We start from the raw sequence: 122665 nt of genomic DNA on the forward strand, positions 1-122665 counted from the left end.
TCAATAAGGTAATACATTATCTAGTGAGTATAATATATTTTCCATTATGCATTTATTCTGTTTGCATTTGCCCACTGGGTTGTTAGTTTATAGCATATTGTAAACTTCCAGAAAGTGACTTGGAATTCTTTAGGATAAATACACTGCTCTTTCAAGTAACATGATGCTATTGTTGCTTACAATGATAAGTTCCTACATGGAAACAATTATATTTGGAGAAATACTGTTTGTTTTAAAAAGCTACATAAAGAATGAACAATTATTCCCTCCTGCCAGCATTCTTGAGAAATGCTACATTTGTCTTAAAGTTTAACAAAAGAATTAATTAATATGTCCAAAGATAGCTTTGGGAGTTGTTAGTTGATTAATTCTAATTGGGGAAAATATCAGGCATATGTTTCATGTTTAGTACATTTTTACAATTTTAAAGCAGATAACAAATGGTATTCTCATCCAGTTTTGGGTGGAAGGTAGATTTTGAAGTACTCCCTTTGATCTTTTTGATATTATTATTATTGCTGCTATTATTATTACCAGTCTTGGGGCTTGAACTCAGGGCTTAAGCACTGCCTTGCTCAAGGCTAGCACTCTACCACTTTGAGTGCCACTTCTGGCTTTTTCTGTGTATCGGGTACTTAGGAATTGAACCCAGGGCTTTATGCAAGCACTTTACCACTAAGCCACACTCCTCTCTTTTTTTTTTAATTTAATTTTATTTTATTTGAGAACATACTGTACAGAGGGGCTACAATTACATGGGCAGGATAATGCATACATTTCTTACCAAGCATTGCAGCCTCCTCCTTTGTTTACCCTTCACCTCCCTTCCAAGCCTCCCCCCTCCCCCCACCACACTCCTCTCTTGATATTATTTTTATGTGCAATGAACTGCTATGTGTCATAAACTAAGTTCCAGTATGATATAAGATATATACTTTTAGACTAAGTTCATTTAAAATATAATTTAGTACATTTTTGTACATGATAAATACTTGTATTGAAGTATAGCATTCATAAATTAAAACTAATAGAATTTTTGCCTTTATAATGGTTTGTATATCAGAAACATATAATCACTATACAAATGTTGTGGAAATTACTGCACATTCGTTACTTTTTTACATCACTGTAGCCTGATAGAAACAACTTTAAGGAGGAAATATTTATTTTCTTTCATAGCTTCATATGGTTCTGTTTATGGTCTCTGGGCTCCTGTGCTGATGAAGGACATCATGGCAGCCAGAAGAAGTGATGGAGCAAGTTCTTCACCTAAGGCCAGACAGGGAGGAAAGAGGGGTAGTGGCCTGGTATAACCGTCACACACTAACCTCTAGGGAACTACATTTTCGAACTTCCTGAAGTCCCACAACCTCTCAAAACAGCACTACCAACTGAAGTCTAAATGTAAGTGGCTCTGGGGGGCATTCTATATTCAAATCATAAAACATTCCACGTTGGCACCTAAATGCCTATCTCATAATGCAAGATATATTTAGTCCATTTCCAAGAGTCTCTCTTAACTTTTTAACTTTTAGTTAAAAACTGGTGTGGTTCAACATCCCAATGCATCGTCTCTTCTGAGAGTTTAAAGCATAACCTTTGTTGCAAGACTCTGTCAAAGCAAGAAGAAAGTTATATATTTCCCATATAAAATGAAACCAACTAACCATTCTCATTCCAAAAGAAAATGTTAGGCAACCAAGAAAAACTAGACTAAAACAGCACTAACCTCTAGCAAGGAAAGCCTTAAACCCTAGAGCAGCTGGGGTACATTGCAGGAGGGTGATCTGAGCTCCAAAGAACTTAGTTCTCCCCTAAAGGTTTTGCTTTTTGCAGCTTACAAGACTTTTTTGCTGGTCTGATTCAACTCATTGCATTTGGATTTTCCCCGTAAACCCTTCTGAGATAGGGGTAGGTAGGCAGAAGGAAGGTAGAGAACAGCTGCATCACTATGAGCAAGCACACTTTGTCAAACATGCCACTATGCTATGTCTTGAAGTTATGGTTAGCAATAACCCCCAAATAACAAGACTCTAAAGACTTCTCTATCAGGGCTGGGAAGGTGGCTCAGTGGTAGAGCGCTTGCCTTGCATGCATGAGGCCCTGGGTTCGATTCCTCAGCACCACATAAGCAAAAAGAAAAAAGCCGGAAGTGGTGCTGTGGCTCAAGTGGTAGAGCGCTAGCCTTGAGCTGAAGAGCTGAGGGACAGCACCCAGGCCCAGAGTTCAGGCCCCACGACCGGACCCCCCCCCAAAAAAAAGACTTCTCTATCTCATTAAAGCAAGGGTTTTGGGTACACATCTCCTTAGAAATTGCCATTTTGGCTCTGACAACACCTTACTAGATAAACTATTCCCTATTTTCTTTTTTTTTTTTGGTCTTGAACTCTGGGCTTGGGCGCTGTCCCTCAGCTCTTCAGCTCAAGCCGAGTGCTCCACTGCTTGAGCCACAGCACAACTTCTGGTTATCTAGTGGTTTCTTGGAGATAAGAGTCTCACGGACTTTCCTTGTCCAGGCTGGCTTTGAACCATGATCCTCAGATCTCAGCCTCCTTAGTAGCTAGGATTACAGGTATGAGCCACCAGTGCCCGGCCTATTTCCTATTTCAAATTCTAAGAAAAACCCTCTTATGTCTCAGAATTTTGAGAAATTTCCACAGTTATGTATGAACAAGCCCAATCTATTAAAGCACCTAAGATATGTCTACCTTTATCGTATTTGGAAGGTGTATTTTTTTCTTCAAGGGAACTTGACTACTTACACTGTCTGCATTTACCTTATACTGGGGATGCATTTTTGCTTTTGCATTTGCATCTGCTTTAATAAATCTCTGTTAAATCTCCTCTAAGTGTCTATCCTGACTTCTTTCTCCAGTGAGCTCAAGAACTGCCTTCATCTTTGTGGACAGTACCTTGTTCCTGGTGTTACCAGAGACTCAGCACAGCTATCTTCTCAAAATGATAGCAAGGTTTATTAGGCATATATTTTCAAGAGACTGAATGCTGAATGTCTCTAGGGTGAGAATGACAGAATTATTAACCTGTGGGGTTTGAGTATTTATTGAGATTGTCTATGACAAAACCTTTAGTTCCCTTTGCATATCCGTGGTGCTCATAGCTAACTGCTACTTATCCCTAGCCTCTCAATATCCTGGGGCCTCCACTGGAGCTTTGGCTCCACTCTGACGGCTTCATGCATTACTTTCTCAAGGTCAGTTTCACAGGATCATAAATCTGGCCTGGCCTCCCTGACCTTCCTCAGTAATACTGATGGAAGACTCTGGGACTCTGGGACTTAAATTCTGCATGGCAAGGAAACCACTATCACTAGAACCAGCACCCAGGTCTGCCAATAACTCAAACTCTGTTCAGACCCCTTGGATTGCAGCTGCAACAGCTTCAGAGTATCTGCTTGGAAAACCTTCCTTAGTTGCTGGAAATAGGCAGGTGTTGGGAGAGAAAAGGCTGTGTCTTTTCTAGGGAAAGTTTTTCAAATGAGTTTGCCAGTTTATTCAGTGGAGCCTGGGAAGGAAGGTGTGGTGTGGCTCCTCAGGCATCTTTCCCATTGTCCCAGTGCAAAACACTTGATGTCACCTTAAAGGTGGTAATCTCTTTAATACCTTTCACACCTTTCATCTCGTCCCTTATCTGGCCACCCCCAACTCTGTTCTGCTCTGCTTTGTACTCTATCATTAAACCTGGCACACACACACACACAAAAAAAACAGCCAATATAAACCATAGCAGCAAAGACCAAATGCTTTGGTGTCTTGAAATTTCCTCCACCAAATTAGTCTGTCATCTGAGAACTAAGTTTCTGGATATGGATGAAATGTAGATAACTTCTTTGCCTCATTTCCACCTGAAATTCTATTAACCCAATCTGCTTTCTACATTTCTACTGGCATTCTGGTTTTGAACTCTCACCAGAATTGCCCAGTAAGTTCTGCTTCTAGTACTTTAGGATTTATCTTCTCTAACAAGATCCTATCAATTGCTGCCTCCTGACTTTGGGCTTATGAAATGTCAGAATTTGAAGCAATAAGTTTCTTCTTTTACAAATTACAAAATCTCAGATATGATTTTAAGGAAAATAAAATGGTCAAAAGGAACTCAGGGCCATAAAGGAAATGCAAATCACAACAACTTTGAGATTCCATCTCATGCGAGTTAGATTGGCCATCAAGAATTCGAACAACAAATGTTGGCTGGGTTGTGGGAGGAAAAGGAAACATATTTCATGACTGGTGAGAATGTAAACTAGTACAACTTCTCTGGAAGAAAGTTTGGAAGTTCCTCAAAAAAGCGAATATAGAACTTCCTTGTTACCTAGCCATACCACTCCTAGGCGGGATACAGTAAAGACACCTGCATATCCATGTTCACTGCTGCACTATTCACAATAGCCAAGAGATGGAAAGGCCAAGATACGAGATGTGTGGATTCATAAAATACAGTGTATATACAGAGTGGAATAAGACTAAAATCATGTCATTTGCAGAGAAATGGATGTGCCTAGAACAAATCATGGTGAGGTAAGGCAAGTTCTGAGAGACAAATGTCACATGTTTTCTCTCATGTGTAGAAGCTAGATATAAAATATAACCAGACATGAATACTTATACAGGATTCTAGGCATTCCCACACAAACTAAAGGAATTAGTAGAACCAAATGATTCTGAGTGACTAACATTCATATTGGGGATCAAGAATGGTCATTCCCCCTTCTTTCCATTACTGCATCAATACTTTCATTTTGAGGATTTTTCTCTATTACATTATGTGCCATCTAATTTCTGTTCATTTCTTGCATGACAGACATTTAATCAAATCCCAGACAATCTACACCTCTGCTTTTCAACTTTTGATTTAATTAGTGCTATGGAAAGAAGTTGGAACATATTCTTTCTAATCCTAGTGAGAGTTCAGGAATTCATGCACCCAGGACTTTTAGCGCTGTGATGGTTCTTATTGTGTTGGTATGCCTATTTCTTAGCTAGTTTTCTTACACATAGAGGAAAAAAGTCTAGGTCAAATAGATATCTGCTCAATGTTCTGACCCAATTGCTTGCAACCAAAACCCTCCAACTTTCCATTAAATGAACTACTCACTCTTTATAGGTGTTTGTCTGACGCTGGAAATTCTGCACTTATTTGTAACATGTAAGTTTCACTGGCAAGACCGGCTTTCCCACCATTACCGTACACTCCAAGCCTGGAATCCAAAAACTTCAGCCTTGGCTACTGAATCTTAAAGTAAACACTCATATCAGTTTCCAACTTTCGCAGTCAGCTTTCAATAGCGGTGCATAAGAATTTAAGCACTGATTGTCAGAATTAATGGGCTTTTGTAACCCTCTAATATTAAGCATGTCTGACATGTCTGACCCTTAATTAGATAGCATTCAAGAAATGTTCAAGGAAGAAAATAGTAACATCTAAGAAGAATGGAGAAATAATGAACAAATCCCAATTTTAGGGGCATTTTAAAATATTAAATATTTCTTGCTAATTGACATTTTATTTCAAGGACACTGGAAAAACCATTATGCGAACAGATGTTCTGAGGTGGTAACTTTTTTTGAAAAAACAATTTACTAAAGAAAGAAGTCTTTTTCAAACTCAATGACTTATTGATATTAAGAAGGAAGCTCCAATAATCTTAGTATTTCTCTTACAGTTTCAAATGTTTTTTTTTCATAAAAAAGAATTTCTGTTCATGTATTTATCATGCTAGCTACTTCTGGTAGCATTAAAAGTTTGAAAATTTTCATGTTCCAAATAGTTCATCCAAATATTTCTAAAACATACTTCAGAATACTATTTTTGAAGTTTCCATGTATTTTTGGAGTGTGGGATGGAGGGGCGTGAGTTAGTTTGTTAGTTTCTGGCCACATAAGTTCATCTAACCTAAAAACATAGGTCATCTGACTTACAAACCTAGCAATGTTCTGTTTCTGAAATCTCAAGTTCAAAGCCCAGTTTGTGGACTTCAGTTATGTAACCTTCCAACTCACTCATTCAATGAATTCAACTTCACCATGACCTTCAGTATCCAGCTTCCTTAATAGGGTCATTTATTCCATCACAAATACCTGCTGAATGCTTACCATGAAATTCTAGGCACTGTGGATAAGATGTTTAGTAAAGCATGCTATTTCCTGTTTAGAAACAGAGACCAAAACTCTTGGAAAAGGAGAATATTCATTCTCATTTTGTGTTGAAACTATGGTATCTAAAACAGACACAAAGTGTGGGAAACAATAGGATATGTGTAGATGTTTTCATAATTAATGATCATTAGTTCTTTCCACCATTTCACTGAAAATTTTATTTCAAAGTTTCAGTGTACTACAACACAAGAACATACCAGACATGTAGTATAGAGTCTGATGATTTTAGTCTGTTTGTCTTAGCTTTGTGTCACAGATGAGTTCAATTCTCATCCACTTGCTTTTTAGCTTCCTTAAATCAACAGCTACCTATTTATACATGTTCCTTTCATGGTAAAAGGACTAAGTAGAAGAGGTAGCTCAGTACATTTTGATATCTGGTAGTGTTCTTTTGGTCACAAAAAGTCACATAGTCAGATCCAGAACCATAGGGAAAAGCAGTACATTGTGTCTAGTACAAGGTTATACAAGTCTAGAAAGTTGGTACAGAAAAATGAAAAAAACCTGTGAACAGTTATTCACCCACATGTTTCAATTTATCTCTTTGAGTTTAAGGTAAAGGCTAGAAGGAGATTGGAGAGGAACACAAGTCCATGTCATGGATTACACTGTTGTGGACATCAAAGAAATTTGGATATTATTCTAGTTGTGGTGGGAAATTGAGGCTTTGGGTAGTATAGTAATCTAGTTGGTGCCTTGGTTCAGTAGTCTTAGGAAGTGAATTGACCCTCTTGTTCTCTTATAGCTAACTCTACATATAGTCAGTTGTGAGACTCTAGGTCCTTCAAAACCTCCAAAATCAAACAGCTAAAAGACAAAGCTTGTAACTTCTGGTTACTTTCAATAAACTTCACTCTGCTGCATCATTGTGATGAAAGATATCCTACCTTCCAGCAGCAAATCTGTGGTAACTTCCTTGAGAACCTCACTGCTTGACCAGTGTTAGTGCAAAGTTGCCTGCTTGTCACCTGTTCTTTGTGATTTGTTCTGAGTCCAGGCCTACCCAAAGAGGACTTAGTTACTGATTGATGAAGCATTAATGCAGCATCATTAATATGTTTCTCTAGCTAGGGAGATAGAATAGAAAACATTATAGTTCTTCCTATAGAATTAAAGGGATGATGGGTTCTTTGTGGGTCCTGCTGTCACTTATCCCTAAAAGAAAGGTCCACAGCTCACTGCAGTTGACAAATTTCCAATTCTCCTTAGATTTTAAACTCTTATTCCTCAAACCTTGACTAGATGAGAACTTACTACTGCTTATATTTACTGAGCTCCTCGTTCAGGAAACAAACAAAAAGACCACCACCACCAAAAATACTACCAAAAATGAATTCAAATTTGGGTTGAAAAAGGTGTGTATTTCTCATTTGTCCTTAGGAATTCAAGTGACAAGACCCAAGTGCCAGGATATTGACAGTAATGAGCAATAATTCAGAAAAGAGACACGTATCGCTAGAGTCACAAACCTCAAATGCCCCAAACATTTATTTCTTTTAAAAATAGTCCCTTTTTGCATTTTTTTGGTCATAAGACTTATAGCTGTCATTTTTAGTTTGGTTTCTTTCCCATTTGTGTTCATGAGAAAATAAAAAGAAACTGCAAAACACAAGCGCTCTCCATTTACATGCTCAGATGAAAGGCTCTAGTCTCAAACCCAGTAATATCGACAGCTCTGACAGATCCTTTTCTGACTTGAACAGTCAAAAATGGCTGCATAGAGTCACTACCAGTCAAAACAACTCCTTTTTATAAGTGAAAAATAATGAGGAAGAAACAAATGGAAAGTCTTTGGAATCCAACTGAGTGTCACAAAGATCATTCTAAATTTAAGAATTGATATTTTATCTATTAATTTCCATTCTGAAATTTTCAAAATAAGTCTCAGAGAAATTTGTTTCATAGGCAACTAATAAGAGCTTTGAATAGAAAGCTGAGACGTTTCTTGTATTGGCACTTAAAAAAAGTATTTAATTCAAATTTTTCCTACTGTGGCTGATAACCTGAGTTTCAACTCCATTCTTGCTTTTCCTGGCACAAGACTCAGAACTTGATTTTAACGTCTGTGCTTCCTTTTCTCAGTTCTTTCTCCTCCATTGTCATGTTCCTAAAATAGAACTCATTTTTCACTCACAGGGATACTTTATGGCATAAAAACAGAAAGTAAGAAGCTAAGAACTTACAATTTTGTGTGTGTGTGTGTGTGTGTGTGTGTGTGTGTCAGTCGTGGGGCTTGAACTTTGGGCTTGGGTGCTGTCCCTGAGCTCTTCAGCTCAAGGCGAGTGCTCTACTGCTTGAACCACAGCCACACTTCCAGTTTTCCAGTGGCTTATTGGAGATAAGAGTCTCATGGAGTTTCCTGTCTGGGCTGGCTTTGAACTGTAGTCCTCAGATCTCAGCCTCCTGAGTAGCTAGGATTATAGGTGTAAGCCACCTGCACCTGGCTAGAACTTACAATTTTTAAGATTCAGGAAACTGACTGAGTTACATTTCTGTGAAAACACCAAATTGGCTATTTAAGAACGATTTTTACAAGTCATCCCTTGATGGGATATTTCACATTCTAGTGAGATACGCTGGCAACCTGTAGCAAGACTTATTTCTCAAGTTTGATTTGTTTGGGAAAAAAAGATATTGAAATAGTCTAAGAAGTACTGATATTCAGCAGAGTTCATTTTTCCACCTCTGTAAGTAAATTGATTACAAGTTATTCCCTTAAAAATTCAATTTCCCTTTTTATGTACAAAGTTCTCTAACATCCTTGCTTTGTCCTCTGTTCTCCAAAATGCTATTGTACCATTGGGGAGCTAATAAATGGCTAATTGCTGAGTCAACCTGGAAAAATATGCGTTTTTAACAAGCTGATTTTTTGACCTACATTTTCCCCTGGCTGACATTAAATTTACTTTAACAGAAGATAGCAGGAATGATATTTATGGTGAATAAGTTACTATTTGACAAGATAAATAAACTACCTTCTTAATCCTTCATCTAACAACAACAACAACAAGCTATTTAGCAGAGTATCAGTGACTCAGGCCTATACTCCTAATTACCCAGGGGGCTGAGATTAGGAGGACTGATGTTTGAGATCAACTGAGATAGAAAAATTGGCTAGATTCCATTTCCAAAATGTCCAGCAAAAAGCAGGACTGGAAGTATGATTCGAATAGTAGACCATTAGCCTAGAAGTGTCAAAGTTCTATGTTTAAATTCCAGTACAACATTCTCATAGTTGACTACGTTGCATGCAAAATCAAACAAAGCACTGCAGTATAATTTTCAAATTAATGAATATAAATTTGTATTTTTTGATATATTTTCAACTATTAGCTTACAGAAATTAATCTTCAAGTTAGTCCTGGGTTTCCAATGATAGAACAATTTTCTAACAGTGATTCATTTGTTTACATCTGATTCCCACTGTCTCCTTCATTTTACCAAAGGGAAGTATTCCTGGAGCTGCAGGAGATTGAACTCATTGTGATGTCCCAATGAAGAAAGAAGATAAAGACCAAATAGAGTATGTGGCCTTTCTGCCCCTTGTTTCTCTGAACTCCCCTTTTATCTTTCATGAAATACATGGAGACAGATTTGAGAAAGAAAATCTATCTTCAAGGGTCAGTTTGGAATAAACCTAATTCCTCCATCAATTTTTTCTTTTTCTTTTCTTTTCTTTTCTTTTTCTTTCTTTCTTTTTTTTTTTTTTTTTTTTTTTTTTTTTGCTCCATGGGTCTTTGGTAGAGCCGTAAACAGTACAAAACTCAGAACCTGGTAAAAGACTGACTCAGAAACCAAAAGTTTCTTGGCTGTAGGACAAATCTCACACCGGTAGGAGTCAGAATAAGGAAAATTGAGGTTTTGCAAGGAATTCTCTGATATCCTTCCTTTAATTTTACCTGCAGACTTCACATAATAATTTCTTACAAATTTGCAGTGTAAGCTCACCAGAGGAGACAACTGGTGATCACACCCCCACTGAATTGGTTACTATTGCAACAGAAGAGCTGCTTCCAAAAGCATGCTGTTCAGAGTCAGTTTGGTCAAAGACTTTGCTATAGACCAACAGTGTGACCTTGAGAGGACTAATGTGCTCCCTAGATTCTGTAGTGGTAAAATGCGGAATGTTGATAGAAAACAACTATTAGGGTCCTTATGAATTAATTATGAATGAATTAATTGTACATGAAAATACCTATTGAAGATCATCATGTTGAGTCTTGTTGAGTGAAATAAACCAAACTTCAAAAGCCAAATATCTAATATATTGCCACTCATGTGTGGATTATAGAACTAAAAGGATGACAATGATGATGATGATGATGATGATGATGATGATGATGATGATGATGATAGAAATAGTAATAGAATGGTATTTTCTAGGGAGGGTGGGGAAAAGAGGACATACTAAGAGGAAAAGAGGATTGGGTGGTTGAATTATGTTACTTACACTGTACAACTATCTATATACACTTATATGCATATGTTCATATAGGTATCTTTGCATAGGTTTGAATATAGCATAATGAAGCACAATAAATGCTATTTGAAAAATTGTGTAGGAAGAAAGGGTGAAAATATTGTATATTGTAATATATGAAATACAAATAAAAATAAACACATGTTAAGCAGGGCAAGGGTGACTCACACCTGTAATCCTGTCTACACAGGAGGCTGTGACCTGGGATCTGAAGTTTGAAGCTAACTGCAGGCAGGAAAGTCCTTAAGACTCTCATCTTCAATTAACTACCAGAAAACCAAAAATTAGGCTGTGGCTCAAGAGGTAGAGCACAAGCTCTGGGATAGCACACACACACGTGCACAGCACATACACACACACAATCCTAAAACATGAAAATAAAATATTGTTTATAATAAATCAACAAATAAGTTTCTCTTAGGTCTGTAAACCATCCTAACAAAGGAATAAAGCCTAAAGAATAAGTCATTGAAACCCCATTTGTAGCCAGTGGGTAAGAAAGCCTGGGGTCAGAATGGGGCAGCCTTTGAACTGAGCCCTTAACTTTTGGAATCCATCAGCACATCTAGGTAAATGGTGCCAGCACTGAATTGAACTAGAAGTTGCCAACCAAAAGTTTGTGACTGCTGTTGAATGGATTGCTTGCTTGACCTGGGAAAAATCCCTCCCTTCCCCCCACATCTTGAAATGACTGAACTGACTCCTGCTATGAGAATAAAGAAGAGCTATGTTAATTTCTTCTCTGCTGTGAGAATAAAGAACTATGTTAATTTCTTCTCTGGTCCTCAGGTCAGGCATGTAGGAAACCACTTTTCAAAACTAACTCCTTACAATTACTAGGTTAAATAGCATACTACTCTGTGGGAAAATCCTGTGAGAACTTATTTTACTTTTTTACATTTTAATGACTTAATGCATAAATTTTAGGGCAGTGGAATGGATGTTTTGATACGTTTCCTTTGATATGCTTATGATTACTACAGTGAAATCAATTAATATGCCAATCATCTTATATATGATAAGCTGATGAAATACAATATAACATTAACTACCATTAATTCTATACCTAATGCTGTACATTAGGTCTCTAATATATAATAACCTTTGACCTATGTCTTATCATTTTCTTTTCTTCACTTGGTGACCAATGTTTTACCCTATTTCTATGTATTGACTTATTTTCTTCAGATTCTACTTGTAAGTTAGATCACATGTTATTTTATTATTTGGCTTTTATCCCTGTGTATCTCATATCATGGGTATTGATGTATTGGTATTGATGCAAATAAGATCATAACCTTAAAAGTAATTACTGTTATTATAAAGGTGATGTACATAGTGGTGACAGTTACATAAGTTAGAATATATTACTTTTTGGACAATATCACTTCTTTCCTTGCTTTTTCTCAGTTTATCCCTCTTATTTCTACCCACCAGCTGTATAGTTCATTTTCAACGTGGTGTCCACTGAGTAGCATTGTTGCATTTGTTTAGGTATTGTCCCTCCATTTCCATGCCTCCCCTTTTACTCTCCAAGATATATAAAAGAACAAACAGGATAAAGAGAAAACAAAACAAAGACAGTAAGAAAGGGAAAGTTTTGTTTTCATTTCCTGCAGTTTATTTCAATAAATATTATTTTGTATGATCAGATACACTTAGGCATTGTGCCTTTTTGTTCCTGTCCTAAGAATAAAGGATAAGTTTATTTAAAGACTAAATAATATTTCCTTTTCTTTCATATATATCTCTGTCTTTACTCAATAATACATCAACAGACATTTTAGCTGTTTCTTGGTTTTAGGAGACACTCTATTTGAATGTACTTTTGAATCGCAGGAGATAAGTTTTTCAGTTTAGGAGTGCTTAGAAATTCTCTTTAGCAGAATAAACTATGGTTGTTAAAAGAGCAGCTTAGCTTTTCAATGAACAAACATTCCAGCTGAAATAACAAATAGGCCTCCCCCCACCCTAAAAGAATAGTTATCAACTTAGACTTCCATTCTCCTTTTCTTATTAATCTTGAAATACAGACTTGTTACCCAAGTTTGTCTTACTGTCTTTGTTGGGAGAATTGGTACAAATTACCTATTCTGACACGCCTCCAGGCGGAATTACTTTTTCTGTATAAACCTATTAAACTAGATAAGGGAAACTATCTACATAGTTTTAAGCTGCTGAAACTGAGTTCAATTTCTTAAGGCCTATTTGTTTAACAGAAAAATTGTGACTTAATTAGGAAAGCCCTTTTACAAACATAAAAACTATTTGAAACTATACAGTCCTAAAGAATTCAGACAAATATTGGGAAAGAACTCATTTGAAGAGTTTAAAAGCCAAGTTCATTTTCAGTTCGATTTCAATATTTACATTATTACTATTATAACTCATGTCAAGGACCTGGTGTAATATGCTTATGTAAACAAAATAGACAAAACCATTTTTTCTAATGAAAGTTAGTGAGAAATGTGGAAAAAACATAAAACTGAATGTGGAATGGGGTGAGCAGATCTTACTGTAGTTCCTGGCATGTAGTAACATGCTGAGATACTGTTTCTAATACTGTACAGAGTAATGTCCAAACAGCTCACAACTTCTAGATCTCATTGGGGTCACGTCTCCTTCAGCTTAATTTATGGAATGAGCTGCCTTGTACAAGCAGATTAGGTAATGGGGATTTTATGTGTACTCATACATTTTGATCTTGGAACTTTTACTTTTTGAAAACTTGGTTCAAAATACATGGTGTGACCTAAATATATTTATAACGCTCTCTCTGTCTCTCTCTCTGTCTCTCTCTCTCTCTCTCTGTCTCTGTCTCTTTCTCTTTATATATATATATATATATATATATATATATATATATATTTAAATTTTTATGTTGAAATCTTATCCCACAAGTGAATGCTGTTCCTTTCAAAAGATTAAAACCCTCACAAGTGCCATTGGCACCACCTTATAAAAGAGGCCCAGAAAACTATCTTGCTTCTTTTCTACCATGTGAGGAGATAGAGCTAAAGTGGTAGAATGCTCTAGAGTTCTCAGCAGACACTGAATCTATTGGTTATTTGATCTTTGACTTCAGTCTCCAAAGCTATGTGGAGAAAATAAAATTTCTGTTGTTTTATAAGCTATCCAGCTGTTGCTGTGTTTTGTTAGTCTGGACAGACTAAAATAACATGAGAGAATATGCTCTTTAGTGTATAGATAGCACAGATCTTCCTTTGGCTCAGAAAGCAGCAAATATTCCCTCAGGCCCTGCAGTACAGGAGAAAATATGTACCTGCTATTCTTCAAGGGACTCTCAATCTTCAATCAATACACAAAAGGGAGGGACACACATAAAAGTTGAGGATTTTACTGAGATGAGATTATACTTTAAAGATTGTAGTAAGGCAATTTTCATGTATGGTTTCAAGGAAAATGGAAAAGAACCAATTAGTCCTTATTCCATCTCAAACTGTATTCTGAATTGGGAACATATGATTTGATTTAGATATTAGGCACTGAGGGGAGGAAGAATGTTTTTACTTATATATGGGAGAGTTATGCTGGTAGGACAAGAAGCTGCCTAGGGAGAAAATATAAACAATGTGTTTGTACTCAGATGTGCAGAATAGTCATCTCTTTCTTTGTCCTTTTTAATATCTTCTGGCAATAACGCTCTTCTCTTTGGGCAACTATACTACACCCCCACCTGTATTTTGCGGGCAGCTGGTGAAGCTGCAAACCATTGTGCTAAACCTCTTATGTCACAGGATTTTGGATATTTTTGTACCAGTCCTGGGCTTGAATTAGTGCCTGAGACTGTCCCTAAGCTTTTATGTTCAAGGATAGAAAACTACCACTGTGAGCCACACCATCATTTCCTGCCTTTTAGTAGTTAATTGGAGTAATAGTCTCACTGGCTTCCCTGACTAGGCTGATGTTGAACTGTAATCCTCAGATCTCAGCCTCCTGAGTAGCTAGGATTACAAGCCATCAGCCATGGATAACTGGCCATAATTTTTGCTTTCCAGTGTTGGGGAAAGACAACCAACAATATTGGTTGATCTATATGAACTTGGCCTATCCATAGCTATGCAAAAAAGTTGTCATGAAGATTCTCTTTATAAAATGGGAGAAAATTAAAGAAAATATAGACAGAAACAAAACTTTAAAAATGGAGACAGTACTGGCTACATTATGTTGCTACTTTCAAAGATACACAAAAGCACCTACTTCCTTTCAGGATTCAAAGTAGACAGAAGGGATTTGGGTTTATGTTAAATGGATTCTTGCTTAAATCCAGGAAGACTGAATCAGAGGGAGGTGAAAAAAATCTAACAAGGTGCAAAAAGAGCAGGATTGAGATCCTAGTCCAGGCTTTCCAATTATGTAAATATGGATATGTTACTTAGTTCTTCCAGGTCTCCGTTCTCTCCTTTATAAATGTAAAGCTAGCCTCAGCTGTTTCTATGATCCTTAAGATTGTAAATGTCCATGTCCTAGACATCTCTATGCTAATCACATTTTAAAATGAGTGCCTGATCTGTGAATCGGTAGGTGCTTAATAATTTTCTTGATAATAACATTTTATTTTTCATTTTCTAACCTCTGCTGAAAGCTTTCTGCTTTAAAAAAATACGATGCTGCTAGATTAACCCGATGGAATGTAAATGTAATCAGTGACTAAATCAAACGTGCCTGTAGTCCACAACATTCTCAAAGCAAAACAAAATGATAGATCTTCCTAATTTGAACCAGCTGATGTAAGTGCTGATTTTTATAGAAAGAGTGAATTGTCAGAATTGATTGTCTCTGTAGATTATAATGCTGAGTACTTTTTTTTCCTTTTCTTTTTGGTGAAGAAAACAGCCCCTCCTCTAATTTAGAGGTCCTTGTAGTCTGTCTTGGTGACGTTTCTGCTGTCTTTTCAGTAAGGTCTTCAGCCTCTTAGTCCCTCCAATCCATTTCTGCAGTCTTAGGATACTTAGGTTCAATGCAAGGGCAAACGGTAGTGGCTACATGGACTGTGGTGTTTCAGAAGGGTGTATAGTAAAGATCATGAGCCTGGGGAAGTTGACTCCTGTAATTTTTTATTCTAAATGGTATTTGTCTTTTAATAGGAACTTTCCAAATTCAATTTCCAGATTATAGGATTGAGCCTTTGATTTGTGTATGGCAGGCTTCCCCACTGGGTGATAGTATTTGGAATCAAGGTGATTTTTTTCATTATTCTTTATTCTTCCATGTGTTCTCTCTACAGACTGTGTCAATGCAGCATGGACTGGATTTATATCCCCAGTGTCTTTCACAACTCCAATTAATTCCCAGCATAAAACACCACTTGCATTACTTTGAAATTCTATTCTAAACTTAGAGCCCATGGTTTCTGTGTGGGATGTAGAGTTGACAAAACACATACTTTTTTCCTAATGCAAATCCTACATGCATTAACTTTCAGGTAGTCAGGCTGACACTGTCGGGGGCGTGCGGGACAGAGAATAACTCCTGCTAAATAAAAGGGTTCAGGGTGAAGAAAGAGGAGTGAATCTATTTTGTTAAATGGAATTTTTTAAAGACATGGAGCCATTTGCTTTGTTTTAAAGGGACTGTGAATAAAAGTAAACTATTAAGTAGGATGGAACCCACAGTAGGAAGTCAAGGAAAGAAGACCATCTGACAGCTGTGACAACATTTATTAATAATATACAAGGTAATTATGATATTGAAAATGGAAACTTCTGTCTTCAAATGAATAATGAATAGCAAAAGCAGACTTGGCTTTAAGGTGAAATGTGATTTTCATGAGGATGGAAACATTTAACATTTATACAGCAGTTCAATTCTCAAAGTCATGTATCAGTGACAACTGTAAAATACATTCTCAACTTGAATTGAAATACTTTTTATAGGTCCATTCTGGAGATAATATACTCCCCTCCCCCCCAAAAAAAAGAGTGAGGAGAATTGAATAAAGAAGTGCTTAAACACTGTTTAAATAGGGATACAGTTGACTCATTGTAACAATGAGATGTAGAAGACACAATGTTGAAAATGAACTTTACAATTTCCCCCGGGGAGGGGGGAGGGAAGGAGAGGATAGGAGGGGAAAAACAAAGGATGAGGCATCAATGCTCAATAGGAAATGTACTCATTGCCTTACTCATGTAACTGTAACCCCTCTATACAGTATTTTTACAATAAAATTGTATATAAAAAAAGGAAGGCAAATACCCATAAACCCAATCATTTGACAGGATATTATTCTTGGAAATTATAACTTGGTTCTTAATACATATCACTGCTCATAGGATGGCTCAAGTCTTCATGTGTTTAGAAGTTAAAGGTAATCGACATTCTGAATGCACAAACTTGATTTATAAATATGCACTGTAATCCTTAAGCACTACTTCAAATAAAAACCCTTTAGATCATCTCAGATCTGCCCAGATCATTTTATATCCTGCCTCATCTGAAATTTTGCTATAATTTTTCTTGAAAACCACACTTGCTTTAAGATTTCAGGGAAACCATCTACTTCCTTGCTCTTTATGCTGAACCTGCTAACTAGTATGTTGATTGATGGTTTGTACCCAGTAAATGACAGGGAATTTCAGGGAAGAAAAGATCCACTTTAGCTTAGGGTTTTGAATGTTTCAGGGCAAGTCTTCGGTTCTATTAGTTCAGAGTTTGCAGAGAGGCCAAACATGGTGAGAAGAGCAGAGGCAGAGGCAGAGGCAGAGATGGAGGGACGGAAAAGGGGGAAAGACATTTAGGAACAAGTAAAACTTAGAAGGCATGTTTCTAGTGATCTACTTCTGCAGTTAGGATACGCCTACCAAAGTTTCCAGAACTCCCTAAAACACCAGTAGCTAGGGATCAAGTGCTAAACACATGTGCTGGTGGGGACATTTCATGTCAAACCATTATTTATATATATATATATATATATTTATATATATATATATTTTTTTTGTATATATATATATATTTTTTTGTATATATATATATATTTTGTATATATATATATATTTTTTTTTTGTAGCTATATATATATATATATAGCGACAAAAATCCCAACACAGAATTCAGCCCCTATGGTGGACATGCCAATCCTAGTAATGGGATTTATATAGAGTATCAGTCATCCGTCAGCACTGAGTGCCAGAAGGATGGAATAAAGCTTTCATCCTAGAAATGAAGCAAGAGTGACCTCCATCATTTCTACATTTGATCCACACAGCTTTGTAAAGCCTTTAGCTTTCTGCGGACTGGAGTGGTAATAGGCAGATGGGAGCTACATCAAGGTGGCTGAACTGTTATCATCCTGGATCTTTACATGACTCCTCAGAGAATAGCTGGACCACTACCTGAGCAATCTCCTTGCATGGTCCATTTTATTTGGGAAATATATTCAGAGGTCTTTTGGTTTTGCTTCTTGTATCACCATAGCTAATACTTCTAAATTTGTTACTAGATATTTAAATTGTCTAAGCCCAGATAGCCTTTTACCTGCCTTCTGTAATCCTTGTGAAATTGCTGCTTAATTTACCTTTAAAGATCATTTTCCCTTTCTTACTGGGGTTTGAACTGAGAATGCTGCTATTGCTAGGTAGGCAATCTACTTACTCCGCATATCCAACATAGCCTCCCAAGAAGCTAGTTTTAGAAACTTGAACCATCAGGCCTATTGTTTCTCCTTTGCTTTTAAAAACAGCTTCATTAAGTAGTATTTGAGGCTCCTTCTTCATAACTCTGTATTTGGTTCATGATGTATCTGTTTTCACTGAACTTATTTTAAAAGAACAGATAAAGCTACTTTTCTATTGAATCCAGTTTCTTTAAAATACAAATATGAACAATAAAAATATATTCCTAATTAAAAACTTTGTCATCTTAAATTAGGATTGAGACTAAACAATTTTGCATGACCTTTTGTTCTTTAAAAAATTTTCATGTTTCCATTTTGTAGCTTTGGAAAATCTGTCCTTAATCAACAACTTAAGGATGAAGAATGTCTGGTCCCCACCTGATTTTTTGGTACTTGATAGACTTCTTGCTGGCTTCTCCAACTCCACCTGTTCTTATTAATTTTGTGTGGTAGCCACTTGAATGCTGCTACAATTATCCAACAGATCCTTGACAGAGAAAAAGTTTCATCATTCCTGAGTCATAATCAAGTTCTCATATATTAAGATTCAATATTTCCTTATTTTTAATGTTATTCTGTTAAAACTCCTTCTCTGTCCCTCCATCCCTAATGCTTAATTTCCTCATTCTACTTTTATATTACAATTGTTGATCTACTTTTTTTTACTCTTATCAGACTTATCTCTTAACACACAGAGTTCTATTCATCTTTGCATAAGATATAATCTAGCTCAGTGCCCATAAAAATATAATATATATTTATTAAACACTGGAATTCAGTAGTAGACATTATTTCTTTATTGGTTAGTAAGCTCATAAATTTGGTAACTAGCTGGTATTCACTAAGGATACACTATCTAGGTTGAATGAACTTCACTGCTGATAATGTAAAACATCACAGGTAAAGAAAGAACGATGTTGTAAAGTTTTTTCAACATAAGTAAATGAAAATACACATTTGAAAGGGAAAACTACCTGAGTCAGTAAACAGATATTTTCTTTTATTAGAAAAGAATTTTCTAAGAATTAGAAAAACTTAAGTCATAAATTACATTGGATACAAACCATAAATTCCTGCTGATGGTCATTTGTAGTGGTATGTAGACTACAAAGCTCAATTGTGAGCACTATAGAAGCTACCTACTAAAGGACATTGTGGATATTCATAAAGAGAGCAGTGGTAGTGAACAGAGGCCAGCTTTTCAGAGAATGCAATCAAATGTTAAGAAGGAAGGGGTACCCACTGTCTTTAGTAACTGAGGAATAGATTGACCCAGGCTGGGTTGTAAGAGAATGTTTGACAATGGCAGATGTGTGTGGGGAAAGATGACTGATACTGGAGACCAAGCTATTCATGAGTCAGAGTCAAAGAGAGGAAAGTTCTTAATTGCTCTGGAATGCCTTCTGAAATCTGAAACGACCTGGATTACGCAGTTTCTAAATAATCAGAGACAAGCCAAACCTATGGAATGACTTTCAACCTTTGACTAAAGAAGTGAGCTCAAGCCAGTTCAGGAAAATAGTAAGAGCAGAAGGAGATTTTCTGTAACAAAAATAGAACAACAACAATAAAAACAATTTAAATGGAAGTGAACAGAGTGCTCTGATGAAGTAAGATAAATGAACTAGCAGTTCAAATGAGCGTTTGTTGTGATTTTGAACACAGAGTTTATGAAAGATAAGCTTCAGAGCAATTTCTAGGTCCTGTGATGAGATTTCAGGGTCAAATGAAATCAAATACAATCAAAGGGACCTTAAGTTTACTTCTGATGTTAGCAGTTTCTCCTGTTTCTTCAGTTAATGTTTAAAAAGCCAATATTTACTCTGTTCAAGTATAGATTGTTTTTGTTTTCACCTAAAAGCTAAAAATAGCCACTTTTGTATATATCCTCTGGTAATCTACTTCAAATCCAGTGCTGAAAATTTATATTTGGTTAATTTCTAACATCACAGCACTTTGCCTTCCTTGACTATTATTAAAGCCATCCTGTTTGGTTTATTATGTTTTTCTTCAATTAAAATGAAACTGAAAACTTAGGTTCACATAGAAATAATGCCAATTATAATATTAATATCCAAAGAAAGTGTACTTTCTATTCTATCCCAAATGCATATTGTACTGTTTAAATGTACTAGAATGCATACTGTACAGAGTATTTTTATTATGTTATGCTCATTTATCACTAACATGAATATGAGCATCTGTACATTGAGAAGTGGACCTTGTAAATAACCTTGAAACTTGAATTTCTCTCAAATATTCAAAGTCCTTCAGAAAATAAGTGATGGATGTTCAATTGCTGCTTACTAACAATTAAATTCCTTCCCACTACTCCATAGAAAGGACATTGTGATACTGTACAAGACAGAGTATTACATTCTTAAATTTTTTTATATTAGTTTACATGTGGAAACCAAGAATAAAAAGTTTTCTGGTTACCTTCTGAATATTTTTACATTGTGAAACTCATTGTGAGTAAAATTTTATTTATAACCAAATAGAGTATAGGCCTTATTGATTGTTAGTTTATTGCAATAGCAGCCAGGCTAAAAACTACTCTAAGTAACAATATTTTTATTGACACATTTCAGTATTTAGATCACTAAGTGAAATCACACTCGAGTTATCAGGTTGGAGAGAAATACTGGCCTACATGCAACATTTATTACTAGAAAAAATACTTACAGTTTATCATTCACTTATGCATATTAGATTAGTTATTGTTGTCCTGGTTTTATAAATGCTCCTCTATGCAACTCTTTCATAAGTCCACCTGTACTACTAGTACAGAAATAGCTGTAAGAAGACATCAGAAACCATTTCTGAGAAGAAAGAACTGTCACACCTACCTGGTCATGGTAGATATGTCCAAATGAGCTAGGCTCCTCCCTTTAAGATGAAATGAGAAATGAGGAAAGGTATGCTCTTGGTTCAGTATACCTTGCTCTTTGAGCTTCCTGGTAAATGAGGTGTACCTACTTGGTAGGTTGCTTGATTCTGCAAAGTTTTGTAGAGTTCTATTTGGAATTCAAGATACATTGCATGGATTGGGTTTCAAAGTAGTTGCAAGAATTCTAATCACTTGTTAGAATGAGAAATATGCTGATTTCTTAATGCCTAATAAGATTCATCAACTCATCTATAAGATGAGTTTAAAAGAGGTTATTATTTCCAAACGTGATTGTCTAGAAAGCTTTTCTCTTCTTTCTTCTAGTATATGCAGCATGAAATTTAATGATTGTCAGCTGGAGAGAAACATCAATCCGTAGGAATTTAGTATTCGTGCTCTTTCTAGTTTTAGTTTTTATTGAATAATGGTTTGAAATTGAGTTTATCCCTCTAAATTAGATAATTTTATTTAGGCCTTGATCCATACAAAAGGTTTAATGAGGTACACACAATAATATTTCTTCAGTAATTACATGAAACACAAGAAAGGTCTAAATGAAGATGAAGAGCAGTATTTCTTTAAAATTGAAAGTACTATGTTGGAATGCTGGTTTTTAGAGGAAGGACATGTTTTGGGGAAAATAGTGAGATGAATTCTGCTTTTAGGGTAAGTTCTGCTCTAGGCCAAGTCAGACCACCAGAAGGCTGTTTTGAGGATTGTGGATCTTCTCATCTTGTTACTTAGCCTAATTTGTAGGGCTCTCTTTAACCTATAAATGATACTACGGTAGTATTGGCAACTTGGCCTCATCTCTGGGAAAAGGTGGTCAATTGACTCTGCTACCAATCCTAGGTACTGAACCTTTTATAAAAGCATGAATCTTACACAAATTATTTCTTCCTTTGTTAATTAAGAATATTTCATTACTTGGATGGGACTAGAACAAATCATTTTGAGCAAGGTAAGCCAAGAACAAAGAGACAAACAGCACATGGTCTCCCTGATATGTGGATGTTAAAGCCAAAATGCAAGGAGATATGACAAAGTAAACAGGACTTGAGAAACGGAGGACTTCCACTCATTTTGTCATATCATTACCAAATGACTCCATGTTCTTGACCATATATATGGCATATATATATATATATATATGTATATACATATATGTATATATGAACACATCTGAGGGAAGCTAGGAGGAGGACACAGAATCAGAGGGAAATGGGAAAACATACAACAGAGGGGCCCATCAGCTGCACTGGACATTGATGAAATATGAACTAAGCAACTCAAAGGCAGCGATGGGAAGGAGGGAATTGGAGGGAAAGAGGGAACAGATGACACTCACCAAAAGGAAAGAAATGTAAATATCACGTGATATGGAAAAAGTAGTTGTATTGCCAAAGCTCACAGAATTCACAAACTTTATAGACCATGATAATGACAGTTTGCTTTGTGAAAGTTAAAATGTGTTAATGACTTTAAGTATCACTATTCCACAATACTGTGAAATAGGTGAAATTTATGGAATCACCTAATCTCAATAAAATTATTTTTAACAATAATATTTCATCACTAATTTGTATATTTGAGCACTTGCTTTCGTGCCAGGAATTGGGGCATCATATAAAAGACAGTACTGACATGGAGGATGGCATTGTCAAGCAAATAGCTGTCTTATCCCTCTTCTTATCCTCACATTTTAAAATTATAGACACACCTTTGCTCTGTGATCTGTGAGGTACCATGCAAATTTATGATGTTCTGACAACCAAAGGCAGAAAGGCTAAAAGATGAAACTATAAGCACTTATTAGGTTGAGTGGGAAAATAAAATGAAAGTTAAGCATAGTCACCCCTTGATTAATTCACAGTCTGCCTAGAGTTTATGATTATCAATGCCCTTTGATTCTCCTTTTCCCTTCTAACCACCAACCATTGAATATTTCTCTACTCATTAACACCTGTCTAGGAGTGGGAAGGTGAAATGCTAATCAGCCAATTTGGCTAATTGTTAGCTGCTGCTGTGATATATTTTTTTATTTTTTAGGTTGAGGAGAAAAGTTGAGATCTTTTACTGAAATGTTGGCTGTGCTTTTCTACAATTTTCTTTCTTTCTTTGCACAGATAAAATCAAATACTTTGATTTTGGATAAGGTATAAAACAATAAAATCTTAATACTTTCCACCTCAAACATTGTGACATAGCATTACATTATGCATTGGCTCTTGGCTACTGTTCAGAAAATATTTGTCTCCTACCACATGACTACTTTAGGAGAAAGTTCTGGGATTTAATACTTTCAACCTTAAGTATAGACCTGTATAAATAACTGTACTTGCTAAGTGGATTTACACCAATAAGGAATCAACCTAAGAGAAAATTACTTCAGACTGCTCTCCTCTTTGCCTCTGGGAGACATTACTGGACCCTCCCCATCCAAATAAGGCAGAAAGGAATGTTCTGAGCATTAGGGCACTAAGAATAAATCTGTGCTACCACGGATAAGATTACTTTCAACTCTATTTCATGTTTTCTGACACAGACCATAAGGTCTGTAATTATCTTAGAGAAGCTGCGGGGGCTTACACAGAACTTTTTAGTTCCTTTGCCTTGTGTGTGTGTGTGTGTGTGTGTGTGTGTGTGTGTGTGGCCTTTTGGAGGTTGAAGTGTGTGTGTGTGTGTGTGTGTGTGTGTGTGTGTGTGTGTGTGTGTGTGTGTGTGTGTGTTCCCCTAGAGTGCCAGGAAAAAAAAGTGCTGAAGAGTCCTAGGGAGATGAGGCTATTTTTGTTCGAAGCTGATACTTCTAGCTGAGCCACAAGTGCTTCTTGGGAAGGGCTGAGGTTGTTTCCAGGGGGAGAACTCTGCAGAGAAGAGGCAAAGTTCAACAGGACAACAAAGAAGCAGCAGAAACAGCCAGAAAATAATAATAATAATAACGAAGAGCCCTCCTCACATTTTCACACAGAACCCTCTACCAGAGTTCTCAAATCCTAAAGTACTTCGCAAAGTGCCACTTGACAGGAACTTTTCACCCGACTCAATTTCTACGACCACCATGACTGAGATCACTGCTGAAGGTACTGCAACCATTTTCCAATAGACTCACGCAGGGGGGATAGTGTATCACTGGCAGCCGCAGGGACTGCCTTGCTTCCACTGAAAATGTTGCTTTCAGGTAATTATCTTGTTTAGTGATTCTACACAGGAGCTTGGAAGTGAATTCGGGAGCTGAAAGACTGTTAGATCAGTATGTTGGGGGAGCAAGAAGAGATTTGTCTGAAATTTTGCTGTGGAAACTGTTCTCTGCTATAGCCAAGGCTCCACTGGTTAACAGCTGTCACTCACATCTATAAATAGCTATGGTCACGAAACACGATGGCTGATTTCTTTGCTAGTAAAGGTGGTAAGACTTGCTACAGATAGAGGTTGTCATAAACTCAAAATATTACATTATATGTAAACTTCAAAATATGACTGTGAGCAATTTTGCTTTATTGCTAGAGATATCTTAATTAAGTTGGTCTTTCTTTCTCAGATGCATACATATATAAAAATAACATGTGTACATGAGGTTTATTTGCAACTGATAATGCTCTGATAAAAATTCTACCTGTTACTATTATTTATGCATACTCAGAGACAATGTCGGCAAATTTACAAACTTGCCAGTCCACCTAGAAAATAATGCATTTAAGTGATACAATTCTCATTCTTTATATAAACTCATATCTCTTTTTTTGTTCTCCAAATGGTGAAATCAGTAAAATTTCTTTTTTAGTACTAATACTGAAAAGCTGAAGCACATAATTTTTAAATTACTTAATCAGAGTAACAAATCATGTTATACAGATATTCACATGTACTTTATTATTTTTTGCAATAAGGGAATGTTTAAAAATAAAATATTTCAAATGCAGCAATACTCTGGTTCTAATTGTGATAAAAATTTGAGAAGTGGATCTAAAATTTGTTTCTGACAGCTGTAAGCAAAACAAGACAGGTGGTACTTTTGACAACTTCCAAGTTTAATGCTGTGCTGGTTTGTTTTTAATCAGACAACTGAAAAACAGAATATGTGAATTTTGTCTTTTGGGGTGGAAATTAGTGTGGCTCCTGAGTAATTTCTATTATAGAATTTTAGTCAATACTTACAAGAAACATTACTTTTTTATGTAGTTTCTGTGAAGAAATTAGTTTGGCACTGTAACTTAGTAACACTGATTACTGTGAAATTTGTATATGTTAGGCATTTTGTTTAGAACCTGATGTATATTTATTTAAGTTTCACATGACTCAACTAAATAAAATTATTATCTCTATTTAACAAAACAAGAAACCATAACATAGATGTTCTGTGACTTATTCAAGGCTACAGCCCAGTCAATATTTGAAGCCCATTCTTTAAATTTAGTGTTCCTTTTTTTCTGAAGGGGAATATCAAGTTTCTCTTTAGCAATTTTAGTTCAGAACTTATAAACTATTTGCAAATAGTATTTTTTCTTGTTCTTCAGATATTCTGTGTGGGTGGCCTTTCGTTTATCTTGAAGAGAGCTGTCTATAAACATTTCTTGCTTATCCCTGCACAAGTTATTAAGATACCTATGAGCATGCTTCCTTACCTCGGTGCACGTCATGAATAGCCAGCTGATTCAAGAGGTCAGTTGGCCAAAATATTTTTGGCTTGCCTATGTATTATACTCTGAAGACCTTTGCATTTGATCTATAAAACATTTCATGAGTAATTTCCTGACTTAAGAATGGAATTTTTGTTTAAAGGGTCATTGAAGATTTTTAGGAGTGACTCATTTAAACACCACCAAAATTAACAATGCTAAAAATAAAAACATCATCTAATAAGTAAATGGTGATTATTTCCCACTTCTCGGTCTTCATAATGTGTAGAGTTGATGCAATTTGATCATCTATGATACATTTATTCCATTTCTGAAATGATTTGTCAATTATACTTCTCAGATGAAATTTAGATAGCTCAATGACTTGATATTTTAATGTCGGTACAATAGTCATGCTCTGTGGATATACAAAGGTTAGAGCAGATTCTTGTACTACCCACATTTTATTTTTACTTTGTGATTCACATTTTGTGCCTTACCTGCAATAAAAGGTACAGTTTTGTGCCAAATCTTGGTACAGGCTATTTCCTCAGCCTGACATAGTGTTTCTTTTCATCTGCTTATTTCTTTGGTCACTACCTTTAGAGAAATCACTGAAATGAAAGCTCTTCATCAGTTGTCCTGTGCTTTTCCCATTCATTTATCACCAAACAGCAAAAAGTGTGTAGTACTAAAGCAAGTAAGAGCTAGAGGAGCACCTTGGAAGTCCAGGCTCACATTGTTTCTATGGCTCTTCCATGGCTGTTGGTAATTGCCTGTGGATTTTTTGTAATTCATGTCTTATCCCAGTCCTTATTCGACTAAAGTCCCTGATGTATCTATAAACTTTTCCAAGCCTTACCTGTGGGTTTCTACTGCATATTTTAAGCTGGATTATTTCCTCTGATGGAAGAAAGGAAATAATACTAGACATAGAACTATGTTTTCTGTACTGTGCAATGGGTAAACTACAACTAGGACACAGTTAAACCCCAAAGATTTTAGGGTAACAACACTGTTGATTCTGGTCATCTCAAATTAACAAAGATAATTAAAATGACAATAACAATAGCAACTCATATCTACTTTGAAGACTTCAAATATTAATTAATTATTTAATGCTCCCAGAATCTAAAGTAGATACTCTTATCCTGAGTATTTACAGAATTTGAAGCCAAGATTTAGAGAGGTTTAGTAATGTACGTGAATTCCCATAGCTGAGATTCACATCTAGGCCTCAACGTGTGAGAAATATAGTTACGTTAGTGTCACTGGGTGGTTGTTGCTTTCCTACAGTAGGCCCCATGCTACATTGGGTAAGTTAGATCAGGCCCCAAGACTGGATTAGACTCAAACAGGACTCAGGGCTGGGACTATCAATATCTCTCAATTCTTATTCCAGAAACCCCATTATTCTTAAGTGACAAAATCAATTTCTCTATCAGAGAGAGGTTCATGCAAACTTTCAACCACTTTAATAAATGTGTCTATTGAAATTTCTACTTAACAGCAAATAGAACTATGCAAAAGTACCTTTGAATAAGTTCAATAATGAAACAAAGTTTAGCTAGCTTTTATTTACTCTGTGGAAAACATAGTGTGGATGTTTTTATTGAGTTGGTAAAATATATAAAAAATTTTCAAATGCTCATTAACTAAAAATAAAGTCATAAATAGTATATTATACCTTATACTAATACTTATAAAATACATTTCCTGAGGATCTCTACTTAAATAAATAGAACACTTAAAAGAAGAAAGATACTTAAATATTTAAAAACTCTCAACTTCCAAACTATTATATAATTATAGGATTCAACAGAACTTATTGCACTATATATAATTTTTTATTATTACATGAATATTATTTCACTGCTTCTATGATAACTATTATGACATTCTTTTTAATATTCAAAATTTAGGACAAAGCCAGAAGTAGTGGTGCAGGCCTATAATCTCAACATGAGGAAGGCTGAGGCAGGAAGATATAGAGTTCAAGTCCACCCTGGACTTAAACTTGACTAGAGAGGGCAAAATGTGTTCTGCTCAGTTTTCATTGGGGAAGGAATGTAGGATATAATGCTAGATTCTAGCACAACTCAGCTAAAATTTAATTTTTAATCCCAGGAATACATTTTAAAATTGACATTAAAAGCCAGTAAATTTGGTGGATAACTATGACAATAGAAGACACAGTTTGAAAGATTTGTGCCCAGGTTGTTTAATGAGAAGACTATTTCCCTTGCATTATACTGCACTTGAAGATCATGCATAGATCTAGAGTTAAAAGCCATAAAAAGGCAAATTGTTGGTGAAATATAATCAACCAACTGGTAAGTGTAGCCAGAACTGATGCTTAAGGCTGAGAAGATCAAGGAAAACAAAGGGAGAGGGAGAGGGAGAGGGACAGGGAAAAGGAAAGGGAGGGAGATACCAAGCAAAAGAAATGAAGAAACAAAAAACAAAAAGGACAAGTACAAAGGGAAAATAAAATAACCTCCAATTTGGAAGGAGATGAATTATGGACACTCAAACTCCAAGCTATGTGAACTATTAAAGAACAAACAACCCAGTTATTCAAATAATACTAGAAGCATAAAGAGGTATCAACATACAAGGTAACTAATAGATCAAGAGAAAAATAGACTCATGGATTATTGGGTAATGAGTCAAATGGGCTTAAACACATTCCAATAACGTAATTGAAAAATTTGACATACTGCAGATGTTACATAATACTTGTCAATTATTATCCTGCTTTGTTTCATTTTTTTCTGAGAACACTGACCATATTGTGGCTCTGTTTTCAGATAACTTATAATTTGAGGACACATGGTCCAGTGTATGTGGATGAGATGATGTGGTGTTTATAATTCTAAGTCATGTGCCAGCAGGGGGCTGTACATGAGGTTTGATTGGGGGTCAGGATTGACTATGACTTGAATCTGTTGGGCCTAGTGATGGGCATATGGATATTTTCTTATGTATTCTGTCTACTTTTGTGGATATTCAAATGTTTCCATGAGAAAGATTTCTTACAAAAGGGTATTTCCAGTAAGATAACTTTTAATTAACATTTTTCTTTTCATAGAGTACATAGGTCAGAAAATCCACTGGTCATTAAACTTATTTGGCATGTGCAAATTATACAATTTAATTTTCTGCTACTATTGGGGGAAATAATATACCCATCTATTGGACTTAAGTGGCCAGAAACACACTGTAGTTTTCTAACACCAGAATAAAAAATAAGTACTTAAAAATATATAACCTAGAGGAGAATCTTATCAAATTCATAATGGAAATTCCTTAAAGAATGTGCCAGAATTACTTTGTTGTTAGTTTTTGGTGGTATTGGGGTCTGAGGAAAGGACTCATAGTTTCTAAGTTGGTGCTCTACCACTTTAGCTACACCTATAGCCTATTTTACCTCGATTAATTTAAAATTAGAGTCCTGCTTTCTCCATTAGTGGGACTAGAATGTGATCCTGCCATTTATAATTCTTACAGTCACTGGGAGGAGAGGCCTGTACACCATGCCTAGTTTTTTTCATTGAGATGATAGTCTCCTAAACATTTTGTTCAGACTAAGCTCAAACTATGATCCCCTTGCTTTCTGCCATCCAAGTAGCTAAGATGATACGTGTGTGCTACTGAACTTGACTGTGCAATTGTGGTTAATGCAAAAACCTGACAACAATTAAAAAACTTGGAGATAACTATTTAAAAAATTAAAGAGTCAATATGATACAAGAAAGACAACTGTAAAATGCTATATCCTGTCAAGATATTAGTTATCATGTTTCAGTTCTACTAAAAAATATCACAGAAACTCTAAATGCGGTGTCATTTAAATCTGATCAATCTAACTCTATGTCTTATTGTTCTAGTTGAATTAAGAGAAAGGTAAAACAAAAAAGCAGACTATGAAGAACAGTGGTGTATATTGCACTGATACTCCAAAGATGAAGTAATGGCAGAATGAGGTGGCTTTTAAAGAATTTTTGAGTATAAATTAGAAACCTTAAGGTAAAAAACAATCAGTGTTACAGGACTAATGACATTGCTTCATCCTTATGTAGCCTTTAGAGAATTAAAGAACCCATTCATGAGCAGAGCCAAAACACAGTGTTTGAACCTTGTTTAATCATGAATAAATATGACCAGAGGAATGTCTCTGGCTTATTACACTATGCTAATTGAAAATCAAGTCTATGCACTTAAAATTGAACAAGTACTTACCATGCAAAATCTGTGGAGCAAATGAACAGAGAATATACACTGAAAATTTCCTGGTTTTATTTGTAATAGCTGCTCATTTAATTCTCCACTCCACAATCACAATATTCATGGAAAACATTCTGTTTATCAATTGAGTATTTTAATTTTTTTTCCTTTTTTCCTTTTGGTCATCATTTTGACCATTTTTTCAGAATTATGCTACTTTTACAATGTAAAAATGAATTGAAACTACTCAGCAATAACACTAAAGGTGTAGATATCCTTACAGATGTATTAATTGTTAATCAGGTAACAGTACTTCATATTTGGGAAACACAAAGTGTTAGGGCAGATAAGCAATTTGAAAACTATCTACATTGACCTTTGGGATGAATATGACAATTTGAAGAGAATGCTTAAATCATTAGGCTTTTCCCACTAAAATACTGGACTTTTACTTAGTTGGATCTTAAACCCAGTATTAAAACACTGCCACTTTCTTTTCTTTCTCCAAATAAAAAGAACCTTTTTGTGGATACATTGTATTATATATAATACTATGTAAATTATATATGCAATATAGACAAACATGCATATTTCCTAATTTTTAAAACACAAAATAGGGCCATACTTTCACCTGGAAATTATAAACTATAATTTCATACAACATTAAGAGTTTCTGAAAGTTTATAGAGTTTCTGGAAAATCCATTAAGGTTAATTTTCTTGTTCTTTCTTCTTCCTGTTTAGTGTGATTGGTGGGCACAATGACTGCCAGCAAGATTTATTTAGTGTCACCTAAACCTTCATTGCTCCAAGTATGGGCTGTACACAGATAGGAAAACTTCTTAGTCCAGAATGATAGTAATTTCCATCTTCAAAGCAAGTTAAAATGAATATTCCTTGCAAATGTGTGATGAATAAAGTTCTGCTTCTCTCTATGCAAGTTGTATTTTCTAAACATCAAACATCTCTGCCTGAAGTAAGCTGTCAGAGACACCAAATTTACAATTTTGAGAGATACTTTGGTATGCAAATGAGCTGTTTCCTCATAAACTGCAGAGCCCACCTCCATTACATTTAAACATATGCAGCTTAAATATTTTCTAATTTGATAGCTGTGGCAGAGGCTGGTTCACATGCTCTTTACCTAAGCAAGTTAAAGATCTAATCTTTTAACTTATAAGAGATACGAAGACAATTTGCATATAGCAACTTGTTCTTTACAGGAGAAACTTGGTTTTATTCAGACAGCATGAGGCTCCAATTATCATGAGAAGCTGGATTGATCTTTGCTATTCATTTATGGAATCATTTTCTTCTCCGTGACCCAGCTTGCTGAAATGTAGAAAAAGAAAACAAAGGGAAATTTCTTAATATTTCAAACTTCATTTCTTCATTTTAGTAATGTCCTGGTTACAGGTAAGTTTGTGGATATGAAAAAGGTGGTTTCAATTTATTTAGACTATCAAAATATAGCCAGGCTTCTCTGGAAGGGTCATTGCTGCCTTTTAAAATAAAAGTATCATGTGACTGGGGGAACTTTCTGTTTGAAGTAGACATTTGATATAATGTCAAGAAAGAAATGACAAATATAAAATGACACTTTGACATTTAGTGCCTAAGCTATTATTTTTGATCATTATTATTCTTATTTTACTTAAATATGATTGCCTGGGAGGGGGCACACTGTACAATCTATGAATGACTACAGATCATTTACTGTCAAGCTTTAGAATTTAAATTTGCAGAAGTATCTGGCAATACATTTAGAGAAGTGCAAATTATTCTTACTTGAAATATAACACAATTTTAGATCCTATAATACATTTAATATTAATGCAGAACTATAAAGCAATATTTCATGTGAGAGGTTCATTTGTATGTAAAATTTTAGCTAGCACCTTTTATTAACCCAGGCTAAATACCAAACCATGGAACACAAAGATGAACAATAAACAAAGTATCTGTTAGTATATTGATAGAGAAAATAACAAACAAATATGATACAAATGATGACTGAATAGATTTGAAAACAAAGCTGTATAGTTTAGTTAAATAGTATCATATGATATTCTTAAATTTTATGATAGGTGAGCACATGTTCTAACTTCCTGAAAATAGTTTGGGGGTGAATAAAGACTGTTATTCTTTGACACTTCCAGTTTGCAATAAAATGACATTACCAGGAAGGTCAAATAGTTGGCCAGATGTAAAGGATCAAGAATAGGTTTGATCAGCCTAGCTATGCTGAAAAGATAGATGGTGGCTGAGATTCAGGAGTCTGTGGAATGAAGTCTTTGGCAGAAAAGAATTTGGGTAAAAGTCTTTATTTAAATATTCTATTTTTATTGAAGCATTCTATTGCTATAATGTTGCTACTTGCAACCTGGAATCACAAGATGGGATGCTGGAGCCAATCAAATGAGAATAGACAGAGAGAGTAAAGCAAGCACGGACCAACAGTCAAGGTTAACCTGCTCTTGGATCCTGACCCTTGCGTAAACAGGTCTGTTTATTTAGTTCAATACAGGGTAGGTTACTATAAGTACAAGCAGAAAACAAGGTATCAGTCTATCTTGTGGTTACAACCCCTTATTTTTAGGTGGCGGGGTGAAGTGATGAACATTTAACTATAACACAAACTTTCATCTTAGGCTCAGTGTCTCAAACTTTATAGAGTTCAAACAACTCTAACTTAAATATCCTCCAGTTAATAGTCACTGATACATTGGTTTTGTCTTGTCTGTTTGAGCTTTCCAGGGTCCAGTTCTCAGCCTTCTACATACTGACAAGACAGCATTCTCTAACTTCTTAACTCTTTCCTAGTCCTACAACTCAGCCTCAAGATTCCTTACACTAGACTATTAAGAGATCTGGTTGTTTAATGTTCCTCATTAATTTTTGATAGATTGTTATTGCTCCTTAAATTTTATTTCCCTATGTGAGTGTTCTCCTATGGAGGATACCCACTGCAGAAGCCTCTTATCTCTCTTTGAGCTGAGCGTGTATATGCTCCATTTCCAACTCATAAGGAAATAATGAAATACCATCCCATAGGTAATCCCTACTTTTCCTTACAAACCCACAGTGAAAAAATAGCTTTTAAAGAAAAATGGTTGTAATTGTCCTCAGAATTGGTCTGTTAAGCTTTTGGTCTTGTGAAGTCATTGATCTTATAAAGTTATTACATTAGGAATTGACATAATGGAAGAGATGTTCTGAATATGCCCTTAATCGTGGAATAGGTGGCATGGTTCATAGAATAAAGCTTAGAAGATTTGAGCAGGATTACTTAGGGTTTCAAAAAAAGACTAGATTAAAGTAATATAAGCTGTATAGCTCTTGGGGGTAATAAGTAACAGATCGGACATCAGAAAGTTTTACTATCTCTTCAATTAAGTTCACTATGTATTCTTACATTGTTTCTGCCCAGCTGTCCTTGTATTTGAATGTCTTGAAATTTCTGACTAAAATGTTCATTATGACCATTATGTAGCATGGGTCCCCAAGTCTGAGTGACCTAGGCCCTTTATCCAGTTGTTTTGCAGCCCAGTGTTTTAATCTCCTTTCCGTATTTCACAATTACCTGTGGATAGATAGGAGCCAAACTGCTGTAAAGAATATTCATTCTTAACACTTCTTTGTATTTAGTTTGGGAAAGTGCTTTTGCAAACATTATTTTAAGTCCATGAATGAAATATGAAATATGCAGACATCTGGCTTCAAGAAAAGATGAAACAAATGTAAAAACAATTATCTGTAATAAGGCTGGCAATTATAACTCCCCAAATGAGATACAAACAAATTGTAAGTAAAGGTTATGAGAAAGACTTTTTTATTTCTTATATTAAAAGTTTAAAGGCCATATAAAGCATTTTTGCATATTAAACAATGAGGAAATAAATTAATATAACTAATAGCCCATTATTAAGAGACACCATTATCAGAAAATTAAAAAAACAGAGAAAGAGAAATGAAGTAAGTAGTTCACAGACTACTCAAGTTCCACAAGTAGTGGAACTTGAGTTAAATCTTGAAGAAAGTTTTCAAATGAAAGAGTTCTACTATGGATGAAAAAGCAAAATTAACAGTGTTAACGACATCCCTAGATGCTCAAGGCTCCAGCATATTTTATTTAACAAATGATTTTTTTTAGTAAATTGATAATCTCACCTTTTAAAACATTTATTTTTATCTTTGATTTTGATTTATGTTTATTTTATCTTTGAATAGACATTCAATAAAGCAGTATATGAACACAATGAATCTTGATCGATATAACCCCTTTCATCTCCTCCATACCTTTCAATGTCCCCCCTTCAATTTTCTTAATTTTGTAGAATATGCATTAATTTCTCTCTTCCCCCCTCTTCCAGGTGCTTAGCATCTGGGCTTGGTTGCTGTCCCTGAACTCTTTTTGTTCAAGGCTAGCACTCTACCACTTGAGCCACAGCGACTCTTCTGAATTTTTCTGTGATTAATTGGAGATAAGTATCTCATAGACTTTCCTGCCCAGGTTGGCTTTGAATCACAATCCTTGAGTCTAAGCCTCCTGAGTATTACAAGTGTGATTACAAGTAGGATTACAAGTGTGAGCCACTGGTGCTAGGCTTGCATTGATTTTTGTAAGTGCATTTCGCCCAATTTAACCTCTTTAAAAAAAAAAATTGGAGGAGACAATGCCCTTATATCCTGGAGACTATAATTAATAACCAGTAGCAAACCTCACCCATAATTATACTCCACAAAAATTCTCCTTTAGGATACTAAACTTCATCTCAGTTAACAATCAACAAGAACAGAAGACAAAGTTTAACCCAGATGCTAGTGGTAATTTTGAGGGAACTGGAATCAAAATATTCTGTGATGAGAATCTTTAAGCTTAGCTAGCTTTCATTTTATATACAAGATTCATTTTAGACCAATATAAGGGATTTGGATTCATGAGATGGTTATTTTAATATTCCCAGGTTCAGAGTCAGAAAATCAAATATGACCATCTAATTGCATCCATGTTAAAAAGTTATTTGGGTACAATAAAATGAAATCTAATTACATTTGTATGCTTTGGGGAAGTGCAAGCAGGTACTTCCTTGTTTAGCTCTTTTTCTTGAACAGTTATTTCTTTTCTTTCCCTAGTTAAAGGACATATCTTTAAATAGTCCTTAATGCCATGTATTAATATTGCTGTCGTTCTCTCAGGAAACATCTACTTGGGTTTTTTACTTCTTCTCTTCCTGTTTTTAGATCTAAAGCTTTTTTATGAAAAGGTGGTCATTTCATAGAGTTAATTTGATCCTCTTCATGCTCATCTTGCTAACTTAAACTCTGAAAAAAATGTTTCTATTTTCAATTAAATGGAAGGAAGTTTCACTGATGTGGAAAGCTTAACTGTCTCAATGAGTGAGAAAAGAAGGATTAAAAGAATAAAATCCTATTTACTACTCATTGCCTTTAAAAATGAAAATGAGAAAAATACTACTCATGATAAACTGTGAAGGTCATGAGTTCAATACCCATTTTTTTTCATTTGAAATAGAATGCACATAAGATTTGTAGATATATGAACACTGGGAAATCTGGGATAAATTAAAGTCTCCTAGATCAAATGTTCACAAAATGTGGATTCCAGCACAGCAAAATCAACAGTAATTATACCAGAAAATCAAATATAGTTGCCCATGGACTCAGAAAACCAGTTTTCTAGTTAGAAATCTACCACTTCTCTTATAATCAATTTAGTTATTTAACTTATTTTTTTAAAATTTCACAAACGGATATTTGAAAATATTAAGAAAGAGAGGTCATTTATAGGTATTTATTCCTCTTAAATATCTTTACAGTTAGCTTGCATCAATTTAATGACCATTTTATGAAACAGAAAGTATGACTCACTCTATAATCAATGGCATTGCAAATGCATTTATCATGGGCACAATATAAGATACCTATGATTTACTGTCTAGAAGATTATACGATGAACCCTAAAAGTTCTCTGTAACTCACATACGGAAAACCTTGTCCTTCTTCAAAATAGTTACTTTTCATTTTCCCTAGCTTACACCCACCATGAAGCCATCTATGCCTCTGGAGAAAAAAATATTAATTGAAAGCTGACACTGCTGTGATTTTAAAAATCAGGTCAGAGATTAATTTCATGGAACCCATAGTTATGTCAGCGAAACATGACCTTTTTGTGGTAGGTGAGAGATGTGTGATCCCCATGCTGCCTGTTCAACTAAAATAAATGCCTGTCTTTCATATTCTGACTCTGAGACATTCTTTCCCCTAGGACTTCAAAAATATTCTTGTATGAAGTTCTTGCAGATTTTTTGACTTCTAACACAATTCTTTTGCTTAAATAGCTTCCAAGTAAGAGCAATTAAAGGAAAAGGGTCATCAGGGGGTGAGACACAGGAAGAAGATATGACAAATGTGGTTAATTAAAATGTTGGAAATAATAAAATTTAGACAACAAAACTTGGTGCTAAGAAAATATAAAGTGAAATTTGTTAGAAAGCAAAGTTGCATTCGTGTGATCTGAAAACACTGGATGTCCACAGTAGGATAGAAATATGAGTAATTCTAATATAAAGAAGAAAGTTAAGAGAAAAACCTTCTAAAAAGAGCAATACCAAAATTGTACATGTGAGAAATATTACACAAAAATTTAAAGTATTTATATATTGTAAATGCCTATGCATACATAAGTGCATATATATTTAAGATTTGTGATACATAGAATACAATGTAAAATTGAAACTTTTGTTGTAGTAAATCTTGAGTGTATACAGCATCATCAAGCAGTAGGTAAACCTATTTGAAATTTTTAGTTTTGAAATGTATTTTAGAAAATGTTTAACCATATTAACAAATTTTATAGTAATATTGGGTAAAATAGTCTATGCAAAATATAATTAAATCACTCTTTAAAAAATCTGAAGTTTAGATATAACAGTTTTTCATATCAACATCCAGTAGTAATAGTTTCATTCCAGTATACCTTTGCAAAGGTATTTTGTTCTAAATTTATATTTTATGTATATTAAACTAACATTAAAAGAGTAAATTTGAGGTAATTCAAAAATAATCAAAACAAACATGAAAAGTATACATTTGTCTGATTTGGGGAGGGGAAGGGGAACAACAAAACACTGAAACGAGGACACAGGATGACCCATATAACACTATGTTGGAAATGAACTTTACAACTTTTGGGGTGTGGAGAAGGAGGTAGGGGAGGGAAGAGATAATGGGAAAACAACAAAGGAGGGGGTAACAATGCTCAAGAAGAAATGAACTCATTACCTTATTCATGTAACTGTAACCCTTCTGTACAGCATCTTTACAATAAAATAATTTTTTTTTAAACCTCAAAGCATTATACCATGGAAACATTCTGAAGTTATTTCAGTGGTGGAAATTTGAAGCAAAAGGTTGCTTTGTGATTACTCAGACTATCATGTGCCTATAAATTATTAGAGGTCTTGGCAGAACGTAATTTTCATTCAGTGGTTGAGGAAAAGTACTGAGGACCTACCTTCCCACAAAGCCCTGTGATAAAATACTGTTGACCCAGGGACCACACTTGAATAGGACGATCCTAAGTCATTATAAAGGGGATTAGAAGTAACTTTGCTTTTGGTTTCAGTCTCCAGGGCTGTTTTTTTTTTTTAACTGAAATGAATAAATCAAAGGATATTCTAGGACAAAAAGGGAAAATTATTACTACTTATTATTACTTGATTTTGAATATCTATGAGCTTGGGTGTTGTCCTTCAGCTCTTCAGCTCAAGGCTAGCACTCTACCACTTGAGCCTCAGCGCCACTTCCGGCCTTTTCTGTTTATGTGGTGCTGAGGAATTGAATCCAGGGCCTCAGCATGCAAGGCAAGCACTCTACCACTGAGCCACCTTCCCAGCCCCCTATGTGTCTTTTTTTAAACAAGAAACGTTCACAATGTGAGGCTAATTGTAATATACCCTGTCATATTTACTATGTAAGTGTGATATCAAGTAGTTTCATTTTAAATTTTTTAAAAAATCATAAAAATTTATAAAACTTTATATTTGGTGCTCTTTAAAACAGCAACAATTGATTTATCATCAGTTTCTATGGCTATTATTAGGTACTTTGTAGTAGATTTTATAATTCAAAACTAATTAGATATATATCTCTTCAATATTCTGTAAGCTGTTTCTTTGCCAGGTACTGGTGACACACATTTGTACTCCTAACTGCTCAGGAATCTGAGACCTGAGGGGTCACCATTTGAAACTAGTCAAGGAGAAACAAAATTCTTTGGGACTCCATGTCCAATTTAATAACAAAATAGTTGTCTAGAAGTTTGGCTTAGATGAAAAAAAATCACTGTGAGCTAGAGGCTTTGAGTTTAAGAGACAATACTGACAATAAAAAATACTTTTGCAGAATAAAATAATTGATTCCTTTATACTGTCGATGACATTTAATGATTAATGTGTAAAACAAATGGTATGTTCTGTACTTTTTCCACAGGAATGCTATTCAATTTCGAATTCCTTATAGTAACTAAGAAACCTAAAAAATTTCAAATATTTATTTATTGATCTCCTGCCAAATCTAAGTTAATTTTCCTCAGAGCAAGAAGTATTTTCTAGTAGATATGTAGACTGAGGATTTTGCTCAAATAAAATTGGTTATAATTCTCAAATCAATGTTTTTTTTTAAACTATTTTTATTGTAAATGTGATGTATAGTAATAGGGTTAAAGTTCCATCAGTCATAATGAATTTCTTTGTGAACAGTGTCAACTCTTCCCTCTTTTTCTCTGTTTTCCCCTGCTGACCCCTCTCGCCTAAAGCTGTATAGTTCATTTGCAACATATTGTCTAGAGAGTTCACCCTTTGTCCCACCATTTTTGTGTCCTCCCCTGCCCCCCCCCAAAAACAAATAAAAAAAAAGACTAAAGGAAAAGAAAACAAAAACAAGTAGGACACACGTTAGCTTATCACAGAAGTCTTAGTTTAGTTCCAAGAGATTTTCTAATACCTTAGTAAGTGAAGGGTGATGTCATTGCCTTTCCTACCTACTAAATGTACCATTTTCCTAGGTTATTCAATTCATCCAGTTTTACCTTTGTGCTATAATGTTATTGGTTTTATTTGTATGATGACAAAAATAGCATGATAATAAAATAGGTGAAATTATAGGAATATAGAGTTGGAACAGGTTCAAGGTCAAGCAATTTCATGTTGAAATAAAAGAATTATTTGGTGTTATAAAAGCTTGTATCTGAAAAACTACTTCTGGCTTTCTTCCTGTACCTGACTGGGAATATTTTTTAAACTGTAAGAAATGTCAAAGAAAATGAATATCTATCATACAGTCAAATATTTCCATGCAAAGGCACTTCAACACTTTTCTTAGAAAGCTATTTGTGTCCAACAATACTTCTGTCAAGATGTCTTTACCTAAATCTCTCTTGTTAACATTCATTCAATACAATTTTCCCTTTTCTTTTTGAACTTGAAAATAGCAGGTCACCATTACTTTTTGTAATGACCCTTTGTCTTCTGAAACACTAATATTACATCATTCTCAGCCCTTAACAATTGACAAAGATAAGATTTTTTTTTAATTCTCTATGCATTATCCATTTTCTTTTGGTCTTTTAGTCATATTAACTCCTAAAATAACAAATAGCAATATATTTTTAGAACCATGTAGATGTGACACTTCAAAACTAATTGACAAGTAAAGCAAAGATTTGATCAAAAACTCTACCAAACCAAAAGGAATTAGAAAGGGCAGCCTCAATTCTGTGTTTGTATTTCCTAATAAATCTTGGCTCTATGTATCAATAATATTTGATAAATGAAACCAGAAACAAAATGAAGTGACAAAGGGATAGAGTGAAAGCTTTCCTCTCCTGCACTTAGAATATGACTTTCCCACATTTTATTATTTATTTATTTATTTATTATTTATTTATTTTTATTGGTCGTAGGGCTTGAACTCTGGGCCTGTGCGCTGTCCCTCAGCTCTTCAGCTCAAGGCTAGCGCTCTGCCACTTGAGCCACAGTACCACTTCCAGTTTTCTGAGTGGTATTTGGAGATAAGAGTCTCACGGTCTTTCATGCCTGGGCTGGCTTTGAACCGCAGTCTTCAGATCTCAGCTTCTGAGTAGTTAGGATTACAGGTGTGAGCCATCAGCCCCCTGCTTCCCACATTTTATTTTAGAAATACAGGGATTTTGTGTGTGTGTGTGTGTGTGTGTGTGTGTGTGTGTGTGTGTGTGTGTGTGTGTGTGTGTGTGTGTGTGTGTGTGTGTGTGTGTGTGTGTGCTGGGTCTGGGTGCTATTTCTTAGCGCTTTCCAGTAAGGGCTAGTCTTCTACAATTTGAGCCACAACTCCATTTCCAACTTTTTGTTTGGTTAATTATAAAAAAAAAAGTTTCACAGTCTTTCCTGCCCTGGCCGGCTTTGAACTATGATACTCAGCTCTCTGTCTCCCAGCTAGGTAGGATTACAGATAAGTTTCTGGTATGGTATCAGTAGGAAATGCAAGTTTCTTATCTTCAACAGAGGGGTTATAAGAATAATTCACACTGTATATTCATGAATATTTCAGAAACTGCCTGAAACACATGAGGACAATATAAATATTAATTTATTTCTTTTATTCTTTATTGGTCCAATACTGTGTGAGCTTTAAAGACTCATGCAACTTTATGGAATATATATAAATTGCATATGCACATAACCAAAAATAAATGGAATAATTTTATTTTTGTTTATTTGTTTGTGCCAGTCCTAAGCTTGAACTCAGGATTCCTAAGCTTCTTGTTCCTGGCTACCACTCTTCCACCTGAGTCATGGATCTACTGCTAGCTTTTTGGTGGCCAATTGGAGAGAAGACTTTCAGAGACTTTCCTGCCTAGGCTCGCCTCCAATCACAATCTTCAGGTCTCAGACTTTTGAGTAGCTAGGATTACAGACATAATTCACTGTTGTCTGGCTAAGATCATTTTCTTTTTGCTCACTCCTGTGTAAATATTCGAATGTTCTTCTCATTTCAGTGGAGATAGTTGTTTTCATGGCTCTCTCCCCTCCCTAATTCAGATCTTATGTGTATAGCATACTTTGTGCTCTACCCATTTCAGTTTTTTGGCTATTCTAAAATTATTAACATTTGCATTCAGCAGATTTAAAATGCATAGTAAATCAATTTTATGGACTTAATTCATGTTTTTCCAATTTTCTTTCACATACAAACCTCTTAGAATCTTACTGGAATTACAAAAATCTTAACTCATACAAATGACTAAAGTAATCCAAATGATCACAAACCAGGCCACACTGAAGCCACAATCATAACCATATTCATTTCAGCCCTCCCCCAATCAACAGAGATGCTCCTCAGTAGATGAATGGATCAAAAAATGCAGCATAGATACAAAATGGAATTCTATGCTTCCATCAGGAAGAATGACATGGAACTACTTGGAAAAATATATATATGAAGCAAAGTAAGCCAGACCCAAAGAAGCATAGGCTACATGACTTCCCTCATTTGTAATATTTAGAATGTGCCTATAAATCTACAAGTAAACACAATAGATAGTAAAAGTCAAAAAATTACACTTAGACATGATTAATTAAATAGTACTCTACCATTCACATAGTGAGAACAAAGGAAGATATTCTTAAGAGAGGATCACAAGGGCTCCATAGCTATGTGCCTATGATCATATAAAATGATGCTTCTCAAGATGAACTGCAAAAATGGAAACAAGTTTTTTTATTATAATGTTTGCAGTTCTTTCCCTTTCTTTTTCCCTTTGGTTTATTCTCCTTTGTTGCTGTATATGATTTCTGTACACTTTGTCTTGTATATAAGTTTATCTGATTTGGGGAGGGGAAGGGAGAGCAAAGAAATGGTGGGACAAAGAGTGAACCAATCAAACAGTGACACTCAATAGACACTATGTTAGAAATGATCTATACAAATTGAGGGAGAGAGGAATCAAGTGGCAAAAATGTGGGAGAAAATGAGGGAGAGGGTGACACTGTTCAAAAAGAAATGTACTCATTTTCTGTTTTATGTAGCTGTAACCAGCTGTACATCACCTTTACAAAAAAATTAAAAAAAATAATCTTCCCAAGGTTAGCTCATTTCAGTAGAACCATGTGTTACTTATCTAGCATATAACAATATTACCAACTTACTAGTTTACAATAGCAAATATTTATTTTCTCACTTTTGGTCAAGAACCTGGGCCTTCTACTTCAGATTCTTTTTCTATGTCTAATCTCCCTTCTTAGATATATTTAGACTCCAGGTGTGCTACCTAAGTGTTCAGATGATCTCCAAGCTCTTTTTCCTTTTTAGTAAACAGAGGAATATATTAGGTGTGAGATTCATACAGCTTTGCTTCCAGAAAGTTCCCACACTTGGGTGATAAAGAAAGGGTTTGGGGAGGGAAATAGAAAGGCACTTTGTGTCTTTGTTCTGAATAACTACTTATACTTCAGAATTCAACCCAATTGTTAGTGTCTGAATAATGCTCATCCCCAAATCCCATAGAATGTATACATCCCTGTAACATTTGTCACAAATGCATTCACTCATTTATGTAAATATTTAGTAACTATCTTTGGCTCTATAGCCTTGGCTCAAGGAAGGCAGAGATAATGAAATAACTTTTCTCACCTCTAGAATGGAAGCACCAAGCAGATTACTCAGTTCATGGACAAATTTTCATGTTTTCAAAACCCATAGTTTGACACTTCATTTTTTTCAACAATTAATTAAATCAAATGTAATCTGATGGAGTATTACAACAAACTCCTTATGTCTCCTTGAAAATTTCTCCTCCATGGATAGTATTTAGAATTAGAGGATGTCCAGGGATCTTGCCATTCAATAAATATTTAAGCCACTTAGCAATAGTCATCTCCTGAACTGTCGCAGAAGCACAGAGCAGTTGTCTTCATTGGGAGTCAATCATTGTTACTCAGGAATGGTCACCTAAAAGTATATTCATTTTAGTGACACTTCAGTAGTGTTTTCTATTTTATAATGGTGCTAGGATTTGAACTCAGGGCCCGTGCCTGCTAGGAAGAGACTGTGCAACTTTAACTTAGGTTATTTTTGAGATTTCTGTTTAACACCAAGATTAACCGAGATCAGCCTCAATTATGACACTGGTATTATATTTCTGTTTCTTGACATAGCTAAGGTGACAGGTGCATGCTATCTGTTGAGATGAGGTCTCATGGATATTTTTCCAGAGCTGGCCTCAAACTGTTAACTTCCAGATTACAGGCTCCTGGATAGCTAGGCTTACAGGCACCAGCCACCATGACACACACACACACACACACACAAACACACACACACACACACACACACACACACACACACACACACACAAAATCTGGCAAGCAAGCACACAGAGCATATATATATATATATACATATATATGTATATATATGGTTCTTTTTATAGCAAACTACTAAGATAGAACTGATATTTTACCTTGATTTGTTACAGAATGAAAAACTGAGCTCTGTGCTAAATTTCTGACACTAAGTAATGATGATTATATACTAATAGTAATATTTCACACATACATAATTTGCCTGATCCTTTGCCAATTGTCTCAGTTAACTCTTGAAACAAAACTACCGGGAGAGCTTTTAATGTTCACCAGGAACATGAGTACTGGAGGGGTGAATGACTTGCTTAAAACATGCATCATCTCAGGCTTCTAAATTCAACAGCATTATTTTCTCCTGTAGTTAATAAATGTTGGCACCTATTAAAACTTATCTCTTTATGGTAAAAGTTGTTTTATATGTGACTGCATCACTTACGTTATATGTTCAGAAAGTAGTTAGTTTGGGAACCATGAAACAATTTAACAATAAATGGAAAAAGAGTTTTAAAGTTTTCTATGAATCAGAACTTAAGGTATTGGAACTTCTGGGTAAAAATAATACCTATAAATTGCTTTATTTTTTATTGGGAAGCAAAAATATTTATTTTTAAATTAAGTAACTTCTAAAATTTAATTTAAAAATACTTTTTAAATCTCCTACCAACAGAAGACATTGAAGCTGTCTGTACATTTCAACAGTCCACAGGCAGAGACTTGGTAGCCTCGTGGGGAGTTATCTAAATATTTGACATAGCTGAAATGTATTTATGTTAAGATATGGGAATTATCAATAATTAATATGATATCTCTCTGTAGAGAAAGTGTGTGTATGATGACTTTAAGTCTTTTATGAAGTTTCTACTATTGACTTTGTTTATAAGAATATTATACCATTTAAAATCTATTTTGCTTTTATCCACAAGCCTGAGTTATATCCAGACAATCTATATGCCACTTTTATAAGTTCAGTTTAATCTATGAGCCACATTTACTTTCCTGCTTCCAAATTAACATAATTAGATGTAAAAGACCATGTACCTCATGATAGAGGCAGAAATTCATTAAGAAATAGTTTATGAAAATGAATCAATAACATAATCCCTAATTAATACCATAATCCAATAATGCTGTAATTGAATTCAGTTCATTTTAAAGAACCACTTATGGCTGTTCCTGAAAGCTTTGAAATGTTTTCAGATTACTTAGAGATGCTCTTCTACTTGTTAGTGAAAGCAGAATGAGAAATACAGACTGAGCCCGCATGCGGCCGCGCCCCGAGAGGCACCCCGGCTCCATGGGACCTTACAATCCAGTCTAGAGTTTTGCAGAGTATGGCACATGTACCATTAATGGCGGAACGAAGGTCTGTGCAATAAGATGGATGCTTTTATTTTAGTTGTCATGATTTCATCTGAATATTTCTTAGTAGCAATGTAAGTCGAGCAATTATTCTAAGATTTGCAGACATTTATAGCATTAACTTGCTAAAATCTGTTTTATTAACCATTCAATATCTGATCATTTTATTTCAGTCTGGTACAATGTTATAACTTTGGTAATTATTCAATCTACTTTTATTTATCATTTATTTATTTATTATTGTTTCAGCAAGGGAAATTTATTTCTGTAGACAGGTGTGCTACCAGCCAAAAATCTGGCAAGCAAGCACACAGAACAGGCAGTCTATCCAGGTATTTATTCCTAACAGAGAAGGCCCTACTCTTCTGCTCAGATCTTGTCCTATTTGAAACACCGGTATGGAAGACAGGACAGTGGGTAGGTACCTTGTTGTAATGGATATTGTGAGAAAACTGGAATTCAAAATTCACTTGAACATATAATTTCAGTTGTTCAAGCTAAAAATTTATAAAATATTCAAAGAAAATTAATTTTGGCAAAATGTTATAGATCTGTGGATGATGGACAATGCCAATAAGAGAATGGTAAAAGTGTCTCAACTCTCTAAAAATTAGGTAGAGCAGAGTCTAAGTCCATCCTTTTCATTCTCATAACATAGAGCAATGCTTAGATCATAATAAATGCACAATAAAATTGGACAGATTGCTGTATGGCTGGATAAATGCATGACTATTGGATGGAAATTGAGTAAATAAATTAATAAATGAGATATACCCTATTACAACATTAACCTATGGGTAAAATAACCACACATTATTTTAAGATTGCTTGCAAAGTCATTATAAGCCTCAACACAGAAAGAACAGGTACATTGAAATAAAGGAATTTTGGAAGGGAATTAAATACTGCTTCACCTAATTGATGACAGTATATTTTCTATAAGATGTACAGTTTGAATGACAAAATCAAGTGTTTATATTTTTCCTAGTAGCCTAGTACAGAATACCAAATCAGACTGTTCATTTACTGTTCCAATTGTGGGTCTGTAATCTCAGTTTTTATTATGTTTGCAATTCATGTCAAACCAAATGTGAACAGAAATGTAAGATGCTTTTTCATAATTCCTTCCTAATTTCTTTTGTGCTGATCACATTTAGAAAATATACAGAAAAAGATTTCCAAATACTATTATGTTTATGATTGAATTTCAATAGCCCCTTGAGCTATCCAGTTGTTTGTTGTGCATTAAGGTTTGGAATAGTAAAGATCATATTTCTAAATATCTGAAATTTAAATAAGATACAGATTTTAGATTAAATAACCCATCCAAAGCCAAAGACTTAATTTAATGTTGCTGCATAACTTCATAAATCTAAATTGCATTCTTATTTTAAATATAAGCACTTTCCTTTGGCTGAAGTAATAGTATGAAGTCATTGTTATGGGTGAATAGCATAGTGATTAGGTTATTTTGCCTTTGTTACTGTTTTGAAATTTTGATCTGAGGCTCTTGTATCAGCTACGTTGGAGAAAGTGAAAGTCAAAATGAAACTTGTCTTATTTCTCAAATTGACCTTAAAAAGCAAACTCAAATATAATATGTCCTCACTGGAATGCAAATATCAGGAAAGTTTTAAGCCCCTGTGTTTAGACTCTTGCCTGATAGGTAATCAGGCATTTGTGAATATTCTTGATCCTTAGTTGCAGTTTATAGAGTTAACTAAGCTCAGTCCTATGGGTTTTAGCCCTGGCACTACTGCTTGCTAGAAAAATCTCTCTGGGCATCAATTTCTCTTACTTTAAGGTAAGGAGATTAGCTGCCAACTTAAGTCAGGAAAATGCATTAGTATGGTGTATACAGCCTTGCATTTCAAATTTTGAAGTATTACACAGAAGTAAGAAACAACCTGACAAATTAAAAGCTCTTTATGCTGTCTGTTTGTTACCTGCTAACCTACATTTATCCAGTGCAAGTAGGTCAAAACTGGGTCTTCTATGGTTTGCAGGAGGATGTACAGCAAAGGAAAGAAATGCAAATGGAGCATATTTTCTGTGCAACCAGCCCAGATTCTTGCCACAGCAGCACTGGCCGTTTAGAAGGGTCACTTCTGACTAATTACAGCAGAGCAGACACTTAAAATAGCTGGAAACTCAGGCTAAGCTCATGGCATTTTGTGTCTTCTCTTTACTTGACATGCTGTTCAAGAAATGTATTATCTGATATCATGAAATCTGCTTTTTGAAGCATAGAAATGGCTACACTTTTTCTTCCCTTCTCTTTTTCCTTTTTCCTTTTGTTCCTTTCTTTGTTCTTCTTCCTCTCTTTTTTCATTCGTTTCTTGTAATTTTCTTTCTTTTTGTGTGTGTTTTTTCAAATTTTATTTTATTGTAAAGATGCTGTACAGGGGGTTACAATTACATGAGTAAGGTAAGGAGTACATTTCTTGTTGAACATTGTTATTCCTCCCTTTTTCTCCTACTCTACCTTCCCTTTATCTTTCTTTTTTTAGAAACAGGATCTTGATAAGTACTCTGTGATAGTTTGGAATTCACTAGGTAGTCTAGGCTAACTGCTGCCTGCTTCAGCCCCCTTAATGCTGGGATTATAGGTTCATACTATTGCACCTGGCTATTACTTTAAATCCTCAGCCAAAGTGAGCAAAAGGGGTTAATGAGTTTCTTTTACCTTTTTCAAGATGAAGCATTATGTTTACAAAGTATTGATTAATTTTGGCCCATATAAATCAGAATTACCAAAGACTTCTGTACCCTAATTCTCTCTTAACTGAATATCCATAAATATATAAAATATTTTATATTTATGTCTATATAAAAATCATTATACAAATATTTCTACCATCTCGTTTGTTTAGGATAGAGCTTGAATAACTATCTTTGACTTCCTTTAATACTAAAGCAAAATGAACTCTCAGATATGGCTAGCAAAGAGGATGAGATTAAAGAATAAGAATTGGAAAAAATTATATTAAGTGAAGTAAGCCAGGCCCAAAGAAACATAGGTCCCATGGTTTCCCTTATTTGCAATAACTAGTATATGTCTGAGACAAGCAGAAACGGTCAGATAAGTTGATGTTAGGTGAAATGAACCCCAAGATAAGGACTCAAATGATTTTTCTTTCTTGCGATTGTTTCTAACATATTTATAAGATGATTTCTTTGTTGCTTTGCATGTCCCTCCCCCATGGTATAACCCCTGTTTTCACTGCATTTGATGTTGCTATAATCTGTGGAGGGGAAGGGAAAAAAAAACAATTGTTTAAATAGAGATATAGGTGGACCCATTGCAACAATGAGATGTACAAGATGTTATGTCAAAAACAAACTTTACAACTTTGGCCATGAGTGGGGGGTCTGGGGGGAGGGACATAGGAAGGGATGGAAGGGGAAACAAAGGAGGAGGCAACAATGCTTGATAAGAAATGTACTCATTATTTTGCCCATGTAATTGTAACCCCTCTGTACTGTATATTCACAATCAAAAAGAAAAAAGAAAAGAAAAGAATTGGGGTTGGGAAGGTGTTTCAGTAGTAGCGTGGTTGCCTTGCATGTATGAGACCCTGGGTTCAATTCCTCAGCACCACATAAGCAGAAGAAACCAGAAGTGGTGCCGTGGTTCAAGTGGTAGAGCGCTAGCCTTGAACTGAAGAGCTGAGGGGCACTGCCCAGACCCAGAATTCAGGTCCCAAGACAGACAGACAAACAAACAAAGAAAACAAACAAAAAAAATGAAAAGATGTGGCATACTTTCAATCTTTGAAAAATAATATTTTGATTATCTCAATTTCAGTTACACAGCCAGAAATTTACAAATATAAATTATTGTTGTCTTTAACAATATTTAGGAAGGAGTACAATTATATACAAAAATGTTTCACAGATACAGTTGTTCTGAGTCAAGATTTAAATGTAGGACAAAACCAGAGCATTAGAGTTAGCCTAGAGCTTATGAGCACCTCCCAACAATACCTTTACCTGTAAAATATGGGTGATACTCTCCCTTCTTTAGCCTGCTTCTTCTTCCTCCTATAAACCTTCTACCGTCTATAAACAAAGTTCTCAATATGTTTATCTTAACACAAAGTTTAGAATTTTCTTTCTGTCTCTTCCTGGCTTCCAGAACAAAGTATAGGGTTACCAATCATTTCTGTCTCCTCAGGCTCTATCTCTACTCCCTTTCATTTTCCAAGAGCAAGACTCCTGCCCCCTTTTTAGTACTCTGCAGTACCCCATCCAGCAGTACCCTGCTACTCTTCTCAAAGTTCCCTGCCATCCATATCAGGCACCATTCCTGCCAGATCACACCTGCTTTGTCAGTCAGTTATGATACAATGTAGCAGGTCTATGATGCATAAACAAAAAGGTTGGTCTGCATGGATCCAGGATGCACATCCACACTCTTGGAGAGTATGTCCAAGACTTCCTGAAAGTGCTGACACTAGAGCTAAGTAGGATTTCCTCCTATGGATTTCTTATGTGCATAATGCTTAAAAATATTTAACAGCATAGGGATAGCTACAAGTTTATTCATCTAACAATTCAGAGGCAAAATATTAAAGAGATTTTGATAGGCATACTGAAAGCATAACTAACTTTCATTACATTTTTTAATTAAAATGAGAAACACATTTGTGCACTAAATAACCACTTTATCAAGAAAATCCTTTGAGACTTAATGCCTTTTTAGAGTAAAGAATAGCACAGATTAATGGAAGGGATTAGGGAAACAGCAATGCTGTTTTATACATTGATAGTGGATGCATAAAAAACAAAACAAAATAAACAAACAAACAAAAACTTCAGGAACTGGGCGTTGGTGGCTCGCGCGTATAATCCTAACTACTCAGGAGGCTGAGATCTGAGAATCGTGGCTCAAAGCCACTCCAGGCAGGAAGGTCAGTGAGATTCTTATGTCTAATTAACCATCAGAAAACCGGAAGTGGCGCTGTGGCTCAAGTGGTAGAGTGCTAACCTTGAGCTGAAGAGCTGAGAGACAGCATCCAGGCCCAGAGTTCAAGCCCCAAGACCAATAAACAAACAAATAAAAAACAAAAAAACTGTTGAAGTTTTATATGAATGAAAACGTGTATTTTTATTCAGCAGACATTCTAAACATTGGACAGTGAAGTACAATTTCTGAATTGTTAACATGTCTTGGCTTTAATGATAGTTGTGAATGTTTTTATTTTATTTTACTCTGTTGTTATTGAAAAGGTGATGTACAACGGTGTTACAGATACATAAATCAGGTAATGAGCACATTTCTGTTTGAACAATGTTACCTCTTCCCTCATTTTCTCTCAGTTTTTCCCTCCCAACACCTCTCCCCCATAAGTGGTACAGTTCATTTTCAACATAGAATCTAGTGAGTACTTCTGCTGCATTTGTTTTCGCTTTGTCCCACCATTTAACACTTACCCTCCCCCAAACAGATAAACTTTCCTAGAAGACAAACAGTTCAGAAATCGAAACCAGCAACAAACCATTAAAAAAAAAAAACCAGTAAACTTAACAAAAAAAAGCTCATTTCCACTTCTTGGACTTCATTTAGATCAACATCATTTTATGTGATGATATGCACATAGCTATTGAACCTTGGTGATTCTCTTCTAAGAATATCTTCCTTTGGTCTCACTATGTGAATGGCTAGAGTTTTATATAATACATTATGTACACTAGAATTATTTTGTCTTTTACCATCAGTGTGTTTACTGGAGAATTATAGGCACATCTTAGTTACAACAAATGAGGGAAACCATGCAAGCTATGTTTCTTTGGGTCTGCCTTACTTTACTTAATATCAAAAATTATACTAAGTTGTGTACTTTGTAAAGTCTCTCTCTTCAAAGACATTAACTTTTAAGCCTTTAGCGCTTATGTTCTCAGTTATATAACCCTAATTATTATCTACATGAAAAAATAGTTTAATTGCCATATTCAGAATTCTATGTACAAAGCAAAATGAATGTGTTGATAGAGTGAAAGTAGTATTGCTCCTAGTGAAACACTTTAAATAGACACATTTATATAGAAGACTATGCATCACTAATAAATATTTATCAATCAATAAATCAAAGCAGAGAATTTTGATAATAGAAAGAAAAGGAGTGAACAGCTATTGTATCTTCCACTGGCTATTTTATCCCTTATGGTCACCCTACGAGGGAGTTATTATTTTGGTTTTATTGATGAGAATAGAAGTTTAATTGCTAATAATCTACAAAGATTTGTACAGATGGGCATTTACTATGTTTATTTCAATGTATTCATAAAGTATTAGCTTAAATTAACATTTCCCAATTCAGAGCCATTTATTTTTAAAAGTTTCTACTATGATAGTTTCTACTGTGAGAGTTTCATTCCTAGACTCAACCATTAGGAACTGGCAAAATATTTGAGTAAAGGGGAAGTTAGTAAAATTTTAATAATTGGTCTATGCTCAATTTTGCTATTATGGAATGTAAACAATGACATTAAATGAAGTGACAGCACAAGATCTTTCCAGTCTCAGGTCACAGTTTATTGAATACTGAGCAATGGCACATTCTCAGAGTTATTAAAAGATGTGACAAAGTGCTAGGCATTTGAAGGTTCACAGTTGTAATCCTAGCAACTCAAAAGGTTGAGATCTGAGAACCATGGTTCAAAGCTAATCTGGGCAGGAAAGTCTATCAGACTCTTATCTCCAAAAATCTATCCATAGAACACAACAAAACAAACAAAAAAAGCAGAACTGTGGCTCAAGTGGTTGAGCTCTAGCCTTGAGCAAAAATGCTTAGAAATTGTTCCTAGTCCCTGAGTTCAAGCCCCCGGACTGGCATCACCAGCACCACCAGCACCACCAGTACCACCACCACCACCAACAACAAGAACAACAAACAATAACAACAAAGATGTGACAGGAAAAGAATTTCCTGATTACTTTTACTTCAGAAGAACCAATGTCAATTTTGAAAGAAAAAGAAATCTTGAATGCTTTACTTTTTCTCACTTAGATTTCCATATTTCTTTATAGACAGCCCTATTCAGCCTTTCATCAGAATCCACTGAAAGACAAATTTATCACATCCATTGTCAGCATACTTTGAAGGATGTAATGAAAGGAAGTCTTCTATAAAAATAATAAAATGCTGCTTCCTAGGGTCACTTCTCAAACAAAAAACTTGTAAAAAGGCTTACTTCTAAGAACTATGAGAAGAACAAATAATGAATGAACAAATAAGTGACTTCATTGAAGTCGGCTTTTTAATAATTATGACAGATTTTATGACTTTTTTCTCAACTTAAATTTCACAAAAAAACAATTTTCAGGAAACCAGAAAATCTTGATATTTTTGTTATGCATTTCAGAAGTCCTGTAGATTCCAAAGGTTCAAAGCTTGTTAAGAAATTGTGGTTGTCACACTGTGAGAGCATCTTCTGCATTACACAGGCACATTCATGGCTGCATCAATGTTCCAGACATAGTTTTCCCTATTTGTTTTGTTTCAATTATATGTCTTGTTGGATAAGTAATGTAATCTGATTATTTTATAAATTAAAATTCCTCAAGTTTATTGCCAAACAGACTAAGCCTGATCTTTGATAATGAAGATATATCACCTAAATAATACTATAATATATTAGATATAATATATTATTATATATAATATAATATATCTTATATATTATAATTTATCATTTATAATATATTTTATATTATACTAGAAATACATATTATATTTAACATATAATATATTAGAAACCATTATTTAAATTTATATTATAAATTATTTATATTATAAATTATTTAAATTATAAATTACCAAGTGTTTTTAACCTTAAAAAATCCTATGTATTGGGTAATGAGGGAAATGGATATCACTGACAAAATTTTTATAAAAATCATTAACAAATAAACAATTTCATTCTGTTTTGGAATATTCATGCTTCAGATATTATTGATAATTAATGAGATTATTTTTTCTTTGTGATAAGCAAAAGAAGTGAGTATTGCTTGTAGAACCTTTTTTAACATAAAAATTTTCCTTTAGTGAATTTTAAAATTACATGACATGGGTAAATTATATAAAAGCGGTTATCTATAACAAAATTTTCTCTGGATAAATAACATAGATAAATGTTGATTTCTTTGAAAAATGTCTATTTGTTTTACAATAGGTTCATAGATCTAGAAAATAGGATTAATTAAATGTAAATGTTTGATTCTGATATCTCAAATTATAAAAAGAATCAATAATATAGACACAGCTTCAATAAATATCCAATCTGACTGTAGTTACTTTGAACTCAGAAGCCCTATTATTTCATTAAAATATATTGATATATTGTGTTTAACTAGCTTTATCTGTTTTTGTGTTCACCTTCTTTTTAACGTTTATATGTTCGTGTACAGTTAAATCTAACCAATGTAATGACTACCAGAAGCCATTCTGTGAATGACTTCATAGTTTTTTAGTTACCTTTCAGATTTGAGAATGACAAATTTCCCTATCAATGTAATTAATTTGAGGCTTCATTTTACATGTCATGAACGGTAATGTTTTATAATTAATCTAATTTGATCTTATGAAAATCATTTTATGGTAGAGTGAAGAGACCATATGGTATTTGTCATGGGATGAATTATGTTCCCTCAATTCATATATTGATCTAGTTCTCAGGACCTCAGATTGTGACCTTATTTGGAAATAGTGTCTTTACAGAGGTAATCAGATTAGTGTGAGGTACTAAATGGACAACCTAATCCTCTTGTCTGCTATCCCTAATGGAAAGAGATCTTTCCACATAGCCCTCAGGGGAAAACTAGTAACTACCTTCATTTTATACTTCTTCCCTCTGAAACTATGGAGTTATAAATTTCTGTTGTGTAAATGCACTTAATTCATACTGTTTTATTCTAGCAGTCCTAATAGACCAAAGAAGAATTTGACTGTTTATCAGATGGCAAATAACCACTATCCATGGTTAATCTTGAGTGAGTTCTATTCACAGATGTACTTCTTTTAATTCCAAGTGCTCTTTTTGAGTCACTGTGTCTTCTGAAATGACTGAATATTGCCCAGAGCATCACATATACACATCTGGAAAATCTGGTTTATCTGTGATTTTTAATTTCCCTGGGACAGATATGCTGTATAAGCCCAAAGCAATATAATTATAATCAGTTGGGAAGCTAGGATGTTAAGTATTATGATTTTCTCATGAAAACTGTCTTAGAAAAATTTATGTTTTATGATATCATTATTTTTGTGATCCGTAGAGTCTTTTAAAGAAGATAACATTTAATCAGAAGTGAGATATGGAGAGGCACTGGTGTTATCTTTGGAAAACCTCCTGTAAAACTGAACCAATGAGCTTAATATTGAAATTTCCATATTTAATATCTTCCTTTTATTATAAAATTAAAAAAGAAAAGTGATTTTTGTGCAAAGGAAAAGATCTCCAAACTGTATCCCATTTGTCTTAATTATTCTATGACAGAAGCAGACTTGGAATGGTAAACACCTTGCACAGAATAGCCCTAGAGCTATGTTACTCAAGAGAAAGCTGCTTAGGAGGTTCTAAAAAACACATGCTATAAGACAACTGTGTGATTTTTTTAAAGCTTATTTTACTGAACTGGCTCTGGCTTGGTGATACAAATGCAGCTGTAATGCTTGAATAAGCTTAGTCAAATAAAGCTTATAAAAATGCTCACCCAATAGAAATAACTGCTCTGAGAGATTTAAATGTCAGAAATATGAGATTGTCTTATCTTTCTCCATTAAGATCTTACTCTGAGAAGCTGTTTGAAACAATAGGTTATAGTATTTCACCTTCCCATGTAATACTGACATTCCCAATGCCTGGAGTTGACTTCAGACCCACTCTGAGGAAAATGACTTTTTCCTAGCGTCTTACAATGATGCAAAGAGGTGTCCACATAAAAGTACAGACCAAGGAGTTGCTTAGAGGGAAAAGGGTCACTTTTTCATTATATTTTTTTCTCCCTTGAGTGCTGATTATAAAATATCTTTAGCCGGGCGCTGGTGGCTCACGCCTGTAATCCTAGCTACTCAGGAGGCTGAGATCTGAGGATCGCAGTTCAAAGCCAGCTCGGGCAGGAGAGACCGTGAGACTCCTATCTCCAATAAACCACCAGAAAACCGGAAGTGGCGCTGTAGCTCAAGTGGTAGAGCGCTCGCCTTGAGCTGAAGAGCTGAGGGACAGCGCCCAGGCCCACAGTTCAAGCCCCATGGCCGACAAGAAAAAAAAATATATATATATATCTTTAGAATACTCAATAAAATGATTATTTTTTTGTGTAGTAAAAACTGAAGGATGAAAGAATGGGAACAGCTAGATGGAAAAAGTTCTATCATTTTCTTTTTGTTGATTTCTTTGGTTTGTAAAATTGTTTTGTATCATAATTTTAACAGCCTACAGGAAAAAGTCTTTTCTTTTTCAATTGGTTGAGAATGAATGAAGTATTTTCTTCACATACCATGTAAGATTGGTCTTAGGTTGGTTTGAACCTGGGATAAAATGCTAGGGATTAATCAGTGTACAATACTTTAAATATGCCCATGAGTAACCTTAAGAAAACAGTTTCTTTCCAAATTGTGTGTTTCAGTTTTTTTTCTTACCAAACATGAGTAGCTTATTTCTACCATCCCTTAAATGTGTGCATCTTTATCAGCCTGGTGCTTATAAACAGTAAGAAAATGTTGTATGTTTGTTTGCTTGTTTTTGTTTTTTTTTTTAATGAAATATGGGCATGTACATCTTACTGATTCTTTCTTGAAGACATAAAGAATCTTCAAGCTTACTTAAAGTCCTTTGAAATGCACAGCAAGCTGCTTACTTTTCTCTATAGATGAATGATTTAAGAAAGAAAAAACACAGCACACATAGGTGAAATCTCTAACTTTTCAGGCTGTGTTACCTTCATGAGATATGTCTATTTTCCTCAAGTTATGTAGATTCAATTTAATGAAATTTTGGGTTCAAGTTAAGCATAAACACCCAATAACCTAATACTAGTCTATTATCGGTATATGCAATTTTTCTCATAAAAGTATTAAATAGCTCCATTTTTATCAAATTATAACAATCTCCTTAATGCTTGAGTAAATAATAAAAGTAGCATTTTATATTACTGACAGTAAAATGTATATGATTGACAATTTAGACAATGAAAATATACTGCTTGTATATATGTAATATGAGAAACATTATAATATTATTACTCCTTTTCTGACAAATTGATGGATATTTTCTTATAGAGAGCATAAACATTTATTTTCATATTTAAATGGATCTGAAAAGAAGCCAAGTTGTCCTGTGTCATTTGCCTAAAACATAGAAGTGGAAATTGAAGATTCCCCCACTGTGTGTGTGTGAGTGTGTGCATGTGTATAGTGGAGATAGATGCTTTACATGAAGTCTTTATTACTACCAAACACATTTACATTTATAGACAGTAAGCATGAATATCTTGTATGTTTCTGGTGAGGGAAGTCCAGGTAACCTGCAACTTGTTATGAGACTTCAGTACTAGGATTATAACTCCACGTGTGCTGAAAGCAGCAGGAGATGATTAATTCTTAAGAAAGAGTCAATTTTCATGAAAATGTCTTTAGGAAAAAGAAAGCAAAAAAAGACATATTAGAGTCAACAAATCATCGAAAGTTAATGATTTAGAAGCTCTCTGTTGGGTATTTTTCTTTTTCCAAGTTGAATAGTGTATAATGACTCAAAGCTGTTCTGTTTCAGTCGGTTTGCAATCTAATGATCATGGGACAATTTGTAGGAAGACTGCTGGACTAGGTAAAGCATTTCATCTATGCAAATTTGTCTGAGAAAGAACTGAATATAGTTTGCAAATCATAACTTCACCCTACTCAAATGATAGTTCCTTGGAGCAAAATGTCTACTATTTCCTTAAAACTGAATCCAGTAAATTTGGGAAGTTTTTTTGAGACTATATCTCTAAATTCAGACTCACAAAACTTGCTATATCCTATATCCATTTATTTTCTTGTGTACGTGTTCTTTGATTCATGAAAGGAGTATAGATATTTTTCCCTAAAATGAACCTGATTATACTTGTCAAAATCATTGTCTTTGATTAATTTCCAACTCTAATGTGACCCACTTTATATAGTGTCCATTGATATTTTGATTTGGCCTCCTTACACACATAGTGGTAGTAAAGGACCCTTGTCATTATTTCTATTATTTTAACATGAAAGACAGAGATGTATTACAATAGCTATGCTTATTAAGATTAAAAGATGCCAGTAGTCTTTATAGCAATTAAAAACAATTATCAAAGAGAAAAATGCACAATGTGACCTGAATTTTATTCCCTAATATCAAAACCAGATGTCGAAGTCCTAATCCCCACATCAATAATGGATTTATGATTTGAGGGTGGGGATCTTGGGGAAATAATTATGTTGAGATGAAATTATGGTGATGGGACTCTTAGAATTAGTGCCTTTATACCAAGAAGACACTAGACAGTTTGTTCATTGTCTACGACTGGAGAACACAATCATCAGCCATAAAGGAAAATAACTCACACTATAACCAAGTCATGCTGGTACCTTGATTCTCAGATTCTAGAACTGTTACACTGTTACATTGGGAGATTTAGAAACATAATGGTATTGAAATATTAGTTTTCATTGACTCAGTAGAAAATACTTTCATTTCTTCCCAGCTCTCTTGCTTAATAATTGGCAAAATACATTTTACTTTTGTTTTTAGTCAAAGATTTGGCATATCTTTTACAAAAGCCTTATTAGTTAATTTTTTCAGTATCAGGAATTGAATCCAGGGTCTTGCACATGATTTACAATTATTTTCCCATTCACATATACCTCTAGTTCTTCATTACATTTTTTTTTTATGTTGTAGCCTTAATTATTTTTGTCCACTTGAATCTCTTAGGTCTGATAAGATAGACCTGAACAGACATACTTTTACTTCTATCAATAATATTTCCCATCTCAACTTATTCTCATATTACAAAAATAAATTTCATTTATTATTTCTTTTATTTCTTTAAGTCAAAGGCACTCCAAATTGTACATCCTCATGTATATAGATATGGTGAGCTTAACATGATATATTTTAAAATCTAATTCCTATTAAAATTAAAATTTAATTTAAACTTTAATTCCTATTAAAAACATTCATGATACTCTTCATTTTTAATGATGGTTTGTTGTAGCCTGTTTGGAAACAAATGTTGTGCTACGAAAGTATGAAAGGAGAGATGATTTGCTTTCAATCTACAGGCTTGGTGAGGGATAGTTATAATAAAAAAACTCCTAGTTTTATCTATTTCACCTCATTATATATATTAACACATTCTATAGTGTTGTAAACAATTATAAGTTCCATGTTAAAAAGATTTTAAAAAACATATTTAAGGAAATGCCCTGGATTCAAAGATGAATTATGCTTTTCACTTTCAACTTCTGTTAGCTATTTGTAGAAAATCTATTATTCTAAGAGTGTCACTAAATTGAAGATTTTTTTTAAAAAAAGGTCAAAAGTAGAGGATGCAAGGTTTCAAGATTAAACAAGAAAAGACATCTACCAATTTTCATGAGGACTTATTGGAAAGTTAGCTACTAGGTCAGAGTAAACATTTTGGTGTAGTCCACTATCCCAAAATACAAGAGAGGTACTTATAAAAAACACAACTTCCTGTCTCACAGTTTTGGAGGCTGGAAAGCCAAGATCAAGTAAATTCGGACAAGGGCCTGCTTCCTCATAAACAGCCTCATTTCACTATAACATCACAGCTCTCCCTCTGACCTCATTATTTGAGAACACTTAGCTAATTCATGATGGCTTCACCCTCACGAATAACCTACTAAAGACTGACCTCCCAATTCCCTTAACATGGGAGTAAGGACTTCAACATGTATTTTGGTGAACACGCACATTCGAATCACAGCAGTGCATGTGTACTTCCAGGGGACGGAGGCTTTACCTATTGCTCATAAAGAGCTCTTGTGAACTAATGACAGAAGCTGCACTTTATTTATTTATTGTTGGTTGTTGGTCTTGAACTCTGGACCTGGGCACTGTCCCTCAGATCTTCAGCTCAAGGCTAGCACTCTACCATTTGAGCCACAGTGCCACTTCCGGTTTTCTGGTGGTTAATTGGAGATAAGAGTCTCACTGACATTCCTGTCCTGGGTGGGTTTGAACTAGGATCCTCAGATCTCAGCCTTCTGAAGTAGCTAGGATTACAGGCAAGTCGTCTGCGCCCAGCAGAAGCTGCCCCTTTAAATACTTTTTTTTTTTTAAACTTAGGATAATGACACTTCAGCTACTTGCAAGATGAGTGAGATTTAATAATTTTGAAAAAGATGTTTACATGCAGATTTTTCTTACTGACTAGTTCCTATGACATAATGACATGAAGAAAAATAATTTTATCCATCTACTCAGCAGAGAGAGAGTGTCATTCAGAGCTTGTGATGTCTGATGATAACAAATGCAGTCAAATCTAAACTCATCTGTTTCTCCCCATGTAACTGCAAAGCCCAGACATATATCTGCCTTTAAAAACATCTGTATCTGTGAACCCATTTCATGTTCCTAAGGTCAGACAAACCATACATTCTAGTATACTTCTACTTAGCTGCCCATGGCTGCCTGTTTTATTGGTAATTTTTGGACCTGTAATGGTGTTATAAATATCCAATTATGTTGGAAGCAAAAAGTCTCTAACTTTTAGGGTACACTAGAGACCCACTGCCAACCTCCTACAACCTACCAATTTCTAAGCTACAGTAGAAAGAGAATGCCTTTCAGCTATTCCTCAGAAAAATGTGAGGGAGTCATTGATGGTCTCAATCTTTAAATGGGGTCCTGGATAATTAGGCCTATTCTTATGCCCTGGCCTTAGGAACAATTCTACTTTCTAGCACCACCACCCCCACTAGAAAAATAAATCTACTTAATGGAAGATTGGAAATAATGAGTGGGTATTAATAAGGAGTGATGGGTAACATTAAAGATATGAAAGGAATTCCATGTCAACAGTAAGACTAAATAGGAAAAATACCCTCTGAAATTTTAGTATAATGATCGTATCCTAAAAACTGGAGAAAAGAAGCTTGAATTGATATGAAGAGAAACCAGTTTCCATTTTGAGACAGAAGAGAGTTTTATTCTTCACAGACACTTCATTTTTAAAAAGGACACTTCATAGTTGTTTATGTGTTTCATATATCTAAAGTCTGGATTCTTCTAAACTTATATTACTTCTCATTATTCTCATACATATTGATTAATACATATATCTATGATAATTTTTATCTTCTTTATGACTATCTCTTAAAATATATGCTCAGTTTATGTAAACTTTTAGATATTCTACAAGCATTAAAACAGTTAACAGGAAAAATTTTTAATTTTTCAACCTCTTTTGCAAAAAAATACCCCGTTTTGCAATAGACTTTCTGTAGAGTTCTCATTGACATGCATGCATTTTAGAAACCCTAACTCAGCAAAGCTTATTATTATGAATTGAAAGTCCTTTTTACTTCTCCATGTAACTGGAAAGTCTAGACAGGCATCTACCTCCAAGGACATAAGGTTCTGCAAAGATCATTGTGATGAACTTTGCTCAGCATGACCTTAGAGTACTTTGGGAATAATGTGTTTTATAATGACATAGATATTGTCTACTCTCTATTTCCTTTATGCTCAAAATCTTGAAGGAGAAATATAGTGTAAAAGTACTACAAAAACTACATCATTTATGAAATGCAAAAGTCATAGTGTTTTCACATAATGAAGAATGAATGTTTTATTTATATAATTATAGAATATAGGTATCTTCTTTAATATCTATATTCTGTAAGTATTCTGGCAGAGACTGTACTGCTAGTACCACATGAGAATAATAATGGGCTAGTGCATTTGGTGGTTTAGTTGTCTGATCAATAAGGCATGATGAGGTTAAATGAGTTCTATCAAGAGGTTTATTATTTATTCTTCTGTGTATAATATGACCATTCTTTAAAACCATTGTACAAGCAGCCCCCCCCCGCCTTTTTATTAAGGAGCAAAGCCACATTCAATCAAATCTACACTTCATTTGAACCTGATTTTATCTGTCTGGCAATAAAAACAATTTGTATGGAATCAAAGGGAATGAAATTTGCAAATAGATAGAGAAAGTACTGGCAGTGCTCTGCTCTAGCTCCAGCTCTGAAAGGCCAACTTTGAAGAAGCATCATCCATGTCAAATTGCTCAGCAGCATTTACCTCTTATTTTTTCCACCATATCAATAACTAGCTCTTGTCATCCTTAAAGTGCTTCTCAAACATTAAAAAATCTCAAATTTTACACTCTGTTCTTTGCATTTATCTTGACCAGCTGTCAGGAGAGGCAGTTTTATTCTTTAATTCTTCTCCTCTTGGCTCTGTGTTTCTTCTGCAGTAAATATGAATGGAAAATGAAAGGTAAAACTTAGTATGTTTATAGCAAAGGGAGCATATAATTTCCTTCAAGCAATATACTTTCAGATTATTTACCAACTGTTTATTTTACACCTGGATACTTAGAGCCTATTTTCCTTGTGTTTGAGTCTTGATCAGGTTTTAAGTAGAGATTTTGAAATCAGGAAGGTGAATAAAAGAGAGATATGCAAAAGAAAACCCCAACATTATCAAGCATTTATGTTATCATTTTTACCTATTTAAAATCACAAAATAATTGTCCAAAAGAGATCATAAAGAAAAGTAAAATTTCAAATTCATATAAATTCCTCAAAATATGCAATTTTTTGAGCTTGCATTATTTCTTAAATTTGTAGTTTCTCATTTTCATGATCAAACGCCAGAAATCAAAACTTGTTTCCTTTAATTATTTTTCTACTTTAAAAAATATTACCAGCATTCAACTAATTCTGTTAAGTGTTGGTAATTTGTACTTTCAGTTTTAAGATTCCACCAGGTGTGAATGATATTGTCTAATACCATAATACACAGCTCACTGAAGTGAATCTGAAGTACAGAAACAATTATTCAAAGATTCTCTACTTAGTGGTATTAAAAAACCTTTCAGAGATGAAGAAACGGAAGATTAGCAACATATCAACTTTCAGGTGGGCCACTCCTAAACACTTATAATTCACTTGCTTCCCTGAAAATCATTATTCAGAAGGTTTGATTCACTTGTAGTCTCACTTGGGCCTTAAATCTCATTACAAGGCACTCCAACCATTCATTCATTTCAGACCTACCATGACATATGATGGGAGTTTGACACAAAAATCAATGAGAGGATATGGAATGAGTTTTTCCTAATTTTTCCTTCAGTGGGCAGCCCTTCAAGCAGTGTATAAAATCTTTCTTAATGTAGCATTCCTTCTTTGTGTCACTTTCCCTAAATTTTGAGTTCATGAACTGAGGATATATATATATTCCCTTTTTTTGAGGAGAAAAGGAAATGTTCTTTTGTCATTATTAACTTCTACTAAAGTCATTTTAAAATCTTAGATTCTTTGCCATGTATTAGCTACATTAGCTTTTATAGCCTTTTGAAAAATGGGCTTAGGTTCACCATTTTATCTAAAAATAGTTATGTTTGGCTATTGCCTAGTAACTAATTTGATTGCCTCTGGGTATTCAAAGAATTGTATGCCATTTATCTTACTCCTGTAAAGAACTGAGCCTTCTACAGTGAAAACATCAGAAGAGTAAGTCCATTAACAAAAGTAATTGACTTTAGCTTTTCATGCACTATTTTCAACCCCCCCCACCATTTCTAGTCATTGTACTTTGTACACATCTGTTTAAAGGGTTCAAATTTTATTTTCTAATTCAAATAGTTAACTTATACTGATGTTGATATTATTAATGTTGTTATCTGAAAAAAACTACATAGAGGGGAGTATGATAAAGGTTGTCTAAGCCAAGAAAACATTTACATATTTCTACACATACCCAGCAAACTCAATGGAAATTGAATAACATGTTAACAGAAGCTGCTTCAGAGTTGTGTACTGGTTGTTATTTTTAAATTTTTTGAACATTTTCTCAAGAGCATAATGTTCTTAAAATCAAGAACAAGAAATATAATATTCTCCAATATTCCTTTCTTACTCTTATTTCCCTATCAATAATAACAACAACAATAAAGAGAAATGAATGACCTCAATGAGAGGGACAACTCTGTACCTAAACTAGGATCTCTGAAGAGAATTTCTGATTCTATTTGAACTGTTGTATCACAGACCGTGATTCTCTTTTGAAAAAGGAATGTATTTTGTCTGTTTTCCGGATTGGCATATAAATATCAATAAAGAAAAAAAGAGTGTGGTCCCAAACTGCACTGTTTTTGATGGGAGAAATGATAGAGAAGAAAAATGAATGGGAGGAGAAGTAAAATTGAATGAAATAAGAGGACAAGACAGATGGAAGAGGGGAGATGACAAAGGCCGATCACATAGGCACACACCTTTTACAACATCAAGCAAATGTTAAGGAAGAGAGGGCTGAGGCACCTGAGGGAGGGGCTCAGCCACTGAACAGCTTTGTTCTGTGACTGAAAACAATGCAGGGGTTATCCATGTCTAAATGTTTTCTTTTTTTTCTTCTCTGAATGTTTGACTAGGAAATGCATCTACAACCACAACTGTTATAGACAATAAAAATGGATCTGTGCCCAAGTCCCCTGGAAAAGTGCTGAAGAGGACAGTCACAGAAGACATAGTGACAACCTTCAGCTCCCCAGCAGCCTGGCTCTTGGTCATTGCACTCATCATCACATGGTCAGCAGTGGCTGTTGTCATGTTTGATTTAGTGGATTACAAAAACTTTTCAGGTAAGAGCCACAGAACTTGAATTTTAAATGAAAGGAAACAATAGTCTCTTTAGCAGCAGCTTTGTTTCTCTTCACCCCAAAGTGCTGTGGGAGAAATAAAGCTACCACAAATGTGCTCAAGTGTCCATGTGGTCAGTTTTCTTCCATTGTCAGTCTTCTTTCATTGTCTTTCCTCATCGACAAAACTCTAGATTTGAGCAGTCAATTGTGGTTCACATTTTACAGAGTTGGGCCTCATCATTTATGTTCTTTCCTCTTCCCTTTTCTGTTTTCTTTTTCTAGTAAGGAAAAAATAAAATTCAATAGGACGATATTTCATTTTACCTAGAGATCTTCTTCTTATGGGAGGCATTACTCATGTAACAATTATTTATCAAGTGCTCATCAGAAATGGTATCAGAAAATGGTTGTATAACAGGGGACAAATATACAGTACAAATATCATAAAGGAAGAGAATGGTTTTAGGTGCTGATGAACATAGAAGTGTGAGTAATGTGATTTCTCCCACCTATATTCCTGATGGATGGTGTGGTAGACATTATTTTACAAATAAAGGTAAGTTGAATGATGTTGACAAAAATATAACAACTATTACTCTAGAACCCTAAGTGCTGTTGCATGGCTGCTCTCTTTCCACTGGGCACTGTCATTAAGTACTGTGGATAATGCCTATGTGAATGGTATTATATCTGATTGAGAAAAACCGGCCTTTGTGTTACTACTACAAGATTCAAAAAGAATCTGAAGTCATGTTTTAAGTCTCTGAGTAGTGAGCAATTTCCATAATCTCTGCCTGCCGAACTCACATGGTCATCAGTTGGAGCTCTTCTTTCATTACTACCATTTCCATTGTCACACTTACTTAAATCCATTCTCTTTTAAGGATACTTATGCAATCTATTATGTCTTTTATCCATCCACTACTCATTTATATTGCTCTAAAACATCTTCACAAAACATGCATTTGATCAAGTCATGCAGAGCAAGCAATTTGGCATGAAATTCATCTTGTAATTCAACATATACATTCCATTCCCAACCATATTTACTTCTTCTCTTCCTGGTTGGACCTAGGACAACATAGAATTTTACTTCTTGCTGACTCTGCTCCTACTGTTTTCCCCACCACAGCCTTCAATATAGTAGAAAGAGTAGTAGTTCATATCTAAGCATGGGGACTGTGGCTTCAGTTCTCTGATATTAGTATAGACCTTATTATTTGCTAGCTTTTTTTGAAATGAGAAACCTTTGTACACTCTCTGCTTAATTTTCATCATTTATAAGATCAGGATTCTAATAGTACCTATGTAATAGGATTGTCAGAAAGATAATGAAATATATGAGAAGTGCTTAGAAAAGAACCTGGTTCACCATGTGTGCTGTATAAATATTAATATCACTAGGAGGAAAGCCTCCTTTTTCACTTTTATCTGGAGAATTCTTATTAACCCCTCAGGGTCTCCTCCATCTGTGAAGCATTCTGAGATGTCATTAGAAAAATGGGTTATACCATACTTTCATTCTCTTTCTGCCCGTGGGCATGTGCATTACAAGCAGCAGGATAAATATTGTGTTATAAATGTCTGTTTACTCATCTTGGGATATGTGTGTGTGTGTGTGTGTGTGTGTGTGTGTGTGTGTCTGTGTGTCTGTGTGCTGAAGATGAGGCTTCTGCACACTCTAGGCAGCACTCTGCTCATGAGTTTTATCTGTGTCCATTACCTTGTCCATGTCATTCAAGGAAAGTTTGGCTATATTCTTCATTGTATATGAATGTCACATAGCAAACTTTCTGATACACATTGCTGAATATAATTAATGATGCTCACACCTTGAGTTTTAAATGTCTTATGTACAAATAGACTTGCAAATTTTACTTCATCAAGTCAAAAAACCTTTTGAACTTAACATTCACAATTAATAAAGTAGCCTTAATGAAATTCAAATGGATAAAATACTCTTTTATACAAATGAAATTTTACTTATCCTCTTTTGTAATAGTTATTTTTATTTGTTAATAAACTACTTCAATAGTGGGTAGATTAAAAAACAACAAATATTCATTATTACATTACTAGTTGTAATTAGGAATTTAGCTGGATGGTCTCTTCGGAGATTGCAGTGTGATTGCAGTATGTGGTATGATTAATGGAACTTTTTCTAAGGATGTCTTATGAACTTGGCTCTTAAAATAATATTGGTGTTTCCTCACTATGTGGCAGATGGTTTCCCTCCAAGTAAGTGACCTGAAAAAGAGCAAAGCTGAAGTCACCTTGCTCTGAAGACTACCTGGAATTCCACATTGTCATTTTTGCAAAGTCCTTTAGGTTCATATGTTAGCTCCATTCTGCACTGAAAAAACCTAGACAGATGATGGGTTGATACTGTAATTACTGAAGCACAAAGAAAACGAGTAAGCTTCGGGATGACAGGCATCATAATTCCAGGTTTAAAAAGGTGAAAAGGTGCACCACATGGATGGATTCAAAATGAACAAAAAATAATCCCAGAATTTCAAATCTAAAAAAAATTCTTCTAATAATAAATTCATTAAAATTTAAACAATCAATTTCTGGAAACAAAAGAATACAAATTTTAAAAACTCAGTGTAATTATAGAAAAGAACAATTGGTACCTCATACTAATCCTTGTGTAGATGGCACACATTCACTTATTTTAATATTCTACTATCATTTTACCATTTTACTTATATTAATATTTGAATTTCATTTTTTTGGTCGATCATGAGGCTTGAATTCTGTCCCTCAGCTGTTCAGCTCAAGAAGAGTGCTCTACCACTTGAGCCATAGAGCCACTTCCGTTTTTTTCTGAGTGGATTATTGGAGATAAGAGTTTCACGGACTTTCTTGCCAGGCTGGCTTTGAACCATGATCCTCAGATCTCAACCTCCTGAGTAGCTAGGATTACAGGCGTGAACCACTGGTGCTCGACTTGAATTTCATTTTTATCATTATTTCCATTATTTCCATTTATCATTATTTCCATGTTATCTTCTTGAGGTTCATCCTTGTTGCCAGAGTTCCGAAATATATACTATATTCTTGGGGCTGGGAAGGTGGCTCAGTGGTAGAGTGCTTGCCTTGCATGCATGAGGCTCTAGGTTCAATTCCTCAGCACCACATAAACAGAAAAAAAGGAGGTGGAGCTGTGGCTTAAGTGGTAGAGTGCTAGCCTTGAGCTGAGGAGCTGAGGGACAGCACCCAGGCCCAGAGTGCAGCCCCCATGACCAACAAAACAAAAACAAAAAAACCAACTATATTCTTAATGTTAACTTTAATAGATATATTGAAATTTTTACTGGGGATTAATATTATCATCCTATTTAGTCTTTTATACTGCCTACTTGTCTTTGAAGATGTTCTTGTTAGTGTTTAAAAAATAGAGCTAATAGAATAAAATATACTGGAAGCTGATTGTTGGTGGCGAATCTAGTCCTAGTAGGAAACTGAGATCTGAGGATCGTGATTCAAAGCCAGTCCTGGCAGTAAAGTGCCAGTGAGACTTTTAGCTCCAATAAACTACTAAAAAAGGCTGGAAATGCCACTGTGGCTCAAGTGGTAGAGCCCTAGCCTTGAACACAAAGAGACTCAGGGACAGCACCTGAGTTCAAGCCCCAAGACTGGAAAAATACAAGAACCAAAGCCAAAACAAAGAAGCATGCTGGAGATGATCATGAAGGCCAAGAGTTAGGGCAGCTACTATTACATTAGAAATGACTCTCTGATGCTTTAAAAAACTAGATATTGTTCATAGTGAGGTGAAAGTATATTTTCATACTATACTGGTTTGAGAAGGATGATTATCCTCCCAACACTGTCATAATTCCCTATTTTCAGAATGTGATCTGAATTCCTTGCATTTGTGTGTGCTTCCATGAAAATGCTTTGCAAAGACATATGACGAGGAATTTCTATTTCTTGTTCAGTGAAATGATGGTGGTCCCTAAAACTGCGAGTTTGATTCTTCTTAACAAGTAAGACAAATTTCAGGATACCAGACAAACAGCCTAGGAAAGAAAATGTCAGCTACATTTCTTCCCCAATGTAATGTCCATACAATATTCAAATAATACTATGGAAATATGTCCGGTTTGATGGGAGCAGCAGGAGCAGTCTGATGGATAACGGGATAGGGATTTGTTTGGTGGCTTATAAATTCCTGGGAGCTGATTAAGCAGTTGGTGGAAAGCTGCTGCAGCGATTCTGAAACTGAAAGGAAGGTCAGCAGACTGGAAACTGGGAAGGGCAGATGGACACAGAGGCGGAGAGAAAGGACAAACCACGACCCTCATTTGTCTCTCAGCACCTCAAATTACCATGACGTGGAGGAGTTGCAAGATGAATTGGTGCCCTTTGGTACTGAACTGCGCATGTACCTGAGAAGGTTTTGGAGATGTGGGGAGATAGCGTAGCAGGAGCTGGGGGGCAGCCAGCATGTTGGCAAAAATATGCACAACGTCAAGAATACCTGCCCTGTAACCAGCCTTCAGACAAGGAGCGCTAAGCTTCATGATTACTTCCTTTCTGACTTCCAACGTTTGCACCATTTTCGCTTCATGCTCAACAGACACAAGATAAGATTTATTATCACCCTGATATTATTTACACAGCTTTTACTTTTTTTCTTCTTCTGGAAAACAAATGCTGTAGAAAAGTCTACATACAACAAGTTTATTTCTTCATAATTGAGTACAGGGGTCCACCAGGACTGCTGGAAATCTGGCCTGCAAGCTTGTGTACAGCTTCTCAAGTCCTTTTAGTACACAATTTATAACTGACAATTTATAACTCCTTGAGAAGCAGAATAAGTGGGCTTTCATTGAAATTTCTTATCAATGTTTTCTGCTTTATGAAGAATCATGTTTCTTTCTAAACAATAATAAGTACAAGCAAGATTTCTAAAGAAACAATTATAAATGAAGGCATCGGTGCATGCTAATGAATGTATAGAAATAGATGGTTATAATTCTTAGTTTTTCTTTGTATAAGAAGGATTTGCTGGGCGCCAGTAGCTTAGGCCTGTAATCCTAGCTACTCAGGAAGCTGAGATCTGAGGATCATGGTTCAAAGCTAGTCCTGGCAGGAAAGTCCGTGAGACTCTTATCTCCAATAAACCACTAGAAAACCGGATGTGGCGCTGTGGCTCAAGCGGTAGAGCGCTCTCTTTGAGCTGAAGAGCTGAGGGATAGTGCCCAAGGCCTGACTTCAAGCCCCACGACCGAAAAAAAAAAAAAAAAAAAAAAAGAAGAAGGATCTGTATTTACTTCATCCATAACAGGAAGAGTTATAAAATGATTGTACAAGGGTTTCTTCAATGTATGTTTGGCAATTTCTACAAGCATCTCACAAACTGTTTAATTTCAAAACAGTTGTGTAATTATTGGAATAAAATAATCTATGTAACACATAGATGCCTGGCACACAGGAAACACCCACTCATTAAATGAGAAATGAATTTTAATCCTTACTAGGGGGGGAGAGTAAGATCAGTAATGTGAGAAGAAAGACAGCAAAGACATAATGATAGGAAGCATCAATTTCTTATGAAAGTCTTGCAGACATCTCCTGGATGTGCCTTTTAAATAGATTTTCTAATGAGGTATGCCATTTATCTATGCTCTTAGAAATTAATTTCCCTGATTTATTTTCTTCTCTTTTCTTGGAACTTAGCCCAATTAAGCAGGTGCAGTTTGTCAGGTTATGAGTTTAGCATAGCAAAAATCATTTAGGGAAATCCCCAAATCAATCTGAAAATACAAATTTAGTATCTATTTACTTATACATATCTATCAACTCTCTCTTCATCCATCTATCTACTGCTCTGTGGCGAGAGATGTGTTTGTGTCTGCATATATGTGAATACATTAATATGTTTTAGGATCAAAAGACTACAACTAACTGCACCATCTTTTTAAGCTTTATTAGTTCTCATGTGAACTGAGGTTTAGATAATAACTAACATCTTTGTGTTTCTTTTTTTTTAATTTTATTTTATTTTATTTGAGAACATACTGTACAGAGGGGTTACAATTACATGGGCAGGATAATGCATACATTTCTTACCAAGCAATCTTTGTGTTTCTTATCCTGATTTAATTCTCAAAATTTTCACATTTTCTGTTCAATGTCCTAGTCCTATTGGGGACTATACATAAATAGATGCACATAATTTCCAAGTTTTCAGTCAGCTTGTAAATACCTCAAGGAAGCAGAGTCTATATTTTAATGTTTCTCAATCCTTAATAAAGGCTTATTTATTCTTCATGTAATAAAATGGAAAAAGATAATAAAAATTGTGTTCATTTAGAGATATACACTTAGTGATTTTTTTTCCTACATTTTGGTCATTACATTTCCTGTTGAGATTATGGTGAAACTAGATTTATCCCATCATTTTTCAAAACAAGATAGAGAGTGGGCTGTATGAGGTCCCTAACATGTCAAGGGTTTCAGTTAAGAAACTTAATACCATACCATAAAACCAATGTTCTATACCATTAATTTGGTCCTTTCCAAATGAGATCTATTTAAGATAAATTGAGATTTATATTATTTATTTATTTATTTATTTTGTCGGTCATGGGGCTTGAACTCTGGGCCTGAGCACTGTCCCTCAGCTCTTCCGCTCAAGGCGAGCACTCTACCACTTGAGCTACAGCACCACTTCTGGTTTTCTGGTGGTTTAATGGAAATAAAGAGTTTCACAGACTTTCCTGCCAGGGCTGGCTTTGAACCGCGATCCTCAGATCTTGGCCTCCTGAGTAGCTAGGATTTCAGGTGTGAGCCACTGGCGCCCTGTGAGATTTATAGATTTTTAATGCAGATAATATAATTTTAAAATTTACCACATGCTTATTACTCTTTTCTTTGAAAGTTCCACAGTTACATGTTGTTTAGTATTTAGTTGAAATTCACATTCTTAGAGAAAATTTTCCAAAATTTCTGAGACTCTCTCATAATTTCCTCATATTACTTATTTTAAGTCAAAGCACTATTTTCTAGTTGTGTATATTTAGTTGAATGTACTTTAAAATATATGTTTCTTCTCTATTGATATGATAGGGTAGAAAAATGCTTGTATTTATTTATTTAATTTTTCTAGAGATTAGAAAATACAACATAGAAATCAACAAGTAGTTCAATAACTGAGCAAAGAATTTCATAAAGGTAAAAATTGTGAGTTTTTTACACTCCAGATGCTCACTAGTGAGTACAATATTACCTCATTTAAGATTAGTGTGTAATGATACAGGTTATATGTGGATTTAACTTTACACAGTGTTTTAAAAACTGTCTCCATAGGCAGTGGCGCTGTAGCTTAAGTGGTAGAGCACATGCCTTGAGTGAAGAGCTAAGGGGCAGTGCCCAGGCTCAGAGTTCAAGCCCCAGGACTAACAAAAACAAAACAAAACAACAACAACAAAACCTGTCTCCATAATTAGACAATCAGCATCTTAAGTGACAGGGGTTCATGTAAGTTAGTGTTCATCTTAATGTGTGCATTTTCCTACTTTCTTCCATAAATATATTATTCAATCAAATTTATGTGCTCCCCACCAAAATTTTTGGCTAATTTGTTTAGCATACATAGTAGACAAGCAAATAAAACAAACAAGGACAAAAAATAAAAACAATATTGTATCAACAAAAGAGCACACAAATTTTAACACTAGAGAGTAAGTAGGTAAATTCAGGGTCTCCCAGCAGCGCACTGTATCCAGATCCTGATTCTGTCAGCAGCTGTGAGATCTTGCGAAGATTTATGCTCTGTACCTGCTTACTGACTGCGTATAATGGTGCCTGCTTCTGATGTCTGCTGTGTACACTTAATAAGCTAACACACACAAAACACTTAAAATGTTACAAGGCATATAGTAATAGTTAGATAAATTATGGCTAGTGTTTTTTCTATAATTTAATCTCTTTGAAATTAAACATATTTTATGCCTCAAAGATATATAGGCATGTTTCAAAAAGATAAGTTAATTAGATGAGTTCCAGTTTTTAAGGATCATGTGAATATACATAAATTCTAATTGCACAGAAGAAATTCATTAAGTGAAGTATTTTACTTAATGTCAAAGGAGTCTTCTAATCATTCCCAAATGATTTATTAAATGATATGATATGGTAAGGGAATTAGCTATGATATTCCAATCTATGTTTTGAAATGGTAAAAAGAAATTAAAATTAATTTCATAATGATCATTGAAAATAGAATGGCTAAATAGAATACATATTATAATCAAGAATTCCTAGAGTTAGCCCTAAAATTGTTGAGATGAATGTTTGTTTAATAATTATTTAAGGTATGATAATGCATTACTAATCCACAATCTCACATCTCTTCTCCATGTATTTGCTAAACATATAATAGTAAAGGCATTCAGCCAGAGTGATATTTTGACTGATCTTTTGCTGTGAGAAAAATGAATCCTATTAAATGCTATACAGATATCTATAAACCCATGAAAACTTACTTTCCCATACTTTACTATATGCATAGTGCATGGGCAGAAGGGTGTGATGCTAATGCCATCACCAAAGATATTGTGAGAAGAGAAAAAACACATCAGATTTATAAAATCAAAGTTTTACATTACATGCAAGCATTTGGAAATACAGACCTTAAGTCCAAAGGAAACTGAGCTCAGTGTGGAGAATAGAATCTTACTACAACATAGCTGGCTATAAAACTATGATCTAGTGGTCATAGACTGAGGGTAGCCCCATGAGGGACAACCTGTTGGGATTCTTTTGGACTATTTATATGATATTCTTTCTACTGAGCATAGGGCAGAATTCTTTCTGGAATGAGGGTCTCATAGTCCATCAGACAAGGTTCTTCATAAAATTTCTTTATGACTAACCCTTACCTAGAGTTATAGGGAAAGTTTTGAGTCATTGTTCTAGGGCTCTGTTCGGTTGCCATGGCCTGCTTTTCAGAAGAGACAAGAGCAAAGGAAAGAAGGAAGTGTGAGCAAATAGCAGAAAGATCTTGCTTCTGAGGCCTTTCCTCCCTATTCTATTCTTTGAGATATCTTATTCTTATCTCCAACAATAATAATGAATTAAAAAACTAACACATACTTATGTAAGAAAAGGAAAACAAAGAAATATCCAGTAAATATAACAGGATCCTTTTTTATACACTTACTAATAGAAGGTAATTTGACTCCCCAGCTTTCATATTTTGACCTGAGTAGAAGAAGACAAAAGCTTTTTGTGTTTTTATATTGAAACTTAAAATGCCCTTGATTTGACATGAGTCTAGTTCCAGTTAGCTAGTGAGATTCCTTTAAACACTTACAACCCAATTTTGCTAGCAAAACTTGGGTGATTGGGGTCATATTGACAAGGAGAAGAGAAGTGTGCACCTATTTGTACTCAGCAATGTTCCTTATTACCTCAGAAAGTTACAGTTGAATGGTAGCAGAGAGAAATTTAGTGGTAAAATATCCTGAAATTATTAAATATTAAAATACCTCGAATTTTAAGTCAGGAATGTTTTTGTTTAATTTCATTAGTTTCCACACAAATACACATTTCTAAACTACTGAAGTAAGTTAATAGTAAAGATGAGTATGGGAAATTTTCAATTGAGAAAGTTTTGAAAAGCAGAAAGAAAATGTCCACGCCTCAGATATTGAAAGGCAAGGATTGGAGTTACTGTATGTCTATTCAAATGTAAAATAGAAAAGTAACAGCATTTCCTTCTTCATTGAATAAAACAATTAGCTCACCAAAAGTGCCTATAAATCAGGATCCTAATTTTTCTTTGGTTTAAAAACATCTGACTATCCAACATCTGCAAGTATTTGGTTTTCTGAAAATTGCAAATCAAGTGAGTTTTATATTTTACAATCTAATCTGCTTCAGGAGCTTTTGCATTCTACCTTTTATTTTGCACATGATTTTCAGTTGTTTGGTCTATTTGGGTTGCTGTTTCCAAACACCTCAGAACAAGAGAAATTTATTTCTTACTGCTCTAGAGATTGAGAAGTTCAAGATTAAATTGTTAGCAGGGTAATAAGGGTCTGCTATCATAAAGCCAGACATGTCTTCTTGCTATAGCTTTATACCATAAGAAGGGGTATACTGAGGTTTTTCTGGGGTAAGGGGGGAGGGTGATGAGTCTGTTATTAAGGCATGAATCTCATTTTTGAGAGTTTTGCCTTCACGACGTAGTCATCTCTCAAAGACCCTAACATTGTCACTAAATGATTAGAGATTTGTCACAAACTTTGTGTGGATGCAAACTTTTAGAACATAGAACACATGGAAGGAGGTAGAAGGAAGGGCACTTATTTTCATATGAGTAGTATCCAGAAGATAGAAAGAAACAGAAGGAGAGGAGTGGGGGAGGAAGGGAGGGAGGGAGAGAGAGAGAGAGAGAGACAGACAGACAGACAGACAGACAGACAGAGACACTCAGGCAAAAATGTATAAATGCAATAAAGTAACAGTAAAGTTGATTTAGAAATGGAATACACTTTCAGTCAGTAGAATGAAAAATAAGTTGTCTTTAGTGTTTTTAGGGTGAGAGTGACAAATTTGTCTTGAAGAGTTGAATACTTCCTGAGAAGGATCATGAGATATTTTTAGTACCCAGGTCCAGTCCACAGGGTAAACAATAGTGTCAGGATGTTTACAGAATGATTCTGTACAAATAATTATTGTCTTACCTGATCCTTAGCTCAGGCTGGAGTCTTTGTTTAATTAGTTGAAACATCTATTGTTTTACAGAGTAGAATGAGGTCTGGCTTGAATAAAGCCTGGGATGGTGACTAAAAATCATGTGGCAACATTCCATGACCCTTTAGACTATTTTGATTTTAATAGAACTCAGGAATTTTTAGTTACAAAGTTTTCTTGTGATGTCTTTTACTATTTTAGGATAGATAGATAGATGGATAGATAGATGGATGGATAGATAGACAGATGATAGATAGATTCTTACATACATACATACATAGATTCTTACATACATACATACATACATAATAGATATATAGATTAGCTAAGGAGAAAATGGAGAGACACATCTAGAACATGATGGTCATCTATGAAGATATATTTAGATAGGAAATAAATATTACTACTTAATGAAGATTTAGGTTTTAAAACGCTAATTACTCTTAAGGCCACGTGAGTGTCTTGGGTCTAAAGGAACGGAAAGGACAGGATACCCTTTAAATGCTATGTCAAGTACCATCTCCCTCCTTTGTCTTCAAAACTTCCCCATTCTCTCACTCTCCACAATATGCTTGTTTTCTGACTTGGAAAATGAAACAAATCTTTCTTCTTTCCTATATCCCTTTTTAATCCCGCCTTTCTTCACTCTCCCTGCTTCAGTGAATGAAGTCTTTTTATTAGGCCATTACATGACCAACACTATTCCTTTACTCTGCTGAAATGTCAAACACTACTTGCTAATAAATCAGTGCACATTTCGTATCTTTTTTTCTTGGGAAAAAGTGCCATATTGCAGTTCTTGACAATCACATCCTTCTTAAAATCTTAGCTCCTATAACTCTTGGAACTCATATTTTTTGCAATTTCATTTGTTTACCTCCACTAGAAAATATCATTTATTAAATTGTGGTACCCTCATGCTCCCTAAACAAGCAATGAGTGAGAAAAGCAAGCTGCCACAGCCCACCAGCTAGCCTGATTCTCGTACTATGTAGCTCTCAATCTCTAACAGAGACAGATATGAAAATTGAGGACAGGGAGTGAACAGTTTTAAACAATTAAATATGTGAGGTAAATAGTGAGAACATCTATTTTATGCAAATCAGCATTTATTTTTATTTGGAAGGAAAAACGTAGCTCGTTGGCATATATTTTTTTCTTAGTTAATCTACTTTCCTAGAAGTTTGCTTAAAATTAACCTCCAAAGACAATGACTTCCAAGTTTACATCTTTAACTCCAATTTTCTCAATTTTCCTAATTACACTCCAATGTTCATTGAAGCAGCAAACTTAAAACTCCTGACTATGCTAACTGTATTTTTTTTCTAGGCCTGTTTCCTACATTTCAAATTTTGTGCAGTTTCACCATCTTGTTTCTTTTTCTAGACCTCACAGACTTGGAAAAACTTTTTTGAACTAGAAACAGAAAAATAATATGAAATTACCCTCTCCACAAATTTTGAAGTATGTAGAAGAATTGCTGATTATAAGCTCAACATTGCATGCAAGGTCTTGGAAATTCTTTCATCCTGCTTAACTAAAGCCTGTTCTAATTAGTGAACAACTCCTTATTTTTCCTTCTCTCCGGCTACTGACCACCACTGTTCCACTCTTTGATTTTATAAATTTGACAATTGCAGAAACCATCTATTAGTTGAATCATGCAGTATTTGACTCTCTGTATTCATTTGCTAAAATAGGAACATAGAATTTTTTCTGCACTTTTCCTTTTCCCCAGACCCCTTGAATACTGAGTGAATGAAAAGCCCCATACTACTAGTTAAGCATCTCATAATCGTGCACTCTAGGCAATTCCTACTCGACTCCTGATGTTACCTAACATTTTCACAAAGTAGTCAAATATAGTCCTTCAATATTTGCATCTTTCTTTTTCCTCAGCTCTCATTCTAAAGTAAGGTTGCTGTAAACTGCAATTATAAATTTATTTTTACTCTATTTAAAAATTTAGGTGCATAATATTGGATATGAATATGTATGTGAAATAATGGAAATATAAACTGGAAAGTAACCAAATGAAGTAACTGAAAACTGGAAGAGAGAAGCATAGAAAGTGATGGGATAGGAACAAAATTTATTTTAGTAAGGACTCAGTTTTTTTTAAAAAACTGTTATTGTGGTCTGGGAAGGTGGCTCAGTGATACAGTGCTTGCCTTGTATGCATGTGGCCCTGGGTTCGATTCCTCAGCACCACATAAGCAGAAAAAGCTGGAAGTAGTGCTGTGGCTCAAGTGTTAGAGCACTAGCCTTGAGCTGAAAAGCTGAGAGATAGCGCCCAGGCCCAGAGTACAGGCCCCATGACTGACAAAAACAAACAAACAAACAAACAAAAAGCTGCTATAGTAAGATATACAGAATGTTTTTATATTTTTTCACCATTTTTTTAAATTGAGAAAATACCATACAGAGGGGTTACAATTACTTGGGCAAGATAATGAGTACATTTCTTATCAAGCATTGTTACCTCCTCCTTTGTTTCCCTTCCCATTCCCCATCTCCCCCCAAAGTTGTAAAGTTCATTTTTCGACATCAGGACTTGTACATCTCATTGTTGCAATGGGTCCACCTGTATCCCTATTTAAACGATTTGTTGTTTCCCTTCCCCTGCACAAATTATACCAACATCAAATAAAGTGAAAGCAGGGGTTATACCGTGGGGGAAGGGACATACAAAGCAACAAAGAAATCATCTTATAGATATGTTAGCAACAATCGCATGAAAGAAAAAAATATTTGAATGTTTATCTTGGGTTCATTTCACCTAACATCAACTTATCTGACCTGTTCTGTTTGTCTCAGACATATACTCAGACATTTACTAGTTATTGCAAATAAGGGAAACCATGGGACCTGTGTAATGTTTACAGTTATGTAAGTCAGGAAATGAGTACATTTCTTTTTGAACAGTATCATCCCTACTCATATAGTTTTTAAATTGACATTGTTAATGTTTTCTTTTTGTAATTAAAAAATGGCAGAAAACAAGACATTATTAAAATTAGAAATTATATGGAAATCAATTGAATTAATTCTAGATTAGTTTAATTGCAAAACTACAGAAATGATTTACTTCAAAAGATTTGGTCATACCCAATTCTCTACACACTGGGACACAGTTCAAGAACCCAAAAAGACATGAACAGAAATTGGAAAATTCCTTCACTCTATTATTTGTTGTATTGCTGTCATTTTATTTATTTGAAAGGGAAAATATTGTCATTAAATATCATTAAGAATCAAGACTTTCAATGAAAGATAACATAGATGTAAGCATAAAAGTAAAGAAAGGGAAAGGAAGTCCTGTGTTTATAAATTTTATTGGAAGAGTAAAGACATACAGTTTTGGAGAATTTCATATCTTCTGGGTTTGCCTATTCAACAAGTTTAGAAACTATGACAATTCAATCCAATGAGCACTTTTTGCTGAATATTTAGTCTCAGAATAATATTTCTGAAGAAAGAACAGTATTTAGTTAACATTTAGCTCAATAAGGAAGCAAAATTTGCTTTCAATTTGTGTGTGCTTGTGCACGTGTGTGTGTGTGCGTGCACGTGCGTGCATGCTGCAAGTATGTAACTATTGGAAAATGTACTAGGGAATACACATGCAATGTAGTATATTTAATTATCTTGGATTAAGAATTTATATAGCTAGGATCCATGTTTGATGATTTGACAAGCCAGAAAAAAAATGAAAAATGAAGAGAAGTGGGGAAATAAGTAAAGTTGGCAAAATGTTGAGGCTAACTGAAACAAGGCTTGGAAGATTTGTATTTTATCATTTTTTTGCTATGTTTCCAGAATTCCTCCTCTTGTTCTGGGTTAAAGTGAGTCAGGAATCACCCTGGGCCACGTCTGGACGCAGAGGACAAGTCCCTGCAGGGGAACAGCACAGTCATGATGTCATTGCAGTCTTGGCTCACCTGCTAGGCATAACACAGCAGCTATGACTGCAAAAATGCCAGCTCCTGCCAGATCTTCCATTGGCTTCTCTCACTCCAGGGTCAGGTGCCTATTTTGCTCCACACAGAAGGGCAATAGCTTCTCCTGAATGAGTCACAACGGACCTTGAAGGGCACAATTCTGATGGAGGTTCTAGTTTATCCTCAAGTTTCAGCTCATCTCTTGTAGGGTGTAAATTGCCTTTCTCTCTCCATTCTCCAAACCCAGTGTTTCTTCTTTCACCCTCAGACATTGCATACAGTCAAATCCAAATAATATGTCTCTTATTAGCTGTCATTCCTAATCATTCTGCTTCTCAGATAAAAATCTGAATAAAATATTTCTCTGATTAATCAATGGGAAAGTCAATTTCAATTTTAGTCTTTCTTCTGTCTTGTCCTTCCTCCTTCCTTCCCTCCCTGTCTGTCTCTTTTTCTTTCCTCCTTCCATCTCTCCCTCACTTCTTTTCCCTCTTTCTTCTTTCCTCCTTCCCTATGTTCTCCCACTCTCCCTTCCTTTATTCTTCCCTTTCCTTTCTCTTCTTCATTCTAGCCTTTCCCTTCTTTCCTTCCTCCTTCTTTCCCCCTTCCTTTCTCTCTCCCTCTTTTCTCTTTTCTTTTCTTTCTTCCTGTCTTTGTGTCTTCTTTCTTTCTTTCTTTCTTTCTTTCTTTCTTTCTTTCTTTCTTTCTTTCTTTCTTTCTTTCTTTCTTTCTGTCTTTCTTTCTGTCTTTCTGTCTTTCTTTCTACTTTTTCTTTCTTTCTTTCTTTCTTTCTTTCTTTCTTTCTTTCTTTCTTTCTTTCTTTCTTTCTGCCTTCCTTTCCTTCTTTTTTCCTTTTATGTAATAATATTTTAGATGAGGGACTGAAACAATTACATAATAAAAGAGAGTTATTCAGTACAAAGCTTATACTACAGCAACTGTACTTCATTTTCATTAGTGTGTTTGTCTTTGTCTTCTTTTCATTGTTACTTTAATCTTTACTTGTAAATCCCCACTGGTTTGCCAGGTCTACCTTCACGAAATGCTTTAGTATAAGTAATTTCAAAATGTTGACAGAAGTGAATTAAAGCAAGATATCCAGAAATGAAACTCTTGGTTGATTCCATATCTTAGCTATAGTAAATAATTCTGCAATGAACATAGTTGTACTGGTAGCTTTAATGTGGCCTTCTTTGTGATCATTTGGGTAAATGTCCAGGAGTGGGATTTCTGGATCATAGGGAAACTTTATGTTGAGTCTTTTGGGGAACCACCATACTGCTTTCCAGAGTGGTTGAACCAGTTTATGTTCCTACCAGCAGTGTAGTAGCATTCCCTTTTGGCCACATTCCTGCCAATATCTGTCATTATTTGTTTTCTTGATAATGGCCATTCTAACGGGGCTAAAGTGAATCTCAATGTTCTTTTTTTTTTGCATTTCTTTTATGTACAGAGATGTTGACCATTTCTTCATGTGTCTATAGGCCATTCTTATTTCCTCTTCAGAAAAGTCTCTTTTTAAGTCTTTAGCCTACTTATTAAGGGGGTAGTTATTCCTTTCAGGATTTGTTATGGGAGGGGTTTAACTTTTTGAGATCTAGGTATATTTAATATGAGTCCCTTGTATGTTGTATGGCTACAGAAGATCTTCTCCCAATCTATGTGGTTTCTATTGATCTTGCTAGGTATGTACTTTATGGAGCCAACCCAGATGACCCTCAGTAGATCAAGAAAATGTGGTATATATACACAATGGAATTCTATGGTTCTATCAGAAAGAATATCATCCCATATGTGAAGAGATGGAAAAACTTGAAAAAGTCATATTGAGTGAAGTGAGCCAAACACAAAAGAACATAGGCCCATGGTTTCTCTCATTTGTAATAATTAGTATATGTCTAGACTAGTCCTAGCAGAAGATCACAATAGCTCAATAGCTATGTATGTATGCCCATGTAAAATGATGCTTATTGAAATGAGCTCTGAGATATGGAAACAAGAGGATTTTTTTGTCTTTATTTTTATTTACTTATTTTATGTCGGTCATTGGGCCTGAATCAGGGCCTGGGTGCTGTCCCTCAGCTCTTCAGCTCAAGGCTAGCACTCTACCACTTGAGCCACAGCGCCACTTCTGGCTTTTTCTGCTATGTAGTGCTGAGGAACCCAGGGCCTCATGCATGCAAGGCAAGCACTCTACCACTGAGCCACCTTTCCAGCTCTGTCTTTTTTAATGGACTGTGTGAAGTTATTTATTTTTTCCTTTATTTTGTTTTTCCTTTTGGTTTATTCCCAATTGTCACTGTTTTTGATTTTGGTACCCTGATTTTGGTATTTACATTTATCTGATTTGGGAAAGGGAAAGGGAATAACAAAATGGTGAGAAAAAGGACAAAGGCTGAACCAATTAACAGTGGTACTCACAAGACGCTGTTAGAAATGAACTCTACAACTTGGGGGGAAGGGGAGTTAGGGGAGGGAAAGTGGGAGAAAATGATGTGGGGAGTAACACTGTTCGACAAGAAATATATTCATTATCCGACATATAACTCTAACTCCTCTGCACATTACCTTTACAATACATTTTTTTAAAAAGGAACGAGACTCTTTAGTGGAGAAACTATTTTTGTGCAAGAAATGATCACTATTGTAGATATACCTAAACTACCTAATGTTTTTCTGAAGAAGAAAGAATATACAAACATGCAGCCTTCTTCCTGTGTGTTTTAAGAAAATAATAATCGTATGGAATGCAATTCTTGTAGGAATCCATTATAAATGTGTAACATTAAAAAGATTTAAATAGATCTTTCAACTAAAATATTGAAAAATAAAAGTATAGGTCAACAATTTTGGAATTCTTTTTTTTAAATTTTGGAATTCTTGCCTACCTTGGATTTATATTACTTATTATTCTAGTTTCTGGCTTTACTGTTAGCTTGGAATGAAATAGAAAACAAGAAAGCAGAAAAGATATGGAAGGAAAAAAAGTGAGAACATGAAGTGTTAAGTTCCATCTTTGTTGTTAAGCACTAAAAAAAATCAATAAATGTTTGAGTTGCATTGTTTATGTTCACTGTTGATATGGTTTGGAGATGATATCTGAAGAAGTTGTTCACCTGGCTGAAAATCAGAATATATTCATATGCTACAAACTTTGCTTTTCTGAAAATGTTCTGATTTGAAGATACCATGTACCTGGAGCAGCTAACTTCACATGGAGCCTTTTAGCATGGGCATAATAGAATGGCAACTATTTGGTAGGATTTTATTGTGAACTTCCTCAATTAATACTTTAAAAAGATGAAGAACAAGGAAATATTCTCCTCTACTTTAATCATAAAAATCATATTTCTAGTGCATTGCTACTAGAAATAACTTAGTGATAAAAATGCCTTTAATGGGGCCAGCATAATATCTAGGTTCTTCCATATTGTTGAGAGTTCTCAATGGCAATTAACAATTCATTTCCTTTCTCTAAGATTTAATCTCAACACTCAGACTACTATTTTTTTCATGTTCTCATAAAACTCTTGAATGCAGTAAAAATAAGGTGGAGAATGTGAAGGCATGTTATCAATAATTACAGAGCTAGGATTCCCTGAGACTATTTCATTACTGGAGATCATTACTGGTCTGTATTGTTCACCAACCCCACAAAAATAAAAACATCAAATAAAAAGTTTCCTTAGGAATACTTTTCCCATTTCCCTCTTTTCTCCTTAGTCAAGGCCAATGTTGATTCTTTCCATTTTAATAATGCAATTTTTTAAAAAAACAACTGGAATCCAAGTTGCTCTCCAAATATAACTCCATCTTTCTCATTTGCAGTAAAATATACTTACTGCCCCCCTCCACGTTCTCCCATTTGACCTTGAAGGCACTTTGATGAACCTTCTCTTCAATGACATCAGTCACATTGTATCCAAAAGGAGCATTCTTTGTTGTTCTTCTCACCTGAAGTTGTAAAGTTCATTTCCAATATAGTGTTTTGTGGGCATCAATGTTGCAATGCGTCATCCTGTTTCCTTGTTTCAGTGTTTTGTTATTCCCCTTCTCTTCCCCAAATTAGTCAAATGTATATACAAGATGCAGGGTACCGACATCAAGTACAGTAACAAGAGATGATACAAAGGAAGCAAAAAAAAATCACATAGTACATTAAAAACAACAACAACAAAGACTTCTTATGTCCATATCTTCGGGTTCATTTCACTTAGCATTATCTTATATGGTAACAATAATATAGGAGGTAATAATGCTTGACAAGAAATGTACTCATTACCTTACTCATGTAACTGTAATCCCTCTGTACAACATCTTTATAATAAAACAAAATTTAAAAAACAGGAGCATTCTTAGATATCATGGTCCTTAAAGTCCTCTTGGCCACTTGATCACTTTATTCTCCTTGGTATGTTTTCTTTTCTCTTTAGATGCTTTACATCCTTGCTTTCTAAATAGTGAACTTTTCCTGGTTCCCTAAGTAATACCATAGCTTCTCAACCTTGTTGCAGTCTCAAGCTCCTAACTTGAGGTAGAACTTTGATTTGTAGATATTTATTTATTTATTTATTTACTAGGCTTTGAATTCAGGGACTCATGTTTGCTAGGCAAGTACTCTACCCCTGAGCCATATCCTCAGCCTTCTTTGACTTTAATTGAGCCAACCTGGGCTATGATTCTCCTACTTGTTCCTCTTGCATAGCTCAGATGACCAGCATGGATCTCCATACCTGGCCTGTTTTTACAAGATAAGGGTCTCACTATCCTTTGCCCATATTATCCTCAAACCTCATCTCCACTTCTCAGTTTGATAGCTTTTGTTGATGTTGTTCAATTATGTACATATACAGATGTGTATCTCTCTCTCTGTGTATGTCACTTGAATTGGAAGTTATAAGTATATACTATATTTTTATCTATATATACACATTTGTATATAGTTGTCTAATGGGCATTATAAGTGTGGGAAGTCTAAAACTTGGCTACTTTTTTTTATTTTACCTTTCCTCTCAATATAGGAAAGCTAGATGTTTTTTGTTTTAGTTTTTGTTTTTCTTGGCCTCTTCTATTTTACTAGATGTGATTTTTCTATCCTTATTGTTTCTCATACCAAAAATGTTGAAGTTATATTGGTAACTTTCTTTTCTCACGTCTCAGAGCCAAATTGAAAGCATATACCGTTAATTAAATTCACAGAATTACATTCTGAACCTGACCACATCTCATATCATATGCAGTTACTAGACTACCAAAAATTACCATCATCTTTCTTCCAAATTATTCCACTTGGCTGCTCATTGTCTGACTGTTTCTAACTGTCATCATTTAGATCTTCAGCACAGGAAATAAAAGGCTTCTTACGCTTAAGCATTTTATTCATCTGCTCCACCTTTCAATGACTTCCTATCTCAATCAGAATAAAAGCTTTATTTTGGAATACTTAACCTTTAGATGATATAATACACTGATATAATTTGGATCTCTGGAAAAGGATAGATACTCTAAAAACCTAAAATATTTTTAAGTAGGAAAAAACATAGCTCTAAAACTGAATTACATATTGATGAAAAATCAGGTGAATTTTTCTACCAATTTTTTAGTCATCTCTTTAATTAGATCTTAAAGGTTCCTCTTGCTTTCTCAGAGCAATTTTCAAATCATTAGAAAAACAATCTTTGGAAATCCCTAACCTTGCTATTTACTTGAACTTTTATTATTTAATTTCTCATTATCCATGTTTTAAAAATACCCTAAGATATAATAAAAAGATTTATTGATATTACTAGAAGTTTAAATATTTTTTAATTAAGGTACTAGGATGTTTAATAATTATAAAACTAATTGAATGAAGCTTGCACTTGACATAATCACTGCCCTGAAATTACAGGTTTTTCCTTCTATAGAAAGAATTATAGGGGCTGGGGGTTTAGCCCAGCGGAATGGTGCCTGCCTGGTGTGCGTGAGGCCCTAGGTTCGGTCCTCAGCCCTGGAAAAAAAATAAGGAAAAAAGAAAGAAAGAATTATAGTAAATAGACCAATTGGTCTTAATTTGACCACAAACAGTTTAGTTAACTGACAGAAATGTAGCAGTCCTAGGGCTCAAACTTAGGCTCTGGGAGCTGATCCTGAGCGCTTTTTGGCTAAGCCTAGTGCTCTATTACTTGAGTCAAAGCTCTACTTCCAGCTTTTTGGTAGTTAAATAGACATAAGATCTCATGGAATTTCAGACCCAGGCTAGCTAAGAATTATGATCCTCAGATTTCAGCCTCCTGAATATTTAGGATTATAGGCATGAACCACCAGCATCAGGCTCTATAATTTCTCTTTTTACTTAAGCATTATAACAGCATAACATTTTCCATTTTGATGCAAAATATTATAGCCAGTGGGTATTTAAATTTTAGAAAATGATATATTCACTGTGTCAAAAAAACAAATTATGAAAATACAAACCAAATTTTCTTAGTTTCTTTTGGAATGACTGTGAAATGTTTGTTTTGTTTCTCATTACTTTCAGCAAGCTCCATTGCCAGGATTGGGTCAGATCCTCTCAAACTTGTACACGATGCTGTGGAGGAAACCACAGACTGGGTCTATGGCTTCTTTTCTTTGTTGTCTGACATCATCTCATCTGAGGCTGATGATGAAGATGATGATGTGGAAGAGGACATTGATAAAGGTACTGAGAATATAGAGTTAAATCTAACTGTTGGGACCAATATTAGATATGTGTGACAGTAATTTGTTAAGGTTTACCCAAATGAACACTTAGGTCAGGTTGAATCAATATATTTCTGAATAGTAAAGTATTTCAGTAAGCTGAAAAATAGACTAAATTGATCTCTATTTGATTTTCATGTTATAATTTATCTGCCAGTATGGAAAAATGTCAAAATTTGATGCTACTATTATGGGAGCATTATAATACAAAGAATCTTATTATACACACCTACAAGCCCATAATAGACACGTATATTTAATATACTTCTCTGAGAAAATATTGTGGCTATTTTTCAGGTTTATCTCCAGGAAGATTGAAATAAAAACATTAAAACTAAGAAATAGATATGCTTTATAACCTTACTTTTGTTCAGTGTCAAACAGCAGGAAACTATCTTATTAAATGCACAATTTAAATAGTCAATTTATTGAACCTAATTGAAGCATAGAGTGGAAGGACACATTCTAAATGTCACATAATTATTCAGCTCTCTCATATATATTAATGAATAAAAGGAAACAGCAAAATAAGCTCTTATATATAAGCTACCACTGAATGGGTATTGAAAGGACAAAGAACAGTGATTCTGTTGGCTAAATGACATATTTTCAGGTTAAGATTATTCACCAGAAATTATGTATTCAGACTTGGCTAACAGAAAAGCTCATATAGTGAGAGGCCTCTTCCATGATTTTGTCTGAATATATATTTGTTTTAGCACCATGACAAGTCACAATGATCAAGGAATTGAAATTATTATGATATATGATCTATAATGTATAATTTGGACCACAGCCACAATTTTATTGAACTCATAGAAATAAAGCTATCTCAAATAAAAGTACATAATCAAAGTTACCAGTTGAGAATTTGGAAAGCAAAATAAAAGAACTATGATTTTCAGACATAAGAGGGTTTTTAAGAGTAAATGGAAAAAAATGCACAACTAGCCATATTTCCCCATCTTAAGAAGTTTTCTAATTTAATATTTTTGTCTTCATTTAGGAGAAATAGAAGAGCCTCCCTTGAAAAAAAAAGGTTGGTTATTTTCACCTTTGAAAATATTTCTTTTCATAGTAATAATTGATTTTCAGTGTGACTCAATATATTTTACTTGTTTTGCTCCTTTAATTTTATTTTTAGTACAGAAGTTTTATTTAATGACAGCATCAAATTTTATACTGAGGAGCAATACTCAGTTTCTTCTGATGAAGCAGATCCTGCAATTTTTAAGTCGATTATTTTTTTATGTTGGTCATTGGGCTTGAACTCTGGGTCTGGGCATTGTCCCTCAGCTCTTTAGCTCAAGTCTAGTGCTCTACCACTTGAGCTACAGCGCCACTTCCAATATTCTGGTGGTTACTTTCCTGTCTAGCTAGCTTTAAACTGTGATCCTCAGATCTCAGCCTCCTGTGTAGCTAGGATTATAGGCGTGAGCTGCCAGCACCCGGATCATTATATAATATTTTGTAAAATATTTCTCATGCCAATTCTACATTTAAAATTTTGCTTTTAACATTATTAAGGAAGATATTTTATTTGTATACTTCTATCTCATCATATGCTATTTTATGTGTTTTATATTTAAATTTTTGGTTTAAGATTTTTTTTGGGGTCCGGTCGTGGGCCTGAACTCTGGGCCTGGGCACTGTCCCTCAGCAATTCAGCTCAAGGCTAGCGCTCTACCACTTGAGTCACAGTGCCACTTCGAGCTTTTTTCTTTTTGCTTATGTGGTGCTGAGGAATCAAACCCAGGGCTTCAGGCATGCAAGGCAAGCGCTCTACCACTGAGCCAACTTCCCAGCCCTTAAGATGTATTTTTATAATCTAAAATACTAATCTCTTAGAACATTTTTCTTCAAATGATTCTAAAACTCATTTCAATTTGTAGATATTCAATGTTTAGTCATTTTATATTAGCGAATTTACCAGGTGGGAATATATTTTACTTAACTCTCTTGTGTATACCTAAGGCATTTAATTTAAATGAACAAAATTTTTAGATTTATTTTCCAAGTTATTACTGTTCTTAGCCAAATAAAAGATCTACCAACTTGTTGTTTATGGGCCAAGCTAGAATTTCTAACTTGATGTGGAATAATGGTCCAGTCAGCTAAACTCAGGGTCACAGAATTGATTATTAAACAGGTTATTAATATGGATGAAATTTTTAATGCTAGTCTGTAACTGTATTGTTATATATAAATATAGCTTTAGGGCATTACATACACCTAGTGTTTTTATAATCATTATGAATATTTATTTTTCAACTTGTCAACTTTAAAATATGAAATACTGCTAAAAATCTCTCCATAAAAAGTGTCCAAAGCACAGAACCATTAGAAAATATCATATTTGTATCATGTAATTATCTAAAAGTTTTAAAATAAGAACACCAAATAACTCTGTAAATGCCATTTCCTGGATCCACAGTTATATGCTGTGGATAGGTGGGTATTTTGTTTATCTGGAATGGGTACTATCAAGAATAGTCTCATACCAACATACACATCACAGATATATTAAGCTCATTCTGTAAGGAGTATACAAATGTATACATTTTTTAAGAAATAATATGCTTTTCCAAAATCTACTTTCCTGAAAACATATCCAAATTTATAATAGTTTTACTGATACTTTCAAGATAAAGACAAATTTGATACATTGTCAAATTTCTAGAATGTCAACCCAAAATGATGCTAAAACAATGGGCCTCTGACCTTGTCTCATTTGTGCAGCTACTAAGCAAGAATTTATCATTCATTGTATCACTATAAGGTCATTATAAAAATAGCACATGACTATAATCCTAGCTACTCAGGAGACTAAGATCTGAAGTTCATTGTTCAAAGAAAGTCCATGAGAGTCTTATCTCCAAATTAACTACTAAAAGCCAGAGTGGTATTGTAGCCAAGTAATAAAACACTTCTTTGAGCAAAAAGCTCAAGGACAGCTCCTAGGCCCTGAGTTCAAGTCCCTACGCTGGCACAGACACCCAAATAGCTTCAATAAGTTTGCAACATATTTGTTATTAGGTGTTCATCCACCAAATATTAATGGAATGTAGCAATGTTGTTTTTGAATGACATTTACAGTAATCTTTAGATTACTGTAACCTTTAGATAATAAAATAATTTTAAACATTAAATTATTAGCAAATACTCAAGAGTCATGCCCAATGACACAGATGCTACATTCACTCTGAGACATACAAAGACGGGGGTCAGAGAGAGAGAGAATTCAGTAGGCTAAAAGAAAAATTAACTATATATGTCTACTCAGTGCAGGCATCTTTGGAGTTTTCTGTATTTTTCAAAAGTAAAATACTGGTTCATAACAAAAATACAATTTTTGTATGTCTAATATTAATATTCAATATTTCACTAACTTCCCTGACTTGTCAGATTAGGAAACATTCATAGAAAGTATAATTCTCTAGCAGGTATATAGCTTTAGATTGTTTTTGTACTAATACTTCTAAGTACAGTATAATGGATATTCTTATCTCCTTTTTACAGTTTATTCTTACCTAAATTTCATCTACAGTCAATCTGTATATTATAAGAATAATCATTATACAATTTGTGTACTCTCAAATATGTACTTTTAGAAGATAAGGATAATCTCTTAACCAGGAATTTTACTTTATAATGCTTTTTCCTGAGATCTAGCTTTAAAGTGAAGAAATAATAAATGTAGAATAGTAGTATTGTAGTGATTCAGAGCTAGGTACACCCAGAATTCTGTTGTTTTTGCTGCGCTAGGGATACCACCCAGGTTTTATACGTGTTAGGAAATCACTATTATCCAGCTGCACTCATAAGAAAAATACTTACTTTTTTGTTTTTTGGAAAGTTGGCTTTCTGTTTTAGTTTCCCTGGGATCTTACAAATTGTAGATCTATCTTTTGCCTTTGAGGGCAGCACCAGAAACGCCTTTATACTCTGTGTCCAACTGCTTGTCTGTCAGAATGAGGAACTGACCTGATGCCTGAGCATCGTGGTCCCTAACAAAGCCTGGTGTCCTGTATCCTGATGCATGCCTGTGACTGAGAAGCAGACTGCTCTTCTCAGAACAAGCAAATCACATTATCTGTACAGTCATGTTTTTGAATTGCCCCAAACTCTGCAAGTTGAAAGAGAAAAAAATGCTCACTAAATTTACACTTAGTTCTCTCATTGTGTACTTTCCTTACTTTATTGAACTCCACAATAGTTGCCTACGGTCAGAGTAAATGAGGAAGAGCTAGGCAATCTCAGCATCATAAATATTCAAGGCTTTAGCATTAGACCATTCAGAGGGCTGTATTACGTCCTTGGCCATAAGATGGATGAGTATGTATGCGTGCCAGAACTTTCATTGGCAACTTCTGTGGTTTGCACACCAGGCTGAACATTGTCTGGAAAATAATAATGCCTGAATAAAGAAGGAAGAATGGGTAAGTGACTAAAGTTATTGTAATTCATTGCCTCTCAATATTGGTTACTAGGTAGGCCCTAGTCACATTGTTCATCTTTGGATCTCTCTTTAGACTTACTTAGGTAAGTCTGTATCAATTCTCAATAATTGCTCTCAGACAACAAGAAGAACTTACTGCCCTAACTGCTCCCTGTCTCTCACTGCGATCATTGGATCTAACTCTGAATCTAACTCTGTCATTACAGACAGAGTATAGAGGGAGCTGGCATCAAGGAAAGTTCGATATAGGCATATAAACATATCTATGTATAATAGTGTACATAATTTCTTAGCCTCTGCCTGGGTGTTCCCTGTTACATTCTCTTCCTTCTTTAAGCAGCTCTTTCTTCTCTCTTGGCAAACATGGTCACCAGAATCTTGAAGCCAAAGTTACTTTACCTTAGTGACCCAGGAAAAGAAGCAGCTCTTTTCTAAGAAATATTTCCGTTGAAACAACTCAGTTGAATTTCGTTGACTTGTACTGAGTAACAAAGCACGGTTTGCTAAAAAAAAAAAAAAAAGATATAATGTGCAAATTTGTCAGAGCCTGCTAATGGGTCTATCCTGGGAACTAAAGAATGAGGTAACCTCAACCAAAGTACGGGCACTAAGTTAGGAAAGGGAGTAGTTCCTGAATCTCAAACATTACACCGATATTATAATTATGGATTGTAACAAGAACACGAGATAGACATACCCCTATTGTTTTAAATTCCACATTTGTTTACCTCCCCTCTTAGATAGGACATTGAAATCTCAGGGGCAGACCAATTACCAAGGAAGAGCAAGAGAGGAGATATGGATTGGGGTGGAGGAGAGCTAATGCTTATGGAATTTCTTTGATGAATGATGAAAATATTCTACAGTTGGTTGTGGTGATGCGTTCATAATTCTGAGAACAAGTAGAAAACATTAGATTGCACATTTTAAATAAATTATTTGAATGGTAAGTGAGGCATATCTAAATAAAACTATGTGACGTAACTCATCCCCTAAAAACAGAAATTTTAAAGTTTCAACAATATGTTTCTAAACAATAACCAAGGTAAGAGCCATTGCCATTCTAATAGTTAATTTGCAAAAGAAGAGGACTTGATACAATTTGAGGCCAGTTGAAGATAAGTGAATTCCTCTTCCTTTTGTTTACATATCGTGACTACTGTATATAAACTTACTGTAAGAAAAAAAATAGAAAAGGGCAAAGTAGGGCATGGGTGTGGTGACATGTGTATAATTCCAGAGATTAGACAATTACAGTTGGCAAAGTTAGCAAGACCTGATTCAACAAGTAAACATGGCATAGTGGGGCACTTCTGTAGTTCCAGATCTACTGGATGCTAGGTGGGGAAATCTGGTTTTAGACTGGCCCTAAGCAAAACAACAACAACAAACCTGTAAAAAAAATTAAAAGGAAAAAATGGCCTGAATCCTGGTTCAAGTGATACAGACACCCCTAATAAGGCAAGACCCTAAGTTCAAACAACAATGTAAAAAAATCCAGAAAGAAAAGAAAAGAATGAATGATAAAGTACAATGTCACATTGACCTGGATTGTTGAAGTATAGATAATTAACATTCCTCAATCAAAGTAGTGACATTGATCAAGGGACTTTTTTTTTTTCTTGTCGGTTGTGGGGCTTGAACCTTGGCCCTGGGTTCTGTTGCTCAGCTCTTTAGCTCAAGGCTAGCTCTCTACCACTTGAACCACAGCACTATTTCTGGCTTTCTGGTGGTTTATTTGAGATGAGAGCCTCACAGACTTTCCTGCCCGGGCTGGCTTTGAACTTCCATCCTCAGATCTCAGCCTCCTGACTAGCTAGGATTACAGGTGTGAGCCACTGGTGCCCGGCTTGATCAAGAGGCATTATCCTCAAACTGACATGTTGAATTGAAACTTTTTTTTTTTTTTTTTTTTTTTTTGTCGGTCGTGGGGCTTGAACTCTGGGCTTGGGCGCTGTCCCTCAGCTCTTCAGCTCAAGGCGAGTGCTCTACCACTTGAGCTATAGCGCCACTTCCTGAATTGAAACTTTTTGAACTACTTCTTGATAATAAAAAAGTCACGTAGAAAACTAATAATAAAATTCCCAAGAAAACTCAAGAAAATAAATAACTAGATAATGTTCTTCAACACAATATATCAAAATTTGAAACATGATTGAGGCAAGCTGCAAAGAAGAAGGAAAGGAGGTACTAGTCAGGGATCTCTTGCAGGTTTGACCTCTTCTGGTTAAGTCACTTAACCTTGGTGCCTTCTAATCTTCACATTTGTAAAACAAAGATGCTGGATTTACTGACCTACACATCCTTTTGAGCTATCATGCTTCTGGCTCTAATTAAGTCATGTGGTTAGACTTTATTACGTATCAAGAATTTCATCTGTACTATATCCTTACAACTCAAAAGTACAACTCAAGCAGCAACTTTTACATGAGCTGGGGGCTATCTGAAAATCCAGCCTGCATGCACGTACCTTCACCAAGTCACAATCTGCATTTTAAGATCTCCAGGAGATTCATATGCACATGAAAATTTGAGAGGCATTGAGCTAGACAGTAATTCCCACTTCTGACTGTGGCTCTGAAATCAACTGAAAGCTTATCTAAATTGCAGATCCTATGTCTCCTCAGCATGAAAGACCCATTGATTAGGTTTGCAGCTCTGGAATAGGTTTTAAATCTCCCCAGATGATTCTGATGAACAGCCCACATTGATCTTGTCTAGTATATCACCAAGTTTGAAGCACATACCCTAACTCCAGCCAATGTCTCCTCTGTAACTGTAAACTACACTGGTAATTACTTAACAAAAGATCTTATTTGAAATCACTTCCATCTGTCTGGTTCATGCTCACTTGGGAAAGTATATTTCATTTTATAAATAAAGAAAATAAAACCTAAAATGGGGAAATAGCTAACCTAAGACTATAGAGTTGCAAAAAAAAATGAGATTATATAGATATTGTTGTAACATGTTCAGTTTAGAGATGTAGAGATTTTCTCGGGACATTATTTGAGACTGTTTTTATGCAAATGTTTTACTTGTATTACTAAATAATAATAAAGTATAAAAAATAAACACACTATTTTATATTTATGAGCTTGAACGTCTCTGTAGAAAGATACCGTGAAGATATCTGCCTACCACCATATCCACTATATAAATGTAAATAATATAAGTGTAAATATAATATAAATATAAAATAAGTGTAAACAATAGGTGTTTCAAAGAAGTAAGCACTGTCATTATCACACTTTTTATTCATGGTACACAGTGCACTTCTTTGAAAACTTATTAGTCTGGATAACAGAAAAAGTATCAGAAAATGCAGATACCTGAACATATTTGGTATATTTGTCTAAAATATTGAGAGTTCCTTAGCATTATTCAATTAGATACTAAAATTAACTACATTTGCTCAGTCATTTATGATAATTATTTTTGTGTCCTAGTGATAATTAGCAAAATCATACAAATAGACACTGTGTTCAAATGCGTAAGTAAATTAAATTTTTAATATTAAAAAGAAAAAATTAGAAAAGAGCCTTTTTATCTTATTCTTGTGAGATATCTAGAGAAAACAAAGATAAAAGGCATTCTTTGAAATCCACAGCCCACATAATAATTTAATAAACTGGGTTGTCATTTTGAATCAGGGGATAGTTGCCTTGGTGACAGAGATTATCCTTTTAACTTCTTGTTTCTGTCATACATTGATTACATTTTGAATTTATTAATAGAGCAACGCATTCATAGATAAAAATACTTGCTTTAAACTGGTCATGCATGTCTAAAACAAAATTATAAAGTACTCAACAATGAGTTTTGTTAAGATAATAAATAGATAAAAGCTATTTGTCATAAGCAAAAGTACATGTAATAAAACAAAGTGACTTAGAGGAACCTAACTATGAAATAAATTCATTTTTTAGAAGCCATTTATTGCCTTCTATTTTCACTACCACTAGCTATTGTTGCTACCACCACCATCCACAAAGCTTGTTACCCATACTCTTTCTTTGCAACGATCAAGTAGAAGTCATGCTCAGATTATTGGAAATATCTAAAGACCTAATTAATGATTGCCATGCCACTGTGGTAACCATAGGACTAAGATAAATACATTCTGACAGCAATCAATGGAGTGAATTTTCAATGCAAATTTGGAAGTTTTGGGGATTTTGTCTATTAATTATATATTTTAATGTATAATTAGTATGTAATATGCACCAAGTGAACTAGAAAATACACTGAAAATACCATTTGGGGAAACTAAACAGGTTCAGAAAAGTCTGTACTTATTTCCACAGATGTCCACCAACAGCATATTTGCCAAATCTCAAATTTTACATTACATATATATATATATCATACACCATAAATACATAAACAAATAGTAGGCAAAAAGAAGGCAGACTTTATTGTAATTAGTCTATTCACTAACAGGAAATGTTAGATAAATGTAACAATAACAAAAAGTGAATGAAGGAAATAGAAATTTGGAGGAATACATTTTTTTAAATTAATTTACTAACTTATTGTTGTTATAGAGGTGATGTACAGAGGAATTACAGTTCCATGAGTCAGGTAATGACTATATTGAGGAATAAGAAGTTTTGTACACTTTTTTTAAAGTGAGATGAAGTAGCATATTCTAATTTAAAACTAGAACGTGTAACAGTCATGAAGATGTCAACATTTTATTATAAGTATAATACACTCATTTGTTGTCATGTGTCTATATCTGCATTCAGCCTACATAGTCATAAATAATATATTAGCTTCAAGGAGGAGAGTATCATTCTCTTCTTATTCTTCATTAGTATTGAATAATGCACTCTTCTAGAAAAATATTTATGAATATAACAAAAAGTATAAGACATATAGTAGTTGCTTGAATAAAATTTGGTATATTTTAATAAACATCTATGATGTATTAACGTATTGAGAAATATTCATGCTGTCCTCAAGTTGACCATCATTTAGCTTCTTTCTCAGTGTTGCAGAAAAAGGAAATATGAAAAACTTTTGAATAAATTTTGTAGTTTCAAAATATTCAGACATTTATATTATTTCAATAAATAGAAAATTCTTCAACGTCTCCCTCCATTTCATATAAGGTAAAACAAGTATTTACTTTCTGTACTTCTGGGGATCAAACTTAGGCCCTCTTTTATGCTAGGCAAGGGCTCAATACCAATAAACTTCATCTATAGCCCTACAAATCATCTTCAATCAATTTAGTAGACATGTAGAGTTGTACCATAAAGAGCAGGTAAGACATAATCCACCTTTTTCGCCTAAACCTTTTTCTTTTAAGTGTGATCAAATAGTGATTTATTTCAAGTTGGTAACCAGGTAGTTATTCTTTGTCAATCATCCTGTATGGTATTAAACTTTAGTGTGGAGCAAAATAGACATTAATCTTGCCATTGTCAAAGTTTCTACTTACTGAGAAGTACAAGTAATAGTAAGATAACAGCCAATGTCCACGTGGTACTTGACATTCCAGAGATTCTCTACATTTGACTTATTTTAATCCTAAAGTAAACCTATGAGGTGGGTACTTATTAACATCATTTTATGGATGAAGAAAGGAAATTTACACAGCTGGTAATGGGGCTGAGATTTGAAGTGGCCACAGTGTCTCCAGTACCAGTTAATTACCTTTAACACTAAATATTAGAAATAACAATATTTTGTATAGATCTTATAAAAAAATCATGCCAGTCTTTATTTTGCAGTCAGAGTAGATGATATTTGTAGGCACTAGCTGCTTATGTGTGTAATACCGGAGAACACTAAGATAGCAATTCAAAGTAAGCCAGGGGATAATGGTTTATAAGACTCATCTTAAATTGCTGATCACACTGGTCATCCCACAATAGGATGAGATCTGTGGTCCACATCTGCGCAGGCAAAAAGGAGGATGCTATCTGAAAAATAACCAGACCATAAAGGGCTGAAGGCATAGCTTAAGTGGTAGATTACCTACCACTTAAGTAAGTTCAAGGCCTTAAGTTCAAACGTTAGTACTTCCCCTCTCAAAAAGATGGTAATTTATATTAGAATATAATAGATTTATAAATTTATAAATGTAATAGATTTATGACATCTTTCAAATGGAGATGAAAACAAATCACTGTAATCTAGAAATGAGTAATCACAAAAACAAATTTTAGTTATTTTCAAGCTATAATAAATCATTATATCTTCTTTGTTTTCTATAAACTCAAAATCTCTCATATTGGTTGACATTAAACTTAAAAGTCCAGTCTGAGTATATTTCATTATCTCCATTGAATACTAAAAGATAGAAATTAAGTTTAAATTATTTGATTCCTTAAATGAAGGAAAGCTATAGATATATCAAAAAGTTAGCAACATAAATTTTTTCTGGTAACTTCAAGTTTTTACTTTAGAGTGAGAAATGAATAAGAATCTAAAAGGAGACACCTAATGTTTTCTCCAGTTCTCTCTTTATAAGCCATGTTAAAAAACATTAGTAAATAAGACATAGTAAAAGAAACAGGAAAATGTTGCCTCATTCTGTGGAAAGACCTTGCTTTCCTCTCTGTTAGTGATTTGTATAACATGGCAAGACTACCAGTGTTGCAGCATAACAAAGGGATTGTTACCTAACACATTGGGATTTATGGCTACTCGCACATCTGGATTGAAATACTTTTATCAATTTTCCTTCTAAATCACAAAACATTTAGTATTTTCCAGTTGCAATCAAAGCTTCGATTCCATCAGGTGCAGATACTTAACAAACCTTTCAGAGCCATTTGACTATTGACTTTTTTCTATTTCCAAAACACCTATATTTGGAGGCAAATAATAGGACTATCCTTTTCTCTGTCACTTGTATTCAGATTTGGTTTATGTTTAAATACTCTGTTCTTTAAAGCATGATTTTATTTTATTTTAGTTTTTTTTGTCAGTAGTGGGGCTTGAACTCAGGGCTTGAGTACTGTCTCTGTGCTCTTTTGCTCAACGTTGGTGCTCTCCCCCTTTGAGCCATAGTTCTACATCTGGTTTTCTGGTGGTTAGGTGGAGATAAGAGTCTCAGGGACTTTCCTGACTGGGCTGGCTTTGGTCCATGATCCTCATATCTCAGCCTCCTAAGGAGCTAGGATTATAGGCTTAAGCCACCAGTGTCCCAAGTAAAGAGTGATTTTTAAATACAGCTTTATGCACATCATTTTCATGTTACAGGAAGCTTAGATAAATTATTACAATTAAGTGCTGGTATTACCATCACATATGAAAGTTTGTTTCCTGTAACCTCTCTTTGAAACTTTTTGAAAACCTCTGAAAACCAAAAGGCAATAAATGCTTTTTTAACACTGACCTGAATTATTTAAAGTTAACTATCCAGTGTTGTACAAAGGATCCTATACTGGCTCATTGGAGGTAACAAATTAGACATGGTCTGTGTATGAGAACAGTGTCTGTCTCAAGTCTAAATTGGTAACATGCTGTTATTCAGTGGCACAGGAGCCTGAATGGTCATCATTTCCTGGCTAAGTTTCAAGGAGACAAGTTGGGACACCATGCATGGGGGTCACTGGCTCCTTCTGACATCTAATAGCCACAGGAAGTAATGCCAGAGATAGAACCTGATCTCTAAGGAAAATGAGATGGAGCTAGAAAACAGGCAGAGCTATTTAATTTCTCTTTAAGTCTGAATCATGGAATGCATTTCTTATGCTTGGTTTGAGCTGCAGACATGAGTTACCCCTATTCTACTTATTATACAAGAAAAAAAAATTATCTGAAATAAATTACCTGAAATAAATGACCAGTTTTTCTAACTAATTCTACTCATTTTATTTGTGTATGTGTTTAATAAGTGATGAAGTACATCAGCCAACCAATGTTTATCTTCTACTTTAGAGTCCCTTTCCATGTTTTTAGAGTGGAGTTTAAAGAATATATTCATCCCTCCCCTGTCTTCCTTTTCCTTAATTGATAATCTCTTTGTTCACTAATAGAGACTGCTTTCCTACATGTTGTTCACTGTGGTATTTCCATGCATACATTAGAGTGTATATTGATCATATCCAGTCACCGTTCTTCCTAACCTACTGTATCTTTCCTAATCCCTTATCACTCTCTTACTTTCGAAGATCAGCCCTGACAGTTTTCATTTGATAGAGAACATGTTTGCCATTCTGTGTCCAAATTCATATAATGTCCATGTTCATCTATATTACTGCTAGTGACAGGAACTCCTGCTTCATAGCTGACTAAATACTCAAGTGCTTTCTCAAATGCTGAGATCAACCACGTCACTCAGGGACAAGAATAGATTCAGATCAGTGTTCTTCATTCAATTTTTCTGAGATTTTTTTCCCCCTTGTTTGTTTCCAAATTCCAGAATGGACCTTTGCTAGTTTCTATTCTGATTACAGTCTTATAGTTACCCATTTAAGCCTTATCCAAGAGCATATATAGAATTATGAGCACACTCACACACAAATACACACACACACACACACACACACACACACACACACACACACACACACACACACACACACACACACACACACACACACACAGATCTGAAAGTATTGCCCCAAATCCCTTTTTAGGCAAAATGAACTCCAGTTGAGTTCCAAAATAAGCAGCCTACTAACACTTGTCACTGCCTTAATCTGTATTGGCTAATGACATGATTCCTATATGTTCATGCATGGTAAGCACATTGTATGTGGTTAGTCCAGTTGGGGGCTATGAGCATCAGATGGGTAGAATCCAGGAAGTCTACTAAATAGCTTAGGAGGCTCATAATAGTCTCAATCTATCTCTCAATGGTTCACTGATCTGAGAATTTATAGGGCTAAGGCACGAAACATTGCCATACAACAGATTTTAGAGCTATTACTGAGAAGAAGAAGAAGTTGTCACAGCCCTTTGGAGATCTTCTATTGAAACTTGGAGAAGTTTTTTCATAAGTGATTTTTTTTGCCATATTGTAATTCAGGGATGATATGAAGGTTGATGAGTGGAACTGTGGATATTAAAATGATTGATAAATGGTGAGAATTTAAGGAAGATAATGTTGATAGTAGTGATTACCTCCTTAATAGTTCTCATTTCTGAAGATATGTAGGTTTTGCCTTTAGCAGATTCTGGAAAAATCACAAAAATGTAAATTCAAATTTAAAATGAAAAATGTAAACCTACATAGTTACTTGTGTCATCTCATAACTTTTGTTGAATAAAGTAATGATAAATAAATAATTAACATTTTCCAAGATGAAACATTATATTTTAAGATTAAGTCACTTTACAGAGGTAGTGATCACATTTGCAAACCTTAAATTCAAATATACTTCTATCATTTAAAATTAATTGCAAATTCAGATTTAACTCCATTTTCTAAGACTTTGCAATGCAGGTAAACTGAATCTAGAAGCAAATGAACTACATTTTTAAACCTGACCTTTAGAAAAAATTTCACAAGTAACTTTTTCTATGAAATGTATCCTTATTTACTTGAAGTAATTATTGGTTAAATTCAGTGCCAAATACTTATTGTAAACATAGCTTAAGTGAACTCTTCTAAGATGTATTTCCTGTTACATAATGGTTACAGTTTATTTCACAAATTCTTCATTTAATACCTCAAACTAAGACTTCTAAAATTGAAATCACATTCATATTTGTATTGTGAGTAATTGAAATAAAACATAATTATAGTTGGTGAAAAATTTTAATGCTGAAAGTATACAGTTTTAAGCTTTTACAGGTAACTTTGATTATTGGACTGGCCCTAGCTTTTTTCTTATTTTAAATAAATAAGTTGTTTATATATCAACATGTAACAAAGATTCAAATGTCAATAACTTTGCTAGACACAAAAACATATACTGTGTGACGGAATTAAAAAGTCATAGCTATGGTCTAATTTAAATTTTATATTTTTAAACAAAACGTTTTAAAATTATTCTTTATTTTTCTAGAAATACATAAAGGAAAGACTGAAAAGCCAGAGAAACCTGAAAGGAAAATACAAACTAAAGGTAAGTGTTGCATTTTATGTTTATTTAATTATGTATATATTATATATACATATATATATAGTCGTATATATGCTATATTTTTAACTGAGACTGACCTTTGCTAGGTAAAATACCATTTGTACAATGTATGAATCCCTTATTATTCTTGCATTTTAGGGAATATTTTTCTCTGTAATTTTAAATGAAAGAATAAAAGAATATTAGTAGTAGTTTGACTTCTTAAAAAACGTTATTATTTTCACAAGTAAATTTACTCCTCAATTAATTTCAGGCATAAATACATGAGTGTATACTTTTTAATGATTGGCATCCAAGCAAGTTCATCTATGACAATTTTCTAATTAGTTACAACTGGCTCTTATAAACTAAATAGTTCCACAGGTAAATATTTGTGGCTTGTGGTATATTGTGACAATATTTTTGCTCTCTTCCTATGACTAATGAGCCAGATTTCATTTCTTTTTCACCATGAATTTCTCAAGCCATGTAATGACTTCACAGTCTTTGATGCAGAAAGGTCAAGGCACTGTGTTACCTCTCTGAAGAAGGCTGTGTCTTGTAGCTTTTCCCCACATCTCAGGGTAAACGGACAATGACAGCATGATGAATCGCATTCCTTTCACTGAACTGAGTCCAGGAACTGCAGCTTTGCAACAGAAACGTCTTAACCATGACCAGTATTGCCTTGCTTAACTAACAGGCAGCACTTTTCTGTGGGTAATCCATATAGTTACAAAAATATTAAACAGGAATTGGGGAAGGGGGAAGAGTACAGGCATAAGGGATAGAGGCGAATGATGGAAAGGTTGACACTTGTCAAGACACATTGTATTCATAACCAGCTTTGTTGAATGGCACCTCCTTTGAATAACTCCCTAAAAAGAATAACAAAAGAATGAAAGAAACTTGTAGAAATAAACTCATTCCAAAGGAGCATATTTCTAAGCATTCTCACATTTTCCTAATAGTTATGCCTGCCTTCGGATGAGCCAGGACAAAATATTACAATCTCAATCATTACCCTTGATGTGGCATATCTGAAACAAATTCTCTGGAACAAAAATAAAATATTTTACAATATTTATTATGTAAAATTGGCTATGAAAATTACCTGTCATAAATGCTTATTAGAGTTTTGAATAATAGTTGTAGTTACTCTTAAACTACAGCAGATTTTTTATCTGAATTACAGAACCAAGTCACTGCTCTTCACTGCACTTTATGTATTTTCTGGGAAGAGCTCAAATCTGATATTAGGTCTTTAATCATAATGTTTGAATCTGTTCCAGATTGCTCAGCCAATAATTTACACAAACAGAACATTGAAATTCATTCAGTGGAAACTTATTTATACTTGTACTTAGGGATCTGATGTCTTCTGACTGTTCACTCTCCTTGTTGGATTCTTAAATTCCTTTGGTCAGGGAAATTGGACACAGCTCTTAGACAAGAATTGGCTGAGGAACCCTAAATGAACTAGCAGTTTCCATTTGCTAGTGGTTAAACAGAAACTCAACTCGTTCTGGGTGGCTGAAATCTCTACTGTTAATTTAAGAGCTGTTTCTGCTGGTACAGATATGGTGATGCGCTTGGTATACTTTGCATTTTGGACTCCACTCTGCTCCAATCTGCTTTCAAAGACTTTGAGCAGTGGGCTGTAGAGTAGGTTTATTAAACTAGTGAGTCTTCCATAATTACAAGAGTGAAATTGGCTGAAGTTTAAAAATGAATTTCTCAAAGACCAGGCTTGAGATTGGTTACCAGTACCATTGTTTGAAAACACCAAGTATTTTCCAGGAAAATGAACAGTGCTCCAAAAAGAGAAAACAGGGCTTTACCTGTTCAACAGTGATTTAGGGATCAGAGAGAGTTTATTACTTTTTTCTGCCATAGGATTTCTATGTGAATATGTATGAAATATATTATTTTCACTTCTTACTTTCCTATCTGTAGCAAAGATAAAATAAGGCCTCCCTCTCACTTGTAATTAGTTCCATGTATAAAGTTTTACATTGGTTCACATATATATTGAGCACTGTACATCATATTCAATATTGGCTAGGTTATATATTGACAGTTGTGAATTTTAATTGTTATTAAAGCATTTTGAACTTTCATAATACAAGAAAAAGAATTCCATGGTAATACTATAATTATCTATGATGATTACAAATGAGCCAGGAGGTACCTTCATCTACAAAGATTCAGTATGTTGAAACTAATATACTTTATGCAGAGATTAAAGGGTTTGTGATAATGAAGAGACATTCCCATCCTATTTTCTCTTTCTTTACTTCTTCAAAACAATCTTATTGTAATCAGAAAGATTTTAGAGGTACTTCTCCATAAAACTTTATAAGTCTTCTCATAGATGTTGTGAATACTGAAAAACAAAAAATATGTAATCCCAGGGAGCACAGTTTTTGAAAAACCATCTATAAAGAGATATTAATTAATTAATTTTTAATGGCCACAAAATCCATTTCAATTCTGAGTTTGTCAAGTAAGATAAAAAATACTGTACTTTTATACATTGAGTGATTTAAATTCATAATATCAGACTAATTTTTATTTCTTCTTAATCTCTCAATTTTGAAGAAAACAGCATTTACATAGAAGTAACCAGCATGACTATGTTTATTGCAGCATTATTTACCATAGCTAAGATATGGAACCAAGCCAGATGCCCCTCAGTAGATGAATGTATCAAGAAAATGTGGTATATATACACAATGGAATTTTATGCCTCCATCATAAGGAATGACATTGCCCCATTTGTTAGGAAATGGAAAGACTTGGAAAAAATTCTATTAAGTGAAGTAAGTCAGGCCCAAAGAAACATAGGTCCCATGGTTTCCCTTATTTACAATAACTAGTATATGTCTAAGTCAAGCAGAAAAGGTCAGATAAGTTGATGTTAGGGAAATGAACCCTAAGATATGTATTCGAGTGTTTTTTTTTCTTTCATGCGATTGTTTCTAACACATTTATAAGATTATTTCTTTGTTGCTTTGTATGTCCCTCCCCCACGGAATAACCCCTGATTTCACTGTATTTGATGTTGTTATAATTTGTGGAGGGGAAGGGGAAAAACAAATCGTTTAAATAGGGATACAGGTGGACCCATTGCAACAATGAGATGTACAAGTCCTATGTCGAAAATGAACTTTACAACTTTGGTGGGGGGAAAGGAGGGAGAAGGATTGGATGGGGGGGGGGGCGAGGGGAGGATGGGAAGGGATGAGAAGGGGAAACACAGGAGGAGGCTACAATGCTTGGTAAGAAATGTACTCATTATCTTGCCCATGTAATTATAACCCCTCTGTACAGTATTTTCACAATAAAAAAAAAGTAATACTTTTTTTTTTTTTTTGGTCAGGGGGCTTAACTCAGGGCCTAGCAGTATCCCTGAATTCTTACACTCTTACACTCAAGGCTAGTGCTCTACCACTTTGAGCCACCACCTTTTTTTTCCTGGTGGTTAATTGGAATCAAGAGTTTCATGGGGGCTTTTCTGGCTTTGAACTGTGATCCTTAGATCTCAGCCTCTTAAGTAGCTAGGATTACAGGCATGAGCCACCAGCATCTGGCTGAGTGGTCCTTTTGATTCATAACCTGGCAATGAGTTTCTTATGGTTTTGAGCATCAGCTGTGACATGTTAATGCATATTTTTGACCTAAGTTAATCTTATTTTTCTTCCATACAAAAAAGAAATTTATTTTATGTACATCACAATGATATATGCACACAGGACTTTGAATTGAATTTGCATAGTAATTCAGTTGATAAATACATTTTGCTTAGTAGTAACTAAGAACCATAATTTATTTTTTCCTGGATTATAAAATTCTATTAATCCAATTGGTGTCATGTAAATTGCCTTTGGTGTAAGCCACAATCATATAGTTGTGGATACAAATTAGTAGCTATAGCATCAGAGTTATGGTTTGTAACAAAAGCTTCCATATGTCAAAAATGGTCTTAAAGAATACCAGTGTATATAATGTTATATAATCTATTCTTATCTAACCAGAAAGAACTAACAAATATCTCAGTGAAGATAAATCTGTGTTCAACTCATGACTGTTTCAGATAAATAGATGTCCAAAATAGACATAGAGCTACATGTCAGATAATATTGATTAGGCAGAAATATTAATTAGGCTCTTGGCCCAGAATGAATCCTTAGACTTTCTCCATAGTGTTTGATACCACTTGGTAATCATTTAATTATAGGCTGGATTAATTTGTGACGTGTCATCAGCAGTAGAGTTGTTGTATGGTGGTACTTCTATTCTTTTCTCTTCTATACTGCTCCTGGGGCTTGAAACTTGTGGGATCTAGAGTTTGCTTCTGATTCATTTTCAGATTTGATTCTTTGTCCCTGTCCATTATTGAGGCACCTAGGCATTTTATGCTACAGTTATAATCCAACCTTTGCTCCTTTAAAGTATTTGATAGCAAACTTAACTTGTAGGTATAGAGGTTTAAAGCATTCCTGGAGTACTGAGATTATCTGTCTTTATGTATGTTCTCTAGAGGCTTGGTCACTTCAGATGATTCTCTCTCTCAATGTTTTCATTTTCTTTAAGTAGTTGTACAAAGGAGTTGCCATTTAACAAACAGCTAATGAATAGAATATATCTTGGTGAATGTTACCCCTTTCAACCCAACCCTATGTCACTTTTCTTAAATTTATAGGATATTCATTGGAGTTCTTGACTGCATTTTCCCCACTCCTTGTCTCTATTTATCTATCCCCTCTCTGTGTCTCTCTTTTAACATTTGTGTTTCCTTGGGGCATGTGTGTCTGTGTGTGAATTTCCTTCATACTTAAGGACATCAAGATGGAGGTCAACCTAATAGCAATATTTTAACTTAATTACTTCTATAAAGATGAAATTACAGATGAAATCATATTTTTGAGGTACTGAGGGTTACAGCATCAATTTATTCTCCTACTTCCCCAAATAAGTTGAAATTCTGTACAAGTGTCACATATACGTTTTAAAGAATGTTATTCTAATGTATGACTTAACACTGTGACAATAATTGACTTGCGTAGGACTTCTTAAGCTTCTCGGAAGCAATTGCAGGATTTGGAATCATAAGCTGCCAAGAGATTTAGCTGGTAGTGATTCTCAAAAGCCAAAGAGGAAAGGAGGTTAAAATGGATCTGCATATCCCAAACTGCTTTAGAAAAATGCTTGTAAGGCTCACAAATTAACTTAGCCATCCTTCATTTTGGAAGCTTTCGTTTTTATCTTCTCTGAGATCTACTAAAATGTATCTTCATGTAAAATTTGTAAGTTTTCCCTTTGTGGACTCAATGAAAAATGCATCTGAAAATTTTGTAATAGAAAGTTCAATGCAAAGCTCTCCATCATTGCTTTCATAGTGATCATTCACTCATGAGGAAGCAACTGCAGTTTTCCTGGCGCTAGGAACAACAGGTAAAGGGGAGTTGCTTCTCAAGCCATTTTTGAGAATGAAATTAATAATTTAGAGGCATGTATACATATATACAATATATAATATACATAAAATATGGATTTATTACATTTACACACATATATAAAATATATTAATTGGAAAGAATTTAGCTTTTGAGTGATTGGCCAAACCTTCACTATATGTGTTTGGGGGAGGGGAGCAATACTGGGAGTTTAACTCACGATCTTGTGTTCATGCTTGGCTTTTTTGCTCAAGTCTGGAATTCTACTTCTTGAGTCACACCTTCACTTTCTTTTTTCTTTTTCTTTTTTTTTTTTTGAGCCTTGTTACCCCCTCCATTGTTTACACCTTCACTTTCATAAGAAGCGTGGCTTAATTTTTCTTGTTAATTAGAGATAAGAATTTCATGGGGTTCTCTGCTAAGCTAAATTTGGCCCTTACTACTCATACCTCAGCCTCTTGCGTCGCTAGAATTATAAGGGGTAAGCCAGGGTTACTGGGTAAGCTACAATTATAAGAGTAAAACCAACCTTGATTTGATACAAAAAGAAAAGTTTTTACAGAGTGTCAGTGGCTCACACCTGTAATCCTAGGTACTCAGAAAGTTGAGATCTAGAAGGTTGTGATTGAAAGCTACATGGGGCAGACTCCAACTCCAAACTAGCAAATGGCAAGGTTGGGGTGTGGCTTGGTGGTAACCCACCAGCAAACAACCATAGGTCATGACTTCAAACCCTATTGCCACCAAAAGGAAAAAAGCTGATTTTATTATGTGAAGTATGTATGCTATTAAAAAGTAGATAATATAGAAATAATCAGCTTCCACTCATGAGAACAAATTTTCAGTCTGCCCAGGACCTAAAGGAACAAGGCAGCATGGTTTAGGCAGAAACAATCTGATAATTATATCCTTTTCTGGCTTGTTCTATATTTTACTTGTTTTCTTATTTCTGTCAAAGAAATCCAGACTAGTTAAATCTGTATTCATTTGTTAACCTTAATGTGATAAATACTTTCTTAAGAAATACTAGATAACAGTCTTTCTGAAATTTCTCTATTTAAGAATCACTGTATTTGATGTTGGTGCCCTGCATCTTGTATGTACACTTCTCTAACTTGGGAGGGGAATGGAAAAAACAAAATGCTTAAACAGGGATACAGGTTGATCCATTGTAACAATGAAGATGTACATGACACTATGTGGAAAAACAAACTTTACAATTTAGGCAGGGGAGGGGAGTGTAGTTGTGGAGGTGGGAAGGAAGGGATGTCAGGGGAAAAACAAAGGAGGAGATAACAATGCTTGATAGGAAATGTACTCATTACCTTGCTCATGTAACTGTAACCCCTCTGTACAGCATTTTTACAATAAAAATATATTTTAAAAATTCTTTTACTATGATGTTTGTTATATCTCTTTTTAAAGTATTTTTTTGCATTTGGCACAGAATTAAAATTCTCCAAATTAGTCCTTTTTTTTGTTTGTTTTAAAGAAACATACAGGCACACCCTGAATAAACTATAATATGTCTGGCTATTTTTTTTCTAGTGATGACTAAAAGAGAACTTTCCTTTTAAATGGTTTTAAATGAATGTGTCTAATTTTTGTCATAAAACTAATGAATTTAATCATGAATGTGTATGAATCTATGAAACTGAAATGTTCACTTATTTAAAAACTGATTGACTATTAATATCTCCTACAAATAAATACACCAGAAAAATCTTTAAAATAGGGACATTAATTAAAACCAAAATCTGAAAATTCTATGGCTAATCATGCCCCACCAAATTTTAATAATAAAAGTTATGACACCGGATCTATTTTTGCTTGGATATTCAAATTAGTCTCATTCAATAGCTCTGAATTAACCATGAGTTTCAAAACTTTGATTAAATTTATTAGTTACCCATGAACCAGAGAATGAACAGTAGAGGATACCAATCAGTACTTTGAATAGTTTTGACCATAAAATTTTTCATATTGTTTTTAAGCTAAGAGCAGATACAAAGAGCAAGAGTCTTATAACTTAGAGCCTTTTGGCTCTCAGGGAGTATATTGACCTGGAACAACTGCAGAATCAGAGGTATTGTGAGCTCTGACACACATCAGAAAACATACAAGTCTATCTGGCGCTACAGGGATCAAAATCAGAAGCCTGGGGAAGGCTGGAGCAGAGCCATGTGGAGAGAGTAAGAAATCTACTTCACAGTTGAGTTGGGCTGAATGTTCTAGTCAGGGAAAGGTCAGAGTCTGGACAAGTGCAGGAACAGCCCAGCCATGCCAACTCAGATGCTGGACATCAGGGCCATTCCAACTGGTGGATTTTGCTTGTTTTTAATTACAAGCATACCAAAGGACTTCAGTTGGCTTTTTTTTTTGTTTGCTTGCTTTTTGTTTTTGTTTTTGTTTTGTACCTAGGATGACAAACTTAATCTGTGGCAGGTGCAAAACATTTATTTTTCTCTGAGCTAAAACAATCTTGTCTAAGACTTCACTTAACAGCCAAGGCTGGTGACATTTTGGAATTCTTTTCCTCTTCCTTGTGGAAATTCTTATTATTGGTTTTAAGGGAAGAAAGGCATCAGCAACCCCAGCTCCTGTTTCAAATAATTTTATATAAGCTTTAGAGTGATTGTTAAAGCAGTACTGACTGCTGTAGTGTTGTGGTTTTAAAAAAAAGTCATTTTAGGAACTTGGTATTTGAGCAGAGTCTTGCCAAAGTTTGAAGTTTCTGTCCAAGCAGATTTAGTGGCCGTCTGCCATTTTGAACAGTTCCCTAGAGCCATGGCTCCAGCTGCTTCACTAAGCTGTAGAATGGTGTTGTTCTGAAGGGTGAAAATGAAATTCCAGCGTACACTTCTGCGTCTGTAAATCAAACATTTTGACTAGAGGAATAAGTGTTCCCCCCACCCTCGGTCACAGGAATGAGGAGTTAATATGCTAATTTAAGGCAGGATTCACTCCCCTTGCTCTTTTGATTTGGTATTAATTCTCCCACTTATGCATGTGCACATGTCAATCTTAAAAATCCTTCCGTGGAATGGACAACCAGCTGTCTGAGGTGCGTGAGCCCAGCCCTTCCAGAGCAGAGCCACAGATTAGGTGATCCCTTGGGGCTTTTTCCAATCAGAGTTCTGAAAGCACAGCTTATCTCACACAAACTAGGTTCCCCCTAGGGAAACTTTAAAGGAGGCTTTATTTATGCCAAGAATTTCTTTTAGTTTCATTAATAGTGATTTAAAGAAGCCCAAATAAGCTATTTGAGATCTGCATGAATGCTGACTTCTTTTTGTGAGATATTTTTATTGAACTTAGTAGCTCAGAAATACCTAAAATGAAACATGCCATTTCAAATGGTAAAAAAATTAAAAACCCTAATATCTAGATATTCAAAGGTGAATTTTTTTCCCTTTAGCCTGCTTTTCTTTAGGATTTATTCAAGAAATCTTAATATTTCAAATGATCAGAAGCAAAAAGTGTACTATGTGATGTATGTCTATATCACAGCATGGTTCTTAATACAGATTTTACTAGAGATTTTAGAATTTTGCATATTCAAAAGCCAGGGATGCTAACTGGGATGTAGCTCAGTGGGAAAGCACTTGCCTAGCAAATGCAACATCCTGGGTTCAATAGCCAGTACCAAAAAAGAAAAAGAAAAAAGCAGAGATGCAAGAAAAATAATGGGGCATTGTCTCTAAAGATTTCACTGGGTGGTTGCATATATGAGCAATTGGGATATTATTTCATCATTGCTAAATGGAATTAAGAAAATGATACAATTAGAGTATGGGACAAATATAGAAAGTATTGAGGGGTTATTTGATCCCAACAGAAAGGGAACATGGAACAGGAGAGTGAACTTGTTAAAATATGGACTGGGAGTTTAAGGTTGAAGACACAAACAAACAGGGATAGATAGGTCTCACAAGGGCACAAGATGTCCTTGATATCTTGTGTCATATGACATTGTGTCAAAACTGGAATGTGAAATTCAAGGAGAATTTCCTGGTAGATGACAATGGATTGTAAGCAAATATCAGATCATTGGGCCAATAAAATATTTGTGTGTTTGATATAGCACATGCTCTGTGGCAGATACCAAGCCAAGCAATATATGAGATACTAATATTTGAAAAAGATGAATGATATAATCAGACTTGTGTTAGAAAGGTTATTATGAGATGGAAAAATAGAAATCTGTTTCCATTAAAGTGGAAATAATAGCATGCCCAAGATGGTTTTCTTGCCCATTGTTCTGAAAATGTCTCTTTCTACTTTGTCCTTTGCATTGTCCATGTAGGTTAATTTCCTTCCACTTCTTACATCCTTCAGTGTCTTTTCCAAACATGTGTGAGATTAGGTCTCAGTTTTACACAGTGACCTGCCATCCTGCCTATTTACTTGATTATACTAACAGCAATTATCTACCTTTGTAATTACTTGTTTGGCATCCATCATCCTTTAACGTGGTGGCATTCCATGACAAAAGTGGTATTTGTCTTGCCTAGCTGAGTCACTAGCATGTTTCTGGGGCTCTTTCTATATTTTTGGGAAAATAAGTGGTGTAAGAGGAATACTATAAAAAGTAAGACTGGCAGAGCTTGGATAATGAACTGACGTAGGAAGTAGAAGAGAGACACTAGTCTGGGATGAGCCATATATTTATAGTTTGAAAAATTAATAAAAATTATGATTTAAGTATGTGTTAAGCTTATGACATGAACTTTGATCCTGTTGTAATTATTAATTGAGTTATATAGCTCATTCAGTTCAATTTTATTTTTTTAAAACAAGATGAACAGCATTTTAATCCCATTCTAGCATATAAAAATAATTGTGGAATATTGCTCTAGAAAAGCAATGTGTACAATTTAGATTGATGTTTCTTTGCTTAAGGTTCAGTTGATTATATTTCTGTGTTTTTCAATTCAGACTTCTGGCACTTTTCCAATATTAAAGCTGGGCTCCTTGGCACATGGCATAATATTTTTAAGAAGTCTTCTAATTCATTAAATTATAGATTTCAAAAGACTGAGGAATATTCTTATCTTTGCAGTCAGACCTAATTTTGATATTTGCTCATGCTTGAATGTGAAGCAAAAATAGATTAAAAAATGAAATCTGTAATTATACTGAAGCTTAAACTTCTACGTAGGTAAACCCTATGCCAGTTAAAGGGAGATTTCTGAAAGTAGCGGATAGATGTGTTTTTTTTTTTTAACATCAAAACCACTATGTGATTATCTTGTCATTTATTAAAATGAAACGTATGATCTGTTTCTTTCCAGTTGCACACAAAGAAAAAGAAAAAGAAAAGACAAAAGAAAAACCTATGAAGAAAGGTATGCTGTTATTCTTTGTGCAGTTTTTAATATTATATCATTTTTCCTTTTGACTTTCCCTTCCTTATATTCAGATTTATTCAAAATTGCATATCATTTCTTTCAAAATTATATCAGAAATACTTGCAATAGAATCTGAAAGGAGGAACTTTGATTGAATGAAAAATGTTAAGGCTCTTGAGCTGTTTGCACTCTGCTGAACAGAAATGTGTTAGTTACCCTACCCCCACCCCAAGTTCTGAGACTGTCATCTCATAATAAGAATTTTATTAAAAACTACTTGGCATTTCATAAATACAAAATCACTCACCATTATTTTAATTTACATATGGTTTGCTTATTAGACTTGATTTCTTTTAGCTTTTGCTTTATAATAGAATGGTCATAGAACCATATTATCCAATCAGTGAAGATGCCTTGTGAAAACCCTGCTCTTCAGTCTTTCCCAGGCCCACATCTGTCCCTTCCTACTTTCTAGTCTGGCCAAAAAACAGGTTTACAGTAAACTGCTGTGTGAATTTTATACATGCCCTTCCAGGACCTTCATTTGTAATATGTAACTAATATTAGTACAACTTAGAATATATACTATATTTCACTAATATGTTATAATAAGTGTTATTGCCTCTTTATGTGCATATGCTTATAAAATCTAGCATTTCCTACATTCTGGCTTTTATAAATTAAAAAGATATACTATGGATATTTTCTTCACTATGATCATTTGCATAGTGTTTGTATCAGAGTATTTCCTTCCATCAAATCTTCAATATGCTTGTTATATGTAGGTAGAAAAATGTAGATATGACTTTTAGTATGCATTGTTCTTATGTAGCTGTTCATATTAGATACTCATTTATTTTAATGATGTCATTTAGAGATACAAATTTCTTAGTCAATCATCATTCCTAATTATTTTTTCTGTTTTCACATAAACTCTGTGATTGGACAAATGTGAGTACATATATGTGTACATGCATATATAAGTTTAGATTCTTTGTTTTTGTATGTGTGTAAATGTGAGGTTACTGGGGTTTAGACTCAAGGCCTTCCATTTGCTAGGCAGACATTCTAAAATTTGAGCCATACTACCAGCCCTTTTTCAAAAAATGTTTTTATTTTTATTATAAACGCAATGTACACAGGTGTTACAGTTGCATAAGTCAGGTAAAGAGTATATTTTATTTTGGACAATGTTACCCTTTCCCTTGTTCTCTCCTAGTTTTCCCCTCCCATTTCCACCCACAAGTGAAATAGCTCATTTTCAACATAATGTTCAGTGACTACCATTACTGCATTTATTCTCCCTTTGTATCGCCATTTCTCTGCCTTCCATGAGGCATGCTCAGAGACATACAATAAACCAAAAGAGCAAAAAGAAATGAAAACAAAAACAGCAAAAAGAGAGAAAAAACCATTATTTCTATTGCCTAGAAAAAAACCCATACATCATTCCTCTTTCTGAGCTTGGCTTACCTCACTTGCCATGATTTGTTCTAGGTCTATCCGTTTCCTTGCAAATGACATAATTCTTTCTAATGACTGGGTAAAATACCATTGGGAAGAGGTACCACAATTTTGGAACCACCATCTATTGTAAGACATCTAGGTTGTTTCCACAACTTGGCTATTATGAATAGCTATAAAACACTTGCACATCCTTGTTCACTGCTGCACTATCCACAATAGCCAAGTTGTGGAAACAGCCTTTTTTTCCCTCTTTAGTTATCTTTCAAATAAGAGCTGATGTTTTTGCCTGGGCTAGCCTCAGAACTTGTTCTCCTATATGATGCTCCTCTGTAACTGGCATTATAGATGCACATCTTCACCTGCAGCATACTGATTAAGCTGGATTCTCACTTTTGTCTGTTCTTGTCTCAAATTGTGATCATTCAGGTCTCCACCTCTCTATAGTAGTTGAGATTGTAGGTATAAGACACCACTCCCAATCTGCCTATGTATATTTGTATTTTTGTAGAATTTTATGTTTCTGAATCTTTATCAAAGATTATTTCAATAGATGCTAATATTTTCTTCAAGCTAAAAACCATTGCAAAACATTTTATAGGTAGTGTGCATTTTAATTGCTTAAATCCAAACAAAATTCTATTCAATGTATAATGTGAAGTAAGAGTTAATTTCATTGTTTGGTATTGTTTTAGAATGGATCATGTCTAAGATATTTACCTGACTTCTGCAACCACAGTATGAATGACCTGCTGAGATTTCTTGTTTTATGAAACACTCCACTTGCAATGATGAAAATATTACCAATTGTACTGCTGAACCATGCTCCAATATTGATTATTCACCAATGAGCATTTGAATTAAATAGTTGCTCCTTTATTTCAGGTGTCCACTTTTGCTAATGGTTTATGCAGAATGAGCAGCATCAGATCCTCTGGGTTCTGACTAAACGAAATAATTTGCAATTCTCATATGAAGTTCGAAACTTTCACTGAAGCTATACGATGTATTGTTAAAAAAAAAAAAATGATTCACTGTCCGGGGATGGTGGCTCACGCCTGTAATCCTAGCTACTCAGAAGGCTGAGATCTGAGGATCGCCATTCAAACCCAGCCCAGGAAGGAAAATCTGTGAAACTCTTACTTCCAATTAGCCACCAGAAAACCGAGGGTGGCGCTGTGGCTCCAGGGGTTGAACGCTGGCCTTGAGTGGAAGAGCCTAGGGATAGAGCTCAGACCCAGAGTTCAAGCCCCACGACTGAAAAAACAAAACATTAACTCATGACTTTGTGTGAGTTGTGTCCTGCCTGTCCTAGCATAGTTTTCCTTCTGTGAAAACTGTACAAATGGCTGCTCTCAGCGGCAAATGGTAGCGGAGGTAGGCGTGGGGGAGGCTGCTCTTTGGAGGATGAAGCTGCTGTTGTCAACAGTTCTGCCTCTCTGCTGGCCACTTGGCCTTTATCTGGACAGGAAGCTTAAAGCTTTCTGTGAGGTTAAAATTGTCTTTTCAAGATTCCAGGCAAATCATTCATAGATATCATCTGTGTCCATTTGCAAAAGCTATAATAAAATACTACCGACTGGGTAGTTTGTACATTCTAAGATGTACAGATTGCATCTGTTTGGCTTCTGTTGAGATACTTCCTACTTCTTTGTAACATGGAAGGAGGCAAAGAGGGTCAAAAGAGGCAAACTTGCCTTTATTACAGTCCCACTTTCAGGAGAGTGAACCTACTCTGCAAGCACAAACTCACTCCCGTATGAACCATATTCATCTATTCACACGTGTGGAGCATCAGTGACCAACCTCAGACCTCCTATCAAGCCCGCTCCTTAATATTTCAATGCTTTAATGAGTAAAACTGATGTACATCCCTATTCTTAGATAGGTGAATAAATCCAATTGTTTGAGGGCACTAATTTACTCCTTCCTTAAACAAGTTAGTTAACAAAATTGTATCTTTTTATCACCTAATTGTCCATAAATTATTTAATTTCCATTGCAATTATCCAATAAATGAGATGTGAAATATATAGTGATTAGAAATATATAGTGACTAGGGAAACTAGCTAGCTACCATTTAATATGCTTGAAATAGCACCTGCTATCATACCCTCAGGTCACCTTTATTTAAAATTCTGAGAGGCCAAAAAAAAAAATCAAGAGTGTATAAATACACTACAAATTGAGTCATTAGTTTACTAATAATGACAATGTATAGCATCCCAGGTATCACATGAAAAATGGTTACTCCACATGAGAATCAATAAGATTACTCAACTAACTGATAAATCATGGCTTTTTAAATTTTATGTTAAGTAGTTGTTTAAAAAGGTTTCAACTCAACAAGTCAAGGGGCTGGGAAGGTGGCTCGGTGGTAGAGCACTTACCTTGCATGCCTGAGGCCCTGGGTTTGATTCCTCAGCACTACATAAGCAAAAAGAGAAAAAAAGCCAGAAGTGGCGGTGTGGCTCAAGTGGTAGAGCGCTAGCCTTGTGCTGAAGAGCTGAGGGACAGCGCCCAGGCCCAGAGTTCAGGCCCCACGACTGGACCCAAAACAAGTCAAATTATCAGTATGATGGATCTTGACCAATGTCATCCCTTCCATTGTTCTCTTTCTCCTTCTCTAATTTCATCCAGTTTGAGTTACTTTATATCTATTGTAGATTCTCCAGTTAAAGTGTTGATTATAAGCAACGGTGCAATACATTACTTCAATTGTCAAAATGATGTTAAGATAGAGCCTTTTGTGGGAGAGGTGGGAGAGAAACTAAACACTATTTTCAACGCAGAAGATAGTGCCATAGAGTAAGCAACTATTTTTCACCTGCTCCCCTTGTATACTAATCAATCCTTCGTTCCTGATTTCTGCATTCCTTTTTATTAATCTTAAAGACAGATTTTTTATAGCTGATATAAAGGTATTTTTTCAATTAATTCTTGTAAAATTTCTACTTTATTTACTTTTGTTGTTTGGAATAATGAGTTAGAAAAAGAAGGTGGTAAGCTTATTTTTCAAAATGCTTTCTACATCTCAATGCCAAGCTTTACATTGAAGTTTACACAGTCAAATTTTCAGGGTAAAAAAAAAATCCTCCTAAACATTCCATGATATTTGTGACTGTAAACTGAAACAAAATGAAAACTTGGTTTTGCAACCTTTGAAAGTACCCACTAATATAAATTTTCTGTTTAAGCAACCCACAAAGAGAAAATTGAGAAAAAAGAAAAACCAGAAACGAAGACAACACAAGGTAAACTTTCTCTTTATTATTACCAGAATTAAATTCATTTTAACGTTGAAAGATTATCTTCTGCTGAGCAGATAGTTGAATATCAGTATTTCTTTTATAGAAAAAAGATGAAAATTTAATAGCTTAGAATAATAAGCCAAACACTTAAAATAGTAAGGCTTTTTGAAAGAGGAAAATCATTAACGTCCTACGTAATTGGAAGATTGTTGGTTTCCCTGCTTTGCTACATTACATGACCAAAGTTTTGAGGAAGTATTCAAGTCCATTCTAACAATAGGGAAAATTTCTTGGCTGAGGAAAGCTGAGCTCAGGTGGGCTCCGTGTACTATCACAAAGTATTAAAAGCAAAGAGATTCAGCAGAATGGAGAGATCTGAAGGGCAAGGTCTTGCCCTCTCTGACTCTCTGAGAATTGGAAGGGGCCACTTCAAAATCAAGCTTATTCTATGCTGAGTAAGCACAGATGACAGGTTTTTACATTCAAACCCCTAGACTCCACTTAAGAAACAGAGTGCTATTGACAGTTTGATTGTACTCTTGTGAACCCAAAGCAGTGAAACTCAGTTAAGTGATACTGAGCTGAAACTACAGAAATCATGCAAACAGGGAGGAAGGAAATGGCTTGTTTTGCAGGATAAAGGATGAACTAATGCAACAATGATACTCTTTAGACGCTCTGTTGAAAATGAACTTTACAACTTGTTAGGGAGGAGAATGGGAAGGAAAAAGAGAGAGGAAATGACTGAGAGGGTAACAGTTGTCAGGGCACATAACTAATTTGTAATTGGACTAGGATAAAAACCTAGGTAATATAATTAGAAATCAAGTAATCCTTCCAAAAATAAGTAAAAAGTATTTTAAAATTCTTCCTTCAGGAGCTGGGAAGGTGGCTCAGTGGTAGAGCGCTTGTCTTGCATGCCTGAGGCCCTGGGTTCGATTCCTCAGCACCACATAAGCAAAAAGAAAAAAGCCAGAAGTGGCGCTGTGACTCAAGTGGTAGAGCGCTAGCCTTGATCTGAATTGCTGAGGGACAGTTCCCAGGCCCAGAGTTCAGGCCCCACAACAGGGGTCTTCCTTCAACAAGTGTGTTATTTGCTCATTATTTACTGTTATATACTGTTGCTCTTATAGAGAACAACAATGAAAAAACTTCTAGACTTAAATTCACAGATATTTATGAGTAATGTCAGTGAGTAAAGAATCTGGCCTGAACTCAATCACTCACAATTCTGCAATGAAGGTAGTAATCAGGGCTGTAGGAAAGATCATTTTCAAGTTCATCAATATGGCAGTTGGCAAGACTCGGTTCTTGACAACTGTTTGAAGGCCCGAGTTCCCTGTCATATGGCTAGAAGTTATCTTCAGATCTTTGTCACCTGATAGATAATTTCAATGAGATTGTCAAGAGAATCAATGATAGAAACCACAAGACTAGGCTGATTAATCATATGTCTTATCTGACGTCTTATACTACTGGGTAGCACATTCATGGGAAAAGGATATCAGAAGAGTACAAATACTATAAAATAAGGATTAGGAGCTATCTTAAGTCTTCCTGCTACAAACGCTTTCAACTTACCTCCATTTTTCTGAAGCAGATACCCATACATCTACCATGTTCCCTCACATATCTCATGCACATAATTTTCACTTTTATTATATATACTATTATATAGTAAATGGAAGTAGGAAGTGATCCTGGTATAATGTGTGGATTTTAGGAAAATAGAGTAAAATTATTAAAGCACAAACCATAATATTTGACATTTAAGTTAGTTTTTTCTTATTCCTGTTCAAACCACAATGCACAAAGGACAGCAATTGCTCACACTCCCTCAGAAATTCCTTCTGAGAAGCAGTGTCAGACCTCTACCTTTGTAAAAATTAGCCTATTTCTGTAGTTTGCTAAAATTTTTTAAGAAAAGAATGAGATGAAAATGATGAATGAGAAGAGTTAATCAAGAGTAGAGTTAATCAAGTGTGGGTTACTGTGCAAAACTGTCCTGGAAATAATCAACGTTAGTACCCATGTCTGATAAAGTAGAGAAAAGTTACTACTGTGTCAGTTTCAGGAAGAGTTTGTATTGCTTTCAGTTGGTCCATGCATATCTGTGCTCATATGCCTTAAGACTCATTTCTGGGTATCATTTGCATCCATTAGTCTTAAGTATTGTATACAATTTAGCATGGTTGGAAAATGGATTCAATATTCTGGTTTTATTGTATTTGCATTTACTCATTAATTGTATCATTTTCACTCTTAATTTCTTCATATTTAAAGTAAATGCATATCATGGATTTTACTATTAACTTCCAAGTAAATCCTAAAAAAAATATCCAAAACCTAAACAAAACAAAACAAAGCAAAACAAAAAAAATCCTTCAAAGAACTCCAGTTATGTAGGTGCATATTTCCTATTAGTGATTTATGTAGTTATCATACAGGGCAGCTACAATCATGACATTGTTATTGCAGAGAAACTTAAGACCAAAGAAGTAAAGCAGTTTCTACTTCCTTACTTAATAAGGAATCAAATCTTTTATGTCTTAACTCATGTAAAATCAGCAATATTTTAGTATGCTTTTTGTATAACACCATTTAATGGCCATGACACCAAACATTTTAATTCTAACGTGAGTTTTTTGTGGTGGTGCTTGGCCTTGAACTCAAGGCCTAGGCTCTCTACCACTTGAGCCACAGAACTACTGTCCCACTTTTGCTGACTGGTTTATTGGAGATCAGAGTCTCATGGACTTTCCTGTCTAGGCTGGCATTGAACTGCGATCCTCAGATTTCAGTCTCCTGAGTATCTAGAATTGCAGATATGAGCCACTATTGCCTGGCTATAACAAGACTGTTCATCTTTCTTCTAGATCCGGACCCACTATGTTAATGTCAATCATTTGGTCAAATCATTTTTTTTCTTGATGAAAGCTATAATAAATTAAAACTCTTCCTAATAAAACTAGGGAATTTGAATTTATCATGTAAGTAGTTTTTGTACTTTTTTAGCTTCTCAACAAAATTATAAGTTCTAATTATATTAGAATATTTTGATTAAAAAGAAAATTTGGCACCGATTTTAAGAAAATCACCCAGTTTGAAAGTAACTAGAAATTGCACCTGTGCTACTTTCCTGTTTTCTTCATTGCATTCACTTCACTGTTGAGTTCTCTCTGATTTTTAATGCGATGCAGATATTTGTAGGGAAGATTTGATAAATTCCTAAGAAAATGAGTTTTTTAAAATTATTTTTATGCATTAAAAACAACCACTAAAGTAAATTTGTTGTATGTGTGATCCTATTCTCTAAGAAAAATATCTTTCCTGATTGATAGTTAAAGTCATTAAAGGCAGCTCAATTTCAGGAATCTTTAATTCCTTTAGGACCAACAAAGATTTAATCAATTGAAGCCTACAAGTAGATTTAAAAAAGAAGCCATTTCACATGAAAATCATTAACACCACACACACACACACACACACACACACACACACACACGTGCAAAGATTGCACACTATTACAAGTTTATTTTAAACATTTTTACTTACATATGGCATATACATACTACTCTATTTCACATAGAGTAGTAAAACATTTCTTCTCTTTGAACAAACTTTTTAATCCAGAATGTTTGTTCTGTTTTTCCCTGAAAAAAATCACTGTACTAATATAAAAATGTGATACAAAAACAAATAACAAAATCCCTTTCTTCACGTTGTCTATAGTTTGGTAGGGAAGACAGATTGATGAGCAATCACCTGTAATTGAAGACCTGCTACAGGGAATAAAGTACATGCTTTAATAAAGTTTCTGGCAAATTGAAGCTCAGGGGACAGATTGATTAATTCCTATGACAAGACCATTATTTTTTCATGTGAGTCAAATATGATGGAGTTTAGAGATATAGAAAACATGGAAAATGTGGAGAAAAGTCCAGCCATGTCTGGCACAGAAAAAATACAGAAAGTAGTCAGAAAAGAAGGAATATAGTAAAGAAAAAAAACTTTGGAAAAAATGTGTGAGTAGACAGACAGTATGAAGTGAGATATCTCAGGTTTTAATACAATATATTTAGAGAAGTGTATTGTACTGTTCTTTACAGGTCCATTTCCCATCAAGATAGGTTGCCATGTGTATGTGCGCATATGAGTTTCATGAGTTTAGAGTGCTGCTGGCTAGCTCAATGGAACTTTGTTTCCAGGCAGACACTAATAAACATTTTAGTGTGAATTTTTGAAATTTTCTGTAGAAAGCTGCGTTTTTGTACTGTCAGCTGTGTGTGTGTGTGTGTGTGTGTGTGTGTGTGTGTGTGTGTGTGTATTTGCTTTAGAAATGGAATTAAGATGCAAAGATTTTGAAATGGTTTCTAGAAAGGAGATTTAAAAAAACACAATAAAAGTAGTTACAGAATCCACAAAGACACTGGTAGATTATGAAGGAGTTAGCATGAGAATTTTATGGTCTAATAACTCTGGACAATGTGTATATTCAAATACCCCTTGAAGAGTCTTAAAATACTCTATTTTTGAGGGATAATTCAGGAGTAAATCTGTTGTTTAAGTTATTTCCCAATTTGTTTCATGATGAGCATAACCTTTGACACTCACATGCAGTATTAACTCCTAGGCAAATTCCAAGGTAAAGTGTCTGAGAAAGTGTTAGTTCACTCGGTTACATCCAGTATTGTATCATAGATCCTGCAACCAAACTGGCTTCAAACATAATAACTACTATTCTCTCTGTGATATCCCCAATATAATCTTGGCTTGGTCTATATCAAATTCTGAAAACTAGAACATTTTATTTTCATCAAATCCTTGGAGTAATAATTAATAAATGATATGTGGGATTCAACATTGTGGAAGAAATTCAGTAGTACAGTATCTGATGGATATGTACAGTCTGGTACTATACATCAACAGATGGTCCCAAATGCAGCAGCGTGAAGTAAACTATAAATAATTGGCTTTTTAAAAAAATGGAGTCATCCAAAACTTAAGCCACAAGACAAAGGCCAATTCTTTGTGTTGATATACATCTAGTATCAAATTAATAATATGCACATATAGCATTTATATGCTATAATTCATTCACATTTTTCAGTAAGTAACTATTTCCATTTCCTAAGTTATGTTTAAGACTTTTTTTTAACATATCTGAATTAAGTATATTATATGAATGCATGGAACTGTCAAAATAAAACTCCTTATTTTATAGAATTAATATATACTGAATAAATTGAGCCAGCAAAAACATTATTTCTGACTTTCAATAAACAAAAAAAAGTTCTGTACTCTTTATCTTATTAAAACCCAAATCATTGGGGAAGGGGAAGGGAAATCACAGAAACAGTGGGAAAATGGAGAAGCCAATGCATCAGCGATACTCACTAAACACTATGTTGGAAATGAACTTTACAGCTTGGGTGGGTGTGTGATGGGGGAAGGAAAGCAGGAGAAAAACAAAGTGGGTAACACTGCTCGAAAGAAATGTACACATTATCTTACTTAACTGTAACCCCTGTGTACATCTTTACAATAAAATAAAAAAATTAAAGAAAAGAAAAGAAAACCCAAATAATTAAAGATGATGTGACTTTTGGTTGTTCACTACTATATTTTATTGTTTTATAATTGTTAGTCAATACCAGTACTTGTCATTTTCTTTTTGAATGCTGAATAATTATCTTTTTAAATACTGTGTTTGAGTTCCAGTTTATTGGTATGAGCATTGACTTTGATTGAAGGTGCCTATGTGTACAATCTCTGCCTAGGACAAATTCTTTTGGCAGGCTAAGTTTCGACTCATTAAAAAAAAATCCCAACAGTATTTTTTTTAAAGATCATCAGTTTGTATGTGAGCTGTAAGTCTAAATAGCATTTAATATATTGCATAAAACTATGACACCAATCAGAAATATTTATGTTAATGGCACTAATTTTCTACTGATTTTCTTTTCTTTTCCTTTTCAAATTGTGGCTCAGGACGAATTTCAGAAAAAATAATAGTATGATGTTGGGACATAAAGAAAATTATCTACCATTTTTTTTAATCCTATATAGAAGAGAAGAAAGCTAAGGCTAAAGAAAAGACTGAAGAAAAGACTAAGAAAGAAGTGAAAGGTGGCAAACAGGAGAAAGGGAAGCAAGCAGCTGCAAAAGTCAAAGAAGTACCAAAAACTCCACCAAAAGCTAAAGAGAAAGAAGATAAAGAGGCTGCAGCTGTGTCAAAGCATGATCAGAAAGGTAAACACAGCAGAGGCATCCAGATGATCTAAGAGTGTGTGGGGCAAGACACAGATGCACTCAAAGTAAAAAGCTGGACAAGGCTGAAATCAGACTACAAGTGATGGTAAAAGACTTGCACAAGTAAACACACCTGAAAGGAAGTCCAATAAATTGACAAATAGCATGCATTTGTAGATATACAGAATGATTACTTATCTAAAGATGGATTTTCAAGTATTTTAAAAGAGATTTTGAGTTAACATTTGGAATTACTTAAATCTTGTGGATAAAAGTTGACTTACTGAGACAAAGGATGTCTATTAAGATACAGGATAACAATGGAATCATCACATGTGTCTGGAGAAAGCAGAGGGAGGGGGGAGGGAGGAGTGACAGTAATTCTCAGACCTAGTTGAGATTTCTACATTCAAATCATGTAGAATAAATAATAAAACGATTCACCCTTTGTATCTCTGCAATAACATACAACTCTGTGTATATTCAGAACCAATTTACTGGATCAATTTAATAGGCAAAAAGTTATTAAAAAAAAGAAAAGGAACTCTTATAGTTCTTTTTCATTTTCCTTTATTACATGTATGACTTCAGAAAGTTCTGCGTCTGACAGGTACCTCTCTTCAACAAGTTTGATGTCAAACCTACATCTCCACTCGCAGAAATGTAGCATGCAATGGAGGTGTGATAGAATTTTGACATTCTTTTTGAAGGTTGCTGTATCAATTTAAAATAGGAGAGTTTAAAAATGGTTCCTAAGGGATTTTTCTTCCACTTCACAATCCCTTGTTGAATCTGTCTTCTACAGTCACTCCTAACACAAGGCTACTATCGATCCTGTCCTCCTGACTTAGAGTGTGAGGTTTAGTCTGTAGGGACTATTTTCAAGATTTTTAAGAGTATTATTTGCCTTATAAGTGCTGAAAAGTAAGAGTTTATTTTACTTTGGTAAAAATGGAATAACTTTATTTGAGGATGAAAATCACAGAATTTAGGATCCATGATAAGATTTTATTTTAAAAATAACTCTTCATGTTTTTTATTGTATGAGCTGTTTGCACAGTGAAACTGAAAATAACTTTCATTATAAGCTACACACATACGAAATTTCCAATCTATTCTTTAACTTTCATTTTTGTATTCCCCACAAATTCATAATATATATAAACTATAATACATGAATAACATTATAAAATTTTATTTATTTATATATAATATAAATATATAGAAAGAAGAGCTAAAAATTAACTTTTTAACAATTTTCAGTGGTTCAAATATAATAAAATATCCATAATTTAGCTTATCACTTTCATGCTTATTTAAAAATAGTTCCCTTGAAACCAATAGGGTCCAAT

General features: G+C 34.6%; 1 protein-coding gene across 1 annotated transcript; it reads left to right on the forward strand.

The window, feature by feature from the left end:
- Positions 1-23825: 23825 nt before the first annotated feature.
- On the forward strand, positions 23826-121483 carry LOC138819101 (triadin-like). Its single transcript, XM_070010369.1, has 8 exons — positions 23826-24259; positions 63457-63666; positions 84844-85005; positions 86053-86085; positions 99480-99539; positions 110290-110343; positions 115008-115064; positions 121131-121483. Exons 1-8 carry the CDS (start codon positions 24238-24240, stop codon positions 121343-121345), a joined length of 813 nt encoding a protein of 270 aa, XP_069866470.1. The 5' UTR covers positions 23826-24237; the 3' UTR covers positions 121346-121483.
- Positions 121484-122665: the final 1182 nt, after the last annotated feature.

This window comes from Dipodomys merriami, unplaced genomic scaffold (genome assembly GCF_024711535.1).
Source record: "Dipodomys merriami isolate MVZ:Mamm:240054 unplaced genomic scaffold, mDipMer1.0.p SCAF_8, whole genome shotgun sequence".
NCBI lineage: Eukaryota > Metazoa > Chordata > Mammalia > Rodentia > Heteromyidae > Dipodomys > Dipodomys merriami.

Excerpts from the sequence above, each read along its gene's own strand:
- LOC138819101 (XM_070010369.1), top strand. The coding sequence starts at position 24,238 with ATGACTGAGATCACTGCTGAAG. Across the intron at positions 85,006-86,052 it reads GGAAGAGGACATTGATAAAG|GAGAAATAGAAGAGCCTCCC; the intron begins GTACTGAGAATA and ends GTCTTCATTTAG. Across the intron at positions 115,065-121,130 it reads AGAAACGAAGACAACACAAG|AAGAGAAGAAAGCTAAGGCT; the intron begins GTAAACTTTCTC and ends AATCCTATATAG.